The 144,179-nt window shown below is 38.1% G+C and overlaps 5 protein-coding genes, 2 non-coding genes and 1 pseudogene across 7 annotated transcripts; 3 read left to right on the top strand and 5 right to left on the bottom strand.

Moving 5' to 3' along the window:
* Positions 1-6,904: 6,904 nt before the first annotated feature.
* On the bottom strand, positions 6,905-9,532 carry LOC141612946 (uncharacterized). Its single transcript, XM_074431694.1, has 2 exons — positions 8,760-9,532; positions 6,905-8,255 (listed from the first exon to the last, which is right to left on the bottom strand). Exons 1-2 carry the CDS (start codon positions 9,530-9,532, stop codon positions 6,905-6,907), a joined length of 2,124 nt encoding a protein of 707 aa, XP_074287795.1.
* Positions 9,054-9,160, top strand: LOC141615662 (small nucleolar RNA R71). Its single transcript, XR_012530071.1, has one exon. It is a non-coding gene; the product is annotated as a small nucleolar RNA R71 (small nucleolar RNA).
* A 23,495-nt stretch (positions 9,533-33,027) lies between the features above and the next one.
* Positions 33,028-34,260, bottom strand: LOC141612945 (putative F-box/FBD/LRR-repeat protein At5g22670). The gene has a single exon (XM_074431693.1). It carries the CDS (start codon positions 34,258-34,260, stop codon positions 33,028-33,030), a length of 1,233 nt encoding a protein of 410 aa, XP_074287794.1.
* Positions 34,261-35,338: 1,078 nt separating this feature from the next.
* On the bottom strand, positions 35,339-49,026 carry LOC141611104 (uncharacterized; annotated as a pseudogene).
* A 14,436-nt stretch (positions 49,027-63,462) lies between these two features.
* On the bottom strand, positions 63,463-66,021 carry LOC141612944 (uncharacterized). The gene is made up of 3 exons (XM_074431692.1): positions 65,421-66,021; positions 64,798-65,342; positions 63,463-64,659 (listed from the first exon to the last, which is right to left on the bottom strand). The coding sequence occupies exons 1-3, from the start codon at positions 66,019-66,021 to the stop codon at positions 63,463-63,465; spliced, it is 2,343 nt and encodes a 780-aa protein (XP_074287793.1).
* Positions 66,022-100,622: 34,601 nt separating this feature from the next.
* Positions 100,623-101,780, bottom strand: LOC141612943 (putative F-box/FBD/LRR-repeat protein At5g25850). The gene has a single exon (XM_074431691.1). The coding sequence runs from the start codon at positions 101,778-101,780 to the stop codon at positions 100,623-100,625; it is 1,158 nt and encodes a 385-aa protein (XP_074287792.1).
* A 37,062-nt stretch (positions 101,781-138,842) lies between these two features.
* Positions 138,843-143,566, top strand: LOC141612942 (1-aminocyclopropane-1-carboxylate oxidase homolog 1-like). Its single transcript, XM_074431690.1, has 6 exons — positions 138,843-139,062; positions 139,283-139,485; positions 142,290-142,489; positions 142,835-143,156; positions 143,271-143,476; positions 143,521-143,566. Exons 1-6 carry the CDS (start codon positions 138,843-138,845, stop codon positions 143,564-143,566), a joined length of 1,197 nt encoding a protein of 398 aa, XP_074287791.1.
* TRNAV-AAC (transfer RNA valine (anticodon AAC)) lies at positions 142,122-142,195 on the top strand. The gene has a single exon. It is a non-coding gene; the product is annotated as a tRNA-Val (tRNA).
* Positions 143,567-144,179: the final 613 nt, after the last annotated feature.

The following is a 144,179-nucleotide window of genomic DNA, read 5'->3' as shown; positions in this document are numbered from 1 at the left end:
TTGACCATGTTTTTCCTTAAAAACTTATTTACAAACTCAATGCAAAAAGAAAGAAATGCAACAAGTATTTACATGTGAACAAATGCATGCGGAAATTTAAACAAACACGAAATGAAACATGCAACAAATTGGCTAAACCTAGCAGCACATCAACACCAAAATTCCAAACGGTCTCCCAAGGAGACACCCAAAGCAACAAAATTCCCATTCTCCTTCAAAATATCCAAGATACCAAAAAGAAAGAATAGTAAAAGGAGCAAGAGATAGGAGGGATTATACCAAGCGGTCTTCTAGCTCCTTTTTGCCTCAAGTGGTCAATGTGCCATGCCAAAGGTTAGACAAAACATATATATACAATGCAAAAATTTTTGAATTTTTCAGAAATTTTTCAATTTTTAGGCATTTTCTCTAATTTATAAACATTTACAATTATAAACAAATATTCACAAGAGTGGATATTTCCCTCCCCACACTTGAAATGTACATTGTCCTCAATGGACAAAAGCATAGGGAGTGAATAAGAAAAAGGAAGGAACATATTTTTGTATTTTTAATTTTTGAAAAGAAAATAACATGTTTTTGTGATTTTTGTTTTTGAAAATTAAAAAGACATATTTTTGTTGATTTTTGATATAAGAACTCCCTCCCCACACTTATTTATTCACATTACTTCCAAATGGAAATAAATGTGTGGAGGGAATTCAACTTAAAAGCATGTTTTTGTTTTTTTTTAGGCCCTCCCCACACTTATTTATAGACATGGGAGGGCAATTTAGTGAAAGAAAATAACATGTTTTTGGTGATTTTTGGTCATTTTTCAATTTTTAGTTGGTTTTTATTTTGAAAATGCAATGCATGCTCTATTCTATATGCAAAATTTAAATGACAATGCAAGTTATGCTAAGCGAATGCAATTACTACATGTGACAATATATTACAAAATTGAAATTTAATGCAATCCTATATGATGCAACTAAATGAATTATCAACTAAATGCATGCGAAAAATTTAAACATGAATGAGAAATTTGGATAAAAGGGAGAGATCGTACTTGTCATTTTGGATTTTCAAACGGGAGCATAAGCCTTATGATGGTGCAAGGCTAGGAATTCCAAGAGCCACTCTACTCTTCCAACCAACAAGAAATATTACCAATTTTCAAGAAATGGAGAGATGAAATACTAACAAAGGGTCATGGAACGAGATGCGTGGGAAGTCACCATTGCCAAGAGCTCACATTTGAAAGTACCCTCTCCACTTCACCAACTCAATTCTCAAAATCAATATCATCATCCAAATTGAAATCATCATTACCCGCATCACGAATAACATCATCATCGGTACTCAAGTTCCACCCTCCTCCGGACCCCGACGCCCCCGCGTCACCTTGGAATGAAGGAGCCACTCCACTAAACCACGTGCCACTGTCATGATGAACCACGGGAGTAGGAAAGGCCGGGTTACCAAAGTAATCCGACTGCATGTGGAACCCTCCGCGAATAGTCGGCTCGGTGTAACCATGGGTGGGCCATTGGAAGTAATCCGGGTGCGGCCCATCCCTCGTGACAAACCCGCGGCGGGCATAATCATCATAAATAGGGTAATTCCCTACTCCTTGGTTATAGTAGATGTGGTCTAGCCTTCGGTCAACCGCGTCAAACCGAGTATTCATTTCACTTTTCATTTCACCCAGCGCCAAATTCAAGTTGTCAAAGTACCCTACCAAAGTAGGGTCAAGGGGAGGGTATTGATAGTTCGGTTGTTGCGACGAGGAAGGCATAGAGTGAGTGTCAAATTGTTGAGGCAAGGAGGTAAAAGTGGATGGGTGGGATTCCGAGGTCGGGCCATGGCGTTCTCGCCGAGAAAGTGTTTGCCGGGCACCCCCGGTGTGGTCACGCTCACGTATCGTGAGGAGGTAAGTTGATTGGTCTTGCTTGATAGTTGTTTCCTTAGTGTTCGGGAGGACAATTGAATCCTTGTCATCAATTTGCCAATATTCACGATTATCGGCGGGGTCAACTTTGAACCAATCCAAAGAGTGGGTAAGGTAGAATATTGATAAGACATTAGGCTCTTGAACCGGGTTGTACAAAGACTCATCAAACCCACCAATATCCTTGGCCAATTGGGTAATCATCCCACCCACAAAAATTCCCACACTTTGGTCCGGGAAATTAGCCAATTTCCGAAGGTGTAGCACAAAGTGGTGAGCAATGTTAATTTGGAACGGCTTGGGCTTTTGGAAAAGGTAAGACCCAAGGATATTTAGTTCATTGGTCCTTAGACTATGTTTATGGGTAGGTTTAATGAGGTCTAGGTCTTGAATAAGGACAAGAAAAAACAAAAAACAAAAAAGAAAAGTAAATAGAAAATGCAGACCATGGGCTAGAATGCGTTCCACCAGGTCCTCCCAAGACCTCCAAAACCACATTTCAGACCTCCTTTTTTTTGTCCACATGTAACTAATTGATTGGAGGATGATTTTAATTAAAAGAAATCAAAATTATCAAAGTAAACTTTATTTTTTAAAATGTTTTAATTACAGTTTTACAAATAATTAAATTTATGAAGCTATACCAATGCTTTTACAATTTTCTGCTTTACAAATAGAGATCACTTTTGATATATTTTGGATATCATTTAGTTACTCCTTTATTGATACATGAAGGTATGTACAAAAAAAAAATGCTAAAAAATAAATAACTTACATATAAATTTAAATCTGTATAAAAATATTGGGTCTAAACTTAATATTTTTTGATTATTTTTTATTTTCATGAGATTTTATAATAAAATATATGTGATGTTAGGTAGGTTAAGGGAGGGCTTGATAAAATAGCAAAATCAAGAACGAGGTCTTGTAAGTAGGTTAAATAATATATATTAATATTTTAATGTTGGAACTAGGTCTAGGTAGGTCTGCAAGAACAACTGATAAACATGGTCTTACGGACCACGGCTCACTCCTAGCAAAGATGGTCCACCCCATAAATCGATGCCAAACCCTTATAGCCGGAAAATGAATAGAGTTGGCACTCCTTTTTCCTACCGTGGGGTCGGGCTTACCCGAAATAGCCTCCCAAACCCTAGAATGATGAAAGTCGGCGGGTTCCCTATAAGAGTCCATGTAATTCAAACCAAAGGCCTTCCCAAACCTCTTCAAGGTCATAGTGTGGTTTCGGTTCATAAGACGGAACCTAATCTCAACAATTTCCCCGGTGCTTCTCCTTTTGTCAACTTGAAGCGAGCTCAAAAATTCCCAAGTAAGGCAAGGGTAAGTCAATCGCTTAAGGGTGTACAAGAATCCCATCCCCACTCCTCTAAACAATTTCTTAGCATCGGTATCTATCCCTAGGTCCTTCATTGTTTGGCTACAAATGAATTTAGTAGCATGAATTGGACGATTTTTAAATACGAGGAACTTACCTTTTTGAGTACCGGAGGAAAAAACCAGATTAGGAAAATCGGGATCCGGTGAGGTATCCGTCACTTGTGCCACCCCGAATTGAGCCGACTCCTCAATGGCCCTAGCCGTGTCCGCCCTTGTTCTTTTGGAAGCCATCTTCAAGTTAGGTGAAAAGGGAAGTATTTGTGTGGGTTGAATTGGGGAATTAGAGAGGATTTTATGTTGAGGGAATGTAGAGAGAGAGAGTGAATTTTAGAGAGTGGTGGGAAAAAGGGTGGGTGAGTAAATATATAGAAGGCGGAAAAAGGGCTGGGAGCCGGCTGGGTACCGGTCGCCGGTCGACCGGCTCTCGGTCATACAGCATTTTTTCAAAAAATCGATTTTTTTGCGTCAAAATAGACATGTCTCGGCGCCGGTCAGCCGACTGGCCGCCGGTCTGCCGGCCCAGAGTCATCCTCACTTCATTTTCTAATTTTTCGACCTCCAAAATTCAAGATGCCTCGGCGCCGGTCGGCCGACCGGCCGCCGGCCCTCCTTCCCATCGTCAGGCTTCAAAAAGGATCAAGTGACGACCATCTACCAAAATTGCAAGCTATATACAAATTCCATGGGTTGCCTCCCATGTAGCGCCCTTGTTTTACGTCGTAGGCTCGACCAAGTAAACAGGCTAACAATTTTCATGATGAGGAAGGAAAAATCTCAATTCACTAGAAAGGTTTCAAGGGTCTTCATTTCCTTTTGGACGGGATTGCCAACATGATAGTGCTTTAATCTTTGACCGTTTACTTTAAAAGTTCGGTCTCCTTGGCTTATTTCAACCGCCCCATGAGGGAAGGATCGGACAATGGTGAAGGGTCCGGTCCACTTTGACCTCAATTTTCCGGAAAAGAACTTCAAGCGGGTGTCATATAGAAGAACAAATTCCCCCTCCTTGAACTCCCTTCTAATTATGTGCTTGTCATGAAACCTTTTCGTCCTTTCCTTGTACAACTTGGCATTCTCATAGGCTTCTAGCCTAAATTCTTCCAATTCATTCAAGTCAAGAAGTCTCTTCTCACCGGCCATCTTCAAGTCATAGTTGAGATGCTTGATGGCCCAATATGCCTTATGTTCAAGTTCAACCGGCAAATGACAAGCCTTGCCATACACCAATCGGAATGGTGAGGTACCGATAGGTGTTTTGAAGGCCGTACGGTAAGCCCACAAGGCATCATCAATTTTTAAGGACCAATCTTTTCTTGACTTGTTCACGGTTCTTTCAAGTATAGTCTTCAACTCTCGGTTGGAAATCTCGGCTTGCCCATTAGCTTGAGGATGGTAGGCAAGACTCTTCCTTTGTTGCACTCCATACTTTTTCAACAAAGCTTCCAATGCTCTCTCTCCGAAATGAGTACCACGATCGCTAATGAGGACTCTCGGGACCCCAAACCTTGGAAAGATGACCTTTTGAAGTAGCTTGATCACTTCCTTAGCATCACAAGTCTTAGTCGGGATCGCCTCAACCCATTTGCTAACGTAGTCGACCGCCACAAGTATGTACTCATTGCCGAATGAGGATGGGAATGGACCTTGATAATCTATCCCCCACACATCAAAGAGCTCAACCTCAAGCATGAAATTCATGGGCATTTCATGCTTCCTTGTGATGTTCCCGCTCCTTTGGCATTTGTCACATCCTTTAACATAAAAGGCAACGTCACGGAATAGAGAGGGCCAAAAGAAACCACATTGAAGCACTTTAGCGGCCGTCTTCTTGGAGCTTGCATGGCCACCACAAGGCAAGTCATGGCAATGGCTCATAATGGAGGTGGCTTCCTCTCTTGGAACACACCTTCTTATCATCCCATCGGCACAAGACTTGTACAAACATGGGTCATCCCAATAATAGTGCCTCACATCATGAAAGAATTTCTTTTTCTTGTGATAGTCATAGTCGTGTGGTATTATCCCGGAGACCAAATAATTCACTATATCCGCATACCACGGTGCTTCACCCAAACTTAGAGACAACAAGTGATCATCGGGCAAGTGATCATTGATAGGAAGCCCATTGTCAACATTGAGGTTGATTAGCCGGGATAAATGGTCGGCCACCACATTTTCAACTCCTTTCTTATCCCTAATCTCCATGTCAAACTCTTGGAGAAGTAGTATCCATCTAATCAACCGAGGCTTGGACTCTTTCTTGATGAGCAAGTGTCTCAAAGCAACATGATCGGTGAACACAATAACCTTAGCTCCCACCAAGTAGGTCCGGAACTTCTCTATTGCAAAGACCACGGCTAAGAGCTCCTTTTCCGTTGTTGAGTAATTTGTTTGAGCATCATCTAGAGTTTTGCTTGCATAATGAATTGCATGCACCTTTCCATTCTTCCTTTGGCCTAATACCGCGCCCAAGGCATGATCGCTCGCATCACACATCAACTCAAATGGCAAGCTCCAATCCGGAGGTTGTATAATTGGAGCACTTGTCAAAGCTTCTTTCAACCTATTAAAAGCATCAAGACACCGGTTAGAAAACAAGAAAGGGGTATCTTTGGCTAACAACTCGGTCAAGGGTCTCGCGATCTTAGAGAAGTCCTTGATGAAGCGGCGATAAAAGCCCGCATGACCAAGGAAACTTCTCACCCCCTTAACATTGGTGGGAGGTGGGAGACTAGCTATGACCTCTATCTTAGCCTTATCAAATTCAATTCCTCGGTTGGACACTATGTGTCCCAACACAACACCTTCTTGTACCATGAAATGGCACTTCTCCCAATTAAGTACAAGGTTGGACTCTTGACATTTACTCAAAACTTTCTCCAAATTCATCAAACAATTTTCAAAACTTTTCCCAACAACCGAGAAATCATCCATGAAAACTTCCATTTCTTGTTCAATGAAATCGGAGAAAATTGACATCATAGCTCTTTGAAAGGTAGAGGGAGCATTACATAGCCCAAACGGCATCCTCCTATATGCATAGGTGCCGAATGGGCAAGTAAAGGTGGTCTTCTCTTGGTCACTTGGATGGATAGGGATTTGGAAAAATCCCGAATAGCCATCCAAGAAGCAAAAATAGTTGTGTTGAGCTAATCTTTCTAGCATTTGATCCATGAACGGTAAGGGAAAGTGATCCTTCCGGGTGGATTTGTTCAACTTCCTATAGTCCACGCACATTCTCCACCCGGTTACCGTCCTTGTAGGAATCAATTCATTCTTGTCATTTCGCACTACCGTCATGCCTCCTTTTTTAGGAACTACATGAACCGGGCTTACCCACCTACTATCCGAAATAGGATAGATAATGCCCGTGTCAAGTAGCTTAAGGACTTCTTTCCTTACAACCTCTTTCATGATGAGGTTAAGCCTTCTTTGTGGCTCAATTGAGGATGCGTCCTCATTTTCAAGAAGAATTTTATGAGTACACAAAGAGGGACTAATCCCCTTGAGGTCACCAATAGCGTACCCAAGGACACCCTTGAACCTTTTGAGCAAAGAAATGAGTTTTGAAGTTTAGGTGTCATCAAGTGCACTATTGATGATGACGGGAAAAGTGGAATTATCTCCTAGAAATTCATACTTCAAAGAAGAGGGAAGAGGTTTAAGTTCAACCGTAGGAGGAGGCGTGGAACTCTCCTCCTTCTTACCGACTTCCAACATTTCAAATTTGGGAGCTTGTTCATGAATAGGAGCCGAATCCAACATCCATACATATGCAAGAGTCTCAACATCTTTGTCATCGACTTCATACCCACTAACAAGACAAGTCTCCAAAGGATCCATAGATGAAGCTTTCGGGTCATGCTCCTCCATGGGATTCTCAAGAATGTCAACAATGCAACAAGTGTCACCTAGAGAAGGAGCTTCCATGGACTTGTGGAGTTCAAATTCCACTCTTTCTTCACCCACTTGTAAAGACAACTTGCCACTCTTTACATCGATCATAGCTCTACCGGTAGCAAGACAAGGTCGGCCTAAAATAATAGGCACATTATAATCCTCCGGCATATCCATAACAAAGAAATCACATGGTATGACAAGCTTCCCAACTACCAAGGGTACATCTTCAATCACACCAATGGGAAATTTGACCGACCGATCGGCAAGTTGAAGTGAAACTCTAGTAGGTTTCAAGTCTCCCAAATCAAGCCTCTTGAATATAGAAAGTGGCATGAGGCTCACACTAGCCCCCAAATCACACAAAGCTCTTTTAATAGCCACCCCTTGGATAGAACAAGGGATAGAGAAGCTCCCCGGATCTTCTAGCTTGTTAGGAAGCTTGTTGGTGTGAGTGAGTATAGCACTACATTCCTTAGAGAGGTTGATGGTTTGCACCTCTCCATTCTTCTTCTTCAAAGTGACAAGTTCCTTAAGAAATTTGCCATAAGATGGAATTTCGGTAATCATGTCAAGGAAAGGAATCGTGACATTCATTCCCTTCAAGATCTCCACAAACTTCTCATATTTCTTTTCAATTCTAGGCCTTGCAAGCCTTTGTGGAAAGGGTACCGGTGCTACATACTCCCTTGGTGGTGGAGTACATTCTTTGGCCTTAGTTGCAATAGGCTCATCTTGCTTTGGAGGATCAACCATCTCCACCTCCTTAGACTTTTCCACCACAATTTCAACCGGGTGCTCTTTCACAACTTCATTAGTCACCCTCTTCCTCTTCCACTTAGGAGATTTCTCAACCTCCTCCAATTGCTTACCACTCCTCAAAAACACCGCATTCATCTCCCTTGGGTTAACCGTATTACCCGGAAACTTCCCCGGATTTTGAGCCAATTGACTCAATTGTTGAGAAATTTGGGCCACATGAGTTTCCGTAGCCTTTTGTGATGCCCGTATTTCATCATTCACCCGGCTTTGTGAGGCAATGTGGTTATCAAGCTTTGAGTCGGATTTTTGATTTGCAATAACCAATTGTTCAAAAGCTTGTTCCCAAGATGGTTTTTGAGGGGTTTGGAAGTTTTGGTTTTGTGGTTGGAAATTTTGGGTTTGTTGTTGATTGAAATTTTGCCCCTTGAAACCCCCAAATGGTTGTTGGTTTTGGGTTATGAATTGTTTCCCTTGGAAACCGGGTGGAATTTGTCTTTGGAATTGAGAGTTTTGATTGAACCTTTGTTGTTGTTGAGGTTGGGAAGTGGTGGGGTTTTGAATGTTTTGTGAAGCATAAGATAAGAAAGGGTGAGTTCTTTTTCCATTGACAAATTGGTTGTTGTTATTATTGTTGAACCCTTGCCTTGCACTAGTTGACTCCCAAATCCCATTTACTTGCTCATAGCATTCCTCACCTAGGGGTGCAATCAAGGGACACCCAATGGGAGTGTGCCCTTGTTCACCACACAACTCACACGACAAGACTTGCCTCATATCGGAGCCCTTAGGTTTTGAATTTAGCAAAGCAACTTGTTGGGTGAGTTCATCTAGCATACCCTTAACCTCCACATTCAAAACCGAATTAGAATCCTTGCTCTTGCCCTTCCTCATTTGCCTATCACTTCCCCATTCCATAGTTCTTGAGGCCATCTCCTCAATTAGTTCCTTTGCCGCTTTATGCCCCAAAATGTCTAAGGCACCTTTCCCCGATCCCGCATCCAATGAAAGCCTTAGGTCTTGAGTCAACCCTTTGTAGAAATTGTTCACTAGCTCGGCCTCGGAGATGCCATGGTGTGGGCATAACCGTTGGAGCTTCTTGTACCGTTCCCATGCCTCATATAAGGTCTCATCCTCTTCTTGAGTAAAGCTTTGTAATTCACTCTTGACTTTGGCCGTTCTTGAGGGTGGGAAATATTTGTTTAAAAATGCCGAAGCCAACTCATCCCATGTCTTGAAGGAATCCGGGTCACAATTCTTCAACCAATCCTTGGCCGAACCCCTAAGAGAACGGGGGAACAACCTAAGGCGAACCGCGTCATCGGAGACCCCATTTGACTTGTACATATCACAATTTTCAAGGAAATCATTTAAATGATCATTTGGGTTCTCCAAGGGACCTCCTCCAAATTGGTTGTCTTGAACAAGGTTGAGCAAGGCATTTTTAATCTCAAAGTTATTAGCTTGAATTCGTGGCCTTTGGATGCTTGGATTGACTATGTGCTTAGGAGCCATAGTGTCTCTTATCGGAACCGGTTCAACCATGGTGTTAGGCTCTTCTTCTAAAACCCCAAAAGGATTTTCAAACACTTCGGTAGCTTCTTGGTGATTAGCTTCTTCAATTGGTGGTATATCTAGAAAACCCCTTCTTCTTAATGAATTAAGTCTTCTTGCCGTAGCTTCAATTTCAAGATCAATAGGATATGTTGGTTGACCTCTTCTTTGTCGCCTACTCATGCAAAAGACCTAAGCACTTGAAAGAAAGGATTAGTAACAAAGGACTTAGTCTAAACTAGAACAAAAACGATTAATATCAAGCCGTACTCCCGGCAAGAACGGCGCCAAAAACTTGATGGTCTCAAGTTAAACCTCGCAAGTGCACGATTTTATCGTTGTACACTCTAGAGGGTCGATCCACAAGGAGTAGGGGTGATTACTAATTATCTATATTCTTGAGCTTAGCTAAGTCGATAGATAACAAAGGGGGTAGTAACAAACTAACGCTAAACTAACAAATTTAAGGACAAACAACAAGATAAGGTAAAAACAAGCTAAAGAAAGGAGATAGATCGAATAAAGAGAAAGACTAGAACTCGGTCCGACCATGAATATGAGTAATTCCGCATACTAATCGTCTCGGCTAATCAAAAGGGGTAGAAAGGTAAGGGGGAGATGGCTCTAATTCGCCTAGAACCTCCCTTCCGGTCTCGCACTAGGACACTAGCTACTCCGACTAACCCCCCTCCCAGGTTCGAAAGCCGGTCTCCCTAACTCAAAACCCGACAACCCCAAGAACATGCATTTTCCCAAGGAGGTCAAGTAAATGGTCAAGGTCATTAAGCCCTCATCATATTCCGGGTCATCCCACTCCCCCTTCCGGAGGTCGATTTCAAACACTAGCTAAGAGGCACTCTCCCTCGGTTCTCCCTTCCGGTCTCAACCTTAGTTGGTGACAAGGACAAATTTCGGGTGTCCAAATTACAACCTAACCAACTTCCGTCGGTGGACAAGGGTCACAAGTTGACACTACCCAAAACCCAAACCTTAAGCATGCAAATTCCTCTAAACTACCCTCACCAATTTCCCCCACAAATTAGCCTTAATGATAATTTGTTAGTGAAGTTACCCATATCGGGTCAAACCGAGTCCTAGAAGGAGACTACTCACTAATCATGTTTTTAGAGGCAAGGAAAACAACAAAGATAGAGTCTTTAGGCATAAACATGGTGATAAGATGAATTCTACAACCAAACATGCAAGAATCCGACAATAATTATGAGGAAAAGTGATTTTAATCTAATAACAAGGTTTATTAAACTAAAAGACACGATCTTTAACCAAATTCACTCAAAGATTAAGTCTTTGAGGACAACTAGCAAGGAATGAACCAAGGTAAGAGAAACAAAGAAGAGATGAACAATGAAAAGACCAACAATGGTGAGAACAACAACAATTACACAATAAAGATGCTAACTTTATCAATAACAATCAAACAAGCTTAAAGGATAAAAAGAAATGTAAACAAATGAAAATAAGGAGAGAAATAATACCAATTTAAAGCAAGAAAGGAATTAGGATAGAAAATTAAAGAAGGAGGAACCTTCAATTCTTCTTACAACCCAACTCCAATTACTAATTAATTGAAGAACTAGACTAATTAAGGAATGATTAGGGAAAGATTAGTGAAGTAATTAACAAAGTTTGAAACTTGGAAAGGGAAATAATTCAGATCTAGGGTTATGTGTCAAAACACCGAATTTTGGGGGTATTTATAGTGTCCTCCTACTTAAGTTACAAAAAGGGGAAATTTATACAAAACACGTGTAGCAGTGACCGCCAGCCGGTCGACCGGCGGCCGGCTGCCCATCCGGCGCCGAGGAATCTCAAATTTGAAGCTCGAAATTGGCAACATGACAGCCCGCCGGTCGGTGGCGCTCGCTACCGGCTCGGGGTCGCTCTTCGTCTTTTCCTCCTCTTTCTTCCTTGCTATCTTCCTCTTGTGCCTTGTTTCTTCCCAAATTTCCTCTAGCTAGCTCAATTACCTACAATAGAGCACCGGAATTGATAGTAGCGGGAATATGGAGCAAAATGCAAGAAAAAGGCCTAAGATCGTGCCTAAGTAGTCCAAAAGATTAGCAAAAGGAAGGGTAAAAAGGGGCCGAATGTTTATTCATCATGTGGGGATTAGTTATGTGAGAACGTTGCGATTGTTAAGCATTTTGACTGACAAAATCGAGATTAACAAAGTTGATGAATGTCATGTTCAAACTGTTGATAGGGTTTATGTTGGAGGTAGAGAAGGTTGGATGTATTAAGCGTTTTGACAAAATGATTGATTTAGTGTATTTGTGACAGTCAAACATGATAACTTGGATTATTGGAGGAGCAGGGTTAATCTCCTCCCACTTGGTGGATAGGTTGATGTAAAACGAGAAAAATGAGGTAATTATGTTTCCACGGACTTGATTCTATGCTATAAAGTAATGATTTATAAAGGAAACTTGATACCGTCGTTTAGTATCAAAAATAATATTTATAATTCCGAGCTAAACTAACAGAAGCTAGTGGTAGCACGAGTCGAACCACAGGGAGGAAGGGAATTTCAGTTGTCTAAATCTGGTCTAAGGTAACAGTTGTGGGGGTTTAATTGATTTGGTCTAAAGCTAAGAGTAATAAAAGACAATAAAATAAATAACGGATTAAACAGATAAAGAAAGGTACTAGGAGGGTCGGTTCACTATAGTTTCGGCGGCAGCATACTAAACAGGTCTAAATCAAAACACATGAGGCGGGAAACGAAGAGGTCCTCTCGGTCCACTCTTAACAAATAGCATCTCGCTATAAGTCCCTAATATCACTAATACGACTCTCGTCTCGAAAAGTGACTAATCATCTAAACTTTACCTATCTTTCGATCTCGGCATAATTTAGTCATTTTAATTGGTGATCTAACAACTGTCCCTATCTCTCGATCTAATGGGTCAGTCATATCCTAAACATTCAACTGGTCGTGTGCACTCGATTCGTCGAATTAAGAATTAAAACAATTAAAACGAAAGGAAAACCTCACGTGGTCAGTCGATCGACCACGCATAGCAGTCGATCGACTGACATGCGATTCAGTCCGAATTTATTCTATGCCGCCTACACTATAATTCCCCTACATCCTAGCACAAGCAATTTAGCTACTCATACTAAAATTAAAGGCAACACTAAAATCAACGAAATAAACAGAAGAATTCATGCTTAAATTGATAAAACAAAAGGCTAACATAAAACGATGATTATGGTTTCGGGGAACTAATTAACAATTCTATACTATGAGCGATAAAGTAATGAAACTGAAAATAGAGCAAGTGAATACCGAATTTGCAGAAGGATTGTAACGGAATGATTGAAAGCACAACGAAAATCCAATGTGAAAATAGTTTCCCAAACCCTAATTATTTCTAAAGAACTGTATGTAAAACTAGATAAAAACTTCATAAATTTCTGAATGTTCAAGCTGCGTTATATAGGAAAAGTACGCAGCTATTATTCCTAAACCTAATAACTCATGGGCTTCTAAATTCTCGTTCTATTAATTCACGCATCAGCTCGTGGAGTGGTCGATCGACCATGTTGCTCAGTCAATCGACCAACCTATACTGAACAGTAGCTTCTGATCTCGTGCTCTGGTCGATCGACCATAAGCATCAGTCGATCGACCAAGGTTGCTGTACAGTAGTGCATTCTGACGAATTCTGCAGCGCGCACCGATATTAAAATAGCTGCTATTTCTTCGTTCCTTGGTCAAATCAGGCGTTCTACGCGGCGTTGGAAAGCTAAGAGGATAAGCTTTCACCTCCAATTGGATTCACTCGATTATCTGATTTAGAACTCGAGATATAGCCATCTGAAGCAGGCTGCAGTGTGGAGAAGCACTTCTTTGCTTGTTAAACTCGTACGCACCCATGCTTTTGCTATCTTTAGGCCTTGAAACGCGCACCAAGCTCATTCCTCGAGTCAATACTTCATGTCAAATGCAATGTTAATTACTTAGGGACGGATTTGGCTCGATTTCCGCTCAATTCTTTATATTTCTGCAATAATAGACAAAAACACGAAAGTAGAGGAAAATAGGGAAATAATGGTATATATTGCACATTTGAGCTCTGAAATGCGTGTAGAATAAAGTGTGAAACATCATATTTTGGTCACGCATCAAATCTCCCAAAACCAAACCTTGCTTGTCCCCAAGCAAGAACTAGACTCGATCCTAAAACCTAATGGAACGAGTTCAGTCTCAGAGCGAATTGCAATATGTAAAGCCTAAATCAATTTAATGCACAACCAACAATCAATTAGCAATGTGAATCATGCAAACGAATTATGAAGCCGTTAAAAACTGCTGAACCGTCAACCATAGAGACTTAACAAATTGGACTCTCACGGGTCGCTCAAATCACTCAAATAAGAACAAGGTGAATATATAAGAGGATAGAAAGAATTTATTTTGTAAAGACTCTCACCTAACTACGACCTATGAAGACATGCCAGCAATAAAATATGAAAATGATCTCTATGACCGTACATATGCATTCCAACCAACAAATGACCATGACACATGCCGAGGTATATATGGATATGTGAGGTAAAGGGTAAGAAGGGGCTAAAATGAATTTGGATATGAGGAGTAATAAGCCAAGCTAGTACTACAATCCAAACTATAAACGAATCCCAACTTCAAGCTCAATGTAAATGATACAATACGGTGCCAATTCAAGGCACAAAACTCACAATCTCCACAAAATTTGACTCCCCAAAGAATACAAATGATAATATGGGAGTGGAAATCACCAAATCATAACAATTGCAACATGTGATTTTTTCGAACTTTTCTTTTTCTCGGGATGCAGTCGATCGACCAATATGGTCAGTCGATCGACCGGATTCTACAGTACTCGTCTCTTTTTTCTCTTCTCTTTCGAGTCATTTTTCTTCTCTTTTTTTCTTTTCAATTCTATTTTTTTCTCTCTTTTCTTTCCTTCCACCATTTCACCCAACATCTTGAATTGAGCATATAACCAAACCGCAAATAAACACATTCCCAAAACTAATACTACTAGCTTGACAAAGGCAGGCTAAATATAGGATGTAGTTAAGGGACAAAAAGGCTATTTTCTGCTATGAGGGGTTCATGGGTAAAATGAATAAAGGGAAACCTCTACCACATGTGTCAACAAACCACAAACCGAATGCATACAGGTATTAAGCAGATTAAGTTCATATTTATGCAAATTAAGGAAACATGTCTCATAAGGAGTACTACTCACATTCCTAGATAAACTGGTCATGAATGTCACCAGTTATAAGCTCTAAAACTCAGAAATATGATGTAGCTTGCCAATTTTCAAAGTCAAGTCTCAAGTTCAGCAAGAATGTAACGAAAACTCGTAGATATGCATTTACGATTCTACTAATAACATGTAAGTCAAGCAAGGATCAGGCAAAACAGGTGCAAAATGCAATATCATCCTTGAAATACTATCGTTCCGACTCGACCTATATGCTAAAATAAACGTGCATTTTATGGAAATTTTTGAAATTTTTCAATTTTTTTTTTTTGAATTTTGTATATATATATATGAAATGAAATAAACAATGCAAAACAAAAGTAAACGTGAATGCAAGCAAATGAATGAAGTGCGACGCAAAACCCTTCCCCAAACCAAATCGCACAATGTCCCCATTGTGCAAAATCATGTAATGAAAGCAAAGAGAAATGGGAATTTGCGAGAAAAGGGAAATAAAAACACAATGACATAAAGTAAAGACTTGGGAACTCACAAGACTTTAAGCGCAGCAAAAGAAACCTCCCCAAACCAGCGTGAGCTAAGAGGTTTCAGTAGCAAGCAGTGCTACCAATAAAAGTGCCTGAAAGACAGAAAATACCACGTATAAGACCGAGAAAACAATTTGAAGCGTAAAAATTGTGCACAAATGAGACAATAGAAGAAATAGATAATTCGACGGAAAATAAAGTGGAGTAGAAAACTCCCTTAAATCCGCATATCGACCAAACACAGCAGGGGAGAGGTCGTGAATGAATATAGCAGCAGTGGTGGTCGATCGACCACATAACCCAGTCGATCGACCATGCAAAGCGTGAACGAGATCGCCTGGAAAGCTGCAGATCAGTCGATCGACTAATGGTCCCAGTCGATCGACTGAAAACACTGCTGCACCCTCTTATTTCTTCGTATTAGCTCAATAATTTGAGCTAATGAGGTCTAAAAACCTGCAAATGCACAATAATACGCGCCCAAAATTGCGCAAAACCCAAAGTAAAGTCTATAGCGTATAAAATACTAAGCAAGCAAAAATAAAATGCGAAGTCTCGTGCACACAAAATACGGTAAATAGTCTTAAAAGCAATAAAGTAAATGTTTGATAGAGCATGTGATCAACTAATAGTTGATCAAGAACGGCCACGGTATGGCCCACTTCGTCGGCTTCTGGCTACATGAGGTAGCCTCAGCAGTGCTCATCTTCTCAGCTGCACTCTTCTTAACTTCAATATTCGTATGGCTCAACGGATCAATACTCTCATCATCTCCCCAGTCAATGACCTCTTTGGAATCGTCAGAATCCAAATCAGACTTCGTTGCTTTGACCGGCTCGTCATCCACTTCCTCATCAGTCCCATAGCTCAGGCAACCAAGACCACCCCTTGAAATGATTGGCTTCTTTTTGGTGGAGCAACTTGCAGCTCACCCTTCCCCAAACCAGCTCCTGCAATATCAGAAATAGACAGATCTTCCTCCAATTTGCTCCCAATTTGGGGCGGAGGTGTTACAACAGGAGTAGAAATAGAGACAGGTAATTCAGGAAGCACAAAGTACGATTTCTTTTCAGAAACCGTATTGCAAGTGACCGGCCACATGGGGTCTTTCTTCTTAGCAGGCTGAGTAAAAACGATGGACTGTTTCCCTACTTTAAAGGTCAACGTCCCTGAGCCTACATCTATAATCTGCACCAAAAAGTGTGCGAGAAATGGTCTACCCAAAATAATAGGAATATGAGCATCCTCGGGTATATCAAGTACAACGAAGTCAACAGGGAAGAAAAACTTCCCTATTTGGACAGGAATGTCTTCTAGGACTCCTATTACCGGTTTGGCAGAACGATCAACCATCTGTCTTGTCATGCTAGTAATCGCAAACCTAGTCAAATTCAATTTCCTAGTTAGACTCAAAGGCATAACGCTAATGCTGGCTCCTAGGTCACATAATGACTTCTCAATTGAGAAGGTACCAATATTACATGGAACGGAAAAGCTACCTGGGTCGCCTAACTTAGGTGGTGCAAAGTATGGGTCGATAGGAACATGACTCCTCGATTAGTGCGGCGAGAATGTACGATTTCAAGTGACTTCTTTTTGGACAAAAGTTGCTTCATAAATTTCGTGTAAGCAAGCACTTGTTTAACTAATTCAAGAAAAGGAACTTGTACATTTAAGCTACGGATAACATTTTCAAACTTATTAAATGATACATGTTCCTTCGTCGGCACTAGTCTCTCCGGATATGGGGCTGAAAGAAGTAACTTAGCCCTCTCCTCTAAGTCTCTACGCAGGCATCGGTGGATTTAGGTGAAAATCCACTACCTTCTCTTTGTTGCGGCTCGACCCTTCTTCGGACCGTCTCAAATGTGAGCCATTAACCGACATGGTGTCATACCTTGAACCAGGACCGACCCATCAGCACTCGGGTCTTGCCTCAATATTTTCGGAGTTGTCGCACCCGAAACAAATGGTCTCTCAAGTCATTAGGCATTGGGGGACGGAGGTGAGCACCTTCAGACTTCCTCGGTCGATCGATCGGGTTGGTCGATCGATCGATCGAGGTTTTCAATCTGATACCTTTGGAAAGTCGGGGGACCGGTCGATCGACCATGATGGTCGATCGATCGATCGGTCTCTTCTTTTTGAAGTTCTCGCCGTTAATCTTCCGCCTTTGTTCTTTCAAGGCGGTCGATCGACCATGATAGGCGATCGATCGCCTTGCCTATCTTTGCTAGTCGTCTTTATTTTGCCACTTTGTTCATAGATGCCTTTTCTTTCTTCTTTTCGGACCCATCTTTCGCCACGAGTGGACCGGCAATAGTAGACCCGCTCCTCAATGTTATGGCATTCAAAGTCTCTTTTTGCTCGGTCTCATCTTTATCAACAATATCGATAAGAGGGCGAGGTCGATTGACTTTCAAATGCAGCAATTCTACTCCTAACGCTATTTTTCTACTCCGAGAGTTCAGCCTCTTCTCTTCCCAATTCATCTTTATTAATTTAGGGCTTACCCTTTCCATAGCGAGGCTTTTGGGGTCGACCCATTACGGCCGCGCATAGCATGCACGGTCTCCAAGTGTTGAAGAGAGGAAAGGTCGGCCATTCGGGAGTGAGTTGATTTAAACCATGTCATAGATTTTGGCGAAATCTCTTCTATCATAGCTTTGAGATCCGCTATCTCGTTAGAGGGAAGAGGGATTTGCGAAGGTGGTGCAAAAGAATATGAAGGCTCTTGAAAGCCTTGTTGATAGTATGGATGTGGCGGCGTACAATGACCTTGTTTATATTGCCTGTAAGCATAAACTTTGTCCATAGTTGCTCGGCATATAGCAGAATCATGCCCCTCATCACCACATCTCTCACAAAATTCCACCTGCTGCTCCCAAGGACGGAACATGGTGAATCCTCCTGAAGTACTGCTAATAGGACCTGTAGGACCTATCGAAACAACACTAAAGAGGAAGATAAGAACTGCCTCAAGGTACTCACTCTTCCCTTGAGGCTAAAGACAGACCAAAATAAAAACAACTAAAACTAGCGCTACCTCCCCGGCAACGGCGCCAAAATTTGATACCGTCGTTTAGTATCAAAAATAATATTTATAATTCCGAGCTAAACTAACAGAAGCTAGTGGTAGCACGAGTCGAACCACAGGGAGGAAGGGAATTTCAGTTGTCTAAATCTGGTCTAAGGTAACAGTTGTGGGGGTTTAATTGATTTGGTCTAAAGCTAAGAGTAATAAAAGACAATAAAATAAATAACGGATTAAACAGATAAAGAAAGGTACTAGGAGGGTCGGTTCACTATAGTTTCGGCGGCAGCATACTAAACAGGTCTAAATCAAAACACATGAGGCGGGAAACGAAGAGGTCCTCTCGGTCCACTCTTAACAAATAGCATCTTTCGATCTTGCTATAAGTCCCTAATATCACTAATACGACTCTCGTCCTGAAAAGTGACTAATCATCTAAACTTTACCTATCTTTCGATCTCGGCATAATTTAGTCATTTTAATTGGTGATCTAACAACTGTCCCTATCTCTCGATCTAATGGGTCAGTCATATCCTAAACATTCAACTGGTCGTGTGCACTCGATTCGTCGAATTAAGAATTAAAACAATTAAAACGAAAGGAAAACCTCACGTGGTCAGTCGATCGACTGACATGCGATTCAGTCCGAATTTATTCTATGCCGCCTACACTATAATTCCCCTACATCCTAGCACAAGCAATTTAGCTACTCATACTAAAATTAAAGGCAACACTAAAATCAACGAAATAAACAGAAGAATTCATGCTTAAATTGATAAAACAAAAGGCTAACATAAAACGATGATTATGGTTTCGGGGAACTAATTAACAATTCTATACTATGAGCGATAAAGTAATGAAACTGAAAATAGAGCAAGTGAATACCGAATTTGCAGAAGGATTGTAACGGAATGATTGAAAGCACAACGAAAATCCAATGTGAAAATAGTTTCCCAAACCCTAATTATTTCTAAAGAACTGTATGTAAAACTAGATAAAAACTTCATAAATTTCTGAATGTTCAAGCTGCGTTATATAGGAAAAGTACGCAGCTATTATTCCTAAACCTAATAACTCATGGGCTTCTAAATTCTCGTTCTATTAATTCACGCATCAGCTCGTGGAGTGGTCGATCGACCATGTTGCTCAGTCGATCGACCAACCTATACTGAACAGTAGCTTCTGATCTCGTGCTCTGGTCGATCGACCATAAGCATCAGTCGATCGACCAAGGTTTTTGACAAAGAGTGCATTCTGACGAATTCTGCAGCGCGCACCGATATTAAAACAGCTGCCATTTCTTCGTTCCTTGGTCAAATCAGGCGTTCTACACGGCGTTGGAAAGCTAAGAGGATAATCTTTCACCTCCAATTGGATTCACTCGATTATCTGATTTAGAACTCGAGATATAGCCATCTGAAGTAGGCTGCAGTGTGGAGAAGCACTTCTTTGCTTGTTAAACTCGTACGCACCCATGCTTTTGCTATCTTTAGGCCTTGAAACGCGCACCAAGCTCATTCCTCGAGTCAATACTTCATGTCAAATGCAATGTTAATTACTTAGGGACGGATTTGGCTCGATTTCCGCTCAATTCTTCATATTTCTGCAATAATAGACAAAAACACGAAAGTAGAGGAAAATAGGGAAATAATGGCATATATTGCACATTTGAGCTCTGAAATGCGTGTAGAATAAAGTGTGAAACATCATATTTTGGACACGCATCAAAACTTACAAAAAATCACAGCAGAATCAGAATTAGCCGGAAGGTGTTCGGGTGTTAGTCATGTATGTAATATGACAAATCATTTGGCTGGTTGCCTGGCTATAATTATGCATGGTTTAGAAAATCACCATAATTTATATGATAAATACGTAAGAACCTGGGGTGGTCTCACATGTGAGACTATCTCGTCTAAGACCCATTCTTTAATATGAGGATGAAGGTAACCATTGGCTTTTCTGGTCGAAGCGTGCAGTTAGAATTAGCCAATTGCCTGTGGTGAGGCTGCTGCATTAACAAGTCGGGGTGACGGAGGGGTGTTGTCAGATGTATGCTGAGGTCAGTAAAGAAGTGGCTAACCATTGTCTTTGTGATTCATGGTGCATAAGGCATTGGAAAAATAAATTATTATAGTACTAATTAATTGCATTTCTGCTTAAACCGTTGCATTTGTATTTACAATAGTATATTACGTTATTTCATCTTTGCTAATTGTATTTATAGTAGTCGCGTTCCACTAAAAAATGTGCTTAACTATTGCATCTTTGCTAATTGTATTTACAATAGTATATTAGTTATTTCTGCTTAAACTATTACATTTGAACACGTATTTAAACAAGTGTAAACATTAATCATGTAGATCACGAAGTTAGAACGATTAGATTATTATAATAAAAACGCAAATAAAAAATTTCATCAAAAAAACATTCATACCGACCTAAATACATACCCGTGCAATTTCACACGGATTTAAAAATAGTAATAATTAAAGACAACGTGTAGAGTGTTGTTGTGTTAGATTTACGGATACTTTAATTGGTGACTTGTTAAGTGTCATCGCTAATTATGTCAATGCATCTCAGAGTTGAATTCTCATTGATGATGTGTGAGAATAATTAATTATGTGTTGGCGTTACTAATTATGTGTCAGAGTTCTTATAAATCGACTTTTATTGATTCATACATCATACTAACTATATAAAATGTTGATTAATGTGCCTAAATGATTATTTATATCGACATTTATTTGTTGGTGTGTTTACTAACAACATGGTTAATAGAATGTTAAACATTAGATATCTTCGAATGTTGTGTTGTCATTTATGTACAATTCGACAATATGTGGGGGAATTAGATTAATGTTCCATCTATTACATAGATAGACTTTATAAAGTTTGTCCATCCTCGATCATTAAGTTGTGAAAATTGTATCCCTTATGTGATTTACCCGGAAATATATGGAGCGTGTTAAAGGAAAATATTGTATGGTTTTGTGAAATACAAAATTGGATCTAATATAATTTGTTATATATGGGTTGTTATGACATTGAAAAATTTGGGATCTTGGCTTATGATGTTAATAATTTCCTATATGACAATGTTGATCTCTGGCGGTGACATGTTTTAGAAGGGTAATTTTTGTTAGCCGTCTTTTGTCATTTTGAATATTAGTTTTAAGCCATATATATTGTCCATTTTCACTACTTTGAAGTTTTGTTGTTGAGTCGGACATTTTATAAACTTTATGTAATATTACATTGTCAATTCTTATGAGAGTGCTTTTATTGAAATAACAATAAAAAACATATAAAAAAACGAGACAGAGAGAGCATAATAATAAAAAATGGGAAAAAAATAGAAAACAATAATAACAATAATCTTTGCAAAAACACTAACAAATGTAGCAATATTCGTGATAAACCGTGGCAAAAGTTTAGTAAATTGTGGCCATATATGTAACAATAAATACATTTTATATGTAACAATAAATTAATACTATAATTTAAAAATGTAGATTATACTGTTATAGAAGTATTGTATTTGTAATTGTAACTGTCAAGTATATAACTTCCATGTAACATATGGAAAATCAATTACCTCAAATAAGAAACCAAAACAATGTTGTAAATCTAAGATTTACGAAAAATTTTAAATATATAATCTATACACGCCCGTGCTCGCTTAAATATATAATCTAAGAACTTTCATGTAACATATGAGACTTAAATTGCGTGCTCGCTTGGATTTTGGATTGGTTGGTTGAATAAGTGAACCACGATTGTGTTTTCTTTGTCGGTACGATCTCTACCCAAAAGACTATGGATTATTATGTAAGCTTACTATAAATGAGCGATTAGTGTAATGATAATGTGTTGATTGAACTCTAAATTCTTATTACTATATTTGGTGCGCTATGTGTGGGCTTTTTGTTTCCATTCTAAGTACTGTTCATGGTCGAGAGAGACTACTACTGAGATGGGTCAGCGTGCTGAGGATTCTATCTTAGGCAATTTTTTGATAATTTGAGTCTGCCTTAAACTAATATTGCCACCTTAATAGTTGTTTCAATTGTTGATAATTGTGGAAGGATCGTGGAATTTCTTAGGTTAGTGCAGAAAAATGTTGCTTTTCATACGATTTTAGGTTACTAATTGATGTAGTTGTAGCTGTAGTTTGATTTATAATTTTCCGACACCGGGTTATGTTCATTTAACGATTGTTGAATATGGTCGTCAGAGGAAGTCTATTCGCATGCGAATGAGTACTGACCTTTGATTTTAGAAATAGCTCGAACAAACAAGCTCGCAAGGCTGCTTAAGTGAGCTTCACTTTAATTTGACGCCTCTGCTCTTTTGGTGTATAGATAAAGTATTGTATGCTATGCTACTAAGCGTCTAAGCCTCAAGGTTATCTCATTATTTATTTGTAATTGCTATTTTGCTAAAGCTAATTTTTGTTTAGATTGGAGTCCGATACATACTCATCTGTAAAGATTGATCAATCTCTTCTAGGTCGGCATTTTCTACAAATAAAATTATTGAAGGGACAAATTGAAGGGAAATGATGGGGGGGTAAGATTATGCCTCTGAAATGCACTAGGCAAGGGGAAAGCCAACAATAAATTTATAAGATTTATGGAAAGGTCTACTTAATTTATTAGAACTTAGAACTATAGAACCCTCACCAGGCCATCCACCCAAAAAAAAACTGAATCTTGTATTTCCAACTCGACAGATATTTGACATTTTAAAAGATTGATCGTCTGTATGAAGGTTAGGTGAAATTTGATCAAAGAGGGTGTACCAGATACTTATGGCTCAAAACGGAAGCATCAATACAGATGATGTTGAAAATGGTGCTGATTTTTTCATGCAGCAAACATGCTTACTTATCGATAAGTAAGCTATTATCCATATTAGGTGGCCTTTTGTTTTGGCTTTTTAATCAATGTCAAAATGACAATGAGCGAGTTATTGAGTTGTTTTTACACTTCCGGAAATGCAATTATTAATGCATTTCTACGGATTTACTGATCTTTGTTCGTTTTTTGTTCCAGATAATGAGTTATTTGTTGACAACCTGCAACCTGTTTCCACCAGATAAAGAATAATGGAAATAGCCGAAGAACATGAAGAAGAGAAAGAGAAGAGATAATGAGAACGAGAATGCGGATTAGAAAATGAATAACCAGTTAACATATTCATATCATATCTAATGTAACTATGTATTTGCCCTATATTCTAAAATAGATAGGATTCGTTATTTTGAGGATCTACATGTAACTACCTCATATTTATTCCATTCAATGCCTTTTAATTATGTAAAATACAACACAAGAACACAAGTTCCAGGTATGTGAAACACTACAATGTTTTGCTCTAAGTTATCAATAATCAATTCTAGAGAATCGGGGGATCCATTAGAATCCAATCCGTCTTGCTTTAGACCGCCTTATTTCATACCGCAATAAGACCTCTCACAAGTGAGAAGCACATGGGTGGTGGGACACCTCCATGTGCTTTCCCACTCACACCCTAAATGGGTTTTTTGTGAGAGAAAATGGTATCCGTCTGACCATTTCAGACGGATATGGCGGTCTGAAATAAGAATTTGTGCTTGGAATCATCCATGTCAATACTACCACAAAAAACCATGTCCTATTCTTTTGCTACACTTCCGACTTATTTTCACTTAGCATTTTACCAAATTGGGGCACCGCGCCCGATAGAGCGCGGTGCAACAACTAGTTTGAACAAACATATAAAAAAAATTATGTTTAAGGGTAGTAGGTCGTATCCAGTTTAAGGCCAGGACAGACCACCAGACTCTTAGAGTACTTAAAGTGGTGTTTATATATCGCTAAATATATATTTTTAACTCAATGGGAATCAAGTCCCTGACTTTGTAGCTAGGAGATGGACTCTTTATCTTTGAGGCCAACCTTTGTTGCTAAAATCAAAAATATAATAAAGTATAAATCTGTGGGCTAACGCAATTATAACTGTAACACCCCCGCTTTTCGACTACATTAAAGTTCCATTTACATTAAAATTAGCTAAAATACAGGGATATTATAATCAATATACAAAATCTTTTTACAAAATGCTTTTTATACAAAATGATACAAAATAAAATAAAACTTTTACAAAATCTTTTATCAGAAGCTCGCCTTGAGAATCTTTAATTTTGAGCAATAGCAGAAGTCACCTGAAAATAAACTGTTACCATGACAGGTAACCCAAATGAGACAAACACTACCTCATGGCAATTTAAATATTAGAACTAAAGGATAAGAAAATGAGAATTCTTTTGTTTAGTATTTACAACAATAGAAAAAAAAAACAAATGAACTAAATTTGTCTCTACAAAATGAATGGTTAGAAGACAATTCAAGTGCTAGTACATAAGAGCCTTTTTCTTCCTCGAGACTAAGAGGTTAATAAGACTGGCCATAGCTTTAATCTGCATAGCTCTATGTAAGGTCGGCGTCTAACAAGAGTATCTAATGGCTGAGGTAGGATTCACTACCTCATACAACTAGTAAGTTATTTTTGTATGCCCGGCTCGCCACTACGGGTTATGAGCCAAACTATATTCCTCGGCATTTGTATGCCCAGCTCGCCACTGCGGGTTATGAGCCAAACTATAATCCTTGGCATTTTTATATGCTCGGCTCGCAACTGCGGGTTATGAGCCAAACTATATTCCTCTAGTGTTGTGACTTTGAATTTTAGCGGATATGCTAAATAAATTGCAAAATTCCGAAATAAGGCTGAATTGTCATATTGCAAAGAAAATAGTATAATTAATTTTTAAAAAAAATAACAAAGCCCACTTAAAAAAATCACGGCTTGAAACCACTCATATTATCATTCTTAATAGACATAATCTTGTAACTTAAAGGTCAAATAACAATCTTTTGATAACTCATTGTAAAAGCAATGTGCTACTCTCCCTATGATATCATGACCCAACAATAACACTACTAGCAATTTCATAGCTACGTACCAATACAAACTCACGAGTAACTCCAATAGCTTCAACAACTGATCTTATAAATCTGATCAACTTAGATCATCACAATATAACAATAGAACTAAATACTAATACACTAACTCTAAATTTCATAAACATCCTCTCAATTAAGAGAACTTGACAATTAAATACGCTGCTAAAACAACGAATAAGATAACCATTATCAAAGTTACAAAAACCAATTTTTAAATATCCATCCCAATGACCAAATGTCATCGGAGCACTTAACAATTATTAAACTTGGATCACTCTCACATTATTGATAAACTCAAGTTACCTTTGCAAAGATTATATCCATGATGTACAAACTATTCAATGCTCCCAAGTATACGCACGCACCGAACTGTCTCAATATCAAACAACCTCCTCGAACATTGATCAAATCCGATTGATCTTTGTTCACTATGTAACTCTGCATCTTCCCAAATCCCTTTCTAACCACCAGGTTCAATATAAAGGTAGAAAATATGTGGCTATTTTTATAGATAATAATAATTCCTTCGATAAATCAACCCCAATATAAGAATCCAAGACGTCAAACTCTAAATAAGGATATTCTCTTTAATAATGATATTTCTGTGAGTTCTGTTGTATGTTTCCTGCAATTATGGTAAATCTACACCACCAATCTTCATACTACGCCATTACCTTTAACTCTTTGTTAAATTCCATTTCGTGACTAGAAAAGTCACATACAAATTATGTCCTCAAGCTGACAAATCACCTATACCCACTTCGGTTCATAACCATAAAATAATAATCTAACTAATTATTTACACCTCTCTTTTCAAATAGATCAAAGCCCATATTCCTACTCATATTAATCTAAAACTCGGCTCTTCACACTAGCAATATATTCGATGCTCCTGTTATCAAATTATAATTCTCATTGCTCCAAGTCAAATAGTAAAACACTGAACCTCAGTCGCGTTTAAATAAAATAAAAATCGTTACATGTAACTCCTAACATTTCAATTGCATTGCACTTAATGGAGAATAAAGCATGGCCTGCACAAGCTTGCTATAATTTAGATGGCTACATAATAATCATGTCTTATGCTTAAATTTTATAACTATACTGGCCAAACTATCTTTGATGCCAATTATCTCACCTCAAATAATGGATCAATTTCATACGAGCTTAGTAAAAATAACAAAAACTCGAATACAATACGAACTGAAACTTGCTAGAAGAAAATTCCAATACCAATTCTCAAATAGCAATTCTTAATATCATAATCTCACGCTCTGAATTCCAGAACAACACCCACATTCACAATATTCTAATTGTCCTAAATATTGACAATAAATCTTGTTATGATAAGCAAATAACGTCAAATCTCAATGACTAGTCATTCACTCTTAAGCTAATCCTTACATCTTTCTGCCTTTTTCTCTTTATATTACCCAACTTTACTAATTATTCACTTCCAATATGAATCACCACAATTCTCGTCTTCTGGCCATACTATCTTCTAATATTATTGATCTACCTCAAGCTCGTAATCACTTATAACCCATCTCACAAAAGAAAATCGAGTTAACAATGGAGTCTAGTGGTTAAAACTTGGGTGAAATTCCCAGGAGACCCAGGTTCAAGCCTCCCCAAGAGCAAAATCTTGTGGAGCATTCTTGGCCTGAGTCCATGCCTAATAGACTTCGAGCCTGTCACCCTCGGGTGGCTTACCTGCTATACGTGGTTTGCAGGCTATCACGTACACCCGAGGGTTTACCCAGTGCACACCGAAGGTAGCGACTGCGGGTTCCCTCGTCACCAAAAAAAAAAAAAAAACAATATAAAATATCATAAGTACTACTATCATGTGATAACTATAACAAGTCATCGTCGTATATAATTTGAAGCACGTATCACAAATTCGGGAAAAATTAACACATAAATCATACAAACTCGACAATAATAATAATAATAATAATAATAGGATCGGTAGAATCGTGTTACCTCCGCTTGCAAATTATTCAAAAGAATCACTGCGACCCACAACCATAATTTAAAGTAAGAAGAAAAACTTGATGGATGGTAGGGTAGACGGAGTCTCCAAAATCACGGATGATCAATAAGGTGAGGCAATTAATTAATTGTGGTGATTGAAATAGGAGAATAGCTTGAGTTGGGATTTCATAAAAAGAAAACGGTGGCGATAAGAATAAGAAAGAGGCTTGACTGTCTATTGGAATTTCCCAAGTGATAAGCATCGAAGTAGAGCTGATCATGGGCCGGGCCTATGTGGGCTTGGGCCGGGCCGTGATGATAAAAATGGCCCACATGTGCGGGTTGGGCCGGACCGGGCCAAATGAGAGGGCCTATTTAGCGAGCCCAAGCCCAGCCCTTATGGGCTAAATCGGGCTTTTGGGCCTAAATGGGCTTTTCGGGCCCTAAAATTTACGACTTACCGAACGAGATAAGTAGTATAATACCTTCAACTTGTACTTTAAATGTGCACTTAGTATAAAAAATCGTACAAAATATGATGAAATACATATGAATTAATCTCCAAAAATAGAATAAAAGACAATCATCGACACATTATAATGTTTAATCATATCTAGTAGATATGATTTATGTTACGTGAACATCACTTTTAAATCTCAATAAATATATACACGAGTTTATAAGGAATTATATATAAAATTTACGCTACTTAAAGAAATTTTATAAGAAAAATATTCCTTAATTAATAAATATGGGCCGGGCCGGGCCAAAATTTGGGCCAAATGCTTGGCCCAAACCCGGCCCAAAAGTACATAGGGCTTTTTTGGGCCGGCCCATGGGCTTTTTTGGGCCAAAATAAAAGGCCCAAGCCCTTCAAAAAAGCGGGCTGGGCCGGGCCGGGCCAATGGGCTTGGGCCATTTGATCACCTCTACATCGAAGGGTATTTTTTTTTTTTCCAAATAGAAGGAAGTGCCTTAAAACTAATGATAAACGTTTAAGTTCCGAATTCCAATTTTTTTTTTTTTTTTTTTTTTTGTTATCATGATTTTGAAATTAAAGTATTAAAATAATATTTAAAATATTTGGGGTATTACAATCTTCCCCCTTAAAGGAACTTCGTCCCGAATTTTGGATTATAAGAAAACTGAAACCCTTTTTGTAATTTTAGGGTATTACAATAACTGAGACCGACTTATATAAGATTTTCGTTTGTCATTCCTATCGAAGATTATTACCTTTAAACATTCGATGATGGAACAAAACCCTAGCGGCGAACTAAGCGCAGAACGCAAAAGATGGAGCTCCCTTCCGGACGACATAATCTCCAACATTCTCTCTCGCCTCGATTTTCCTCAAAACTCCATTATTACGATTTCCGACACGACTTTCGACATCAATCTATCGAATCTAATAAAGAATATGTCCGAAATAATCCCCATTCTTGATAACCTCTTTACCATATTCACCACACCCTTACTCAAGACCGTCCGTCTACACCTTTACCATATTAACCACACCCTTACTTTATTCCGTGCTATAGACTCATGGGCTGGTCGACTACGTTTCTATAACGTCGAGCACGTCAAGATTACATCGAATGATGGTTTATTTCGCAACCCTGGTCGTCAAGTGCATGCGCCAAACGTTTTCCGAATCCAATCGTTTGTATCACTTGAGTTGGACTTGGGTATTGATGGGTATATTTGGATTTTTCCTGATTCAATTAATCTTCCAAATTTGAAGAAACTTAGTTCGATTTTTGTCGACCCTAAATGTATTGAAAGGTTTATGAGCTCTTGTCCATCACTTGAGGACTTGTCCTTCATACTAAATAATAATTCTGGATCCCCTAAACCTTTCGCAGACGAGTCTCTAACCATCGCTGGTAAGAATTTAACCCGATTATGTATTACATTATGTGAATTCTATTGTTTCAACGACTTTACCCGTCTGAATCTTCACGTCGATGCCCCAAAATTGGATCACTTCAATTTTAATGCTCCTCATTTAATCTTGGAACATGATCAAATAATAAGGCAACTGATGTATTCGGTTTCACATGTCAAGTCGCTTGTACTCGATATCGCTAATTAATAAACACGAGATGGGTCTGGCCTTACCCGCGGTGGAGGAGAGAAGTCTAACTCACAAGCCCAAGAATGCTCTTATCTCCCAAAACCAATTGGCAATGGGAGAAACACCCCTAGACCTTATAAGATAAACAATCTCTCTCTTTTTCACCGATGTGGGACTCACAAGTGGATTTATACTCCAACACTAATCATGTGATGATTCCTTTCAATATCCCTACTCGTTTATTGCTACCTTGTCCCAAATTGGAGGTTCTTGGGTTAAATATTGTGGGTTTTCACAATGTGGAAGTAATTCCGGATGCTAAATTTAAATTATATGAGCATATGAAGCGATTAGAGTTGGATACGGGTATGGTTCGATTAGACGAACATTTATTGAAGCTAGCGAAATATTTCCTAACAAGTGCATTGAGTTTGGAGAAGCTCGTCCTACGTGCTAGCATTCCGTATCTTTATAATAATCGTCAATTAGCAGAAGAAGCAGCTCGATTTCATCAAAATTTATTGGATTGTTGTCCAAGGTGTTCATCATCATTATGTGAAATCGAATTTGTAGGAGCCTATCGATCTCTCATTTATCCGATAAATTTTGACTCGGAGTAGCTTCGTACTCCGCTTTTTTTTTTTTTTTTTATGACGAGGGGGTTGAGTCCCCCCGGGCCCATGCATTCCCGCACCACCACATGGACCATGTAAGTCACCCCATTCGGGGGCTGCAGTGGCCAAGTGATCATCTCCCCAGCTGGTATTCGAACCTGGGACCTCTTAACTCCTGCATTTCTGCAAGCTTCAAGGTTTAACCCAGTTACCACTGGACTAACACCACTTGGTTGTACTCCGCTTATTAATTTAGAATCCGTGTTTTGACTTTTGAGCATGGTTAAGAACTTTGATTTAACGACATGGTACTTTATCATTGGTTTCATACTCGTTTCGTCACAACCACTTGTTTTATTTGTTTGTTTTTTTTTATTCTTTGTGAGGTATTTTTTTTTATCTTGGATAAACAAATGATTGGAACGAAGGGTATTTGTTTGGTTTTCTATATTAAGTTTAATAATTGTCGGGTCATCAATTTAATCGGGTCGGAATCGGGTTCTGGTCACTGATAATCGGATCATGTCATCATCAGGTTGGGTCGGGTCAGTTTAGGGTTGCAATATTCTCGGGTTCTATCGGATCAGATTTGGTTGGGTTCAGGTCGAGTCAGACTTGCCCGCTCTAGTTAGGTACAATTGTACCATATTATATTATATATCCTTAATATTCCTAAAGCAACAAAACTGTAGCCGATTTTTATACAAAAAATCCAGCCTCTCCAAAAAAAAAAAAAAAAACTATGGCACGATGGAGTTCTCTACCTGACGACATCCTCGACAACATTCTCAACCGTCTTGACCTTTCTCCAAACACTTCCATCACTATCTCTCCCACTACTTTCGATGTTAAACTCGAAGATTTTCGTCATGAAAGGGACCTCGTTTGGAACATCCTTGATAACCTCTTCACCATATTCGTCTATTCACCGTTACTCAACACCTTCCGTCTTCAGCTTCCCCATGATTTATATCTGAGTTCTTCTTACTGGCATATGATTGGCTCATGGATTCGTCAATTACGTGAACATAACCTTCAACACTTCAAGGTTACAAGTAAGAATTTAAAGCAATTAACCATATATCTATATGGGTCGTCTATCCTTGAAGTTATAATTGAGACTCCGAAATTGGAGCACTTGTACTTTTATTCTGATTGCTTATCTTATGATGAAATAATGTTGGATTCGATCACCCATGTCAAGTCGCTTGCTCTCCTTCAACTCTCACCGCGGCTCTACAATTATCCTTCCCCTAATAAGATCATCTTCCCGAATATGACTCGTCTTATATTGGCTTTGGGTCCTTTTAGAAGAATAGAAGATTTGAGTTCAATGCTACATTGTCCCAATCTCGAGGAACTCGAGTTGGAAGTCACTGATTTTTTTTGGATGGTTATTACTCGAAAGCCTAAAGTTGCGCCTTTCGAACATGTGAAGCGATTGAAGTTCCAAATGGACGCGATTCGACTTGACCAAGCATTGTTGGATCTAGTAGAATATCTACTCAGAAGTATGCCTGCTTTGGAGAAGCTGATAATGTATGCTAGGTCTTCTAAGAGATATTATTTAACTAAATCTCTCCCGGAAGATGAGTTCTATCGATCTTTAAACGAGTGTCCGAGGAGTTCACCGGTCTGTGAAATCGAATTTTTGGGAGCATATGGGTCTCCCATTTGCTCAAGGGATTGATTATATGTTTGTTTTTCCTCTTCGTCGTTAATTGATATAACAAATTTGAACATTAGAACCTAAAACTGTATGTGGTACTGTGCATCTTTGCTTATGATGATTTTATCGATTGAGAAGTATGTAAGCTTGCAAGAAAACTACAAGTTTCATACCCCGTCCGTCCTGGTTAATTGTTTACCTTTCTATTTTAGCAATGCCTTTGATGGGTAATTTATCTCCACACTAAATTTGATCCATTTGTCATCCAATAATTGGTCCAGTACTCCTCTTTCATGCGTCTTTGTGCGATTGTGCCCAATCCAAAGATAAACAGATAACCGGGATAGAGGGTGTCAATTAATCTCACACAAATCCATTACTCTATATTTGCCAAGACATTTCCTTACGTTTTCTTTATTTAAATATCAACTCTTCAAATTATTCAACAGCAGCTTATGGATTCGGTCATGGATCATCCATTGCTGGCTACAAGATTGTTGTCGTTTTTACAAGTTATACGAATGATCTTAATAGTCATTTATACGTATATTCTTCGATCACTGGTAAATAGCGTAGAATAGCTTGTGTTTTAGATAACAATTATCGCTTGTCAACGATAGGAATCTATAAGGGTGCGTTTATTGATAACACTCTACACTAGCCTATTAGATTTCGCGATCAAAGAAATGACGAAAATCGCTTTGTTGGATTTAGTTTAGATAATGAACAGTTAATAGTTAATAGTAAACCCATGGATGAGCTGGTTGCTTGAAGATAGTGAGGCCAACTTGCCTTTGTTTGAGATAAAAGGTTGTTTGTCATTGTGTCGCTACGTAGATAGTACTTGTTTCGATGTTTGGATGTTGAAAGATCGCAATAATTGGAATTCCATGGAGAAATTGTTCTTGGTTAATGTCGAGTATGTCGGTTACATTCACTTCTCCATGAAAGGAAAGTGTTTGGTAGTTGGTACACCATATGAAGAAGCTCAAGGTGGTTGGTAACATAAGGAATACTAATTTGGGTGGACATTACGACGGTCATCTATGGGATGTGGATTATATTGAGAGTTTTGTCTCGCCTTTTGGAACGAAGATAGTACTTAATGGAGGATGAAGAACTTAAAACCATCTTAAATAAGAATCTGTATTTGGGTAAACAAATGTGATAACAAGACAATAATTATACGAAACCAAAATTGGGAACTTGCTTACATTTTTTCAATAAACAAAAATTGGGAACTTACTGTACTATGCTATCGAATAATTAGGACCACCATGAACAGAACTTGGAGAGCCAATATCCTATTACATGCATCATCGTCGTCACGGATTAGTAACGTTCGTAACAGAATTCGATTTCACAACATGAAGTATCCTCTGCACAGTTAAGTAAATTTTCGTAAAATTGATCTTTATCCAAAAAATCATCGTTAAAAAGAGTACTTGTACTTCCAAATCCATCGATGAAGAGCTTCTCCAAATTCGGGGCACTTGTTAACAACCATGTCAAAAAATTCAACGTTCGTTGGTTGAGTCGAAAGTAATCCATTCGCAACTGTAAGTGCTTCACATATTCAACTAGCACAAATCTACCCTTTATATCCCAATCATTGTTGTATGAGAAACAAAAATATAACACAAGACGCTCTAAATTGGGAAAATAATAGGGCAGCATATGTTGTTCAAATACTTCAGACGAACTCACACTTAATGTAAGTTCCGTCACAAAAGGGAAGATCGTCTTGCTTGGACTACGGTAGATCATCGTCATTGAGACACTACCAGCAAGTCCAATAGACTTGAGGTTGGATATCAAACCGAGCATCCGCATTGATTGAAGGGGAGAATTAACATTAAAGTACAAGTCGTCCAATGTTTGAGCATCGATGATAACCTCGACGTCCCCACTAACCCGCGATATATCTAGAGTTATACTCAATCGCTTCAAAGTCTTACTCGATATTGATACCGAAGAATTTTTACCGGTTGGCTTATCATTAAGAGAAAAGGACAAGTCTTCAAGTGACGGACAACTACTTAATAGCCGTCCCAAAAATCCGTGATTAACCGAAACAAGACGAAGTCTTTTTAGGTTTGGAAGAATAATAGTGGGATGTTGTGAAACAAACTTAGTATATGACAAGTAAAGTGATACCAGTGATTGAATTTGGAAAACGCTAGGCGTAGGCGGGCAAAGTCGGTCTTTAATCGCGTCTTCAATCGCGAAGCGTTGGATGTTACGAGCACGTAGTCGACGAGCCCATGAGTTTAAGATAGGCCTCGCACAAGGTTCGTCATAGAGGGCAGGGTGGAGATAAATATTAAAGGTGTCGATAGAGGGTGTCGTGAATAAGGTGAAGAGGTTATCAAGAATTTTCCAAAATTCAGAAATATTGAACGTAACATCGAGAGGACGACAATGGTCGAAAAAATGGACTATGAAAGTAGTGGCGGAAATCGTAATGGTGTATAAGTATCCAGGTCGATGAACAAGGTCGAGATGGGAAATAATCTTAGCGATAATGTCGTCAGGAAGAGAGCGCCATCTATCTTGTTGTAGCATTATTGTCTTTGGTTTTTTCTTTTTTTTGCCTAAACCTAAAGAAGAGCGGAGGGAGCGCCATGTATCTTGTCGTAGCATTGTCTTTGGTTTAAGGTTTTTTTTTCTTTGTTAGATGTCGGTGCCTAAACCTAGAGAGGAGTGGCGACAGGTAAATAGACTGGAGTAGATCCAAAATTATCTACTCCCTCATATATAGTAAACCTTATAACTGGGACTAGTCTTAGGTGGGATTTACGTAGGATAATAACAAGTTGTGGACTTTTAGTAGTCCAAGTCAATCGAGTCAACTATTAGATCAGGTCTTTTCGGGTTTGATTATTTTCGGCCAACTATTATAAGTTGTGTGTATAAATAACTAGTTTGCTACAATAAACATTCGGGTCAAGTTATATTGTGACGGATTAACCGAACCGAACCGTTTCACAAAAATGTAAGCAAAAAATTAAAATATTATATAAAATATTGTTCTTTTGTTTAATTTTCTTAGTGGTTCCAAATTCAAAATTTGTTAAATTGATTAATATTAAATTTTACCTAACAAACTTTATTATTGAGTATAATATATAATGAAAATTTAATCAAACTACTAGATAAAATTAACGAAAACTGAAAAAAATATGTAGAACGATGATAGGTTAACCGGTAACCGAACCGCAAATAATCGTTTAAAGTTGTTAACCGAACTATTTATAACCGTTAAAAATGGTGCGGTTTAGGTTCGGTGTTTTGCCGAACCAAACGGTGTACGAACGAAATTAAATATAGGCGGTGTACGAACCAGATTAAATATGCGGTTCAGTGCACCTAACCGTGAATGAACAACCCTAACCACAGCGCAGTGGTTTTCAATGATTCCACTATGATTATGAACACAATTTGTGTCAATCTTTGGTTTTATATTTGTTTATTTAAAGATACTCCAAGTACGGAGTAGTTTTTAATGTGGAGTGACTTTATTGGCTGCCTTAAGCAACACTCCGTCGATTTTGACCATCTGGAAAATGGTAATTAAACGGTTCGGTTATTTTGACAACTACACCTCTCAGAAGGGTCGTAATTTGAGTGCAAGACAGGAGCCTTAGCCAAGACCAAGTGTATTCACGGTGCATAAATATATAAATGACAAATTATCAGCAAAACTTCAAAATATGGCGCAGATAGGTAACAGAAATTCCAAAATGTAGTGGGAATGGCCCAAAAGAATTCTAGATATTTTTCGAACAAAAATTTCCGACATTGAAATACTGGCAAGGGCCTGCCTTCCTTGCTTTTATCTGCTCAATCAAATCGAAAGCCTCGGTTCATAGCTTAAGATCAAATTGTTCATCAAGTTCATTCTTAAAATAAAAAGGACAACAATTGCACGAGACACCCAAAAATGGAAAAGGACAATAAATGACCGGGACAGAGTGAGTATATGTTAACGTAATGCTACAATTTACAAGTACTATACGGTGATTGGCGAGATACAATGGTGAAATTGAATATGTCTCGATGTATGTAGTCAATCTAGTCTCCTGAAAACCTTAGCAAGGACTTCTTTCAAATTCTTGCAGCCGACTATCGAATTTTGAGCTAATGGCTCCTAGAGCTTTTTCAGCTGATTCGGGAACAACACACTTCTTATATCCAAATTTCGCTAATGTAATAACTCTCTTCTCTATTCTTGGAACCTGCAATTAAGTTTGATATTTAGAACCAAACACGCCCTCGACAACAAAAATTATGAGATAGGAGGAATTAGCTCCATTGTATACGGAAATGCAAGTGACCTCCCAAATAGTGTGACATTATGCGTAAGTAGCTTTCCTTAATGTATAAAGAATACTCCCTCCTATTCGGTGTTTTCTTCCCCTTTGATGTGGGCACAAGATTTAAGGAAATGATTAAAGAATGAATAAAGGAAGATGGTGGGGTTTGTGGATTGGAGAGAGGAATGAATTATTAGGAATTAAATAAGAAATTGTGAGTTAGATGGGGTTTGTTGATAAGAGAGAGAGATGAATAAAATAAGAGTAAAAGTTGGGTGGGGTTTGGTAATAGGAGAAAGGGATGAATAAAAGTTTCCAAAATAAGAAAGGGGAAGAAAACCTGAATAATCCGTTTAAGGAAATAGGGAAGAAAATAGTGAATAGGAGGGAGTATTAAACTGGAGATGCTTACCATTAGAAGCTCGCCACCAAGGCCAATTTCTCCGATAAATGCCACACGATTAGGAAGAGGGAACTCTAAGAAGCTGGAGATGGAACAGTTTGAGAAAATGTTATTTAACAATCAAATGAAAACAAGATTATAACTAGCATTACAGAAAAACACCATGGTTTATCACAACACCAAAATTACGTAGTAAGAACCAAAGTAATTGGTCGACCGACTACTACTTCAAAAAATAAAAAGCACAAAATTAGTGGGGAGTTTAGTTTTCTTTCACATATTCCTATTTTATATCTTATTGCCACTATTGAAAGAAAAAAAAAAGGTTTTGATTCTAACTAAAGGAATGCGTTGACAAGAAAGAAGTGAGGACATGCCTGCTACAAATTGCCACTGCCACAGCAAGATCTCCAGAAGTCTCCGTCAGAGAAACCCCACTTATTACGTTCAGGAAAATGCTCTGCAAAACACCACCAACAACAACAATATCAGAGCCTTAATCCCAAAATAATTTGGGGTCGGCTGTCATGAATCATCCTTTAGAACCGTCCATGGGTGAATGCACACTTCAAAATGCGAAAATATAAAAAAAGGAAAGGTGAAAAACAAAAGGGGAAAATGCTCTGCAAAACACCAAACCTTGAATATTAGTACAGCTGCAGAGATGACTACAACATCGAGTACCTATTAGTACAGGTGCAGAGATGACTACAACATCGAGTACCTACTACCTATTACAATCAATGTTGTTAGGATCGGGATTCTACTTTAAATCGATGGAGAAGGTAGGATCGAATCGGATCGTAGAATCGTAAGATTCTACAAATTCACTAAATATAGTTTTTTATTTGGTAAAAATATACTCCCTCCCAGTCGTTATAATGTTCCCCTTTGATATGGGCACGATACTTAAGAAAAAGTAATAAAATATTAGTAAAAGAGTTGTATGGGGTTGGTGGTAGGAGAGAGGGATGAATTATTAGTAGTTAAATAAGAATTGTGGGGCCAAAACATAAAGGAAAGTAATAAAATAGGAGTAAAAGAGTTGTGTGGGGTTTGGTGATAGGAGAGAGAAATAAATAAAATAAGAGTAAAAGTTTCTAAAAATAGAAAGAGGAACATTACTTGAATAATCCGTTTTGGGAAAGAGGGAACATTATAGCGACTGGGAGGGAGTATAATTGAAGATCAAAACACTTATTTATACACAAAATACTTATAATTAATGAGTTTAGTATCATTTCATGAACATGTTTCTACAAATTACATGAAATTTGGATTTTACGATATCATTATATAAAAATATATTTTAACATGTTTACTAGGTAATCGGATCGTAAGATCGTACAACCGTGTTATGATCCTACCTCTACAAAATTTCAAATAAACAGGATCGTAAGATTCTACAAACATGATAGAATCGTAGGATCCGGGATTGGTCAAGCATTTTTGGATCGTAAAATCGTAGAATCATAGGATCGAATCGGGATTCTGATTACAATAACTATTAATTGCTAACAAAATAGTAGAGTCTCCGTCCTAAATTTATCGTCCTAATTTATGATGCTAACTTGGACCACTAATTTTTCCAAAATAGATAGAGATACGATGCCAATGCCTCTTTATGAAAGCTCATAACGAGTGTCATCATAACTATTCTAATTCTACAGACAACAACTTGATCTAGAGTACTTTTGAGTTTTTGAATAATTGACAACGGGACTTCTTCCTAAGATCAAAGAAAAAGAGTAATAGTCCAATACATAACTCATTCTCCTCTCTTATAAACATACTATCTTTTCACACTAAACACACTACTTCAGTATTTGCAGCGTGTTGAATTCTCTACTTGAACTTGCGTTTTTAGGGAGCTCACAAATGAACGGGGGGACAAGGTCCCAATGTACATAACCTTACCCTCAAAAATCACTCTAATAATAGATGTGAAGCTGACTTTAGAACCTATCAGAAAGTACAGTACAAAAAATATACTAAACACTATAGAAGAGAACATAAGAACACAAAGCAATAAGCAAAGAATGATTACATGATCGTCAAGCTTTAGTCCCAGTTGATTCTTAAGAACCTGCAAGTAAAAGAACAAAGCATCAGTCAGTTGTCTTTCACTCATGAAGGTTAAAACTAAACAAAAGAATCATAGACAATCAGATATGCCGCACTTAATTAATGTTTGTTCCAAATTACATAATATAGAAACTCTCACTCTCACAAATCCAGTTTTAACCCATTCCCCTAAAAACAGTGTCTAATTTAGCCATGTTACCTAAAAAAAATGCAACACTAAGAATTGAGGAAAGGTTTCTCAATGACCCATAAGGAAAATAACATCAACAATTGAATCCAACAGCTGCAGCTTGACAATATAGGAGGCGTAGAGAGATTTGTGAGCCATTTTGCTTTATTACATTATACTTTAAAGCGAAAGAATAGTGGAAACTTAAGTAAGGGTATTCGTCTTAAACAATAAAAATTAAAACTCAAGGGTCCCTGACAATAATATTAAAGTCCTAGAACTCACAGTTGAGGTCCTTGACTAATAATAAAAGTTTTCTTTTGTTATCTTCAGCTACATGTTACGAACAATTATAAGAGTTTGATTTTCATAATCCATTCGGTGAGACGAATTAAACAAGATCTCACATGCCTATCTTTTATATTATATATTAGAAGTTGTAATGGAGATTCTCCTTACCAATGAATAGTGCCAAAAAAGCAAACGTAAAGAAACAAATGGAATGAAGGAAGTACATTTTAATTAAGCTGTTGATCAAGGACGTACCGAAAGAATTAAACCAGCTCTGCTTAGTTGCACCCCATTAGCAAGCCTAGTAACACCAGGTCTGGAAACACATAAAGCCTACAAGTTAAAGTAAGACCAAACAACTCAGTTATTGGAAATACAAATGACACAAATGGTGTATCCTTCCTGAATAGACAAAAGAAGGCTATGCTCCTACAGATATGAATATAAGATGCAGGCTTATGTTATTGGCGTCGGACTCGTGTATGGGTATTGGACACGGGTAAGTATGAACGTATCCAAGTGATGGACTTGTCATGACACAAGCATTGAGACACGGGGAGGAGACTGTCCCCAAAAATGACGACATAGGGGACATGTCCTCAAATCGTAGATTTAATCAGATATATGAAATAGCAAAGCTATTTAAAGTGAAATTGAATCTGTACGAGACAACAAGTCTTAAAATACAAGACTTCTTTGTGCATCCACTAAGAGAACTTCCGACTATCCACTGAGGATTCTGTAGTCATCCTTGAGTGTTGCGTGACACGATTACAACCATTAAGATGAGGAGTCAGGATGCGGTCAATCAAATATGTTCGATAATTTGATTGGCCCAAGGCTCCACGCCACACTTAGATCCATGGTATTAAATCTTGGTTAGAGACTTGATTTGGATTATGTCATTGAGGCCTAATCTCGGTTGTTCTTCATAAATGTGGTTGATACCGCCTCAAAATGTGGTCATAGTAACCTTCAAAACCTTGATAACTTAATCGCGCTTGGGTGTTGCAGGCAATATTTAGTACCATGACCAAATCTGTAAATTACCTGAACTTTAACAAGAAATGATAGAGACCCATCGATAATTACAGCAACAGCAAGCCCAACTAAGTTCTCTGAATCTGAATGTTCTTCACTTAAAAACATCTCACTAGGATTTGAGACAGCTTCTAGTCCAGATTCTGACATTTCGAAAACTCCCAGCTGCAACCAGGAGTGAATAAACATGTGAATAATCAAGCAGCTCATCTGAGTACCGAGCCAATCAATAACATGAAAGCAAAAAAATAAAGCTGACTTTCACCAAGGAACCTCCAATAAATTTCATAATCACTCAGAATTCTTTGTAAAAATAAAACTTCGTACCATTTATTGCAATGAAGTTATACTCAGGGAAGAGCTCAATCAAGAAAACTAGGAGAAGCATATCAAACACATTGACATTGTTGCGCCTGGAAGGGAAAAAAAGTACTTAAAAACGAGTAGAATAAATTAAGAGAGCCCCGCATGTATCTCAAGTTTAACATATAGACGTTAACAAGCTACCGTTCACGACACGGGATCACACTGCTACTTTTGCCTACAATCTGATTGACATTTTATCGATAAATATTCCAGCATTTACTCATTTAGCCATATGAAAGTATTTGCAATGAATATCCACAAAGTTAAACCGTGTGAACCAATGGAAAATATACAGCAAAAATATTAGATCAATCAACAATGATTTTTACCCTCTCCTCAAAAAAGTGGATGGGGTTAAGGAAGAGATGCAAGGTCATTTAAGCCTTTAAGATAGATCTGAAGGACGGGTCATTACAAAATCCATTTATTTCGGGCAAGCTACTATCAAGTCATTTACGCCTACAGTATAGGCCAATTCGATTTGGGTTGTTTTGGGTCAGATCAGCCGGGTCGAGTTAAGTTTTGTACTCCGTCTATTCCAATTTTGTTGTCCCCTTCTCCCTCTCATTTTTTTCCAAATTAATTGTGCCCTTTCTCTTTTGGGTAAGGAAAAGAGTTGCACAACAATAGTGGAATGAATGGACTAATGTCTAAGTAAAGATTCATGGTTGAGAATGACCATATGACAACAACAATCACTTCAGGGATTCTTCATTCAACAAAAAAACATCACGAGAATGGATTGATTAGTTTTGCAGTTTGTATGACAGTTGCACATGGATAATACCACCACCTAAAGATTCACAAGAATTCATCCCTATTTACTAAAAGAATAGGCATTCTGAAAAAAATTGTCTCCAAAGTGCACCGACATAAATATGGAAATAAATATTTCTTTCATTAAACAAATCCTTTCATTAAAATAATAGTCTTTTTTATCAAACTATAATAGTTTCAATAAACTCTAAATCATACTCCTTTAATTAAACTAACATACTAAAATAGGTATCAAATTATAAACTACAAATGGCTAAATCTTTCATTTGTGCTATCAATAGAGAATGCTTCGACGCATACTTACGTACAAAACTAAACTATAAACGGTTATTACTAATTTCGTGACAAAAAAGGAATTCATTATAGTAATTTGATAAAATCGATAAATTGAAATCATTGACTTTGAAGTATACAAAATATTTTCATTAAAATACATTAAAGGTGAAATATGAAAATTATTGAACTGCCAATTTAAATTTTAGAAGTAACACATTAAAATTTAAAACTTCTATTAGTTCTATATATACCACGCTTTACTGCGCTGGATCTAGACTAGTAAAATTCTGAACAATTAGAAATCAGAAGAATTAGGTGAGGTCCAAAAAATACAAATGACATATTACCTCATCAATGGAGCCAAAACGGTTTTTAACAGAATGAAGCAAGCGATGTGATGGGTGCTTTTCTCCCTGCAGGATCACGCAATAAATGGGTTATATGAAAGAAAGAAAACAGAATAAGAGACCAACCAACATAATTTCTCAGAATAATGAGAAGTTTAGGGAGCAGAAGATCTAATGTCTAGTTGATGCATTTAATATTTTTGTCATCACCAAACATTAAGTGGCGCTGCATGAAATGGTCATGACATTCACATTGTGAACAATAAACAAGTATTTTGACAGCACTTGCAGGAAGAAAAGCCATAAACACTGGATGCACATAATAGAGTGACAGAACTTAACAACTAAACATCCATCCAACCTATCAATAGATCTCATCTAGTTTGCTAATTTTGATTTTTAAATCCAAAAACTCGGAGAATTTTGAATCTGCAAATGAAGAAAAATTTGCAGCTCCTTGTGGTGAGAAGAGTCAAGAATTCCATTTGTCTTGTAAGATCAATCTCCACCACTACCAATCAATGGAAAATCATGGATTCATGGCATTCATAGGTTTCTGAATGCACATGTGTCACTTTGACTCTCCGACACGATATCATGTCTGACGAGTCAGAGTGTTGGACGGCTTTTTTGAGCGAAGTTTTCTATTTTGTGGTTAAAAGTGAAGTGTCGAAGTTTGTGTTGTACCGGACACACGACACGGCAGCTAAATGAAGTGTCGTCGTCGGAGTAACCTAGGCACATTCTACCCACTAGGCCCAAGTAAAGAGCTATTTTAAAGCCTAAAAAATGGCATGATATGAATTAAATATTTGAATCCCCTTGTCTAGTTATACTTTTTTGAGACTACTAAACCATTTGCAGTTCCTATGGCAAGAAAATGACCAAACAAAAGGATTTAAGTCGAATACAAAAGAACAGAAACAGAAGAGGAAGAGAAACATCAAGAATATTTACAAATGAACAAGGCAGAACCAACCTCCATATATAAAACGACATCAACTATGTCCTCCAGAACACGAGGTCCGGCAATTTCTCCATTTTTGTTCACGTGTCCAATCTGTCACAGAGAAGAAAGTTAAACTGAGGACTCGCAATAGGTTTGAGGCCATCTTGACCGAGTATATTACAGCCTTCATACTCAGTCAATCAGTACCGCCTAAAGCGGTGGTATCAGAATAAAATTGTATTCACTAGCTCTTTACACACCAAATGACAACGTTTGTGCCTCATGGATGCCTGGTTAAGCATCTTGTGGTGTTTTAAAGAACTGTTCTTCTACCATTAAGAGAGAACAAAAATGACGTTTCTAACCACTTTATTATTTGATATTAGATCAATTGCGGTCATCACAGCAAATTTAACCTCTCATATGTTTCTCGACAATTTTCATAGTGGTCGTTCCTCATGAGGCTGTCTTGACTCTTGAGCGTATATATTAAAGCCTTCCGATTCAGCCAATCGCTACCACCCGAAGTGATGGTTATAGAGTGAGCTGAGAGTGTCAACACCAACTCTTAAATATCCTACTACTACCTTTGTACCACATGGGTGCCCGGTAAGCAGTCTTGCCGTGTTTCGACAAACCGTTCTTCTACGATGGGAGACACCTAATATGGCATTTATGACATTATTATTTAACATTAGATAATTTGTGATCATCACAACTATTTTGCACTTGGGGTATTTTTCTCGACAGGTAATTTGACACCAACTCCCATGAGGCCATTTTGAATGTGCATTATAGCCTTCAAATTCGCATTCGGCACTGCCCAAAGCATTAACATCAGAACGAGGCAAAAAACCATGTGACACTTTCAAATCCTTTTCTTACCAATAAAACAGGGATATTTGTCTTCTTTGCAAAACGAAGCAATGCTGAAGTACACTCCTTCACCTGCAATAAAATATACGCAACAGGAAATCATCTTTAATTGTTCTAATCAAAATGTTACTATCATGATTTTTTTTTACAAGGTTATTGATAATAATGATACTTAGAGAAAACTTGTACTTTGAGGGAAAGCACAGTAAACATGTAATTTTTATTCATGTGAGCATACTTTTATTTTTTTGATATATTTATGTCCATAAATCCCAGAAGCAAGAACTGAAAAGAGGGATAGTAAGATAGTGTTTGGATAGTGTTCCGATAAATTATACTCCCTCCTATTCACCATTTTCTTCCCTATTTCCTTAAACGGATTATTCAGGTTTTCTTCCCCTTTCCTTTTTTGGAAAACTTTTACTCTTATTTTATTCATTCCTCTCTCCTATCACCAAACCCCACTCAACTCACAATTCCTTATTTAATTCTTATTTATTCATTCATCTCTCCTATCACCAAACCCCACCCAACTCACAATTTCTTATTTAATTCCTATTTATTCATTCATCTCTCCTATCACTAAACCCCACCCAACTCACACAATTCATACTTTATTCTCCTCCTAAAATCTTGTGCCCACAACAAAGGGGAACAAAATGGAGAATAGGAGGGAGTACATTCATACCTGCATCAACCCGCCAGGACTTCCAGCCACCTCATTTAGATACACAGATTGAATGGAATCAACAACGAGAGCACGTGGGGAAAGCAGTTGCACCTTTTCTAAAATATCCTGCATGAAAAGGGCAAACACCTTAGACTTTACAATTGTCGAACAACGGATTTAATATATTATCCCAAAACCAGAGTTTCCAATAATTCGAAACATCAATATAGCCGTCAAATAGAAGAGATGATGAGAAAATAGCAAGGGTAAGATAAAACAAAAGGTGGAGTTTTTGTTTGCTTGTAAGCATACAATGAGTATGGACATGGCTATTTTGGGGGGAAAATCAACTGATAACTCGTAACAAATTGTTGGGAGAACTTAATAAAAAGTTATCAAGAAGAACAGGTTTACACATCAGGAAGAACTTAATAAAAACATATCTTGAATAAAGTGAGTCCCAAGTTAACAATTGAGAAATAAGCAACTAAGTACAGAGACAGTTAGCGCTAACCAACCTCAATAACAGTGCATGAATAAAGGAAAAGGTCCTCTGTATCGATGCTCAGCTGATCTGCTCTATTTCTAATTTGCTTAAGACTCTAGAGAAGAAAATATAATTAGCATCTTGTCACTATTGGGTTCAACCAATCAAAACAGAGAAGGCTTCACAATGTCATTAACAATTCCCAAATAAACAAAATCAAAGTCAGAGATGCCGTCAACGATTGGAATCCATAAAATGAAAGGTAATCTAATAGAACGTATTGTGAAGAAACTGTTCACAACAAACACCAATAAATAAAATTTTAAACTAGTTGGACCAGCAATTAAATTCTCGTTCATATACGCTAAAGAATCTCCTTTCTTTTCAGGATAATTTGAGTCAACTATTTTGCACATTGTAAGGTCGTCGAACGACTTTGCCTAACAATGTGCTCATTCTCAAAACAGAGGTTTTTAAGCTTATACTCCCTCCGTCCCGGTCAATTGTTGTCTTTTCGTTTTGGCACAAAGACCAAGGAAAGAGGAGAAGGCCAATAACTAAATGACAAGTGAAACAAAATGAATGAGAATGATCAAATTACTCATCAAGTTCATTCTTAAAATAGAAAGGACAACAAATGACTCAGACACCCCAAAATGGAAAAGAACAACAAATGATCGGGACAGAGGGAGTATGCAGTTTCTCGTAGCTTCAATAGGTTTAACTAGCTTCTTGGATGCCTGTAGAGAAAAACCATGATATCATCCAGAAAATCACTAAGCTTTCTCTATCTAGTGACAAAGTGTACGGTCCTTGCACCATTGCACAGAGTATATTCTCGCTTGTTACACCTTCCACATATTGGCAACTAATGTTCCCTGGGAGGTAAACCAAATTTCTTACTAAATTTGTATGCGTGGTTTTATTTTCAATATCCAAACCCTTCAGGAGTCATGACTACTGAATAGAATCAAAGATAAAATTTCCATAGTAATTATTCAGAGCTGCAACACCGCATCACGGCCAGTTCTAAAGGTCTTGAAGATTACCGTGACAGCATGACTTCATATTAAGGAAATATATCACCGCATTTTTAAGCGGCGCGATCGAAATGAAGGTGTGGCGTTCGATCCTAAGATCAAGATTGAAACCCAGGTTTAATGCCATGAATATCCCTCACTCATTTTTGCACCAAACATTCACTCTCTTTTTAGTCAAGTTCGTTACCGATATTATGTGAGCTAGAAAGTACTACCCACCTTGTCTTGTACCCTTCACTTGCTTTCAACTTTCAAGTATATCATTTGGCCTTTTTCCCGAGATGGGAGATATTATTGTCCCCCAGCATAATAGGTGTTCTCTGTTCTCTAATATTTAGCAGAGCACTAAACATTAGAATAATCGAAGGGGTGTTGCTTCTAGTGCACTGACCTCTTCACCGGATACGTAGAGCACAGGCACTGCTCCTCCAACGTCACAGCTTTCTGCTATAAGTGCAGCCATCTTCATTTCGAACATAACTCATTAGTGAAACATGCAATATCGCATCACTTGAATGAAATCTCCCGAGATAGACAACTTCAGCAGGTGTATGTGACAAAAATGGATCTTACCTGTAATGCCAATGTACTTTTGCCCACACCAGGATCACCACCAACCAAAATCAATGAGCCTATAAAAACTCGCAAGAAAGTTTGTTACAAGAGTTACATGCTGAGCAAGCTCATCTTGGGAAACAACAATAGTGTAAAACTCGTAAGAAGCTAGAGAATTAGAAGGCAAAGCAATGTACTCCCTCCGTCCCGCTTTTGGCAAAAAGACCGAGGAGGCGAGGAGGGAGTAGGGAACCACTTGTACTTATTGTTATTGGATGCAAATGGACTAAAATGTATGTGGGTAATTACCCAAAAACACGCATTCCTAAAATAGAAAGATAAACAAATTATCAAGACACTCTAAAATGGAAAAAAGTAGGACAAACGACTAGGACGGAGGGAGTAATTGTCAAGAGAGAATCTTGTACAATAAGTCAAGAGTTCTCTCCCAAAGCAATGGGGATGTCACTAACTACGGCTACTACGCTATCCCTTGAAGCCTCACGCTGATACATTAACATGCAAGTAGGATGAACATGCTAAAACAGAACACAATACATGAGAGAGATGAATGGGGGGAAGATAATTTGTAATAACCAATGAGAGAGATGAATTGGGGGAAGAAAATCTGCTAAAACAGAACACAATACATGCACACGTGAGTGAGAAAGACTAAGACTGATGGTACAACTTCATTGACTAAGCCTCAACTATAAGCTTAGGCTTTTGCTTGAGATAATAATTTCCCAATAAAGTATTAACCACACTATCTCAGTCATTTACCAGGTTTCCACATTCAAATTATTGTTAAAGGCGCCAAGGACATGTAAGCCAACGTAAATAAACAAAAAAGACGAGCAAATATTCGTCAAAAATACATAAAAAGCAACATAACATGATTAGACACTCAATCTGTACCTGGCACAACACCGCCACCAAGCACCCTATTAACTTCCAATCCGAACAAGCCAGACCTGAAAACAGCCAAATCAAAACGCAATTTTCAGCATTTTGCAAAATATTCGCTCTTACGAACAACATAACATAATTAAATATAACTGTTAAGTCTAGGCTGCTAGAATTGCACCACTAAATCCGATATAGTTGACTCCCAACCTAGCTACACGTAAAGAAAGCAATCAAATTAAACATAACCTTATCAATGTTTTAACCAAACATACAACTTACAATCGAATACGCCATTCCATATGGTTAATCCCTGGATTCACATCCATCAACCTAACCGGTGCATTATGCCCAACCATTTGCTCAGGCAACGTAGACGACTTCATCATATTCTCAGAAGTCTCGTTTTCCCCACTACTACCTTCCCCACCACTACCTACACCCTTAATTGAATTTGTTGGGTTACTCGTAGGAGAACTGAAGATTGACCAACCCCTAGGGCTCGGTTCAGAAGTTGGTTCTTCAGATGCGCCATTGACGTCGATGAGAGGCGATTCGGGAAATGATTTGGGGGTAATTGGCTGAACCAGTGCATTATGCTCAACCATTTGCTCAGGCAACGAAGAAGACTTCATCCTATTCTCAGAAGTCTCATTTTCCGACACCGACGACAAGTTCACTCGAATCCTCGACCCCTCTTCCCCATTACTATCTACACTCTTAATTGAATCTGTAGGTTTACTCTGCGCATTACTGAAGGTTGACCAACCCACACGTCTAGGCTCAGAAGCTGGTTTTTCGGGTGATGATTCGGGGGTAATTGGATGAACTGGTGCATTATGCCCAACCATTTGCTCAGGCAACCCAGACAACTTCATTAAATTCTCAGAAGTCTCATTTTCCGACACCGAAAACTTATTCAAAGTCTCAAATTTATTACGTGATTCACAGGTTCCCTGCCTTCCTTCTCTTACCCAATTCTTCGACCCCTCTTCCCCATTACTACCTACACAGCTTGCCTTCTTTCTCTTCAACACCCTCAACAGAAAACGACGGGAAAAATTAGGGTTTTGATTCTTCGACCCTTCTTCCCCATTACTACCTACACTATTCCTACTGTTCTCTCTCCTAATCACCCGATTCTTCGACCCGTCCTCCCCATTACGACCTACGCTCTTAATTGAATTTGTAGATTCACCCGATTCTTCGACCCGTTTTTCGGGTGATGATTTGGGGGTAATTGAATTAATTGGGCGGAAATGACGGGAGAAATTAGGGTTTCGATGGTGTTGATTGTGTTGATTCTTCGACCCGTTTTGCCGATTACGACCTACACTCTTAATTGAATCTGTAGGTTTACTCTGAGGATTACTGAAGGTTCGCCAACCCCCAGGGCTAGACTCAGAAGGTGGTTCTTTGGGTGATGATTTGGGGATAATTGAATGAATTGGGTGGAGATGTTGTTGATTGTGGATGATTAGAGAGTTAATTGAAGGGCGAATAAGTTTGAATTTGGAAGAATTAAGAAGGGAAATTTGTGAACGAAGTAGATGAATTGCTGACATTTTTGAAGCTTGAATGTGAGAGAATTAGAAATTAGGGTTTAGGGTTTGGGGACGGGGGGAATCCTTCAGTAATACTCAGAGTAAACGTACAAATTCATATTATCTTCTCACCTGGAAGCAACAACAATGGCGGCCATACTCCTTCGAAACCCCTAATTCCACCTGCGTGCTGCCGCAAGTGCTCCGTATAATTTAGTTTTTTTTTTTTTTTGGTAAAGTCCGTATAATTTAGTTGTGAACTTGTGGGCTTATTTATTTGGATATTAAATCATTGGGAATGAGAATGAGAATGAATAACAACCCACTAAATTGTAGTTAAACGTACATCCCACTATATTATGATAATCTAGGATATTATTATACAATCTCCATAATTACAAATTAAAATTATTATGCAATCATCTCCAATAATTATCATCCTTCATAAGTTAATACGTACATATTTGATCCGATGATATAATTCAAGTAAAATTCATTAATTTATTCAGATTAAAAGTGTCGACTTTCCTATTTTGTTTATTTTAATATTAAAATTTTATCAATATGATCCCCAAGAAAGTGAAATGAGTTGAAATTAATACTCTAAATGCAAACATATCTAGCAATTACATCTAAAAGTTATCGTGCTGTAGCACGGGGTCTATACACATTTTCATTACAATAATAACAATCGTGGTTCTTAATCTTGGGTGATCATTAAGAACCCAAAATAAAAAGTTCTTTTATTATAAGTTAAAAGTTGTTCTTAATTTTAAAAATTGAGTTCCAAAATAAGCACTTGGTTGTTCATACTTGAGAATTTGAGAACCAATAAACATACTTTGAAAAATGTGAAATACCCATTACTTATTTTTTATTTTTTATTTAAGAACTTTATACAAATGTCATTTATTGTGGGTAAAAGTTCTTAAACATTGGAACTAATAAAATATGATACTCCCTCTACTTTTTAATATATGATATTTTGATTTTTCGAGGCGAGCCTTTGACTTTAATATTTACAACAAAATATTTGGTAAAAAATTATAAAAATTATACCATTAGATTACTTATGAAAAAACTCTTTTTTAAATGAGTATACATATCACTATATTTAAGCATATAACTAGTTTTATGACCCGTGAAATTCACGGGATGTTTTGTTTTGAATGTGATGTTTCTAGTGTTTTTAGTAATTGAAATTTTATAAAATATCAAAACATATAGTAAGCTCACCTTATGAATAAGTCATCATTGATTGCGTATTAAAATTACCGGCATTTACATGTTAACATAAATATCAAAGTCGATAAATTAAATAAGCCAAAGTTGGTGAATATTCCTATTTTTTCGAAGGTAAAATGATGAAAAAAAATAAACAAATACCAAAATAAAATATACATTTGAAAAAAAAAGAAAAAAAAACTTCTAGTCATTCACGTTGATGTCGTCAATCTTGTAGTTAGTCTCCAATATATAGTTATTTAAGCAATCCTAGTATTTTACTTTTCTATATAGTCTTCTTTTTCCAACGAATCGACCCTATAATAATAAAAAAAAAAACTCAGTAATTAGTCTGAATTAACCAACAAAATAGTGAAATTTGTTTTACGTAATATTATCGTTATTAACTTAAGTTTCCTCGTAAATAGTGAAAGAAAAAGGGAATGAGAATGAAGTCGTAGAGATGTAAGTATATTAACCTTTGAATAGCTCAACACCACAAATCTTGATAGCCCCTAAATGAGAACAAAACAAACACAAACGATAAAATTGAAAATGTAATGAACATTTCTTAACCCAATGGAACTTACATAAAAAGTAAATAAATTAGTTAATAATTTTAAAACCTTATACACTTAGTTTGATGTTAATAGAATGATAGAAAAGTTTAGTGATATATTTAATTCTACTGATGATAGAGATAAGAAAAATTGTATCTTATAAATTTTAGCTTCCATAAAAAATATATAAAGAATTGAGGATGCGTTTTATGACTTTTGAGCATCCTTTTTTAATTATTATCAAAATTAATATAGGTATAAATATGAATCAAGGTACATGACTTTTGGGCATCATTTTTCATTATTATGAAATTTAATATAAACATTAATAAGGAATAAAGAGAAATGGAATGTATAAGTTTTGCTTGATTATTATTATTATAATTTCTTTTTTTACAAGATCCACTTTAGAGGAGATTGATTTAAGATGTTGTCTTTTTTTTTTCTTTTAAAAAAAATATGACATGTAAATGATGATAGTTAGTTTTGCTTGCCTTTTAATTAGATTTATATATTTTATATTTAGATTATTGAGTTATAGATTTTTCTCATTATTATGAAAATTAATATAGACATAAATATGGAGCAATGGAGAAATGGAATGTAAAAAGTTTGTTTTATTATTATTCTTTTTTTTTTTTAACAAAATCCACTTTGCATGAGAGCGGTTTAGAAATTATCTTATGAAATTTTAAATATGATGTTCAGATAATGGTAAATAGTTTGGCTTACTTTTTAATTATAGATTATAGTTTTATAAATTCAATTATTATTCCATGCATGTCATATTGTCAATATAATTAAATAATCAATAAAAATGAATAAGAATTAACGGGGTGTGAAAATGTCATGTGAAATGAAATTGAATGTTCTAAGCTACCCTTTTAATTAGATAATATAGATTTCATGCAATGTTATTGATAATTGAGTATGTCATCTTTCTGCAATTTCAATACAAACACATAAACAATAACTAAATAATATTCTTACTATTAATAAATTTAAAACATAATAAGGATAAAAAGCGAAAGAATTCATTTAATTATCTATGTATGTATACTTTACCTACCAACTTTTTGAATAAAAATGAAAATTAGGATTGTTATAATAGTTATATAGGAAACTTTTTGTTATTAATTATTGATTAATTTCAACAATTTATTCGAGGGAAGAGGAACGATTTTGTAAATTAAAAGGGAGATAAAAAAAAATATGATAACTACAAATTATAATGATAGTGAGAGAAAACAAAAAAACCATCCTATTAAATAAAAGAAATTAAAGGCTAAATAAATAAGTAGATTAATAACCAAATTTATGAGAGGAAAATAAAGAGTTTGTATTAATTTATTTTTTGTGTTTGTAATTAATATTTTTAAATTTTTTTTGTACTTATAAGTTATAAGCATGTGACAGTTTTAAAGATAACTTTTTAATACATAGTCTAGACTTTTATAATATTGTATAAATAAATAATCAAGTAATCAATATAGATGAATTAATATTTATCAATAAAAAATCGACATGTGGATTAAAATTAAATGTTTTAATTAGTCTTTTAACTATATTGTACAGATACAATTTTTTTTTTCAACTTCATTTATTTTTCTTCGTTCTTAATTTCTTGTGTATTTAGTTTTTTTATTTCGAATACATATAATACCACTCCATATGAAATATTTTGAAATTATTAACTTATAGTTAATGCGTATTTTTTTATTTTAGTTTTTTTTTTGAGTTAATTAAGTTAAAGCTAATGGAATATGGATAGATTTTTAAAAGAAATAAGTGAATTAAATTAATGCAATATAATAATAAATTGATAATCCATATCATATTAGTTTGCCATGTCACATTGTTATTGTGTACGTGGCTTTTTTTTCAACCCATGTGACATTGTCTACGTGACATTTTTAGGCTAGCCTTTTAATAATATCTTATAGATTTGAGAGATATTAAAGAGAGAAGTGTGTGTCTCGAAATAAGAGAAAGTCATATAAAGAAAAATAGAGGGAGTATGGCATAAGAAGAACTTAGGGGGGGTTTGGTTGGGGGGTATGAAATGGAATGAATGGATATCACCGATTCAAGTGTTTGGTTGACCACTTTTGGAATGGATTTAGAAACCAAGGGTTTCTCAATCCACCTCAATCTCTTGGAATCCCATACTCTACTCCTCCCCCAAGTTTCTAAATCCAATCCCCCCTGAATACAAAACCTAAAATTAAGAAAGAAAAAAAAAACAAATTGTTGTTGTTCTACTCTACGTAAGTCTTCATCTTCTACTTTCATAATAATTTTTTTCCTTTTATAAAAAATTTGCTTGTGATTGTTCATAGGTATACATGATTCGATGCAATAATACATGTGTTTATTGCTTTAAACAATATTTACGGGTTGTATGACGACTCGTATGACAATTGCCTTAAAAAATTGTGTTGTTGTATAATTAATATTGAAATATGCACATGATTAAATTATTTTCGCAGGATTGAATAGTAGAGTTTGTCTGATTGTTTACAGCTCTGATAGTTTTAGTCAGTATGTGGAGTTTTAAGTTTTTTTGGGGATTGAAATATTAAATCATAATATCTGATAGATTGTGTCGATTTGTTGGTAGTGCTAGTATTGGATTACTTAGGTAACTAGAGTTGAATGGTAACATTATTCTACTGCGGTTCTTGGCTTCTTTAATCTGTTTAAGCATTTTCATTCAAAAGAAACAAAAACAAAGAAGTTATAAACGTTCTGATTTCATTTGTCAAAAATGTTGCTTTGCACACTGACCCTACCATGGATAAACAAACAAGTATAGATGTACAAGAAGCTCTTTGTATGAACCTTTAATAGTCTTCTGCAATGCTTGCTAAGAAATCCATTCCAAATGTGAACCAAACACCATGAATGACATTTACAATCCATTACAAAATTGAACCAAACAAGTGTTAAAAGGTATGGGGTTCTAACTCCATTTCACCCTGGATTCTCATCCCAATCCATTCCATTCCCACACTTTGAACCAAACAGAATATAAAGTTCTTCTATTGCTATTGCTCTTAGTTTCTCATATTCTTGTGTAAGACGGTTTTACATAAACTACCAATTAAAGAACGCATTATATTATGCACACGAACACGCTTAAAATGGACGAAGGTAGAGGTGTGCGGTGGGGGCGGTGGAGGTGTCTTCGACTATGGCGCATGGGGCAGAGCTGGGTTTGTCAATCACAGAACATCATCACAATTTACATCTCCATCACATGGCTTGTTTTGTGATTAACATTAGTTTCAAATTATAGGGTAATTCGTGATTAGCAACACTAATTCATAAGGCACCCCAAATTTCAGATTTGCCTAATTAATTTGTGATTAGCATTTAATTAATATCATATTTTCAATCCTAATGGTCATCGCTAAGTTTTCTTATTTCAACTTTAATTGCATAATTCTTACACAAATAGTCAAATACATAAATTGGAAACAGAGATAATGAGCAATTATTTTCCTTGATTAAAGATAAAAGTGAAGAAGGTAAAAAGAAGGGTAATTTGGTAATTTAATCGGGTGATATTACTAATTTATGGGCGATAATTTTTTTTTGTTACGATACATCCTTTATTACTAATCAATCCTAAATTCCTAATCATAATCCTAGCACTACTAGTAAATCCCATATTCCCCGCCGACATTCTTTACTAATCCTAGCCCTACTCGTAAATTCCATGTTAAACCTACTATAAATACGGTCTTCTACATGTTTAATTTATTCGTGTTTATTGTTGTTTTAATTTAATTATCATACTAAAAAAGCAAAAAAAAAAAAAAAAAAAACATAGAGGAAGATCGGCTCCGCGTTCTTTCTGAAACAATGATGGTTGAGATCATGGACATTATGAGCTTGAAATTATATAAATGTCTTAAAGAGAATGATAAGGTTGATGGCGAGGTCCTCTTCATATTCAAACTTCGTAACTGTGAGTATGCGGGTCAACCCGGTATGTCAAACCATAAAATCATCAGTCATCGTCCTCAATACACACAAGTATCTTTGGAATCTCAACGGCTTTATAATGTAAATGATGATCAGTTTTTAAGGACCGTTTACGAGGTTATTTCTACGGCGGATTTATTCTTCTATACTAAGACTGATGAACAATTAGCTTGCACTTTAACTCGTTTAATTAGGAGTTGTTATCGATTTAGTCTTGGCATGTTGAGCACTTTGAGTGATTATTCTTTGGTTTTTGTTGTGGAAGTTGGGAGGGCATATGCTACTAAAGGTTATATCGAGGCTATGCAGAGGATATTGTTAGATGACCATTCGACTACGAGACTAGAATCAAGTGCTGATAATGATAAGATAAAGGGTGAACAAGTGATTGTTGATACCTCCTTAGTGAATAATGGAGATGTGTTCGATGACGAGGGTTGTGAAGAACCGAGTATGAGTGATGAGATGGACAAAGAGGAGATGACTAATGTGGATAATGCCAATGTGGCCATTGATGACGCGGATGATTTTGATGAAGATACAGAGGAGTGGGAGGAGGGTAAGACGAGATAGATTGGGAAACTATTCAAAAGGAACAAAAAGAGATGAATGATATAATCAACGAGGTAAGGAGTTGGCAACAATTACCTAATGATTCTGGGTTAATTTTAGAAGAGATTAAGCGCTTCATTACATTTGAAAATTTGATTTGGGATATAATTGGGAATGAATATGTGATAACCAACGAAGAAAAGAAGCGAGGTAAATGTGTTATTTGTCTGTCACCCTATACCGGAAAGGTAAGGAACAAAATCCTATTTTCAGATTTTTCACATGGAATCAAGAGACACATTGTTACACGCTTGTCGTATTGGGTTGCGGACACTCGTTTCATCATCGTTGTATATTCAAGTGGCTTGAAAAAAATCCGACCTGCCCTTTGTGTAAATTGGTCAACTATGTCACTGTTTGATCATAGTGATTGACGTGAAAGAACAAGATGCTTGTAACCCCCCTTATACTAAAATAATTAGAGATTACTAAAAAATTTCCGCCTAAATGATTTATTCTATAATTAGATTTCATAATATTATATCTACAATGGGCCATACTTTCCAACAATAAATATCTCTATTTTATAATATATAATATGTAATATGTAATATATAATATATAATATATTTTTCAATTTGCATAAATATATTAAAAAGATATTCTGATTTTGTCATAAATGAAATTGTACTAATTATACGTATGATGTGATAAAATATTTTATTGTTATTATTTTTAAGACTAAACACGATGGCTACGTACAATTATTTAGCAAACATTTTCATCCCTCTTATACTATAAAAGAATAGGAGATTAATAAAATTTTCCCGCTTAAATGAAGTATTCTATAATTAGATTATATCATATTTACACATGCTATTACAAACAATAGATATTGCAGTTAAAAGGGGTATAATATTTTTTCAATTTGCATAGACATATTAATTAGATATTCTGATTTTGTTACATAAATGAAACTAGTTTTAAAACCGTGCAAAATTGCACGGGTATGTATTTGGGCTAGTATTAATGTTTTTGAATGTATATTTGTTTTTGCATTTCTATTGTACTTATCTAGTTGGTCTAAATCTACGATCTACATAATTTATGTTTAAATTTGTTACAAACACGTGTTCACATACACTGGTTTATAAGAAAATAACGTAATCTACTCTTGTAAATAAAAATTGCATACATAAAAAACTTTACATCCGGATAAAAGAAATATAATCTAATATGTTGAAATATGTCGAGATATCGAGATATCCTAATTTAGGAATATGACATATCATAATATGTCATATAGAATAAATGAGATATTATCGAATATTTAGAATATTCTAGATTATTTTCTAGGCTTGTGTGTTTCGTTATATATATGATCGAGTCATTGTATCGAAGCAACACGAACGATTATCATCAATAATACAACAATTATCTTATACAATTCTCCCTTCTCGATTCCTAACATGGTATCAGAGCCTCACGCTCTTGAGGCCTAAAAACAATCTTCCGCTGCCCTGCCGGAGGGACTAATAAATTATAGTGCTCTCCGGCGAGAATTTACGAAAATATAATAATTTGTGTTGGCGAAAATTTGATATACAAAAAAAAAAAAGCGATTGAATTGTTTTGGCTAAACAATTTGAATTGGCCAATAATGGATTCAATTTGAGCAAATCTATCATTTTGATTCATATACACCGCAATGGTGTTGCTTTCATGGCTTTTTTTAATCATTTGATGAGATGGTATTTCGATGTCTAGACCGCGTTCATCACATGATGATCGGTGATATGAGACGTTATAATTATTGGCGATATACTCGAAACTCGGTCTGGCGAGTCCTATACGCATCGACTGGCGAGTTACGCACCGAAATTTGTCAAGTTCGAAAAATGCGAAGTTCTTGACAACGAAATTTCAACGATTTGGTGGGTTCGAAAAGCGACGACGTTCCCACCCGACGAAACCGATTAAAAAAGAGTGGCGTTCCTTTTGAAGATCGAAATCGAAGAAATCGATTTTTTCATCATATTTATACGAATTCGAAAATATTGATCGTTTTGACGGGTTCGACACGTTCCCGTTCCTATCGAAGTGTTGAAGATCAGAGGTCGAAGAAATATAACTTTTTCTTCTTACTTTTTTTGTTATTTGTGTGCAAACTCATGGAAATTTTTACAAATTGCCATGAGTTTGAGGGGGGATGTTGAAATATGTCGAGATATCGAGATATCCTAATTTAGGAATATGACATATCATAATATGTCATATAGAATAAATGAGATATTATCGAATATTTAGAATATTCTAGATTATTTTCTAGGCTTGTGTGTTTCGTTATATATATGATCGAGTCATTGTATCGAAGCAACACGAACGATTATCATCAATAATACAACAATTACTCTTATACAATTCTCCCTTCTCAATTCCTAACATAATATAATCAACTTTAACATATGTATGTAATTCATTTGCGTTTGATGTTCGATCTCGTATATAAATGTTATTCCTTCTTGAAATTATGTAATTTTGTTTTAAAAATTATGTAATTCAATTTCATTTACTCGCATTTGTAATTCATTCTACGTATATGTTATTAATTTTATTTACACGGAATGTATAAAATTATTTCATAATATTAATTCATAGAATTTTTTCATAATATTACTTCATAGAATTTGTTGTAAAACGGAATTTATCGTATGTTTGAAAAGACGGAAATCTGAAGAAATAAATACATTGCACACTCACGGGTCCCACCATAACATGAATTTCAAAAAAAAAAAAAAAAACTGCATTAATGACGTGGCGCGCCGAGAATTGAGTATTGTCTTTTGTATTAATATAGATAAGATTGTATTGAACTAATTATAGTACTATACGTATGATGTGATAGAAATATTTTACTTTACTGTTATTATTTTTATATGATGGTCACGAGCACTTTTTTAGCAAACACTTTCTAAATAATTCTATTATTCTATCTTTTGATAATAACTTACAATGATGTAATTATTAACTTTTCTAATATAACTATCTAAAAAGCACGCATTCGCGCGAGATCTATACTATAGTTATAGGATTATATTGTATTCCAGTTTTTATTTAATTTCATTCTTTGGTAATAAGTATTTTTTTCAAATTATTCTTTCAAATTATATCATTTTGCGTTGCAATTGGAACTGCTACGGCCTTCACTCCAAAATACTGAATAATAGTCGACTTCCGGAAATGTGAGGGTGCAAAGGGTTAACAGTCTCACTTCTCCAGTACGAATTTTCAGGCTCTATATACGTTCCACTCAGAAAAAAAAAAAAAAAAAATCTTGTCATCATAATTTTCTGGTTAAAGTATACCAAACCTGAAAAACCGATCGAAAATAACTGAATTGACACCTGACCGTACATCCGAAAGGTATAACTGAATTTCACCCCGAAACCTGAATCGACCTAAATTGATTCGAAATCGAACCGAATTTTTAATATCCGAAATAGACCCAAGATCGAATGAACCTGAACTGTTTCAACCTGAATTGTTTTAGTCCGAACCGATATATACCTGGACCGATTTTAACCCGTACATTGACGACTGAAACCCAACATTGAAACCCGAAATGACCCGAATGTACCTAGGCGTCACATTTAAGGTGTCATTTTTTTTACATGAGTGTCACCCATTTGACGTCAACAAATTAATATTATATCGTAGTTGTACAAAAAAACATTATATATTACTTTTTGAAAAAAAATTATTTGTATTATGTCCAATTTTTTGAATAAAGACCTTATCCCTTGACATCCGATCCGATTATGACCTAACTCGAATCTCATTTGCTCCGATATTGATCGACCTGACTCGAACCTTATTTGCTCCGATATTAAACCGACTCGAACCTGAACCGACCTGATATATCTACAACCGATAAAAAGTGAAAACTGAATCCAACCTGAGTTGAACCGAATTGAAATCGAAAAAAAAGATAAATCGAAATAACCCGATCCGAAAGACAATTAATTAAAAACTGAACCACCATGTATTTTTGTTTTTACAAATAACCCCCAAACTTTTACGTATACTCCCCAATTACCACCGTATATTTGTACCGATACTCGTTTTTCATATTTTCCGACTCGTTAATGAAAGATTTACGCAAAATACCCATATTACCCTTACTTACCTACCTCCACTAATAACTTTACCCAAACATAACATACCCCGTATTCAATCACTTTTCCCCAATTTTCCCAAATCAATTTATCTTTTCAAACCCTAAACCCCCCAAATCACTCTATCATTTTCCAACTTCTAGCAAGGAACAACAAGAAATGGTGTTGTGAGTATCATTTCAAAACATCTAAGCTATGGAGTTTCACGAGGAACAACAAAGAAAAGTTCTTAATGAACACCCATAATTATTTGTCAAGCCTAAGGCCATTTTAAACTCCGTAGACTGTTAGTTCTATATAAGCACACTCTATCATCTATATTATGGCTAGTACTCTTGTTGCACCTTCTCTTCCTTTTTCGCCCTCGGAAACAGTAACCAAACGTAACGAACTAATCTGGTACGTCATTTCCCATGATGACACAATATCTGCTCGGGCAATGATATGGTATCATCAGTAACTACAGTTGATGACTTTGCGATTCCGGACTCAGACTTATACACTTAAAATCACATAAGCTTTAGTTGTCAAATAATGTACTTAGAAAGCCAAATGTAAAAAGAAAATGCAATGTAAAAGGCGTAAGGAGGTTAATAGTAATGGTTGTGGTATTTTGCACCATTTACTTTTAATTGGGGTGTATTTTGGGTGGAATTAATTTGGGGATTTTTGAGATTTAGGGTTTGAAAGTATAAATTGAATTGATTTGGGGGAATTGGGGAAAGTGATTGAATATTAGTTATGTTATGTATTTGGGTAAAGTTAGTGAATGTAAATAAGTAGGGGTAATATGGGTACTCCGCGTAAATCCTTCATTAACGAGTCGGAAAATATGAAAAACGAGTATCGGTACAAATATACGGTGGTAATTGGGGAGTATACGTAAAAGTTTAGGGGTTATTTGTAAAAACAGAAATACATGGTGGTTATTTGTAAAAAAACGCAAATACATGGTGGTTATTTGTAATTTTTCCTTTTTTTATTGAGTATATTGATTTTAGTGTGTAGGGTTTAATTTGTTGCAGGATGGATTGAACCAAAATAAACCCAGAAATTATGTCATGATGTCTTAGTTTAGTTTTACACGTTTGATCCGTCTTAAGATTAAGACGAATAATACAGCCTTAAACAAACAAGAATTTGTGCTAAACAATAATGTCATTGTAAATCCCAACCAAATTTCATGAACTAACTCCCTAGTTCCCAATTATTTATTTAACTTTAACTAAAATAATATCCCTTACAAAGAATAAAATAAGGTGAAAAAATAATTGGGACGGAACGAATTTTTATTTATAACAATACGTATATTCTTCGATCTCTATATATTATATATATACTCATATACAAACCCATCTAAGTAAATTACAAACGTTATTTTATAGGGCTTAGTAAAATAGCATTAAAACAATTTCTCGTCTTTTGGCACTAAGTATATACGCCCTCTTATTCAGCCTGATATTCCCCTCTTCAAAAAGGCCAGACGAAATTCTCAGGGTATGTTTGGATTGACTGATTTAGAGGAAAAAGAAAGGGAGGGAGAGTAAGGGATTTAAAATCCTTTATTTGGATAGCAAATGAGGGTGGAGGGAAATGGAGGGGGAAAGATTTGGTGGGATCCAATTTCCCTCCTCCACGGCTAATCAAAATCTCTCCACAATGGGCAAGATTTGGAGGGAAATTGTATCCAAACAACCACACTTCATTCCCCCTCCCCTTCCCTTCTCTCCTTTTCCCTTCCCTCCTTCCCCCTCCTTTCCCTTTCCCTCCATATTTACTATCCAAACACATCCTCAGTATAATCTTCCACATCCCATAAATGACCGTTGTAATGTCCATCCAAATTAGTGTCATCCCCTTGGTGACATTGTGTACCGTCCTGACCTTGATCGATCACCTTGAGCTCCTTTAAATGGTGTACCAAACACTTCCCATTCTTTGAGAAGTGAATGAAATCGACATACCCGACATTAACATAGAACAATTTCTCCCAGGATTTCCAATCATTTCGATCTTTCAACATCCAAACATCGAAACAAGTATTATCTATGTACCGACACAATGACAAGCAACCTAGTATCCCTAACAAAGGTAGGTTAGCTTCGCTCTCTTGAAGCAACCAGCTCATCCATGGGTGTACCTCTAATTTTTCCTCGCGTAAATTAAATCAAACAATGTGATTTTCTTGATTTTCTTGTGTTAAGGAGATATTAGGGGAATGCTTAATCTATTAGGTTAGCCATAATTTGGCTTAAATAGAGTACAAAGGTAACAATATCCACCGTAAATCAAGGCTAGGATAATGCTATTTAGGAAATTACAACCACATAATATTATCTATAATATAATTTCCTAATACCCCCCCTCAAGCTGGAGCATGGAGATCAAGAGTGCCCAGCTTGCGGAGTAGAGCAAGAAACTGTGAACCCCCAAGAGCATTGGTAAGAATATCAGCGAGCTGGTCCTTGGTTGAAACGTGTGAAGTCGTAATCAATACCCTTCGGCTATAGCGTCACGCACGAAATGGCAGTCAATTTCGATATGTTTCGTGCGTTCATGAAATACCGGGTTACTAGCAAGTTGGAGAGCGGACTGACTATCGGAAAAAACATGCATTGGCCGAGACAAAGTGACCCCAAAATCCGAAAGAAGCCCCTTCAACCATTTAAGTTCACAAACAATATTTGCCATAGCCCGGTATTCCGCTTCAGCAGAAGACAAGGATACGGTGTGTTGCCGACGAGTCTTCCACGAAACAGGGGACTCACCAAGAAAGATGTACCAGCCCGTGACTGAGCACCGACTGCAGGAACACGTACCCCAATCTGAGTCGCACCACCCTGAGACGGTTAAAGAACTATCAGCACGCAGGAGGATGCCCTGACCCGGACTACCCTTGAGATAACGGACAACCCGTTGTGCGGCAGCCATATGCTCGGGTCGTGGATTATGCATAAATCAAGATAGAACGTGTACGGCGAGGAGGGTCAGGCGGATAATGAGATAAATAAACCAAACGACCAACTAAACGCCTATAAGGTTCGACATCCTGTAATATATCACCCGTGGCATCTTCCAATTTGTGGTTTTGTTCCATTGGTGTAGCAGCGGGTTTTGACCCAAGCAAACCAGTTTCAGAAATAATGTCAAGGGCGTACTTACGTTGAGAAATATAAATACCTTCAGCACTGCGTGAAACTTCGAGGCCTAGAAAATATTTTAAAGATCCCAAATCCTTCATATTAAAGCAAGTCCCCAAATATTCCTTGAATTGCGCAACAACGGAAGAATCGTTACCAGCAATGACCAAGTCGTCCACATAGATAAGAATAAATAGACGTACCTCGCCTTGCAAGTAAGAAAATAATGAATAATCGGAATATGACTGCTTGAAACCATAGGCCTTAAGAGCAGAAGTAAGTTTAGCGAACCAACACCTAGGAGCCTGTCGGAGACCATATAATGACTTCTTGAGACGACATACTTTTCCCTCCTTTCCACGACTAAATCCAGGAGGAAGCCGCATATAAACTTCTTTATTTAAGTCGCCGTGCAAGAATGCATTATGGACGTCCATTTGATGTAGCTCCCATTTATTAATAGCGGCCACAGCAAGGAAAGCGCGAATAGTACCCATTTTTACTACTGGAGCAAATGTCTCTCCATAATCGATCCCCTCGATCTGATGATTTCCAAATACCACGAGTCGAGCTTTGAGGCGTTCAACAGTACCATCCGATTTAAATTTGATCTTGTACACCCATCGACACCCAAGAGCCTTTTTATCCGTCGGTAAATCACACAATTCCCAAGTATCATTACGCTCAAGAGCATCAATCTCTTGGCGCATTGCATCACACAAGCCGGCCTCCTTTATAGCCTCTTTAAAGGAAGGCGGTTCCATGCCCGCGGTCACGGCTGCAAGAAACTCACGATGTTTGACGGAAAAAGAATTACAATTGACATAATTAGCTAGAGTGTATGGCGTATCTGAGGAGGACGTTGGAGAGCTCGGTGTGCTAAAAGAGGAGGACGGACTAGTAGTGATGTCAAGAACGTAACCAGTAAGACGGGAATTAGGAAACTTCAAGCGGCGACCTTTACTCATTTCCTCATTTGACCCCGAGGAACCCAAACCAGAATTCTCTACAGAACCAGACCCAGTAGGCTAAGCCGAACCAGAGGAAGAATTTGGAGCAGAATCAGAGGCGGAATTCTGGTCTGATGTTGCATTCGGATCAGGCAGAAAATTAGCAGCAGAAACAGAGGTTGAATGCGGGTCTGTTGTTGCATTCGGATCATGTACAGTGGTTTGTGGTGCTTCGAAATTCGGGTCCGAACCATTAAACGGCTCATCAGTGAAGATTGTATCAGGGGCGGAAGTTTCAGTAGGTGTGGTAGCAAAAGGAAACTTGGACTCATGAAAGACAACATCACGGGAGACATAAATGGATTCAGTTTCAAGGTCGTAAAGTTTCCATCCTTTTTTGTTATGTGGATACCCAATAAAAATGCTACGACGACTCTGTTTCTCGAATTTGTCACCATTGGTTTTTTTATTATGAGCATACGCCAAACAACCGAAAACCCGTAAATTATCGTATGAAGGGGCTACACCATAAAGACACTCATATGGAGTTAAATTATTAAGCAAAGGTGATGGTGTCCGATTTATCAAGTAAACAGCCGATAATATACATTCGCCCCAGAAAGTTTTTGGTAAATTGGCTTGAAAACGGAGTGCTCGTGCTACATTCAAAATATGACGGTGTTTACGCTCCACCCGCCCATTTTGTTGGGGCGTACCCACACAAGAAGTCTCAAATTTAATACCGTTTTGAAAGAAATAGCCAGCCACACAATTGAACTCGGTGCCATTATCACTACGGACACATTTTATGGTTTTGGAAAATTGAGTCCTAACCATGTTAATAAAACTCATAAACATTTCGGTTACCTCAGTTTTGTCCATCAATAAATACACCCATGTTGCACGAGAATAATCATCGACAATGGTTAAAAAACATTTCGCACCACAAGACGAAACAGTACGATAAGGGCCCCATAAGTCACAATGGATCAAATCAAATAAATTTAAAGCACGCTTATTGTTCAAAATAAAACTATCACGAGTTTGTTTGGCCAAATGACAAGCATCACAAATGACGTCTTTATTGCAAAATAAACTGCTAAAAGAGGGAATAGTCTTGACCACTTTATCGACGGATGTCAAGACGCTGTGCCAAAGATCCAAACTCCCGTGCCCGGACACCGTATTCACCGTCAATGGCCGCTCCCCCGCTGTAATCCAAAATAGTCCGTCCCGTAGCTCACCGGCTCCAATCGTCTTCCTCGAAGAAAGGTTCTGAATAAGACATGATTTCTTAGTAAATTCAAAAGAATAAGAAGTATCCACTGTAAGTTGGGAAACGGATAGTAAATTTCATGTTAGGGTGGGAACAAATAAAACACAGTGAAGAGTAAGAGACTCGTTGACATAGACCGAACCCATCACAGAAGACACGACCTGCTGGCCATTGGGAAGCCCAACAGATCTGCCCGGAATCTGTTTTTGATTTTCCAAACATGAAAAAGTGCCAGTAACATGATTGGAGGCACCCGTATCAATGATCCAATTAAACATACCATTTAGACGATCCGAGGAGAGCAGGGAATGGGCCGAAGCAGTTGTGACCACTGCATTAGCACGCACTGTCGGGTCTGATTTGGAAGAGCTACTGGATGCGCTCGTACCAGAATTATAAGAGGTATTTGTAGTACCCCCAGAACCACGCGAAGCAGCACGAGCCCTATAAATACGGTACTCTGCTAGGTTACAAGGCCTATCACCCCACCATTCCGGAAAACGCATGGTCTTAAAGAAACAGCGAGCAGCCTCATGACCCCGTGTCTCACAGGCCGAGCAAAACAGAGTGCGTTTTTCAACGCGTTCTTTGTCACGAAGTGTACGCCAATCGACATTAGGAGATGGGGTAGCAAAAATTGCAACATCAGACACATGAGGAATAGTTTCAGCACGCAAACGTTCTTCTTGGAGAACGAGATTTTAGGCATGGGAAAGAGCAGGCAGAGGATCCAATTGAAATTGAGAGGATCGGATATTACCGTAAAGGGTGGGATCAAGTCCCATGAAGAATTGATGTAACCTTTCATTATCCTGGCGTTGAATAGCCTTCTCTCCGATACCGCACTCGCATTTCCCACAGCGACAAGCAAACGGCGGTTCATGCTTAACAATTGAATCCCAAAGAGACTTAAGCTTTCCGAAATAAGTAGTCACGTCCATTCCCTTGGTTTGCTTACAACTGTTTAGCTGGGTTTTGAGTCCGTGAATCATCGTTCCATCAATAACAGCGTATTGTGCTTTGAGTTCCGACCATAAAATGGCAGCGTCATCAGGGTATGATATATTATCAAGCAAACTTGGATCAATCATATTGCGAATCCATTGGACGATGGTGCAGTTTACAACCACCCAATTTTCAAGATCGAACGCGACAGTGGGCTTCTTAATCGTCCCGTCAACGAATCCGAACTTGCGACGAGACTTGAGAGAAAATGTCATAGATTTCTGCCAAGAATCATAGTTGTCGCGGCGAAGAACAATGTTTGATATTTTTGCACCCGGAACATCGTGTGAACCAAGGTAATAAGGGTTAAGAGGATCGATTTTGGGAAAGGCGTCGGAGTCAGCATCTCCGGCCATGGCGTCTGATCGTATGATTTTCGTGATGAGGGAATTAGGTTAGTTTTTTTGAGAGGAGAGGAATCCCTGATACCATGTTAAGGACTAAGGAGATATTAGGGGAATGCTTAATCTATTAGGTTAGCCATAATTTGGCTTAAATAGAGTACAAAGGTAACAATATCCACCGTAAATCAAGGCTAGGATAATGCTATTTAGGAAATTACAACCAGATAATATTATCTATAATATAATTTCCTAATATCTTGATCTCCATGATCGCGAATGTAACACCCCGTAATTTCGGACCGTTAATATATTGCGGAAGTAATTTATTAATCAAGTAAAATTTGATATTAATGTATTTGAAGTAATAATAATTCAAAGAAATATAATTTTATTATATTTTGAAGTAAAGTATTTATTTTGATAGTTTCGAAATGTTTAAAAATAGTTTAAACCGTGTAAAAACTTTTTATTTCGAAAAATGGGCATATCGGGAAAAAAGACAACCCTTTTGAAAATTGGGCAAACGATTATGGAAATGGGTCGTATGAGTATTCAATTTTCTTGTAATCTCGTGTTTAAGAACTTTGGTCTTGTCGGAATTTGCAATTGACAAGCGGTTCTAATTATTATCGAAACGAGCCAAAACCGACTCGTTAAATCCCGACTAAAACCCGCTCCCTTCCTTTCCTCCTTTCCTTTCCCGCGGCACACCCCCTTCCCCTTCCTTTCTTTCTGATTTTTATGTCCAACTACACCTTCCTTAACATTCTTAAACATTCCAAAACAAAACACCATTAAAACTTAAGATTTCAAGCTAGTTTTCGCCATAACTTCCTCATTTCTTGTCGGATTTTCACAAAATTTATATTTCCGGAATCCTCTCTTCGAGATCTACAACCTAGTATGTTTTAATTTCAGTTTTCTTGATGTTGGTTTAAGACGATTTTGGCATAATTTCGGTTTTTATACTTATTATTGTGTTTTTATTGTTTATTTAGGTGAAGATTTGGAAGACGAGTTTGGGGACTCGTATATTGTTGAAGATAGTGGCTAGTTGTGTGTTAGGGTTTGGTATTCAAGGTGCTAATTGCTCATTTTCTAGCTTAAGGTAACATATTTCGAGTTACTCGACGAATAATCGTCACATTCTTTGCTTTTTGTATGTTTTTGTGATTTTTGTTTGAGTAGTAAATTTTCACATGATAAAATGGGTTGCATGCATGTCTAATGCTTGTCTTTTGTTAGTTTAACTTAACATATTAGTATAGGAATGATTAATTGATGTTTCAGACGATGTTAAACTGAACAAAAATGGAGAAATGGAGGAGTGGGGGTGGCGGCGGCCAAGCTCAATGAGCCGTGCGGGCCAGCCACGGGTGGCCGGGTCAGCCCGTTGCTTGTTTCGCGGTTTTTCATGCAATATTGGTCATTTCGGGTTAATTAATGTTATAGTTAGTATAAGTCACATATGAGTACACTTTTGAATTGAATCATATTAGTAGTAAAAATTATGTTAATGGTAAAAATTATGTTTGTATTTGTAGTTGCACATGTTAGTATAGGTTATAAAATGAAATTGTAATGAATAGGCTCAAAATGAATTTTATAGCAATAATTGCAATGTTTTGATGATTGTGCCGAAAACTGAGCCTTAGTCCCTTTGACTGATTCGATGTCAGTCAATTGAGTGATTGGTCAGCCGCAATTTAACCCGTACCTGTCGCAGGACTGGGGTTGCGGGTAAAAATTCGGTTGGATGAAATTTTATATGAATTGGATAATCGGCCTTTTTCTTGTTTTAGGCCATTTATTATATTTTTATTTCACATGTGTAGTTAATTGATTTGAGTAGCTTCTTATATTCAGAGAAACGGCCCTAGATTCCCGAAACCTTTGATATTGTTAATATTGCTAGAAATGGAATTTGTATTGAATACTTCTTGCAGGTTGTTGTGGTTGTCATAGATAGGTCTTTATAGTCTTTGTGAGTATATGTTCACTTTGCTTAATAACCTTTGTGTTCACGACTTGGTGGGATTATATCCAAGTTGGGGCATGACCTCGTTACTTGTTATGATAGTAAGTGGTCAGCTTAAGTACTAGCCAACCCTTTGGTGGACTCCTTAGGGTACTCACTTTGTTTTAGAAAAATTGTGGGTCTTGGGTGCGGTGGTGTGTATCCGCATGTCTAGGTCTGCGCAGATTTTAGGCTAGGGTTGTGTTGTGTCTTGGCCATGTTTTGATAGAACCTCTGAGCCAAGATACCGGTTCGATTACCTTCCCTACCTCGTGGTATAGACTCGATTCTGAGTGACTATTGACCGTACTAAGAACTTATGCCTGTCTTTGATATATTGCCCTTTCTTGTATGGTGATTTTATGAATTGCAATAGGTGAGATGTAAGCCGGTTACAATTGATAAAGTTTGGATTACTATTTGTTAAATGTTTCACATGATAGTTTAATTTGGTCAGTTTAGGGGTCATAGGTTAGAATACTTGATAATTAAATTGTTTATCATATTGTTTACATGTTACACTACATGTTACATTAAATATGACATTTCGTGGCTGGGAGGACTCGAAGTTACTCCCCACTGAATTGTGGCTTTCGTGTTTGTATAAAATGCGATTGACAGGTTGATGATGCTTAGTTGGGGTACACAGACGAGCTAGTGAGCAAAAGAACCTTGGACCTAGTTTGGCTATTTTTGTAGTAAACCTCTTAACTTTTGGTTGTGTATATATTTTGAAGGGACATATGTCTCCCTCTTTTTCTTTGGGTTGTATCACTATAATTCCTTGTCTTTAGCATAGTTATGTAAATTAGTTTATTAGCTTTTGCAGGTTTTGGGCACTCCTAAGTTGGAGATGTTTGTGAATGGTTTAGGAAAGTTTTAAAAATTACAGGTTTTGGTCTAGTTGAACCAATTACAAACATATCTGTCGTTTTTTCGTAGAATTTACGTATTTATTTAGCGCTATATATAAGGGTGTCACAGTTGGTATCAGAGCTTGTTGCTCCCGACGCACGTTTGTGCACCCCACTTAAAATCACTTGACCTTTAAATAATAAACTTGAGAGATGGGTAGGATGGGTAGATTTAGGATTTTATGTGGTAGTCTGTTTGTGATTGCTAATTGTTAGGTACTAATTAATTTTCTCTTTTGAAAGATGGCTCCGCCAAGAAGAATTGATGATGCTCTTTTACTAGTTCTTACTCAAATTCTCCAAAACCAACAAAATCAGCAGAATCAACAAGCTCCTCCTCCCCCGCCTCCTGAGGGTACTCCAGGCACCTATACTTGGGTGGCTAACCAATTAACCCGAATCAACACTCCCACTTATGGTGAAGAGATTGATCCAGTTGCTCTTACAGGGTGATTTCGGGAGTTGGAGAAAAGCTTTACGTTGTATGATGTTAAGAAGGAACATAAGGTGAAGCTGGCATCTCACTTCCTAGTACGAGAAGCAGATCGATGGTGGTCCATGATGGGCTTACCGTTTCATCGAACCGGATTTGACTCGGGAACGTTTCAAGGAACTAGTGGAGGCCCGATTCTATCCGCAAGAACTTAAGCGGCCAGAAGTTGAAAGGATTCATGGAATTAAAGCAAGGAAGCCTTCTTCGAGGCCTTCACCGATAAATTCAACGAGTTGGCTCATTATGCAACTAGATTGGTGAAGGATGACAATGAAAAAGCCTTCTTTTATCTTGAAAAGCTCTCTCCTAAAATCAAAAGTATGGTCCGTCGGGATTCCACCAGCTTTGTTTCAATTTACAATGATGCTTTATGGGCTGAGAATTCCCTGAAAGACATTGAAAATGAAGCTCGTGCAACTAGTTCTAATCTTGGCAAGAGGCCTTTATATCCATCTTCTAGGCCCTATACTCCTTCACCCAGGTTTATCTCTTCTCCCTCTGACCCAAACAAGAGGAGATTTGTTTCTAATGTGCAAGCTAACCGGGGTGGTCAATCTTCAGCTTTTAACGACAATAAAGGTACTAAAGACCGAGTGTGCTATAACTGCAAGAAACCAGCACATCCTGGTAAATGCTTCGTTGATCCTATCATATGCTTTTCATGCAACAAACCGGGCCACAAGGCCAATGTTTGCCCGGAGAAGAAGGTGACGGCTCCTACTACTCCTGCCGCCCCAGTGAGGCCAGTGAGGCCGAAGGGTCGGATTTTTGTCATGAGCCGAGCAGAAGCCGAGGCACACCCTGATATCATTACTGGTACATTTTCTATTTTTGATGTTCCTTGTTTGGTACTATTTGATACGGGTGCCTCTTTATCTTTTATTTCAATAAAACTCTCCGATAAGTTATCACTTGAATCATCACAAGAAGAAAGCACATCTATATCTTTACCCTCTGGGGATGTCTTTTCCTGTTCTAAAATCTATCCAGAAGTCCCTATTTCTATTGCGGGATCTATATTTCCAGCAAATCTTTTCCAATTTCCGCTTGAAGAATTTGATGTCATTTTGGGCATGGATTGGTTACATACTTATCATGCTCGATTTGAATGTCGAGATCAGAAAATAATTCTTACAAGCCCTTCAGGTCACCGTGTGTCTTATCATATGGTTAAAAGACAAACCGGTACTAAATTAATTTCTGCTATGAAGTTTATCAATGCGATGAAAAAGGGTCATCAAGCCTTCTTGTGTATGGTGACTCCTTCTGATTCTTCCTCTCTACCTCCTAAAGAGAACATTCCTGTAGTATGTGAATTTCCCGATGTTTTTCCTGATGAGCTACCGGGAATTCCTCCTGAAAGGGAAGTTGAATTTACTATCGATCTCATTCCTGGTACCGGCCCTATTGCTAAAGCTCCTTATAGGCTGGCACCGTCTGAAATGAAAGAGCTGAAGGCTCAGCTGGATGATTTGATTGCCAAAGGTTTTATCCGACCAAGCTCTTCACCTTGGGGTGCTTCTGTTCTCTTTGTAAGAAAGAAGGATGGATCTATGCGATTATGCATAGATTATCGTGAGCTTAACCGGGTTACTATCAAGAATAAATATCCTCTTCCTAGAATCGATGATCTTTTCGACCAACTCCGTGGTGCTTCTACTTTTTCTAAAATTGATCTTCGTTCGGGCTATCATCAAATTCCAGTCCGAGAAGCTGATATTCCTAAAACCGCCTTCAGTACGAGATATGGTCATTTCGAGTTTACAGTGATGCCATTCGGATTGACCAATGCTCCAGCAGTATTCATGGATCAGATGAACCGTACTTTCAGAGAACACCTTGACAAATGCGTTGTAGTGTTCATTGATGACATCCTGATCTATTCTAAATCTGAAAAAGAACATGTTAAACACCTTCGTGCTATTTTAGAGATTCTGCGCCGTGAAAAATGGTATGCTAAATTCTCTAAATGTGAATTCTGGTTACCTAAAGTGACCTTCCTTGGGCATGTCATTTCAAAAGAGGGCGTTATGGTAGATCCTGCCAAAATTGAAGCCGTTGTTGATTGGAAAAGTCCAACCAATGTTTCTGAAATCCGTAGTTTCCTTGGCTTGGCGGGTTACTATCGGCGGTTTGTAAAGGATTTTTCAAAGATTGCTAGGCCGATGACTCGATTCTTTGAAGAAAGAGTCTAAATTTGTGTGGTCTGAGGAGTGTGAAAATGCCTTCCAGGAATTGAAAAAGAGGTTGACTACCGCTCCGGTGTTGACCTTACCTGAAGAAGGAGTGGACTTTGATGTATACTGTGATGCTTCTAAGCATGGTATAGGTTGTGTCTTGATGCAAAAAGGGAAAGTCATTGCGTATGCCTCTCGACAGCTTAGGGTTCATGAAGTTAATTACCCGACTCATGATCTTGAATTAGCTACGGTGGTGCATGCTTTAAAGATTTGGAGACACTACCTCATTGGAGTCCATTGCAACATCTACACCGACCACAAAAGCCTGAAATATCTCTTTACCCAAAAAGAGTTGAACATGAGACAAAGAAGATGGTTAGAATTGGTGAATGACTATGATGCCGATCTAATTTATCACGAAGGAAAAGCTAATGTGGTGGCTGATGCTCTTAGCAGAAAGTTGTGGACAGCGGGCCGCCCACGGGGGCGCTTGGTGAAGGTCGAAAAAACAAGCGTTTGCATTTTGTATGGAGTCGCCACCAATTTTTATGGGAAATTGGAACCGTTCGAATACCTCGTGTCATGTCAAGACACAAAGTAGTGACATGAACACTAAGCAATCGTTACCCTTAGCATTCTATGTCTAGAATGACTCTCGTGGATGCCAATGAACACGGGTGCTCACGGAGATCTGGAGTAAGGGGTGAGGGTACGTATTAGGAAGCTCTTTTGATCGAACACCTAATCCCGCCCGCCTCGATAGCGGCCTCTACTAATGATTAGGGAAGTTATTCGTACTTGATATATCGTCGGCTATATGCATGCAATGCAACATCCATAGATTAATCCTAGCATGTGAAGATTTAACTAAGTCGGTGAAACAATTAATTAAGCATACAATTGGGTCGAAGTAGGATTTAATGTTCATTTACATGTGAAAACATACAAAGAATAAAAGAAATACAATAATTATGAATTAGAATAATGGAAATTACAATAATTACATTGGAATAGGCGATTTATGTCGAAAATACCTCTAAAACGGATAATTTGAGAAAAATAAATAAAAGAATGAAAGAAAGAATTAAATAAACTAACGAACAGGAATTAGCGTGATATTACGAATAATAGTTAATTAATATGTAAACTAATTAAACTAGGTCAAGGCAGAAACGGAGTTTAGGGACAGAAATCATCTGGAGCAGCAGAGAGCTGCGCCCTCTGAAGAGCGCAAAGCGATTCTTTGCGTCATTCAAGGGTGAGTTCAGGTGAAGGCGAAGCGCAAATCGTTAATGTTAATTGTTAATTTTAAGGATTGATCAGATTGTTTGACTCGGATGGAAGTGATTAATAGGTTAATTACATGTGAATGATGGTCATGAAACAGTAAAACATGAATAAGACGGAATTAAACGGATTAATTACAAGGTTGAATGATTAATTAGTGACATCGGTGAATGAAACAAACTAAACATGATGAATTAATGACAAATTAATGACGAACATGTGAATGAACAGATGAAAATTATATCAAAGACGAATTCCAGAAACTCAATATGAACAAATTGAATCTCTAAAATCCGGGTTTGAATTTAATGACGAAAACCCGCGAATATTGATTATTAGGGATTTAAGTCGGATTTAATGAATTAAACATGTGAATGAATGATTATAATATACATGTGATTATTAAACTATCATGTGAAAGAAGAATTAACAAACAAACGAAACAATCAAAACAAGATTGACGAATTACAGAGGACGAAGGAAGAAGAAAAGAAGCAGGAACTGCGGCAGCCTCACGAAGAGGCGCAGCAGGAACTGCGCTCCTTCGAAGAGGCGCGGCGATTCTTTGCGTCTTTTCTCGACTGTCAGTCTTCTGAAAATCCGTAAAAAAGGGTTTTAAAGCACGGTTTTAGAAATCGATTTTAATCGGTATTTTCGACGTGAATCTTACAATTGATACAATAATTAAAAGTACAATAAATAAATAAGGATTATACACCCTCAGACTTACATGTTGACGAAACGAGACGAACTAAGATATCGACTAGTGATGCTCGACGCGAATGCAAAGAGAGTGCCCTCGTAAGAGGAAAACGATTGATTAATTAAGGTTGATTGAGTGTAGTTGGTCAAATTGGTCGGTCATGCAACGGAGAGGCTGGTACCCGGAAAGATCCGAGCTTACGTGGTCGGAAGTCCAAGCACGTAGGCGCCAAAAAGTAAGAACAAAGTCTAGAATGCAAAGGGAGAAGAGAAGGGCGGACACTCGCGTGAGAAATATGAGGAACGAAAGCTCCTATTTATACTAATCACGCGAAGGAATTAGGGTTTCGGAGACTCTTTGGAAGTGAATCTCGGAAAGATATGAAAAAGATACGTAAATCATGCAAAGAAGGGCCTGGGAAGAGGCGCAGCAGCCACTGCGTCCCTTGGAAGAGCGCGCAAAGACTGCTGCGTCTATTCCGTGGAGGTTTCTCTCTTTGAAGAAAGATTTCGCGTTTGAGTTATGGTAGGACGGAAATAATTCGAATATCCTTAATATCTTATATGAATATTACGGGATATTATTTGCCAAAAGATAGAATTTGTAAAATATGGAATAGAAATATCCGGAACATTCCAGAACATTCCGACTCGGGATTTTAGCGATTATCGAGAAAATGGAGACGGTTTTTGATCCGGACTCGAATGTACTCTAATTCTGCCAAAACGACCGTATCGGGGCGTAGATGACAACTAAGAGGTCGACATTAATATTTGAGCAATCACTTGACGATAATCTTACGACCTGTCACAAATCGTTCCGCGAATCAAACATGCGGCCCAATCATCACCGGGTGGTTTGCGGGAGGTGCGAAATGAGGTGTCTGAGCCCCACTTTGACCGAGGCTTGGACAAGGCGAAAGTCAAAGTATAGCCATCAGGTTAATCGAAGATTACAACCTGACGACTATGGCGACGCGAGGCGGCTCAAGGGGTGCGAGCCAAGGACTGTCGCGGGAACATTTTAGAGTCGTCGACTATCGGGAGGGTCGTTTAAAGTCCATTAGACTACGTAAGGAAGCTCGCCAGCCATAAGAAGAGACCATACCGAGACTTAATCGAACTTCGCGGGGAAACAAGAAATATTGAAAGCAGCAGGACGTCGGTAGAAACTGCTGGGGAATCCGCTTGTGTTAGTCTCAAGCGAACTCTGGCAAAACTTGAGGTCGAATCTGCTTGCGTCGGTCTCAAACAAACTCTTGCTGGGGGAATATTTTGACGACTAGGAACATCTTGATCGTCGTGGAAGAAATCTCGAATGAGCAGTACTGCAAAATACTACTGCGCTGGAGACAGACGACTAGGAACATCTTGATCGTCGTGGGAGAAATCTCGAATGAGCAGTACTGCAAAATACTACTGCGCTGGATATAATGATCTGAGCAATACTGCAAAATACTGCTGCGCTGGATAAAATGTGGACCGGAACGAAAGAAAATCATCGAAACGGACCAAAAGAATATAATAGCGTTGAAGAAGAGGCGCACCAAAGATGGGCCCACGAATAACGAACTCATAACAAATTTTTGAAAATTCGAATGGAGGGAACACAAGGAAGAGGCGCAGCAAGAGCGGCGTCTCTTGGAAGAGGCGCAGCGCCTGCTGCGTCTTTTCCCCAATTTGGCTATTTCCGCGTAAAAACGCGAAATCAGAAGGATTATATTTCATTATTTCGAAACATAATTCTTGCCATTTCTCTCTCAAATCTTCACCATTTCCGTCGAGGTTTGATCCAAAAGCTTGCATTAAACATGAATAATCGAGGTATGTGTTTTAATCTTGCATTAATCTTCTACATTTGTTGAATTTTGAGCCGCGAAAACTAGGGTTTTCGACCCTTTTGATCGAAAATTTGGGGCTTTTCCCCCAAATGGATTTGCTATGCCAAATTGATGTTAGAAATGGATAGTAGGCAATGTTAGGAACATAACCATGTATTTGCTTCGAATTTTCATCGAGTTTGGAGCCCTTGAACGAATTTTGAGACGGTTTTACAGCTGAACCGTAAATTGCTTCGAAAATAGCCTTTGGATTGCCCATTGGCGACGAAATTTGATATTTGGGATCCTTGGATAATGGGTAAACTTTCTACCATCTCGAAATTTTGGTTTGTGACAACTTTTTCAGGACACCTTTCTAGGGCATAATCGCCGTTATAACGAAATGCTGCCGAATTTTCGACTTGAACCTGGAACTAGGCTTTGACTTGGACTTGACTTGACCCAATTTATCACATGAGTGATCGGGTTGGCGGGAATATGGCCAAAGATGGCATGGAAAGGACGGTTTTCAGGGCCCTGAGGGCTCGAAAGCTCCTTAACAAAGGCTTGTCGTCATGTGACGCGGCCTAAATTTACTTTAACGTTGCAGGTGATGAGGCTTCTACTTCTGGGAGGACTCCCATGGAGATAGACGCCAGTACTGTTGAGGAGGCTTTAGAGCAGGCTTTCACCGCTGCGGTGATGGCCATTGGAGACGAGGCTCACGAGGAGGAGGCCGTCGAGGAGGAGGAGGAGGCCCCAAGACGGGCCAACGTCAGGCGAGGAGGTCGTCAGCTGAGGGGAGCTCCTGCGTGGGCTGAGACTTGGGAGAGTAGGCACCTCGTGTGGGCTGCAGAGGGTCACCTGTCCTACAGGACGGTGAAGAGCTTGGTAAATAAGAATTCACTACTCATTACCTATTCTCTTTCATTCTTTTTGTCCAAACTTCTTGCAAATTTCATTTAAAACTAAAGATAGCTTTGTTTCAAATCATAATAGGAGGCCGGGAACATTAGGTCGTTCTCGGGTTACACGACAGCGATGGAGCACTACGAGCTTTGTCGGCGGAGGAGGAGAGGGCCATGATCGAGCGTGGAGCGTTTGGTCCTCTGGTTCAGGTCTGGAGGGATATCGTGAAGAGGAAGTTGCGGGCCAACCTTAGCCTGGTCCGCGCTTTCTTGGATCGATTCTGGGATACGACTTCCACGTTTCACCTGTCTTTCGGTGAGGTGGGAGTCACTCTGGAGGACTACGACATGATTTCTGGTCTGCCGTGCGGGACCGAGGAGATGGTGTGGCCGGAAACTGCCATGAGGGCGGATTCGGCTGAGGCGAGGAGATTGATTGGCTGGAACTTGTCGCCGAAGGCTGTTGCGATCTTGGGTTTGGTACCCAGTACCTACGTCCGAGACTACTTTGCGGGGAAGACCCCGGCGCTGGTGACGATCGATGGGAGGGAGACCGCTCCTCCTCCTTGTACAGCTGAGCAGAGGGCTCGTTTGTGGCTTTGGTGGTTCTTGTCTTCGATTTACCTCGGAGACAAGGGCGAGAGGTTATCGACGAAGCTTCTTCCCTTTCTTTCGACTCCGAGTTCCCTAGGCGGGGCTGGATCGGGTCACTTTGTTGGTTTTGCGGTCCTCATCCGCTTCATGAGGGCCATGGTTCGTCCGGAGTTGATGGAGAAGGGGACTTCTCCTGGCGCTGTCGGACCTGGACTACTGTTGGAGGTATGAACCTTCCTTTAAACCAAAGTAAATTCCTTTCTTTATTGAATCACGAAAGATCGTCATTGATTATTCTGTTTTATAGGCATGGGTGTACTTTTACTTCCCGAGTCTCGCGCCGAAGAGGATGGAGCCGCTGGAGAAGGCCTATCCCGTGGTGAGGGATTGGGTGATGTGCCGGACGAAGAGCAAGCGCTCTTCTCACAATGTCTACCGGCGGGATGTGAACGCCCTTCAGCTGAGCAGCGTGAGTATCCCACTCGTATTTATATTTCTTGTCCTTTGCTTCCGCTTGATCGTAGGAATGATCTTTGCCTTATCTTGTCGCAGTGGGTGCCCAGACCTTGGGCGGAGTACGCTGGAGCGCCTCCTTTTGCCGCTGAGGTCCTTCGACCTAGAAGCTCGAGTCGGCTGCTGTTGTAGACGTCGATGGGTCCTGTGTGGTATCTGGGCGAGCGTTTGGCTCGTCGGTGCTCTCGGGCGCGTTGGCGGTTCCGTCGATCCTCCGAGGACGATGTTTGGAGCCTTCGAGGCCGAGAGGAGGCGGACTTGGCGGTGCCGGTGGCGACGACCTTCTTCTGCCTGGCGAGGACTACTCAGCGTTCCTTTACGGGAGGTTGGCGTACTGGCCAGTAGTGGTGAGTATCCTTTATTTTTCTTGATTTGATTTTGGGAATTACGATGAAAGATCATCGATTAATGAGAGCTATTTGTCTTTGCAGGAGGTCGAGGCGGCGGGCATCGAGCCCCGGTGTACCCCCGAGACTCTTGAGTACACCGACGCGACCGGGAGGACGACGATCTCCGAGTTGCGTGACTTTGACGTAGCGTGACGGATCTTGGCCTAGGACATGGCAAGATCATCGATTCGGAGGGTGAGCCCCCAGCTTATTTACTTTTCGTGTAGGAACACATTTGATTGAACTTGTTCAATTTACTGAGACTTTCTTTTGAAATGCAGGTCGCGCCATCTCGGTTCGTGGCACTATGGAGGGTGGCCAACCGGCTACGAGCTACCGCCATCGAGGCACTCGTCGGTGGTCGAGGTCATCAGGTTGAACCTCATTTGATTCCTTTTGATTTTTGATTTTCAGTTTTGTTTGAGTTGATTGACATGAGCCAATTTCTTGTTTACAGGCTGGTCGTGAGCTGGAGCGAGAGTTGACCCTGATCTCGGGGAGACGACTCGCTTGTCGAGGAGCTCGAGTTCGGGATCTTGAGATTGCTTTGCTCTTACGGCGAGGTTCTTGAGTTGGAGGGTGCCCAGTGAGTAGTTCTGCGTAGTTTTGTAGACTTGTACATTTGGACATCTGATTTTGAACATTTTTGGACTTTGTTTGGGCGCAAGCCCCGCTTGTTATGGACTTTGGACTTGGTTCGGGGCGCAAGCCCCCAGTTTGCTTGTACATTTGTATATATGATGGCCTGAGTGCCTCTGCTGCTGGGTTGTGTTGCTTGTACCTGCAGGTTAGTTCTTGAACAGGTTTGGTAGATAACGGTTTACGCCGTCATGCTGCCGAAATTTACATTGAAATCACACCAAAACATACATTTTATACACATATGGTCTTTGACCAGCGCAAAATGAGACTCGAAAGGACACAAAAATGCAAAAAATTTGCCGGAAATGACCGGACGGTAGGGAGGGTTACCCCCTAAAAAAAGAAAAAAGAGAAATCTGTAAGTGTAGAAGTGAAATGTTGAATGAAAACAAAAGAAAATTATTTCCAAAATGAAATTTACTTCCTAAAAATAAAAAAAATGAAATTTATTTCCTAAGAATAAATAAATGAATTAAAATAATAATAAAAAGAAGAAATAAGTGCGATGAAAATGGCGAAGGTGTCGACGTCGCCTCGAAATGCGTGCCCGCGAATTTAGGAAACTTGAAACATGGTAAACTGCTCGTATTTACCAAAAGAAAATCCCGTAGGAATAGGAAATTATTCGTTATAGAATTAGGAAAGATCCAAACGCGGAAATCGCAGAAAGTGAGCCTGGGGAAGAGGCGCAGCATGAGCTGCGTCCCTTTGAATAGGCGCAGCAGGCGCTGCGCCTGTTTCCAGGCCGGTCTTTTTCTGGCGGATTTTTGGAAACAACAATTAGTATAAATAGAAGTGTCGACGAAGCTTTAAATCATATAATTCTTCCGTCTCTTCTCCGTTAATCCACATAAAAACTCCCAAAATAAATTTTCAAGAGAAAATTGTCATCATGAATACTTTGGAGATCCGCTTGAAGGAATGGACTAATGAATTCTCGAATATTGAGAAGCACGACATGGGTGCTCATAACCTTGGGTCTCTATTGAGTTTAAAACTCATTAAGGTTGTAAAACCGTTCTTGGATGCTTGCCTTGACTATTGGGACCCAAATTATCATGTTTTCGCGTTCCCAGGTGGTGATATTTGTCCTTTTCAGGAAGAAATTGCTGCTATTGGCGGGTGGGACCCCGAGCATTTACCTGCCATTCCTTCCACTTCACAAGGGTATAAGAGCCAATTCAGAGACTTGCTTGGACTGACCCGACTTGAGGTGGATCGCTTAGTTACCCCGAAAGGCGTGAAAATGTTGGATTTTATTGATCGATTCATCAACAGGGCTGACCCCACTGTCTCTTATGTTGCTAGGAGGAGAGCATTTGGCTTTTGTTTGCTGCATGTGTATGTCTTCCACGGACATGTTGATGAAGATTTGCGAGGTGATCCCCGTCTTTTGGGTCTTATCGAGCAAATGGAGTCGCGTGAGAGCCCACTTGTTTATGCTTAGGGGAGATTATCTTGGGTTTGGATAATAGGAAATCCAACCGCGATCTGCCACTTTTGGGGAGTCCCGTCATCCTACAGGTAAAGACACCTTTTTTTTTTTCGTTTTTTTTTTTTTTTTTTTTTTTTTTTTTTTTTTTTCGTTTTTCGGTGTCTAATACTTGCTGTTGGTAGGTTTGGCTTATGGAACGACTCCGACTGCTCGAGCCCCCAGTTCATGCACTTTCCTATCATTCCCGTATGATTGCGATGAGGACGCGGTTGTACATGGTGGACTTCACCCGGGTCTGCGACTATTGGAAGAACAAGCTGAAGAATGATGATGGCCCATTGATTAGGTGGGTTGTACCGTGGTGGCACCTCAAGTCCGTCACTGGAGTGTCTTCTTTGAATCCCACTAGGTCCGTGCGCATTCCGGGACTGGAGTTCATGGTATGCATCTTTCCGGAAAGATTGATGAGGCAAGTTGGGCTGAAGCAGACTATCCCGAGGTTTGATACCATTCCGCAGACTGCTGTAGCGCTTACCACCGAGAGCCGAACAGAGTGGGCCATCAAATGGGCCCAAAGGAACATGTGGTTCTTGAGTTTCTCCGTCAATGCTTTGTGGGTGTCGGATTCCTATCTGAGGTGGAGAAAGGCTGCAACTTCGGAAGAACGCGAAAGACTGAGGAAACGCGAGCCTGTTGACTACAAGGTGCGCGAGGGAGAGAAAGAGAAGGAGAAGCATCTGACAGAAGGAGAAGAAGAAGCTGGATTTCAGGTCATTCATCCTTCGAAGAAATCAAAGACTACTCCTGTTGCGGAAATGGTGGTTGGCAAGAATGGAAGAGTCAGGCCTCGAGAAAGACCGTTGGTGATTAGGTCTGAAGTGGTGCAAGAGCGTCCGGCTCGAGGTCGTGACAAGAAATATGACAAGAATGACAAGGGCAAGGGGAAGATGGAGGAATAGCCCGAGTCCTTATTTATTATTTGATTATTATTATTATTATTGTAATAAAAAGGAGGGATTTTTAGAATCCTAGCCTATTCTATTTTTATTATGTAACGTACTATTATTATTAGAAAGCGAATGGAATAAAAAAAGGTTGAATGGTTATGAAACCGCTGTGATTTTCTTTTATTATTCTTGTCGAATTTCAAATGCAATGCAAATGTCCTTCTATTTACATTTTAGATATAATGGGTTGAATCCCGTGAAGGATTGCCTACGTATTCACTTAAAAAAAGCGAAATCAAACCCTTGCGCGTAGTTCGAGTAAATGTAAGAGAATAATTGTTCGAAGCAAGAGCTTGTAATGAACATAGAAAATAAGCATGAGCTTTTGCTTGTTCTCAAGGTGCGAATTTAGTTTATTTGATGATATGAGGATGACAATCTTGTCAAAATGCAAGAGCATAGTGACACTTAGCTTATTTCAGCTTGGCCAGGGGCCGTTTATTTAGTGCCACAAGAGCGACACATGGGTTTACGCGAGGCGCGTTTTTGTCCTATTCTAGGCATAGTATCGTTTCAGTTGGTCAAGGTTTGTGGGGTTTGAAAACTCATTCCCATCTAGGTCTGTGATTCTAACCGCACCCCCTGGGAGTATGGATTTGACTAGATATGGTCCGGCCCAATTAGGTTTGAATTTTCCCCTTGGGTCGACAGGTAAAAGAGCTCTAACCGATTTGAGTACTAAGTCTCCTTCTTTGATGTTTCTTGGCCCAACTCTTTTGTTGAAAGCTCGTTTGATACGTGCTTGATAGGTTTGGACATTATGTAAGGCGCGTAGCCTACGTTCATCCAAGAGGATGAGTTCTTCGTATCTATCTTTCTTCCAATCGGCTTCAGGGATTTGGCTTCCATGCCGTAGGTCAAATAGAAAGGAGTAGCCCCAGTGGGCGTCCTAACTGATGTACGATATCCCCATAAAGCAAAGGGTATCTTGCTTGGCCAATCTCTGTAGTTGTCAGTCATTTTCTTGAGAATTGTGACAACGTTCTTGTTTTACCGCCCTCTGCGCGCCGTTAGTCCGTGGTCTGTAGGGCGAAGAGTGGTGATGCTTAATCTTATATTTGGCTAGCAATTGCTCGGTTTCGGCTTGGAAGTGTGACCCATTATCGCTGATGATCTCATGTGGGCAACCATATCGACAGATGATGTTGTTTTGTATGAATTTTGCCACATTTTTAGCCGTAAGACCAGTGTAGGAAGCCGCTTCTACCCATTTGGTGAAATAGTCAATTGCTACTAGAATGAAACAGTGACCTCCTGTTCCGGCTGGGGTTATCTTTCCGATTATGTCAATTCCCCATGCGGAAAATGGCCAAGGAGATGTCATCGTGTATAGCAACGAAAGAGGGACATGTTGTACATTCCCGAAGATTTGGCAATTGTGGCAATGTCTCACGTATTTGATGCAATCAGATTCCATTGTGGTCCAATAATATCTCAAGTGTGTGATTTTATTTGCCATCATGGGCCCACTCATGTGAGGACCGCATTCTCCGTCGTGGACTTCTTCCATCACTTTTCGTGCCTGTGAATGATCAAGGCAACGTAGGGCTACACCAAGAGGTGTTCTTTTGTATAATTCTCCTTGCATCAGAATGTATTGGGAAGCTAATAGGCGTATAGCACGTTGTCCCCTCTTGTCCATATCCGGTGGATAGGTACCATTAAGCTTGAAATTCAGGATCGCTTGGAACCAGGGTTCCTGTGCGATTTCTTCTTCATCGGTGATTTGATGGACATAAGCCGGTTCTGATCGTCGTTCGATACACAAAGGCATTTCCACCATGTGATCTGGCATATTTATCAAAGATGCGAGTTTCGCAAGAGCGTCTGCAAATTGATTTTCCTCTCGAGGTAGGTGTAAGTAGGTTACGTGATCAAAGAATTGAGCCACTTGGTCTATCCTAGCCTGATAGGGTGCGAGGCTTTCACTTCGGATTTTCCAGGATCCTGTAACTTGGTTGATGATCAGCGATGAGTCCCCATGTACTCGGAGGTTTTGATGCCTAAGCTACGCGCTTGCAGTCCGATGAGACAGGCTTCATACTCTGCAGCATTGTTTGTCATCTCGAAGTCGAGTTTGACAGCAATTGGTGTATGCTCACCTTCAGGAGAAATGAGCAACACTCCTATTCCGAATCCTCTTAAATTTGATGCTCCATCAAAGTATAGATCCCAAGAGTCTACGTCTGTTTGAAGTATATCCTCGTCGGGAAATGACCAAGTGTCTATGGTTTGTGCGTCGTTGATAGGATTTTCTGCGAAGAATTCGGCGACGGCGCGACCTTTATGACTTTCAGTGGCACATATTTGGTCGAATTGCGAGAGCATCAAAGTCCATCTTGCCAGGCGTCCGTTGAGGACGGGTTTCTCGAAGAGGTATTTGACTGGATCCATTTTGGAATATATTTTGACGGAGTAGCTAAGCATGTAGTGACGCAGCTTCTTCGTTGCCCACACAAGAGCGAGGCATGTCTTTTCGAGTTGCGAGTATTTGCACTCATATTCCAAGAACTTCTTACTTAGATAGTAAATAGCTCTTTCTTCACTTCCTACGAGTTTGAGCGACATAGCACCCATGGCGTTTGATTCTTGTGAGATATAAACCGAGAGGTTGATCTCGTTGTGGCGGCATGAGCACTGGTGGTTTAGCCAATATCTCTTTGATTCGGTCAAACGCCTTTTTGTGAGTCATCATCCCACATGGTGTGGTCTGTTTTCTTGAGTTTCTTGAAGATAGGCTCGCAAATCATGGTAAGTTTCGATATGAATCGACTTATGTATTGTACTTTTCCCGGGAATCCTCGACTTCTTTTTTGTTTGAGGTTGTGGCATTTCGATCGAGCTTTGATTTTTGAGGGATCTATTTCTATACCGCGTTGGCTAACGACATATCCCAGGAGTTTTCCGGATGTTACCCCGAATGTGCATTTCTGAGGATTGAGTCTCATGTTGTACTTTCGTAGCCTTGCGAAGAACTTGCGAAGGTTTGTAATATGTCCCTCTCTTTCCTTGGATTTGACGATCATGTCATCTACATATACCTCAACTTCTTTGTGCATCATGTCATGTAGGAGTGTAGTTGCGGTGCGTTGGTATGTAGCTCCGGCGTTGATCAATCCGAATGGTATTCTTTGTATAGCAATATGTTCCCCATTGGGTGACGAATGCGGTCTTGTGCATATCTTCCATGGCCATCTTGATTTGGTTATAACCCGCATATCCATCCATGAAGGATAGTAATGCGTGGTCTGCAGTATTGTCCACCAATATGTCAATGTGAGGTAGAGAAAAGTCATCTTTTGGACTCGCTTTGTTTAAGTCCCTGAAGTCAACACAAACACGGATTCTCCCATCCTTTTTGGGCACAGGTACTATGTTAGCTACCCAGTCAGAGTACTCGGAAACTTTGATGAACCCGGCTTTGAATTGTTTATCCACTTCTTCCTTAATCTTTAGAGCCCATTCTGTTCTCATTCGTCGAAGCTTCACATTTCACGAGTTTGAAACCCGCTTAATCGGAATCCTATGTTCGGCGATATCCTGTCGATCCTGGCATGTCTTTGTAGGACCAAGCGAAAACGTCTTTGAATTCATTTAGGAGGTCTATGAAATCGGCCCTTTCGGTAGAGCTCAAGGTAGTCCCTATCCTAAGTTCTTTGGGTTCTAATTCGGTTCCTACGTTGATGGGTTCGGTATCTTCTATTACTGGTCCCCCTTCCCCTTCTTGTAATATTTCTTTGGCTACGTAGGGAGGTATTTCGGTCAAGTCTGGGTCTTGGTCATCCTCAGTATCATCGTAAACAGAATTGCACTCGAAAGAACACAGAGAGTAAGCAGAACCTGATTTATTCATATTAAGATTTGAGTAAAGTTGAAACAAAGAAGCCAGGTGATCCATGGTCGGTGGCGGCAAAGGGACGATAGTTGGGACATTTCCGAACTACCGTGACTACTCGAGGCTAAGCTAGGAGAAACGAAGGGAGTGGGGATGACAACAGGAGTAGACTCTCTAATGACTTCTCTAGACTCCGACTCTGACTCCGACTCCGACTCCGACTCGAACTCGTCGTCTTCTGGTTCTCCTTTGAACATCTCTCCTTCTCCAGTGGTGAGCTTGAAGAGTCTTCCTTGGTTGTTGGTCCATTTGATAGATTTTCTCCATCCTTTTGTGCCGCTTTGTGCGATTTTCGTGATCAACGCGGTGGGGTTGAAGCGATCGTCTGAAGTATCATAGTAATGATCTCATCTCTGCGGCCCTAATGAATCGGTCTTCTCCAAACAATAGGCTAACAGCTTGTTCGTCGAAGCAAGGTGCTTGACGGGTTTTGACGGTAGGAACCGTTTCGGGAGGAATGAAGTAGCAATCATGAAAGATCTCGATTCCGGCTAGCTTCCTCTCAAGATGATGCCAAGGTTCGGGAAATCCATAGAAGAGTTCTGAACTTCCTTCTTGAACGAAGTATCCATTTAGAGTGGGGAGATATGGTCTCATTTGGACTCCCACGTGCTTGCGATTTTGGACTTGAGCGAGCATTTCGAGAACTTTTTCTTTTGTGGGTTTGTACCCTAGTCCAAGTGGTATCCTTGTCGAGTTGCCTTCCTTGTATGGCGCGAAGGTGTTTTTCCGAATTGGGTTCAAAGGCATTCCAGGGAAGTATCCCTGAGATTTGAGTATGTGGTTGACCACCAAGTTGGAGTAGGGATTATAGTATAAGGGTGCCAACTCACTTTCTATGACATTCACACTTTGGAAGCCCCCAAGTTCGTATATGGGATCCGCAAGGACTTGATTGTTTGATTGCTTCTCGATTATTGCTTTGGTGGGTGACGAAGTGATCGTCACTACTTTGCCATTTAGTGGGATCTTGATCTTTTGATGAAGGGTGGATGTTACCGCTTTGGAAGCGTGAATCCAAGGCCTTCCCAGAAGTATGTTGAATGAAGCTTCGATGTCCACTATTTGGAAGTTAACCTTCCGTTCGATTGGTCCCGTGGCTATGGTTAGGCTAGCAAGTCCAACCACTTTTCGTCGTGTACCGTCATATGCACGTACACCTTGATTGGTGGGAGTCCAATCCGACTCTTTCATGCCTAGCTTGTATGCCGTTTTGAGGGTATGGCGTTGACGCGAAGCCATCATCTACCAAAGTCATTGGCACATTCTTCTTTAGACAAATGACAGTGATGTATAGAGCAAGGTTGTGACTAGCGCCAAAAGGTGGCAAGTCTTCATCTGAGAAAGTAATAAGATTACTTAGCCTCGGTGATTCTTGGAAGACCAAGTTGACTACATCTTCGGGAGTGGAGTTATGCGCTACATTCAATTTGGCCAAAGCTTGCGGTAAAGCAGCGATGCGGAAATGAGCTTGCCACTAGTTGCGACTGAAAGATCAGCCTTGGTTTTCGTAATTGCTTGAGCAAATGGTCAGTGGGGTCATCTTCGTTGTCATTTGGTGTGATGACGTTGGTTGGACCGTTTTGAGTAGTGCTTTGATATGGGCGACCCGAACGAGTTAGGTGATCCACATCTTGGTCTTCACCATTTTGGACTATTTCCTTGACCAAGGAGTTTTCAATGAGATATTCGTCTTCATCATCATCGGCCCAAACCCCATTGATTGCAGCTAGTTCTTTCATTCTCATGATATCACTTTCTAGTCGTATGATTTGATCGACTAGTTTATCAACCACGGCGACTACTTCTTGCATAGTGGCATTTTGAGAGAAGAACAATGGTATGCGTTCTTTAGGTATTGTATTAGGATTGCGTAAGGTCGTTACCATGTTTTCTAGTTCCCACACTTGTCTATCTACACTCCTTGCCCATGTGATGAAGTCGGAAATGGTAGGGGAGATGGTAGAGTAGAGCCTTTCTTTCTCAATTGCATGGATTTCATTTTCGGTGGGAGAAATGAGGTGTGAGCAATCTAAGGTAGATTCGTCACTTGTAATCACTAGAACTACAAGAGGATTCTGAGTGTTGTTGGGCTTACCTCCTGGTGGAATTGGAAGTCAACCATCTTCAATCATATCTTGAAGCACGTGTTTCAACTTATAGCATTTTTCTGTGTCGTGCCCTTTGCCCCTATGGTATTCACAGTAGGAGTTTTCATCCCAGAATTTGGACTTCTTTTCGGGTTCGGGAGTAGGTCCAATGGGTTGGAGTTTACCTTGCTTCATTAGCCTTTTTAGAGCGTTGGAGTACGTATCCCCAAGGTTTGTGAACTTCCTTGGTGGGCTAGTTTTCTTGGATGGCTCGAGAAGGTTAACTTCGTCGGTCTTGCTAGTAGAGCCGTATGAACGACTTGTGGACCCTTGATATCCTCTACCTACCGTTTTGGACAAGAGTCCTTTACGGATGTCATCTTCAATTCGCGTCCCTAGTACAGTTAAGTCTTTGAAAGTCTTGATGTTTTGATATCTCAAATGGTTGGCATATATGGGCTTGAGATTATCCACAAACTTTTCCACAAGAGTAGCCTCATCCGGGCGTTCAACTAGTTGAGTACTAGTCTTCCTCCACCTACTTAGGAAGTCGGTGAATCCTTCTTTGTCATTTTGGGCAAGAACCTCTAGAGTACGCATGTTGACTTGGATCTCGGCATTATCCGCGTATTGTTTCGAGAACTCGATCGCGGCGTCTTCCCAAGTAGCGACCTTTTTGTGATCTAAAGTGTAGAACCATTGCTTCGGAATGGTGTCAAGAGATGAAGGAAAGATCCTTAAGAACATCTCGGGTTTGATGCCTTTGATAGACATGTAGTCCTTGAAGGCGCGGATGTGGTTCAAAGGGTTCTCATGTCCTTTAAACTTAGGGATATCCGTCATGCTAAAGTTAGTGGGCAATTTGGAATTGACGGCTTCATATTTGCGATTGTTTTCCCTATAAATGTCATCCCCCTTAAGGTACATCAATTGCTCCTCTAGGTATTGGAGTCTCTTCTCGGGCTGCGATTGTTCTAGGACAGGATTCTCATCTTTAGACTCGTCATCGGAGAAACGTAGTATTTCACTTTTAGGGGGAGGCAACTTTCCCTCTACATCAAAGATGCGGCCTTCGATAAGTTCAAGGCGGTCATAGGTTTGTTCTTGAGTGATTTGCATTTGGGTTATCGCGGCTAGGATTCGATCATTACTTTCTTGAATTTGTTGGAGGTTTGTTTCATCACTTGATCGGGCATCTTGGAAAGCTGGATAAGAGATCGCGACGAATCAAAACACGATCGACCATTCTATCACACTTGCTAAAAGAGGAAAAGTTTTGACTCGTGAAGTGGGTGTGTGCCACTTGTGTTGAGTGAGTTTTGAAGAAAGACAAGGTCTTTGAAAATGTGTGTCCTAGTCAACTGTAGTGTAGTTGTAGGAGTGGACTCGAAGTGAGGTTTTGAAATGGGCTTGTGGCCCGAATTTTGACGCGACAAACGGACGGAGTTTTGACCGGATTTTGCGCTAATTAAAGGCCTATTTTTTTCGAAATTCTTGTTTGAAAATAAGGATTTTGATTTTTTGAAAATTCGTCATGGTTTTGTTTAGAAGTGGTGATCACGTAAGGTTTACACATTTATACAAGCATTATAATGGGATGCTGAGTGCATTTAGAAGGGTTTTGGTTTAGAGGGTAGGTTGCCATACCGAACCATCAAACCCGAAGTCTGTGGAGAGGCTCGTGCCAAATAAGAGTAAGGCCGATTCCTAGTCCATTTCCTCAAGTAGTGAAGGCCCTTGATACAAACAAGAGTAAGCATCATGGTATGGATGACGTCAGTCGCTATCCATCCTTAGGCCCAAATAAGAATTAGGACCGTTTAGACGGGACGATTGGTCGAATGGGTTGGGTTGGGTCTAGGAAGGCCGAATTAAACGGTCTAGGAAGACCGAGTTATGAAAACCGACAATTGTCTTGTACAAACTATTCCCTAACCTTGTTCAAGTTTCACCCTAGCTACACGTAAGTGTATATCCCAATGAGTCGCCAAAGCGTGGACAGTGGGCCGCCCACGGGGGCGCTTGGTGAAGGTCGAAAAAACAAGCGTTTGCATTTTGTATGGAGTCGCCACCAATTTTTATGGGAAATTGGAACCGTTCGAATACCTCGTGTCATGTCAAGACACAAAGTAGTGACATGAACACTAAGCAATCGTTACCCTTAGCATTCTATGTCTAGAATGACTCTCGTGGATGCCAATGAACACGGGTGCTCACGGAGATCTGGAGTAAGGGGTGAGGGTACGTATTAGGAAGCTCTTTAATCGAACACCTAATCCCGCCCGCCTCGATAGCGGCCTCTACTAATGATTAGGGAAGTTATTCGTACTTGATATATCGTCGGCTATATGCATGCAATGCAACATCCATAGATTAATCCTAGCATGTGAAGATTTAACTAAGTCGGTGAAACAATTAATTAAGCATACAATTGGGTCGAAGTAGGATTTAATGTTCATTTACATGTGAAAACATACAAAGAATAAAAGAAATACAATAATTATGAATTAGAATAATGGAAATTACAATAATTACATTGGAATAGGCGATTTATGTCGAAAATACCTCTAAAACGGATAATTTGAGAAAAATAAATAAAAGAATGAAAGAAAGAATTAAATAAACTAACGAACAGGAATTAGCGTGATATTACGAATAATAGTTAATTAATATGTAAACTAATTAAACTAGGTCAAAGCGAAACGGAGTTAGGGACAGAAATCATCTGGAACAGCGTGAGCAGTAGCGCCTCTGGAAGAGGCGCAGCGATTCTTGCGTCTGTTCCCAAGGGTGAGTTACGTGTGTTTAAGCGCAAATCGTTAATGTTAATTGTTAATTTTAAGGATTGATCAGATTGTTTAACTCGGATGGAAGTGATTAATAGGTTAATTACATGTGAATGATGGTCATGAAAAAAGTAAAACATGAATAAGACGGAATTAACGGATTAATTACAAGGTTGAATGATTAATTAGTGACATCGGTGAATAAAACAAACTAAACATGATGAATTAATGACAAATTAATGACGAACATGTGAATGAACAGATGAAAATTATATCAAAGACGAATTCCAGAAACTCAATATGAACAAATTGAATCTCTAAAATCCGGGTTTGAATTTAATGACGAAAACCCGCGAATATTGATTATTAGGGATTTAAGTCGGATTTAATGAATTAAACATGTGAATGAATGATTATAATATACATGTGATTATTAAACTATCATGTGAAAGAAGAATTAACAAACAAACGAAACAATCAAAACAAGATTGACGAATTACAGAGGACGAAGGAAGAAGAAAAGAAGCAGGAACTGCGGCAGCCTCACGAAGAGGCGCAGCAGGAACTGCGCTCCTTCGAAGAGGCGCAGCAGTTGCTGCGTCTTTTCTCGACTGTCAGTCTTCTGAAAATCCGTAAAAAAGGGTTTTAAAGCACGGTTTTAGAAATCGGTTTTAATCGGTATTTTCGACGTGAATCTTACAATTGATACAATAATTAAAAGTACAATAAATAAATAAGGATTATACACCCTCAGACTTACATGTTGACGAAACGAGACGAACTAAGATATCGACTAGTGATGCTCGACGCGAATGCAAAGAGAGTGCCCTCGTAAGAGGAAAACGATTGATTAATTAAGGTTGATTGAGTGTAGTTGGTCAAATTGGTCGGTCATGCAACGGAGAGGCTGGTACCCGGAAAGATCCGAGCTTACGTGGTCGGAAGTCCAAGCACGTAGGCGCCAAAAAGTAAGAACAAAGTCTAGAATGCAAAGGGAGAAGAGAAGGGCGGACACTCGCGTGAGAAATATGAGGAACGAAAGCTCCTATTTATACTAATCACGCGAAGGAATTAGGGTTTCGGAGACTCTTTGGAAGTGAATCTCGGAAAGATATGAAAAAGATACGTAAATCATGCAAAGAAGGGCACGGGAAGAGGCGCGAGCCCATGCGTCCCTTGGAAGAGGCGCGGCCTTTTGCGTCTATTCCCGTGAGGTTTCCTCTTTGAAGAAAGATTTCGCGTTTGAGTTATGGTAGGACGGAAATAATTCGAATATCCTTAATATCTTATATGAATATTACGGGATATTATTTGCCAAAAGATAGAATTTGTAAAATATGGAATAGAAATATCCGGAACATTCCAGAACATTCCGACTCGGGATTTTAACAGTTATCAGAAAATGGAGACGGTTTTTGATCCGGACTCCGAATGTACTCTAATTACTGCCAAAACGACCGTATCAGGACGTAGATGACAACTAAGAGGTCGACATTAATATTTGAGCAATCACTTGACGATAATCTTACGAACTGTCACAAATCGTTCCGCGAATCAAACATGCGGCCCAATCATCACCGGGTGGTTTGCGGGAGGTGCAGAAATGAGGTGTCTACAAAAGTCCTGTCATTCTTTGAATTCTTTTCAGGAATTACCTCCTGAACTTGCTTTAGAACTTCAAAAATTAGGAGTAAGCCTTGTAAAAAGGGGCTCTCATCATCTTGATGCCATGTCAGCCGAACCTGACTTCTACCGTGAGATCCGTGCTTGTCTTCCTACTGATCCTACTTTCAAATCCATTCGAGCTAAAATTCAACTTGGGCAAGCTAAGGATTGTGAAATTGATGATAATGGGTATCTTCATTATCATGGTAGAATCTATGTTCCGAGTGCAGCCGATTTGAGAAAAAGAATTCTTGATGAAGCACACCTCTCTCCTTACTCCATTCATCCGGGAGGTACCAAAATGTACAAAGATTTGAGATTGCAATTCTGGTGGCCTAGGATGAAGATTGAAGTTATGGAGTATGTCAGTAAATACCTCACCTGCCAGAAAGTAAAGATAGAGCATCAAAAGCCCGGGGGTTTGGTTCAACCCTTGGATGTTCCTCTTTGGAAATGGGAGTCTATTTCCATGGATTTCGTGATGGCTTTACCCAGGACTTCCACTGGGAAGAATGCTGTTTGGGTGATTGTGGACCGATTGACTAAGTGTGCTCGGTTTATTCCTATCAAAGAGACCTGGAGATTAGAAGTTCTAGCTGGTGCCTATGTGAATGAAGTAGTGCGCTATCATGGGGTTCCTAAAGATATAGTTTCAGATCGAGACCCTCGATTTTGTTCTCGGTTCTGGACTGCATTACAAGAGGCCTTGGGTAGTAAACTATTGATGAGCACTGCTTTTCACGCCGCCACTGATGGTCAAACTGAGAGAACAATTCAAACTTTAGAGGATCTTCTTCGTGCCTGTGCCTTAGATTTCCAAACTTCCTGGGAGAAATGTTTACCTCTGGTTGAATTCTCTTCCAACAACAGTTATCAAGCCTCCATTAAAATGGCACCATATGAAGCTCTGTACGGTAGAAAATGCCGTACTCCAGTCTGTTGGGATCAAACCCAAAATGTTCTAATGTTAGGACCTGATTTGGTGACCGAGTCCATTGAACAAGTTAAGATCATTCGGGAGCGGATGAAGGCCGCTCAGGACCGTCAAAAATCATATGCTGATGTCCGTCGTCGACCACTTTCCTTTGAGGTTAATGATCAAGTATTCCTTAAAGTGTCACCTATAAAAGGGGTGAAACGGTTTGGCGTTAAAGGGAAGCTGAGTCCTAAATATATTGGACCTTTCCTAGTGATTGAAAAGATTGGTCCTGCTGCTTACCGTTTAGAATTGCCCCCAAATCTGAGCAAGGTTCACAATGTTTTCCATGTTTCTCAATTGTGGAAGTACATTAGTGACCCTAGCCATATCATCCAAGAAGAAATTCTTGAATTGGAGCCTAATTTGGTGGTTGAAGAAAGGCCAATTCGGATTCTTGAAAAAGCCAATAAGCAACTTAGGAGCAAAGTTGTACCTCTAGTCCGTGTTCTTTGGCGTTGTGGAAATGTCGAAGAAGAGACTTGGGAGACTGAAGCTTCTATGTTAGCTAAATATCCTGAATTATTCTCGTAAGGTATTCCTTTTCTTACTCTTTTTCCGAGTTACTAAGCCGTATTTAATCATAATTAGTAAAGATATTATTCTTACTATAGAACTTTAAACTAAAATTTTGAAAATGCTTTTATGATTTTTAATGGTTTTATCATTAATGAGTGTTAAATCTCGTTGTTGGTGACGTCCCAATAATGGGTTTTCTCATTTATTGGTGTAGAAATATTTTTATATCTTGATATGAATGTGGATGTTCTTGTCTGATCAACGAGAGTATCACCGTTTCATTGAAAAGATACCTATATTTTCCTTATGATTATATTATTAAGATGTTGTATACTATAATTTCTCCTTCTAAGTTTCGAGGACGAAACTTTTTAAAAGGAGGGGTGATTGTAACACCCGTAATTTGGACCCAGATTAATATATTGCGGAAAAAATTTATTAATCAAGTAAAATTTGATATTAATGTATTTGAAGTAATAATAATTCAAAGAAATATAATTTTATTATATTTTGAAGTAAAGTATTTATTTTGATAGTTTCGAAATGTTTAAAAATAGTTTAAACCGTGTAAAAACTTTTTATTTCGAAAAATGGGCATATCGGGAAAAAAGACAACCCTTTTGAAAATTGGGCAAACGATTATGGAAATGGGTCGTATGAGTATTCAATTTTCTTGTAATCTCGTGTTTAAGAACTTTGGTCTTGTCGGAATTTGCAATTGACAAGCGGTTCTAATTATTATCGAAACGAGCCAAAACCGACTCGTAAAATCCCGACTAAAACCCGCTCCCTTCCTTTCCTCCTTTCCTTTCCCGCGGCACACCCCCTTCCCCTTCCTTTCTTTCTGATTTTTCTGTCCAACTACACCTTCCTTAACATTCTTAAACATTCCAAAACAAAACACCATTAAAACTTAAGATTTCAAGCTAGTTTTCGCCATAACTTCCTCATTTCTTGTCGGATTTTCACAAAATTTATATTTCCGGAATCCTCTCTTCGAGATCTACAACCTAGAATGTTTTAATTTCAGTTTTCTTGATGTTGGTTTAAGACGATTTTGGCATAATTTCGGTTTTTATACTTATTATTGTGTTTTTATTGTTTATTTAGGTGAAGATTTGGAAGACGAGTTTGGGGACTCGTATATTGTTGAAGATAGTGGCTAGTTGTGTGTTAGGGTTTGGTATTCAAGGTGCTAATTGCTCATTTTCTAGCTTAAGGTAACATATTTCGAGTTACTCGACGAATAATCGTCACATTCTTTGCTTTTTGTATGTTTTTGTGATTTTTGTTTGAGTAGTAAATTTCCACATGATAAAATGGGTTGCATGCATGTCTAATGCTTGTCTTTTGTTAGTTTAAGTTAACATATTAGTATAGGAATGATTAATTGATGTTTCAGACGATGTTAAACTGAACAAAAATGGAGAAATGGAGGAGTGGGGGTGGCGGCGGCGAGCCCAAAGCGAGCCGGCGAGGCCGTGCGAGGCCACGGCTGGCCCGGTCAGACCCGTTGCTTGTTTCGCGGTTTTTCATGCAATATTGGTCATTTCGGGTTAATTAATGTTATAGTTAGTATAAGTCACATATGAGTACACTTTTGAATTGAATCATATTAGTAGTAAAAATTATGTTAATGGTAAAAATTATGTTTGTATTTGTAGTTGCACATGTTAGTATAGGTTATAAAATGAAATTGTAATGAATAGGCTCAAAATGAATTTTATAGCAATAATTGCAATGTTTTGATGATTGTGCCGAAAATTGAGCCTTAGTCCCTTTGACCGATTCGATGTCGATCAATTGAGTGATTGCTCGGCCGCAATTTAACCGTACTGTCGCGGGGATCGGAGTTGCGGGTAAAAATTGATTGGATGAAATTTTATATGAATTGGATAATCGGCCTTTTTCTTGTTTTAGGCCATTTATTATATTTTTATTTCACATGTGTAGTTAATTGATTTGAGTAGCTTCTTATATTGTAGAAACGGCCCTAGATTCCCCGAAACCTTTGATATGGTTAATATTGTTAGAATTGGAATTTGTATTGAATACTTCTTGCAGGTTGTTGTGGTTGTCATAGATAGGTCTTTATAGTCTTTGACGAGTATATGTTCACTGCTTAATAGCCTTTGTGTTCCTGACTTGGTGGGATTATATCCAAGTTGGGGCATGACCTCGTTACTTGTTTTGATAGTAAGTGGTCAGCTTAAGTACTAGCCAACCCTTTGGTGGACTCCTTAGGGTACTCACTTTGTTTTAGAAAAATTGTGGGTCTTGGGTGCGGTGGTGTGTATCCGCATGTCTAGGTCTCTTGAGATTTTAGGCTAGGGTTGTGTTGTGTCTTGGCCATGTTTTGATAGAACCTCCGAGCCAAGATACCGGTTCGATTACCTTCCCTACCTCGTGGTATAGACTCGAGATTCTGAGTGACTATTGACCGTACTAAGAACTTATGCCATCTTTGATATATTGCCCTTTCTTGTATGGTGATTTTATGAATTGTAATAGGTGAGATGTAAGCCGGTTACAATTGATAAAGTTTGGATTACTATTTGTTAAATGTTTCACATGATAGTTTAATTTGGTCAGTTTAGGGGTCATAGGTTAGAATACTTGATAATTAAATTGTTTATCATATTGTTTACATGTTACACTACATGTTACATTAAATATGACATTTCGTGGGTGAGGAGGACTCGAAGTTACTCCCCACTTGAATTGTGGCTTTCGTGTTTGTATAAAATGCGATTGTGGGTTGATGATGCTTAGTTGGGGTACACAGACGAGCTAGTGAGCAAAAGAACCTTGGACCTAGTTTGGCTATTTTTGTAGTAAACCTTTTAACTTTTGGTTGTGTATATATTTTGAAGGGACATATGTCTCCCTCTTTTTCTTTGGGTTGTATCACTATAATTCCTTGTCTTTAGCATTAGTTATGTAAATTAGTTTATTAGCTTTTGCAGGTTTTGGGCACTCCTAAGTTGGAGATGTTTGTGAATGGTTTAGGAAAGTTTTAAAAATTACAGGTTTTGGTCTAGTTGAACCAATTACAAACATATCCTGTCAATTTTTCTGTAGAATTTACGTATTTATTTAGCGCTATATATAAGGGTGTCACAGCGAATTCTAAGAGGCCAGTACACAGCGTTATCGATCAAAACACCCTTATGAATTCCTATCGTAGACACACGATTCTTATCTAAAACATAAGTTATTCTTCGCCATTTTCCAGAGAGCGAAGAATATATATATAAATGAGTATTGAAATCATTAGTATAACTCGTAAAAATGGCAACAATCTTGTAGTCATCAATGGATGATCCATGACCGAACCCATAAGCTGCCGTGAACATAAAGGGTTCGATTTCTTAAAGTTCAACAATTTGGTCAATTTCTCGACTTTGTCGAATAGCAGGGTTCCAAAGATAGAAAGTACGATGTTGGTTTAATTCGCGGTACAAGCATACAAGCCCGTCACAAGAATCAACTATATCTACAACCCCACCTACATCATTATCAATAATGTCTAGGGGAAGTATTACGGGTTTTAAATCGTGTTGAATTTCGTCGTAGGATAACAAGTTGAACACATAATTATATCGTTCTGAATCATTTGCAAGTAAAAGAAAGTTATGAGGGCGCCAGGATGAATATCTAAGGTGCGATTTTGCAAAATCATGGCTCGAAATGGCGTATAACCAATCCTTACAAACGGACTTGAAGCGAAATAGAGATCTTACCGGAAGTCTTGGTAATATATTTTCTAGTATCAGGTGATCAGGAAGACGCGTCATTAGAACGGGTTTGGAATGGTTTGATTAATCACCAGTAAACTCGTTTTATAGGAGACTTACTAGTATGATTATAGATGGTCGTTATCATTAAATACATGAACATATAATTGAGCGTGATTAACAGTTAATACGTGACAATATAAATAGTTCATATTTGGAGATTCGAATAATTGATAAATATTAGATATGAATATCAGATAATATACAACCGTAATTTATTAGAATTATCTTAAAGGTACTTGACATGTTAGACTCGTTGAATGTATGTAAATTGCAATATTTTATGTAAATTGTGACATTTTAACTTATCTTTTAAAAGTAATTAAAATAAGAATAGGAGATAGTAATAGGAACTGAGTTGAGGAGAGAAGGTAATTAAATAGAATAAGAAATAAGAATGTAGATAGGGATAGTAATCAACTAAACCCGAATAATAAGAGAAGATACGAAGAATAGAACCGAAAGCATGAAGACACAAGAAGGTGGAGAAATAGTAGAGGCATAGCCTGCACTTTTGTATTTGTTTGATTCTTGCTTTTTCTTGGAGTTCCTCGGTATGGTCGTCGTTTTCATGACACGACGGTATAGACTACCTTGACGGACATTTCCGACGCTTCTTCTAACTGCAACTTCTGGACTATATTTTGGATGTCCTTCAACCACATGAACGAAAAGAATTGTCGCAAACACTAAGACACTTAGTATTATCCTTCCTCTTTTATTTAAAAACGCCATTTTAAATTGATCTAATTTTCTTGTGATTTTCCTTTGATCTATTTTTCGAAATGTTACTTATATAAAGATATTAGATGTTCTATTAACAATAATTATTTATGGGGTTCTTTGCCGGGTCCTATTGTCACAAACTCACAATGATAACATACTCTCACGTTAGTTGCTACTTTTCTCCGGATGGTTTGACTTTTGATAAAACGTGCATGCATGTTGCAATTGAATTGCTCAAATGTACATAGCTTTATTAAGGCGATTAAGTATATATAGAATCAAGATCTTGTGCGAAATATATTACGGTGCGAACCTATGAACTAAAGAAGGACCATTAGATGAAAAAAAAAAATAGACAAAAACAAGTCATGTAAGAAAGAAATTAACTATGCACTTCACCAAAGATAGACGCAAAGAATCGCGTATACTATTATAGGTTTTGCACGCAGATGTAACCTAGTTTAGTTGATAAAGTCATGAGAGTTGGTACTCGATCATGACCTGGTTTCTAACCTCGTCAGCATCAAAATCGTCCAAAACAAAAAACGCACATATAATCAATCCCTTGAACAAATGGGAGACCCATATGCTCCCGAAAGTTGGATTTGGCATTGAGAGGAAATCCTTGGATACTTGTATAAAGATCGATAGAACTCATCTTCCGGGAGGGAGTTATTTGAAAGGATGTATGATGACCTAGCATACAGTGTCAGCTTCTCCAAAACAGGTGCACTTCTTAGTATATATGCTGCTAGCTCCAACAATTCTCGGTCAAGTCTAATCGCCTTTATTTCCAAATCTAATCGCTTCAAATGTTCGAAAGGGTTAATTTTAGGCTTTTGAGGAATATCCATCCCATAAAAACTAGTAACTTCTGTTGGTGATTTAAGAGTAATTACCGGTTTTCATTTTGCGTAATTAAGGTTGGTTCGTTAGTGGGTAATTTCTGAATAATAAATTGCAAGTTCGGGAAAATACGGAGAGTATACTTGTATAATTATTTACGGAATTACGGTTTAGCATTCGGACGAATGACTATGACGGGGGTCTCGCTGCCCGGTCAGCGAGTCTGGGTCCAGGGGCGAAGCGCCCTGGTTTAGGGGTTCGGGGACGCAACGTGGTCCCGATAAGTCGGGGCAACGCCCAAACTTTGGTATTAATTAAATATCGCGGGAAACGGAACTTAATTCCGTGTCTACACTGAATTAATTTCAAGGGAAATTAATTCAACGTATCCCTGGTTGTGAAGAGTTGCAACTCTTCACAATAACTCCCCTCCCTTCCCTGTTTTCTCTCTATATAAACAAAGAGGAAGAGAAGAAGAAAGATATAGAAAATTCTTCTGACATCAACAACGTTTAACAAACTGCACACAATATTTCTATATTACGTCTCTGATCTTTGAGTGCCATAGACAGAGGGGACCGTCTTATCTCAGTAGAAAAATTCGGTACAACCCAGGCACAAGAATAAGGGTCGAATTATTCTATTAGGAAAGCAAGAGTCGATTCGGTCCGTATCTGTTTTGTCAAATTTATTGTTCGTCAAAGTCAATCCCTAACAACTTCCAACACGAGTTCCTCGAGATTGGGACAATGTAGCATTGAACTCAAATCTTCTAATTTTTTAAAATAACCCAAAGCCAATTTAAGACGAGTCATATTAGGGAAGATTGTCGTCTTTGTCGTTGTAGGGTAATTGTGAAGCAAAGGTGACGAGTAAGGGAGAGTAAGCGACTTGACATGGGTGATCGAATCATATATTAATTCATCACAAGATAAGCGATCAGAGGAGAAGTTCAAGTGCTTCAATTTCGGAGCATCAATTATTATAAGTTCAAGGATAGACGACGATCCATATAGACATACATTCAGTCGCTTTAAACGCTTACTCGAGATTTGTATCGAATCCTTGTTAGCCTTTTGACGCTTATGAATGGTGAAGTTCAAATCTCTGAGTGACGGGCAAGAACGTATTAGAATTCCTAAATTTGTATAATCGGCCAAAATTAGACTAAGTTTCTTCAAATTAGGAAGATCAATTGAAATAGGAATGCACCAAAGAAACTCGTACATAGACAAGTTCAAGTCAAGCGATACCAACGAATTAATTCGAAAAGCACTTGGTATGTTCACTCGATAATAACCATCATATGGTACACAACTACGATATGATTTAACCTCGAAGTGTTGAAGGTTATGTTGACGTAGTCGACGAGCCCATGAGGCTATAACATCCCAAGAAGAAGGTTTTATTACATATAAAGAAGTATTGGGAAGTTGAAGACTAAAGGTTTTGAGTAAGGGTAAATTAGCGAATATAGTGAAAAGGTTGTCAAGGATATTCCAAAGGAGGGGCGTATCATACAGATCATATTCCCCGAGTTTAATGTCGAACGTAGTGGCCGAAAAAGTGACGGAAGTGGTTGGACAAAGGCCAAGACGGTTGAATATGTCGGCGAGGATGTCGTTCGGAAGGTAGATCCATCGTGCCACGGCCAGGTTACTAGGGTTTTCTTTCATTTTTTTTCTTTTTTTGGTGAACAAAGGGTTTTTTCCCATTGTTGTGTAGTGCCTAAACCCTAATCGCCTATGCTTGATTGCTTCTTGATTTTTTTTTTTGTAAACCCTCAATATATATTCGTAAAAGCGTGAATGCAAATCACTTATACCGGTCCCGGGCCGGCCCGGGGGTGGTCAACCCGTCAATCGCACAAGGCCCCCGATTTTAAGGGGCCCAATATATACCATCAAATTTACACTGCCTCAATGGTTATCATATGTATCCTTCTATTCCTAACATCTTGTGTTCGACTCCACACAATATCTTTATAATGAATCACCCTCGTTTAATTTCAGATGATGAAAACTTTAATTCTTTGTGGAAAACGACTTGACTACCAGGGGGCTCATTCATGTTTTAAAGTTTATTGTTATCATTTAGACAAAGTCCATGTCTTAATGATATACGTATATGTTTGTGTTCTTGTTTCTGTTTTTCAAGTAGCATTGAGATGATATATGACAAATTATTTGCGAACCTGCTTATAATAATACTTGTGTACACATTTCATTCCACACCGTTATTCCTCTCACTTTTAAACCAAGTTACGAAACTTACACGACTAAAATCAAACAGAAAAACTTCATTCATGCCTAAAAAAAACATAACAAAGAATCAATCTAGCTTATAGTCTCCTAAAAATTCAATTTGACAACGCGATGTGCTCTCTACGCACTCGAATAAAGTTTGGTAAAATTAAGATTTTGCCGACTTATCATAATAAAAGGGGCCATGTGAACTTAAAACAAGCTTCTCCAAAACCTTGGCACTTCTTAGCAACCATGTCACTAGATTCACCGTTTGTTTGCTAAATCGGTAGTCATTCATATACATCTCTAAGCGTTTCACTTGTTCAACTAGCACGAATTTCACATCTTCATTCAAAATCATGTTCGTATGGCCAGAAAGATGTAACTTAAGAACCTTCAAATTGGGACAACAGAGAAATTGTTCGTCAAATATTTTTTGATATACTTCAAAAGGCAAAGATAATGTAAGATGACTCAAATTTGGGAAGACGGTCTTCTTAGGACTATTGTAAAACTTCAGGGGACAATAATCTTCGGTACGGAGTAGTGCAAGCGACTTGACATTCAAAATCGAATCCAACATCTGCATCGATAATATGGAACCAACAACATATCTATAATGCTCTAATATTGGAGCATCGAGAATAACCTTAAAGATAGACGACGACCTATAACGTTGATTAATATATAATCGCTTTAATTTCTTGCTTGTGATTGATATCGAATTTTTCTGAGGATCACGTCTAAGACGAATAAGGGACAAGGTTAAGTCTTCAAGTGACGGACAACGACTTATTAACTCTTCCAGAAGTCCATCATTCGACGAAACTAGAATAAGTTTCTTGAGGTTCGGAAGAAGAATCATGGAAAGTTTATCACTCCAAGAAATCTCTTTGAAATAGAAATATAATTTAAGTGACACCAACGAATGCATTTGAAAAATGCGTGGTGGAAACACCAGATCACATAATCCAAAACCACCGAAATTATTGACCGTGAAGTGTCGGATATTACAGGAACTTAGTCGACGAGCCCATGTATCGATGATAGGGCAACAAAGAGGCTGTTCATAGAAGCTAGCGCGAAGATTAAGATAAAAAGTGTCGATTAGGGGTGTGGTGAATAAGGTGAAGAGGTTATCGAAGACTGTCCAGCAATAAGGCTCATAAACGTTGTATGCAGTTCGGTTACTTGTGTATAGCTCGTTGATGCTGAAAATAGATGTTGAAATGGTTATGACGAAATCTATAGGAAGGTCAAGGTGGGAGATAATTTTGAAGACGATGTCGTCCGGAAGGGAGCTCCATCTATGGTGTTGTTCCATTGTTGTTAATCGGCTAGGGTTTTTCGGCTAGGGTTTTGTTCCATTGTTAATCGGCTATGCTTATATTGGAGATTTAGAAGTAACAGGCAAGGTATGTATTACAGTATTAGGGTTTATGGTCAAACCTAGAAACTTTTGACCATGAATAAGTCAAAGATATAAAATTGGGATATTCTACTATTGCGTCTTCAATTTGATTTTCGGTTTTCTATGTTGTATCCTTATATTTTTATATAATACATTGTACTCTTAAACGTCTTACTTATTTCTCTATCATGAGATTCATGACCTCCTTTAACTCTATTGAAATTCATGTATTAAACGGCCACATTAGTTGTGACTGTTACATTATCTATGTGATAATGGCTGTAATTAAGGATGAAATAATGAGTCATTAAGTCCGTCTTAATGCTCATTATTCCCTTAGTTCTTCATCTTCGTAACTGCTCTATTAGAGCATTATAAATAGTGTGATTCTATGTGAATCACATACAACGAACAACACACAACTCAGAAACGATAAGACTAGAATCAATGCGGTTAAGCTCTCCGTCATATTGGAGCTTTGGGACTTGGGGTGTGAATACATCCGGTGACTCTAGTAGCCACCGCATCGGTTTCGGATTCGTGGGCAGAAAGCGGCACGTCGATCATCGTACCTATTCCGCTATTAAGGTACGCATATTTCTAACAGTGGTATCAGAGCCGACCGTGTTTCGGCTTCTGTCCCGATTTGATTAAAAATGTGTATGATAGTTTTTTTGGTTTCGTATAAAAAAAAATGGACTCGGATACATTTGTTGTATATTGAAAATTGTTAATTGATTCACATATACACCATTACTTACACCCCTTATACGTGTATGCCACAATAAATCTTCACATACCCCTTTCCCGGCGTTCGTCGCCGGAGCGTAATAGCTCTCCCTATTTTTCGGGACATTTTTCCCGATGCGTGTGAGTCACGCGTTAGCTCCGACGTCAGTAGCCAGTCCGAATAAGACGCACATCTGAATTCTCCGTAACCATTCCGCGCGTTCGAGAGCATGGGTTGGATTAATCGAAGTGTCCATCACCGATCTATGTGACGGTGGTGATATTTTGATTGAAGTTGATGTCGGAAATCAGGTTGTATGGGCTTCTTTTCCCATGGATTTTAAACCGTCTTAAACAATGGCTATCTTGTATGACGGCGCGTGTCTGTCACGCGCGGACACCGGCCATGACGCGCTGAGCGCGTAAGTCGCCTCAGATGACTTGTCCGGCGCCGATCTATGTGATGGTGGTTGTCGATCAAGCGTTTGAGATGGCGTCAGGCTCGAGTTAATTATACTGGATATGAACAATCTTTGTGATTATAATTTCAATCGGTCGGACGGCGTTGAGCATGTGAGTCGGATCAATCGTCTTCTCCGGTGCCGATCTATGTGACGGCGTCGATCGTTTTGGCTAGGGTGGTACAAGGTTGATGTGTATATCATTCTGGTGGCAGCGGTTGTTTCGTTATTGCTTCTCTGTGAAGTATTTACATAACGTTGACCTCTGATTAAAAGATGGAGATCAGTTCTCTAATTTCTTTGAAAAACCATGGAAATGAGTTTTGCTTTGTACAGGGAAGAAATGGGAGTTATGTCTTGTGGATTGTGATAATGCTATTCCTGACATGCTTAATAAATAAGTTTAGTGGGTATACTATGTTGTATACAATTTGATTGGACTTCACCTATTATAAGTTTTTTTTTGGCATGTCCTTTAATACGTGGTCTTGTATACTCCGTATTATTTTCAATTTTTTTTTCTTCTTGTTTTTAGGTTGAATGTGTTTCAATTATAAAATGTTGATTAAATGGGGTAAATTTGTTTTACCGTATCATTGTTAATGTCTAAGTGACATTATATAATGCTAATTTGTGTAGTCTAACCTTTTAAGATTGTGTAAATTCGTTTTACATATTATAACTAATATCCTAGGGAGGTTAATGTAATGTTAAATTTGTTTAGCTATATTTACGAGTGTGTGAATATGTTTCATACAGGGTTGAATGTGAGGCATATAAATTTGTTTTATACTACACGTTAGAAAAAACCCTATATAAATATCTTAGTGTTTTTTGTTACACTCGACATTTTATGAATGTGTTTCATATTCCCGGCATATATTTATATTTGGACCATGTAAATTTGTTTTATGTGGGTAATAATAATATCTCTCGTGATGTTAAATATATTTTATGAGTAAGTTTCATAAAGTTTATCTTACGTGTAAATGGTAATTATATCTAAGTGATATTTTACAAGTCACGTAAGTTGTCTTGTATATATAAAATTTTTTGTTTTGAGCATTTGTGGCTAGCAAATTTATGGGTATGAGGAATACTAATGTTTGACTTCATGTCTGATTTAGTATATGCTACTTATTAGGCTAAATCATCAATTACTCCCTTTTATAGTACACTTTTTCAAAATTACTCCCTTTTATAAAAAATTTTAAAAATTACACCCAAAAAATTGCTGAAATTTTTAAATTGCTCCCAAATCCCTATTTTTGTACATTTAGGACGAAAATGCCCTTGATTCGCAGAATTGGGTCATTTTGTTTGCTTCATATCTGGAGTCTTACATAGACAAAAATTACGTTCTTTATACGGATAGAATCTTGAAAAAGTCTACTTTCCAATGGCGTTGGAATCAATAAGTTTTACCGTGTGAATTTTGCCCAACAAGCCTTCAAAGACTGATACGATTTTAAGACAGATTTGCGTCTTTCCACGAGAATTGCGATTCCCGACAAACTACAAATCACCCAGAAGTCTACCGTACCAATTCGGAAACTAGACTCAAAGGGCTACAACCATGTGAAAGGGCGTTTACATTAAATCAAAATAACACCTTGGAAATGGCTCCTCAATATCAGACACGAACGGAAAAACGGGAATTTCGGTCTTAAAATCGTATCGAGTCTTTGAAGGCTTGTTGGGCAAAATTCACACGGTAAAACTTATTGATTCCAACGCCATTGGAAAGTAGACTTTTTCAAGATTCTATCCGTATAAAGAACGTAATTTTTGTCTATGTAAAACTCCAGATATGAAGCAAACAAAATGACCCAATTTTGCGAATCAAGGGCATTTTCGTCCTAAATGTACAAAAATAGGGATTTGGGAGCAATTTAAAAATTTCAGCAATTTTTTGGGTGTAATTTTTAAATTTTTTTATAAAAGGGAGTAATTTTGAAAAAGTGTACTATAAAAGGGAGTAATTGATAATTTAGCCTACTTATTATTATCTCTATATTGTGTTTGCAAGATAATTAAAGTTGAAATTCACGAATCTATTTCGTTTATTTTACCTTGTGAAAACTGTGTAATTTTGTATTACATAGGAAAATAAATATCTTATTGACATTTGTTGTTTGTGAGATTTTATAACTTACATACAAGGCTATATCTTAGTGATATAATAATTATTGTAAATTTGTTTTACAAAAGGACTCATATCTTTGTGATATGACGGTTCTTGTAAATTTATTTTACGAAAAGACTTATATCTTTGTGATATATTAGATTATTAGTTTATGTAAATGTGTCTTACATAAATGATTTATATATTCGTGATATATAATAACGTGTAAATTTAGTTTTACATATGAGATGAGAAAGAATTGAAAACATATTAGTTGTGTATCAATAAGTCATTAAAACTATCATATGTGTTGTGATCAAGTTTTTTTTAACGACACGCAAATTTGTTTTGCATAGTGTTTGTCCAATATCTAAGTGATATTATTATTCGTGCTAATGTGTTTAGCCAATATTATAAGGGTGAATAGCTAATTTTGTTTAGCTGTTTTTTAAGGATTAAGTGATTTAGTTTCATTTAATCTTAAGCTGTTAATTAAATTATTGAAGTTTCTCGTTTATGGCGTTTGTGATGATTATGAGCTTAGCGAAATTTTCGAACGAACAATATAAATGATGGGGTTTTAATAATTTAATTTGGATTTGTGCCTTAATCCGTATACTTGTGTTTGACAACAAGTGTTTTTGATGATTTGTTCACCATAGTGATGCGGTTTGAACTTTGATAAATAGAGTGATAAGATTTTGTATCTTATTAATAATCACGATTTGGAGAAATTGTGATCACTATTATATGATCGAGGGTAAGTATCTTACTAATAAGTATGATTATGAAAATCTGTTTTTTTTTACTAGTATTTGTTCAAATATAGTAAGCTTGACCCATGCAAAATTGTGTATTTTGTATGTAGACCTCTTAAATTAGTTTTGAAATGTGTCTTACAGCTTATGTAGCGTAAGACTAAGTGTAAGTCAATTTCCTTTTGACGTGGGGTACAACAAGACTGTGTGTCTTGACCCAAAAGTGTTTTAAGGATTGTCGTCTTTTTTTTTTCTTACGTGAGATAACGATGAACTTTTTAAACACAGGATGGGCTGACATAAGCTTAGGAGTTATTTTCTCATGGCGATTCGTTTGCCATTTGATTATGGGATAAGGAAAAATGGAAAACTCTTAATAAAGTTTCAAACTTATTAAAATGGGAGGAGAATATGTCTTGGCGTTAATGATTCCCAAAACAATTATTAATGGTCTATGTTTTTCTTACTATTAAGGACAAATATGCGGTATTATTAAATATGTTTGACTTAGTGTCGACAAGAGAATAATGCGGAGATAATATTATTTTGGTTCATGATAGATTCGAGCCAAATGACATCATTTCCATCCATTCGAGTTATTATATGTTTGTTTCTTGCATCTACTGCTAAATCTTGTCCTTTGGGGATTAAGAAACAGAGCGGGAATATTTATAACTCGTTGTTGTTTAATCTATTGTTTGTCGATGGATTATTCAGTTTTAGCTATGCTAGCTAAACTGTGTTTCAAAGAGGCTTTGTGCTACTTTGATATGTTAATTCTCTATGCGCTTAGAGTGCATGATTGTGTTTCAATAATTAGTTTATTGAAAATAACAGATTCTTATTTAACCTCTTGTTAATAGTTCATTATGGCTATGTGTTTGGTCATAATGTATATGTTCACCGCAGTACTTTGTTTATCTATTTGATTACATTTTAATATATGTTCATTGTCTTTAACTTTTATATTTCAATCTATTTTTATTTTATTTGTGGGTAATTGAATGTTGAGCATCATGAGACCGTATATTTTTTCCGTCTTCATTTGAGATGATTCACGCTATATGAGTGTGTATTCATTGTTCTGTCATTTTATAACGTGTTTGATATGTTCAAACATTTTATGATAAAAGTGAAAAACCGACTTTGAACTTAGAGTCAGAACTCTTAGTAAATATGTTGGTTGTGAATAACTCTTTGATATGTTCAAAGTGTAAATGAGGAAAAATATGTGCTTTGATCTTACAATTCCTAATCTCTATGACAAGAGGTTGTTTTAGTTGAGGAATTGTACATCACTTGACATGATTAAGTGAAGTATGACATTGATCAAGTTTTCCTTCTTTTGGTTTATAGGAGGATTCCTTAAATGTGTTTTGAGGAAATTTTATTCGCTCCAAAATAAGTTTTGGATAATATAGAGGTTGGTCATTCATGTCTTAACATTTGTTAAACTTTGTGTTTAAGTGACTCACAATATATATTCACTTGGATGTGTTCCTAAGTGTTCGGTGAAGATTAGTAGACTTTTGTCTTGTATTCGTTACAATGCAAAAACTATCTTTTGGTGAGTGGGAGAATTTGTGATCTAACTGAAACACCAAGGATAGTTTAACTTTTCTTCAGTTTTGGATAGTGGGAGTAGTCCCATGATCCAAGGTAAAGATGAGAGTTTGTCTACTAAAGAGTAAACATTAACTTGTATGTGAAGTTATAAGGATTAACATAAGGCCGATCCTTAAGATGTTTTGCTCATTATGGAGGATACTGGGAGTTGTCCTAACTATTTAGTTGTTTTTACCACTTTTAGTAAGTGGGAGCTATCACTTCTAGTAAGTGGGAGTCTTCACCAAGTAATAAAAATAGATTGTTAATATGAGAGCATATCGACATTGTGACAATGTGTTTATGACAGTAAGGTTTAAGACTATTATGAGATACCTATTATGAGATATGTTCTCAAATGTTCGGATTTGTTCCGCCTTTTCTTCTAAGTTTTGGTCATCTATTTGGTTTTTTGTTTTCAAATAGATGTAAAGACTATTTTCTCGAATCAAGGTTCTCGAGAAACTTATATACATGGATCGATCAATTGAGTTTGTCTCAAATGATTAAGATAATAAATCTTTGTGTCCTTCAAGCTTATTCATGTGTTGAATGATCTTCCATATGTATTTCAAATTCCATAAATCATTTGTGTGATGAATTAATTGGATGGTAGTGGAATTAATATGGTTATGTCAAAATTATAAAGGAGAATAAGTTCTCTTTGTAAATTGGTGACATATTGGTATATATTTAGAAGAAAATAATATTTTGGTTATGTCTAAACCTGCGATCAAGCGCGAGAAATGATTAGAGTATTATTTCTTGTTCTAGTGCACTTGTTATTTTGATGTGTACCTTGTTTAGTACATGGTTGAACGTCAATCTTGTGATTGATAAGTAATTAGACGCAATCGATCCTCTACATGCACAATGATATGTAATCAAGTGTTTTTAACTTTTACCTTTGTGGTAAGAGTAGATTAGTTCTTGTGTGGGACTAAGAGTTGTCAACAGGTCAGTTGAACGAACAAGATAGTTGGCGTTTTTTTTAAGATGTGTTCTTAATTAGTTCATGTGTTGAGCTAATTATGTGAAATAGTCAACTTAAGTTTTAATCTTGTTGAGTTGTGGATGTGTTTGATAATGGACATTTTTTTATTAAGATTTTGCATCTTTTGGAAAATGTTCATATGCATTTGTTGCATGATAAGGCACATAAGATATCACCAAGCTTTTAGATTACCTAGTCACACAGGTAATTGCCTTGACACTTGTGTAGTGGGCAAGATGAGACTGAGTCGCTTAACACTAACTAGTAAGTGTTTAGATTATCGTTGTACATAAGTTGTATGGAAAAGATATTGACTCGTTATATAGTCGCCTTAGTAAGTTTAAGATGAGACTTTTGTAGTCGAAGTATGAGAAGACACCCTATTTTCATACTAAAGTTTTGAACCGAATCACAAGTGTCAGATTGAATATTGAGTATATCAATCTAGTGGCTTGAGTTAGATATTTGTGTAGTATCTAGACTTATGATTCGCACGACATAGAAGCGTGATATGCCCATCGTAGTGGGAGCTATGTTGTGACACATATATCATACTATGTGTGTTTTGTCGACCGTAAGGAGTGACAGATGATTCCCTAATCTGTTGCTGTGTGAACCCTTTTGGACTTGTGTGTCCTATTTTGGTACGAAGCCCTTTGACTTGGAGCTGTGAGATGAAATTGAAATTTGATGTTGCTACTTTAGCGTGATTTCGGAGAATCATAAAGTCGTTGGTTCAACGGATCATGTTAGGAAAGCAGTCAAGTTGAGATGGATATTCATTAGTGTCTAAGGAAAGGTCAATTCAACTACACCATGTTCAGCCCGGCCGGCGGTTATATTGTGTATATAACTACGTGACATGTCATAGCATAAAGGGACAGTGTATGCTGCGGTGTTGTTTGAATGATCTGGGGAATCGTTCTTGTGAAAGTGTTATGTTAGTTTGATGGAGGCTTAATATAACGCTACTTGTTACATATTGGTCGCACGCCCCATTTTCCTGTATGAGACGTGTTTGATAGTTCTTATTGAGTTGTGTTTTTTCATGAGCTTGGTTGTGTGGCCAAGTGGGAGCTTCTGACTCAGATGTGTGGCCGAGTGGGAGTATTGAAATTCATGTATTAAACGGCCACATTAGTTGTGACTGTTACATTATCTATGTGATAATGGCTGTAATTAAGGATGAAATAATGAGTCATTAAGTCCGTCTTAATGCTCATTATTCCCTTAGTTCTTCATCTTCGTAACTGCTCTATTAGAGCATTATAAATAGTGTGATTCTATGTGAATCACATACAACGAACAACACACAACTCAGAAACGATAAGACTAGAATCAATGCGGTTAAGCTCTCCGTCATATTGGAGCTTTGGGACTTGGGGTGTGAATACATCCGGTGACTCTAGTAGCCACCGCATCGGTTTCGGATTCGTGGGCAGAAAGCGGCACGTCGATCATCGTACCTATTCCGCTATTAAGGTACGCATATTTCTAACAAACTCTCCATTAACTTTATTAATATCAAACAACCGTATTTTGATTTTTATTCTGACTCGTTAATATTCTATCACTATCCTATGTGAAAAGTATCACAAATCACTTTTCATAAGCTTAAATTAATATTTAAAACCTTAGTTATGATTCATGAAATGATAACTTCAGATTTGATGAATTTTTAGTTAGATTCATATACTATTTGGTGGGTTAATGGGTAATTTAGCGAATCCCCTATTTACTAAATAAATAGATGATTCTACGTTTTTTCCCACCTAATTATATTATCTTCTATTTGGGCATTTAAATTTCCATTCTATTAAGCACACTATGGGCCAAATCTGCAAGCTCAAAAAATAAAATAAAAAATATAATGTAAACTAGATGAATCATCAACTAGTATCGACCTCGTGCAATATATTCACGGTATTTATAAAGTTTTACTTTTCAGTGTATTATTTATTTATTATCAATAAAATTTAAATTGACAATTCATTTATTTTTCATGTTTCCTCATTGTATTTTGATTAGATAAATAAAAATTAAATCGTAAGAAGTACAGAAATAAGTATTTTTTTTTGAAATTTTTTGTTTTGTTTTTTTTTACCGATAAATTAATGATGTTAATTTACAAATAGTTACTAATAACATATTTTTTAACCGCAACTTTTATCATAAAAAGTAAATGAATTTTTATCATAAAGTTCTTTAAAAAAAGAATTCATTTATCATAAAAATATCGAAGATAAATTTGTGTATAATGCAAAATATTGAATGTTATAACTTATGAATATTTAAATACAAAAGATTGTGTGCATTTATAACCTATCATGTCCATACCTATAGTATATACTAAAAATATCAAACACTATTCTAGGAAACATGTTTTAGGCGAGAAAAATTGGAGTTTCGCCTATTCTTTTAGTAAATGGGGATCATTGTTATAACTAAATTATCTCATCTCCTATATAATAAGAAAATAAAATTCTCTAAGATTTTCCCTCCAAAATCATCAAGTTAAATAAGGAAATGAAAAGACTTATTCATTACAATTATTATCATTTCATCAAAATATAATATTTTAATCAAATAATAATCTTTTTATTAAAATCTTAATTATAATCATTTAATTAAACTAAGAAAAATTTGCTATAATTTGATAAACTATAAATTTCTAAGTTTCTATTGTTTTTATTATTATATATTTGAGAATGACTTAACATGGATATTATTAGTTTTGCCAAAAATAAAGATCATTTAAATAAATTGTAAAAAATTATAAATTGTAATCATTAGTTTTATGGTAAAGAAAAAATAGATTGTTTTTCCAGTAAATATACATTTTATAACTTTAATTTTTTTGATTAGTTCATAGCTCAATTTTTTTTTTCTCATATCGAAAAGTGAGGTTTATGACAAATTAATGAAGAGTCAATTCAAAATATAAATAATAACTAAAAATAAAATCTCTAAATATACCGCACATGTGCGGGATCTCTAGTTAATAAGTAAATGAGTAGGTTATCGAGTAATTAGAACGGTAAATAAACGATCTAATAGATCAATTAAGAAAATAACATATCAAAGACAATAAATAAAGTCATAGTATAGACTAATGTATAGAGTGTATGGGTACACCATAAAATTTCAAAAATATAGGGATACAACATAGAAAACCGAAAAACTCGAGGGTACACCGTAGAATATCCCTATAAATTTTTTATCAAATAAAACGAATATATTTACATTTAGTATCAAAACAATGTTTCATAAAACTCTACAATACAAATGACTCGACCTGTAAATGACCCGAAATCGCACTATACTCGATCTGATCAAACATATTGACCCGATATATCCTGACCCATTGGCCAACAGACCTAGACTCGACAGAATTGTTGTAGTTAATGACCCGGTTATCGAATTTGGTGCACAAGTGGCAAGACAAAATATCGCTAAAAGATTAAAATAAAAAAATTATGAATTAAAAATTTCAATAGTATTGAGCTTGTTGCATAACAATAACAATAATAATAATAATAATAATAATAATAATAATAATAATAATAATAATAATAATAATAATAATAATTGTTCCGGGTGTAATTCCAGAGCAAGTATTGTTACCACCCGTGGCTTGTAGAATGATGTCTTGAGTTGGGTTCCTCGCGTCTCTATCGTTCCTCTCGGCCTCTCCTGCAACAATGAACGAACTGAGGGCTTGGCTTTGTGCCAAGCGTACTCACTCCGACGCTCAAGTTAGTGAACTTAGTGGGATAAGTTGTTATTACTTGGCTAAGGATATATTGTAGAGAGATAAGGAAGATATTACCAGATGAATAGTGATTCTTAGGTTAATTTATGGATCCTTTCCTCAATGAAGGTTGAGGAGTATTTATAGGCTTTCACCTTTTGTCACGTAGTGGCCAAGTGGCTAGCAGGTGGAAAGACCGTTCTACCCTCGGCCGATGGACCTATGGCAGGCCGGCCGAGGGTCTTGGATATGAGTACGCGGATATGTGTCCTGGCCGGGGTTGTCGCCGAGACCCAGTGTGACAAAGCCGATGGGTTGCCTCGGCTAGATCGTTGTCTAAGTCGTTGACTTTCTTTGTGGATATCCTTGACCTTGCTCAATATGTTGACTTGGTGGTGCGAGAATATGCCCCATCAATAATAATAATAATAATAATAATAATAATAATAATAATAATAATAATAATAATAATAATAATAATAATAATAATAATAATAATAATAATAATAATAATAATAATAATAATAATAATAATAATAATAATTGTTAGGGTGTAATTTCGGAGCGGTTATATGTTACCACCGTGCTTGTAGAATGACGTCTTTAGTTGAATCCTCCTTGCGGTCTCTTGAAACGATGAACAAGCGAGGGCTCGGCTTTGGACCGAGCGAACTCACTCCGACGCTCAAGTCGAATTTAGAGAGGTAAGTTGTTGTTACTTGGCAAAGTACGTATTGTAGAGAGATAAGGAAGATATTACCAGATGAATAGTGATTCTTAGGTTAAATTGTGGATCCTTTACTCGATGAGAGTAGAGGAGTATTTATAGACTTTCACCTTTTGTCACGTAGTGGCCAAGTGGCCAAGTGACTAGCAGGTGGAAAGACTGTCTTACCCCTCGGGCGAGGGACCCATGGCAGGCCGGCGGGCCCTGTTGACTCACCGCCGAGGGGTCTTGGATATGAGTTCACGGATGTGTGCCCCGGCTGGCTGGTTGCCCCGGCCGGGACCCATCTGACAGACCGACGTGCGTCGGTTAATTTGTCTAAGCCGTTGACTTCTTTGTGGATATCTTTGACCTTGCTCAATATGTTGACTGGTCAGCGGGTGCAAAATATGCCCCATCAATTTGCCCCCAGCGTAGTCTATGCCGTGATATGGGCTCCGATGTATGCTGAGCGCATATTCTGCGCAAGACAAATTTTCTGCCCCGGCTTCTTCTACCTCGGCGCGGCTCTGCTTCTCGGCGCGGCTCTGCTTTGGCCGTACCATATCCCCCCTCCACATGGTTGTGTAATGGACATCCGATGTGGAAAAGGCAATGACGTTGGCTGAGACCAGGGTGGAGAGTGCCGGTTGTTTCTGATTGCCCCTTGGCCGGTGCTTTCTGGCTTGGTTGATCATGTGGCCGGCGGAGAAACGGATACTTAGGAATTTGTTGAGGAAGATGAACAGGCAGAGAGATATGAAGGGGCGTGTTGAAGACGCTTGGTCACTGTTGCATTGATTGACGTTCAACTGTTGCAACGATTGACATTCCGTGGTTGCATGTCCGACACGTGTCTGTTTGTTGATTGGCTGACGTTTCATGGGCTGAGCCCTGATTGGTCCTTTTTCATGGGCTTTCCCCTATAAATAGGGCAGTTAATCCCTGAAATTGGGCACCAATTTCATTCTTTCTAAAATTCTCTTCTCTCTAGCCCTTCTGACGAAACCTCTCTCTAGCTCTCAGAATCATTACTCCGGCGTGGCATTTTTCTTCAAGGTAAACAAATAAATTTTCTCTTTTTAACTCGTAAGTTTTGTTGTAACATGTTCCCCGTCGCGTCTTGATGAGGAGGAGATACTAAACGCCATCCCGATAAGGTTTGGGGGCCCTAGGTCTCCGTCTCCTGAAGTGGATCCAAAAGCTCCGGAGGGTTGGGAGGATGATGATGTTGATGATGACTGTGAGGAAGGGATTCCTTCTGGTGAAGAGAGGCCGCATATCCTGGATCACGGCGAGGCGTGCATGACTGGTCCTGACCGTGCCTGGACCAATAAATTCGCCAGTTGTTCCGGTGGAACTCTGTTCGAGGGTCATTTCTACTTCGGTGAGGGGTACAAAATTGTTATCCCTGGGGAGGGTCAGGCGGTCTGTTGCCCTCCTCCGGGTCATATCGGCGTATATATCAGGCACATGGAGTATGGGCTCCGGTTTCCTTTGAATAAACACGTCATGTCCATCATCAAAGCTATGAACGTCGCCGTGGCTCAACTGCATCCGTTGGCCGTTATTAGGACGATAGTTGGCTTCGTGTGGCTCTGTCTTTTTAAGGGGGAGGTCCCTACAGTTAACTTATTCCGCCGGCTTCATCATCTTCGGGCGTCGACCCCCGGTAAAGCGGGGTGGTACAGCGTGCAGATGGAGCGGCGTCCTCTCGATTGAGAAGCTTTCCGCAAGGACTGGAAGGGCGTGGGTGTATGTCGAAGTGCGGATGACTATCCGCTGCCCGGTCCTTCCAAAGACCAAGTCAACTTGCGGTGCGAGAGTAAGAGGAGCGTGAAAAATGGGTCTCCCGAGTAAGGTCAAGATGGATGCCGTAGGGTTCCTCTTGGTTCGGATGAGGAGCGGGCGATCTGTTTGTTTGATCTTGAGAAGGGATGGGTGCCCCCGACTCAGATTATTCTTCAGGATGAGCTGCTTTGCCGCGTCGGCCTCATACCGGCCCTCAACCAGGGTGAGTAGGGTCGGTGTGAGGCCCATCTTTGCCTATTACGCTCCTGTTTTTAGAGCTTTGTTTTACTTCTTTATGTAACTCTTGTGTGGTTTCTTGCAGACCGGTTTGGCCAGGATCTGTCTGAGGAGACTTTGAAGAGGTTGGGGCTTGATAAGGACGGGAACGTTGTTGAGCGGCACCCTCGGCCGACGCGCGTGATCGTAGACGGCTCCCAACGAACTTATGGACAAGCGGTGAAGGCACTTTGGATCCGGCGGCTCGTACGGGTTCTCGGGGGCGTCGAAGAGAACATCAAAGGCAAGGTCCAGGTCGGCGACGGCGTCGATCCCAACTCCTTCTTCGACCCCAACGGCCCAGAAGGAACATGTGGAGGTCATCGATGTCTCCGAGGAGATGGTGACCGTTGCGAAGGGCCCTCCTCCTCCGAAGAAGAGAAGAGAGCCACTGCCGGCCTCTACCGTCGCCGGGGAAAAGAAAGATTCACCCGGTTCTCCGTCTAAGAGGGCCCGGACTGGCACGGACCTAACTCGTGGTTCGAGACTTAGCCGGTTCGTTATGCATTCCCGATGACAGACTCTACGATGTGTCAATGAACGTTGACATGGATGCGCTGTGTAAATGTTTTGTAGATCCGCCGTCGGCAGCCGCGTTCTTCCGAGCCGCATTGGAGAAGCACACGAGAAGGCGGGTGATAGGAATGTCACCGTTGACTCCGTGCCATTGAAGGTCCCCCTGCCGAGCTTGTGGCGGAGGGTACAAGAATATCCAAGAGGCTGGCGAAGTGGACTCAACTGGCCGGCTCCTACCTTATGGAGCAAGAACAGGCCATGGCCCAGGTTGGGCCACTGATCCAACGGCTTAAGCTTGACCTCTTCGCTGCAAAGGGAGAAGCCGGGAAGGCTAAGCTTGACCTCCTAGCTGCTCGGAAGTGTGCGGAGGAAGCTGAGAAGCAGCTACTGGCCGAGAGGGCCAAAGTTGAGGCTGTTGATGCCACCTCTGCCCAGTTGCTGGAGGAGCGGGACAGGTATAAGGGTGGCTACGACGCCGTTGTTGCCAAAAGGGAAGAATAGAGGGTGATGTATGAGGCTCAGTCAGAGGCACTCACGGACACTAGGGCTGTTCTTGCCCAAAGGGAGAAAGATATTGAGGTGCTTCAAGATAAGATCCTCCCTGACTTGTGCGCTCAATTCCGGGATCAGGCCGAGGAAGCGACCAGGGAGGCAATCAAGAGGCTCATTCCTGAAGATTCCTTCCCGTGGGAGAAATTTGAACAGCTTCTGGATGAGATGGCCGATGCCGCGGAGAAAGCGGTTGCCGAAAAAGAGGAGGCGGCGAAGGCGGCTCAGATAGCCGAGGCCAAAGCGGCCTATGATGCAAAGGTGAAGGAGGCCGAAGAGGAGGCTGAGAGGCTGAAGGCATGTGGAGATGACAAGCTTTCCTCCTGGTCGCCCAAGAAGTTGTTGGACGCCTGCCGCCGATGGTGGGCAGCATCAAGCGTAGGGAGACGGGCGGTCGTCACCAGACTCACCCGGCGTCTCGGATAGCTTTAGCTGTTCGGGGGCCAACTACTGAGCCTTTCCTCCCTGCCATCTTTTGGCGCTTCAAATATCATGTCTGTAATCTTTTGCTTTTCTTTTCCTTGTTTATGTAAAACTTTGGTAGGTTGCGTTTTGGCTTATCCCTATGGGGACGGCCGTCGTCTGCATTCTTCTCGTCGCCGTGTCTGTTGTCATTAATGAAAGTTTGCTTGTTTTGCTTCTGGCTTGGCCGAGGTCTTTTCTTGTCTTCTTGCGTTATTAATTGAGCGCTTTTTCATTTTTACCTTCGGCTTAGCCGAGGCAGCTAGAATGCGTATCTCAACTGCGTTTAACGTCTTTTCTTTGAACATGTTAGCGTATCGACCGTTGTGTCCCCTGCCAGGCCATCGGCGGACCGAGGCGACTAGGGGTTACGGCGCGACAGCACACGTTAGCGCATCGATCGTTGTGTCCCCTGCCAGGCCTTCGGTTGGCCGAGGCGACTAGGGGTTACGACGCGACAGCGTAAGTTAGCGTATCGATCGTTGTGTCCCCTGCCAGGCCTTCGGTTGGCCGAGGCGACTAGGGGTTACGACGCGATAGCGTAAGTTAGCGTATCGATCGTTGTGTCCCCTGCCAGGCCTTCGGTTGGCCGAGGCGACTAGGGGTTACGACGCGACAGCGTAAGTTGGCGTATCGACCGTTGTGTCCCCCGCCAGGCCTTCGGCGGGCCGAGGCGGCTAGGGGTTACGGCGCGACAGCATTCTTGGGGTGACTGCCCGACTTGGGCCGGGGCGTCTACCTCGATATGACCGTGGAGGGGATAAACACTTTGATGGAAAAATTGGGTGATTCTTCATTAGATGTGAACATGCGTTGGGGTGCCTCGAACGACACGCGGCGATCGGCTCCTCACATCCCTAGTCCGGCTCCTCTCCCCGTGGCGGGAAGGGCTTCTTCTCCGACTCTGGTGAGTCGGACTTCTTTCACTCCTCTGGGGGTGCCTCGTCAGCGCTGCGGTGACGCCGTCCTCTCGCGAGTGCGGGAAGGACTAAGGTCTACCACTAGCGCTCTGGGCTCCCCCGGCGTCTTGACAGGCGCCTTCTTCCGGTGCTCCATTCAAGTCTCTTGGAGTCACATTCTCGTGGGCCCTGGTTTCTGGACGGGTTCCGCCGCTCTTGTCGGTGTGACAAAGTGTGTGCGCAGATCGGGCAATTATGTCCAGGAGTAGCCGACTTTCGCATCAACCACATGTCCCATGATGGTGACCTGGTCGGCGTGGCGCGGCATATCTTGTTCCTTCGGCGTCCCGTTCGTCGTATCAGTGATACGGCCGGTGGGGGACTGCCCGATTTCTGAGTTGTGGAATGTGTCGTCTTGGTAGAATTTGTTTTCCACCAACACCTTCTCTGGTTGTTTCGACATCTTCTTAGCTTTTTGGGTGGGTTTTTGTTTTGGTTTTTTTTTTGTTTGGGAATGAATGTGACTAGCTTCTAGTATCTTCCCCACAGACGGCGCCAATTGTTCCGGGTGTAATTCCAGAGTAGTTATATGTTACCACCCGTGCTTGTAGAATGACGTCTTTAGTTGAATCCTCCTTGCGGTCTCCTGAAACGATGAACAAACTGAGGGCTCGGCTTTGGACCGAGCGAACTCACTCCGACGCTCAAGTCGAATTTAGAGAGGTAAGTTGTTGTTACTTGGCAAAGTACGTATTGTAGAGAGATAAGGAAGATATTACCAGATGAATAGTGATTCTTAGGTTAAATTGTGGATCCTTTACTCGATGAGAGTAGAGGAGTATTTATAGACTTTCACCTTTTGTCACGTAGTGGCCAAGTGGCCAAGTGGCTAGCAGGTGGAAAGACTGTCTTACCCCTCGGCCGAGGGACCCATGGCAGGCCGGCGGGCCCTGTTGACTCACCGCCGAGGGGTCTTGGATATGAGTTCACGAATGTGTGCCCGGCTGGTGGTTGCCCGGCCGGGACCCATCTGACAGCACCGACAGTCGCGTCGGTTAAGGGTCGTCTAAGCCGTTGACTTCTTTGTGGATATCTTTGACCTTGCTCAATATGTTGTTCGGTCGGGTGCGAGAATATGCCCCATCAATAATAATAATAATAATAATAATAATAATAATAATAATAATAATAATAATAATAATAATAATAATAATAATAACAATAATAATAATAATAATAATAATAATAATAATAATAATAATAATAATAATAATAATAATAATAATAATATTAATAATAATAATAATAAGAGAAAATTGTTGATTACAGCCTTTTATAAACCTCATTTTGAAAATTACAGCTTTATATAATTTTTTTTGAAAATTACATCCAAAATATTACTTTTCTTCTAAAATTGCACCAACTTGAGGTTTTTGGTGATTTTTGATGATGTTTTTTATGATGTACCCTTTATTATTTGAAAGCCTACTTACCCAAATTTCTTACCTCTCCTTAACACAAACCAATTAATCACCCCAAACATCATAAAAACATCATAAAAATTCACCGGAAACTCAAGTTGGTGCAATTTTAGAAGAAAAGTAATATTTTGGATGTAATTTTCAAAAAAAATTATATAAGGCTGTAATTTTCAAAATGAGGTTTATAAAAGGCTGTAATCAACAATTTTCTCTAATAATAATAATAATAATAATAATAATAATAATAAGGGTTTTTCTAACCTATGCCCACTAGGCATAGGATAAGAAACCCAAAATAGAAAGTAATAAATGTATTTTCTTGTAAATCAAAGTAAAAGTAGTTGATATTACAATTTCCCATACAAATATCATTTATTTATTTCCTTTTTGGTTTTCTTATCCTATGCCTAGTGGGCATAGGTTAGAAAAACCGTAATAATAATAATAATAATAATAATAATAATAATAATAATAATAATAATAATAATAATATTAAATTGGAGGTGGGGAAGGTGTTGGACTTGATTAGGTTGGATGGCCCTCGTTTTGGTTTACACCTAAATGTCTCCAAGACGGAGGTCTTTTGGCCTGCCGAGGACCCACGGAGCCGGCTTCCGGGGGTTTTCCCCACTTCTATTTCCCGGCCATTGTGCGGTGTTACAGTATTGGGAGGACCTGTCAGTACTTGTCCTGGGTTTAGCAGTGAGATTGTGGCGACGAGAGTAACTAAGACCATTGATCGAGCTGATGGACTTGGTTGCGAGGATTGAGGACCCGCAGTGTGAGTTGCTTCTTCTTCAAGCTTGTACTGGTATATCTAAGCTCTACTTCTCCCTTCGTACTTGCTCCCCTAGTGTTTTTGGGTCTGTCCATCTTCCTTTTGATGTCGCGCTGCGTTCGGCTTGAACGTATTGTCACCGCGTCGGGCGGGTTTTGGGGATTGGCGGTGGCGCCTTGCTACATTCCCTTTTCATCTTGGTGGCCTTGGTGTTTATGCGGCCGGAGATGTTTTGTTCTATGCTTTTATTGCGTCCCGCTTGCGATCTCTGGTTTGCGAGGCTAAGCTCCTCACCCTTCCGGTGTTGTAGCCGATGGCCCCGCTTTTGATGATGCCGCACGGTGTTTCTGCGACTACGGGTTCGATATATTAGGTCACCCTAGTGAAATTGCCGCCCCAAACTTATGAAGAAATTGGCGATATTTATTTCACGACGGTTCTTTCACGCCTCGTAGTCTGTTTTTCTTTGACACCACGCCAAATCGCTTTATGGCGGTCTCGGCAGGTTCTCACTCCTCCGATTGGTTACGTGCGGTTCCTATCTCGGGGTTGGGTCAGACTATGAACGGGAGGACTTATCGTAGTGTCTTTGGGGTATCCGGGTGTCCGTTATTCGCGGTATCTAGGCCTGTCCGCTTGCTCTCGGGTTTTTGCCGAGGATGTTTTTGGGGACCACGCTGTTTCTTGTCTTGCATCGTGGGCGTTAAACATCGGCATAACCTTGTCGGGACACTCTTTTCGACATATGCTATAGATCCGGGTATTATGGGAAGGAGGTTGATATCGGTTTGGTTGATGGGCATGGTGGCTCTCTTCGTCTTGCGGATTTATTGCTTTATTCTTGGGACAGGGGGCGTGATGTGTGCGTCGACTGTGGGTTCTTCACCTTTGACTCGGACCGGGTTGGCGATTTTGTGTCGGGCGGGTTGTCGCCGATCTCGCTCAATGAAACGGTGCTAAGTATGGGGATTTGTGCGCGGTAGCGGGTTATGGTTTCCTACCTTTCTCTTTCTCTTCACTTGGGAGCCGGGTTCGGATCTTTGTTGCCTTGCTCAAGCGGATCCATAAATTCTCGGTATCTCAGGATGCGGGGGCTCGGGTGGCCGCTTACATTTTACTAGACTTAGCTTTGCTATTGCTAAGGGTGTGGGAGCCCAGATTGTCTCTCGGCTCCCCACCAATTTCATGTAAACTTTTATTTCTATTTTAATGAAAGCTGCGCGCATCCCTTATAATAATAATAATAATAATAATAATAATAATAATAATAATAATAATAATAATAATAATAATAATAATAATAATAATAATAATAATAATAATAGTAATAATAGTAATAATAATAATAATAATAATAATAATAATAATAATAATAATAATAATAATAATAATTAAACGAAAATAGCGAAACAAAAATTGAGTAAATAAAAATTGCTATGAGTTCAGCGTAAAAACTTAGATAACAAGATCTTTATAATTAATCAGTTAAGAGAATAAGAGTTAGCTCAAGTGGTAATAGTTCTCTTACCCCAGTTATGAAGTTGAGGGTTCGATTCTCACCCGCAATCATCCGCATAATGAACATTAGGAATCGCGTTCAATAACTATGTCATCAGGAAGGGAGCTCTCCATCAATGGCGTTTATTGAACGCAAGACGGTAAAATTCTGCCATGTTAATTATGTGTGGGAGACTACTTGACTCATTCATGTTTTAAAGTTTATTGTTATCAGTTAGATAAAGTTCATGTCTTAATGATATATGTTTGTGTTCTTGTTTATGTTTTTCCTTCGTATCAGATCTCTTATAATGTAGCATTGAGAATGATATACTCACTAATTATTTTTATGAATTTGAGTGGAGCATATTTATTTCTAAACTTAATGAACTAAGAAAGAAAGAAGTCGAGTTGTTGAGGGGAATGGGGCAAAACTGCAAAGGCCTATTGATTGAGGAATTTGTGATGGATACTGGAACTTACTTATGCAAAGAGGGTCTAACGTAGCCATAGATAAACTCATACTTGTGTACACATTCCATTCCAAACCATTTCCTCTCACTTTTAAACTGAGTTAAGAAACTTACAAGACTAAAAGCAATCAGAAAACTTATTTCATACCAAAAAATAACATAACAAAGAATCAGTCTAGCTTATAGTCTCCTAAAAATTCGATTTGACAACGCGATGTACTCTCTACACACTCGAATAAAGTTTCATAAACTTGGGATTTTGCCAAGTTCTTAAACTGTTTATAATCCGAACGAAGGTGATGTGAACTAAGAAGAAGCTTCTCCAAAACCTTGGCACTTTTTATCAACCATGTTAATAGATTCAACAGTTGTTTGCTAAATCGGTAGTCGTTCATATACACCTCTAAGCGCTTCACTTGTTCAACTAGCTCAAATTTCACATCGTCATTCAAAATCATGTTCGTAGGGCCAGAAAGATGTAACTTAAGAACCTTCAAATTGGGACAACAAAGCAATTGTTCGTCAAATATTTTTTGATATACTCCGAAAGGCAAAGATAATGTAAGATGACTCAAATTAGGGAAGACGGTCTTCTTAGGACTATTGTAACGCTGATAATCTTCAGCACGGAGTGCAAGCGACTTGACATTCAAAATCGAATCCAACATCTGCATTGATAATACGGAACCAACAACATATCTAAAATGCTCTAATATAGGAGCATCAAGAAGGATAAACGACGACACACGTTGTAAATTAATATATAATCGCTTTAATTTCTTGCTTGTGATTGATATTAAAATATTCTGAGGATCATGACTAAGGGTCAAGAATAAGTCTTCAAGTGACGGGCAACGACTTATTAACTCTTCCAGAAGTTCATAATTCGACGAAACTAGATGAAGTTTCTTGAGGTTCGGAAGAAGAACCATGGAAAGTTGATCAGTCCAAGCAATCTCTTTAAAATGGAAATACAATGTAAGTGATAACAACGAATGCATTTGAAAAATACTTGGTAGCCACACCACACAGGTTTCAAAAATCGATAACCACCGAACTTTTTGATCGCGAAGTGTCGAATGTTACGAGCACGCAGTGTTTTAGCCCATGTATCGATGATAGGCCAGCAAAGAGGCTGTTTATAGAAGCTAGCGTGAAGACTAAGATAGAAAGTGTCGATTACGGGTGAGGTGAATAAATTGAAGAGGTTATCGAAGATGGTCCAGCAACAAGGCTCATAAACATTGTATGCATTTCTGTCACTTCCTTATAGCTGTTTGATGCTGAAAATAGTTGTTGAAATTGTTATGACGAACTGATCTTTAGGAAAATTAAGGTGGGAGATAATTTTGAAGACGATATCGTCCGGAAGGGAGCTCCATCTATGGTCTTGTTCCATTGTTAATCGGCTAGGGTTTTGTTCCACTGTTAATCGGCTATGCTTATATTTGGAGAGTTAGAAGTAACAGGCAAGATGTGTTAGGGTTTATGGTCAAAGCTAGAAAATTTTGACCATGAATAAGTCAAAGATATACTTTATGATTTCAATAATGAAATCAGTCCCAAGATACAATATAGATTTGAATTAATTCAAACCTAATACAATCAATAGACTAAATAAAGGACTAACCTTGTCCATGTCTTACAGACGCACTCAATACAATAAGAAATATGAAATATGAGATGATTGATTCTCCTCCTTAACCCTTTCCTTACTGTTTCTTAATGATGAAGAAAGAAACTGTTTCACCCTTTCACTTTCTTAATCGTACTTGTTTTGTGTTTTGTCAGGATGATTATAATTGTTATTGTTTTCTTACTGTATCCCATCATATATATATGATGGGTTACGTACCTTTTCGCAAAACAAAACCGTTCGTACCTTTTCGTGAAAGACGACTTATTAGGGTAAGGTAAGAGGGAATAATAATTCTCGTACTTTAATTACATTTAATCGAGACCGATCCATCACGGTATCATCTTTTATATTAAATTCTCGTAATATTTAATATGAACTTAACTTATATTTAAACCCGAAACACTTAGGCCACTCGAATATAATTATATATTCCAACATTCTCCCACTTGGCCTTTGTGTTGTCTTAATGGTTCAATAATACTATAATGTGCATTTTAATGTTAAGCTCTTTAACCTGTGTATCTTTAATGAACTAGAGCTAATTGGATCATGGCGGTCACACGTCATTTATTAATCGACATGATTCCTTCCATGTATCACAAATCAATTCCAAATCTAAGTCACCTTTAATTTGAGAAGAACATTAATTCTCACAATTAGTCACATGTAATCTAATAACTGTAATGTATACATATACTATAATGATTAACATGTCTATTATAACAGAAACAATACTATAAGTGAATTCTAGATGTCATATTTATTACAAGCGTATTGACTTTATAATAACAAGGCCTTTGATACAACACCCATGCGTTCTACATGGCCAATGAACGCCTTGGGTGGTAATCCCTTAGTTAATAGATCTGCCACCATTTTATCCGTTCTTATATGCTCAAACGACACTCTTTGCTTCTGTACCTCCTCTTTGACCGATAAGAACTTTAATTCCATGTGTTTAGCACCCTTGGAGTATTCATCGTTCTTAGAGAAGAAGACGGCTGCAGAATTATCACAATAAACTCTCAGCGGCTTGGCAATATTATCGACAATCCTAAGTCCCGAGATAAAGTTTCGCAACCACAATGCATGAATAGTGGCCTCAAAGCATGCCACAAATTCGGCTTCCATAGTAGAAGTAGCAATGACAGACTGCTTCCCACTTTTCCATGATACTGCCCCTTCAGCTAAAAGGAACAAGTAGCCAAATGTTGATTTTCTACTATCAACACATCCGCATAATCAATCAATAACCAATCACTTCAAGATGATCGGATCTCCTATAAGTAAGCATGAGCTCCTTAGTGCCTTGCAAGTACCTAAGGACCGTCTTCGCAGCTTTCCAGTGGTCCATCCCGGGATTACTTTGGTACCGACCCAACATTCCAACAGCAAAGCTAATATCTGGTCGAGTACATGTCTGAACATAGTTCAAACTCCCAACCACAGATGCATAGGGAATTTTCTCCATTTCTTTTCGTTCCAATTCATTACGGGGACATTGCATTTTACTAAATTTGTCCCCTTTCTGTATAGGAACTATCCCTGCGGAGCATTCATTCATTCTATATCTCTCTAAAACTTTGTCAATGTAAGCTTTCTGAGACAATCCTAACAATCCTTGTGATCTATCACGAAAAATTTCAATTCTGATCACATAGGATGCCTCACCCATATCTTTCATTTCAAAGTTCTTAGATAGATATTTCTTTACGTCATGCAACATGCCTAGATCATTCGTAGCTAGCAAAATATCGTCAACATATAAGACTAAAATAACAAATCTACTCCCACTGATCTTAATGTAGATACACCGATCGACGGTAATCTCTACAAACCCATATGACGTGATGGTATCATTAAACTTTAAATACCATTGTCTGGAAGCTTGTTTTAGCCCATATATCGACTTTTTTAGCCTACACACCTTATCTTCATTACCTGGGGACGCAAATCCCTCAGGTTGGTCCATATATACTTCTTCCTCAAGCTCATCGTTTAGAAAAGCGGTCTTTACATCCATTTGGTGAAGCTCTAGATCATAATGAGCTACCAAAGCCAAGCCAATTCTTAAAGAATCTTTCTTTGACATCGGAGAGAAAGTTTCTTTATAGTCAATACCGTCTTTATGAGTAAAACCTTTGGCAACAAGTCCAGCCTTATACCTTTCAATGTTACCTTTAGAGTCCCTTTTGGTCTTATAGACCCATTTCGACCCAACGGCCTTAGAACCCTCAGGTAACACTACTAAGTCCCATACTTTGTTGTCATCCATAGATTTCATCTCCTCTTTCATGGCAATTAACCACTTTTCAGAATTATCACTTTCCATAGCCTTACGGAATGAGACGAGGTCCTCACTAATGCTCAAGTCACATTCAACGTTATATGTCTCGTAGTCATCTGGGATGGCTGATCTTCTTTCTCTTATAGATCGCCTTAATTGTTCCTCTGGAACATTGACTACCGTTCTTCGCCTTACAGGTTGCCTTGACTGATCGCCTTAATTGTACCTCTGGAACATTGACTACCCTTCTTCGTCTTACAGGTTGCCTTGACTGTTCACGTGACATATTATTCTCCCCTTGAATTGTGACTTGATCGTCATTGTTATTGTCATTTTGTGGGTCTTGCACTTCATTTCGTTGTTGTCTCATTATGTCATTTGACTGTGACGACACGATTGGTACAACAATTTCACGTGCAACTTCAGGAGAAGAAGCTTCAACCTGAATTTCTTTAATGTCCACTTTTCGTGGTTCAATGCTCCCACTAGTTTGACCGTTCTCAATAAATCTAGCATTTCCAGTCTCTACTATTCTCGTACTGTGATTAGGACAGTAAAATCTATACCCCTTTGAATTTTCAGGATAGCCAATGAAATAACCACTAACTGTCCTAGGATCTATCTTCTTTTCATTTGGGTTATACAACCTTACTTCAGCTGGGCAACCCCAAACTCGAAGATGTCTTAAACTCGGTTTCCTTCACGTCCACAGTTCATAAGGAGTCTTAGGAACTGCTTTACTAGGAACCCGATTTAAAACATTGGCTGTTGTCTTTAGTGCATAAATCCATAGTGAAAGAGGTAAAGAACAATTACTTAACATGCTCATAACCATTTCCATTAAAGTACGATTCCGCCTTTCAGCAACACCGTTTTGCTGAGGTGTACCGGGCATTGTGTATTGTGTACAAATACCCCTACTTTCAAGTAACTTTGCAAATGGACCAGGACATTGTCCATTTTCAGTAAACCTTCCATAAAACTCACCACCCCTATCCGATCTCACAATTTTCACTTTCTTTTCCAGCTGCGTTTACACCTCATTTATGAATATCTCAAGGACATCCACAGAATGAGCCTTTTCATGCAACAAATAAGTGAAACCATACCGCGAGAAATCATCTATAAAAGTGATAAAGTACTTTTCACCACTCCAAGATGGAGTGTCAAAAGGTCCACAAATATCGGTGTGTATAATTTCTAAAAGTTGAGAGCTCCTTGTAGCTGATTTCTTTACTGTATGTTTAATCTGCTTACCTTTAATGTAGTCTACACACACATCTAAGTCACTAAAATCCAATTGAGGTAGAATTTCATCTTTTACCAACCTCGTTAACATTTCTTTGTATATGTGACCTAGCCTTTGATGCCACAAGTAAGCTGATTTTTCATTTGATGCACTACGTTTAATACCTTGACTCTCAACATAAAATAGGGAATCAGAAAATTTAACATCAAGATTGAACCTATAAAGTGAATCAATCAAAGTACCACTACCATAAAAGTATTCATTACGGTACATAGAAAATACACCATGTCCAAACTTGAAATTAAAACCTAAATTATCCAATTTACTTAATGATACAAGATTTCTAGCACAATCGGGTACATAGAGACAATCTGTAAGATCTATATGACAACCAGTGTCTAAGATTAATCTGTAAGTCCCAATGCCCTCAATGCGTGCTTTCATCCTGTTTCTCATGGATACAAACTGTTCAGCTCCTCTTATAGGCTGGATCATACGATATCCATGTTTAATGTGAGAAATATGAGTAGTTGCACCAGAATCTAACCACCAAGTATTACTAGGTACTTCTATAAGATTTGATTCAAAGCAAACAAAACTATAATGTTTACCTTTCTTTTCGAACCATGCCTTACTTTTAGGACAATCCTTCTTGAAGTGTCGCGTTTTCTTGCAAAAGTGACACTTCTTCTCTTCTCGGATCGCACTTTTGGTCCCTTAAAGAAAGACTTTCCTTCTTACCATTCTTACCCTTCTTACTCGGTTTAGCTTTAGCTTTGCTGGCACCATCATGACTCAGAAATGAACAAATTTTGATCTTTCATCTTCTTTAATCTCCCCTCCTCCTGTATAAGCATGGCTTTTAACTCTTGATAGTTCCATTTATCTTTAATGGTGTTATAGTTCACCTGAAACTGGCCAAACTCATAAGGTAGAGAGTTAATGATGAATTGGACCAAGAAAGTATCACTTACATCCATCCCTAAAGTCTTCAACTTTGCTGCCAGGTTAGACATGTGTGTCACATGTAGGGATGGCAGTGGGTCGGGGACCCGACCCAGACCCTAAGGGTCGGACCCTAATGGGTCGGGTATGGGTCTCATTTTTTCAGACTCAATGGGTATGGGTCGGGTATGGGTCTTAAGAAAATATTTCGGATCCGGGTCCGGGTCTAAGTTATGAGACCCATACCCGAACCTTAGACCCTTTATTAAAAAAAATCAAAATCACAACTTTTCTGAATTCATACTGGCAGACCGTAGAAACCCAACTAAAATCTCTTTCTCTTCCCTCATCCCATAAAGTAATAAAACCCAACCAAACTCTTCTGACAATACCACCACTCCACCACTGACACAAGAAAACCACCACCATAGCACTGATACGCGACTGACAACCACCTCTCTAATAGGCGGCGACCGACAACCACCATTAACGGCAGCCAGCGACGGTCAGATGGAGACGGCTATCAAGTATGGTATTGATTTTTGGGTTCCGAGTTTGATTCTTTCACATGTATTTGGATGTAAAATTAATTTAGGTCTTCTTTATCTTTCTTAATCTCTTTGGTATGTATATTGGATTTGATAGTGTACAATAGAGATTAATAAACTCATAATGTTAAAGTAGAATGAATTTTTTTTAATATTATAGACCCCATAGCTGTTAATCCTGTTACTAAAGTGACTGAAACTCGGACCCGCGGGTAGACCCAGACCCTACCCTTACCCATAGGGTCCGGGTATGGGTCCTCAAATTGTAGACCCTTGCGGGTCTGGGTCGGGTACGGGTCCAAAGGAAAAATCTCGGGTCCGGGTCTAGGTGAACCCTATCCAGACCCTACCCATTGCCATCCCTAGTCACATGATCATGAATCGGTTGAGACCAGTCAAACCTTTTAGTAGTCAGCTCACTCATTAAACTACCAACAATTGACTTATCAGCTAAATCCGACTGTAAACACTCATTTACTTTAAGCATGAATTCCCTTACTTTCTCTGTTTTAGGCATGAAGGGCTTAATGTTATCAGCCATTGTCATCCTCATGAGGTGTAAACCCAACCTGTTGGATTTCTCCCAAGCCTGATAATGACACTTTTCGGCTTCGGAGCTCTGAGGTGTAATTTCTGTTGGCACCTCCTCTGTCAGGATGAGAATGTCTAAAGCCATTATACCCAGTATATACTGGATCTTTAAGGCCCACTCATCATAATTAAGCCCATTGAACTTTATAAAAGAGTCAGCAGATGCAAACATATTTAATTTGGAGATGCTGCGAACATTTATACATGTTACCAATTAGTGCTTTGAAAAACATACAGATTCAAATAATATTATATAAACTTTTATACATGTATTTAAATGACCTTTGGGCAACACTTAAAGACAAGCAACCATCATTGATGTTAATATATATACTTTAACAATTAATTATAACACACATGAATCAAATAAGAATGCTATCTTTGGATATACATACTATTAGACCCACTTTATGAATAATTAATCCTTTCATATTATCAACTATATTTAATGACCCACCTTTGGGTGATCTCCCAAAATATAGATGACAAAAATAATTGATCAATCAAACTATAATGTCATTTTAGTTTTAACCATCTCTTTTAATCATGATCAATTAAAAACTTTAATTTCAAATGTCTAAATGTAATATAACAAGGCCACTTTGGTGACTGACATGTCATATGCAAAATAAACATTGAACTATATAAGTAAATTTATCCTTACATGTATTAATATTTCATAATAGAAATTCTGCACTAAAAAAATTTCAAGTCATGAAAATATATATACGAACATGTCTGATCTCAACATTTTATGATAATGAATCCCATTATCTCTAGTGGGATTTCAGAATGCAAATTTTAATGTCTTGACATGAAGCTAGACCACCACATTATCAATATACTCAGTGGAAGCAAATTTATTGGTCAACTATATATATAGGCAATCATCACATGGTACATTCACAGACATTTTATAAGATAGTCCCAGAAATCGATAAAGTAATGTGATTTGAACGAAAACCCGTCTTAAAACATTGACATAAAAACGGTTTATCAAATACACAAATTATGTAATTGTGATTTATCAAAGACTACTTGTTATTCTTATCCATGAACAAACAAACGACAGACCATAATACAAAGACAATAAGACAAGATCTGCCCTAATAATCACTTCATGCCAAAAACCGAAAGCATGATCTTTAATGCCTAAATAAAAGGATTTGCAGAGTTGCGGCGGAATAAGCGAATGAATTGACCTTGGTATATAATATAATTCAATGAGATTATATGATACGTATACCCAAAGACTTTAAGAAACGTAGAGCAATGTTCCATTTATGAAACCACTCAATCAAAAAAAATACCATTTACTTTAACTGATATGATTTTGCAATTGGTCTCCCTTGTGACGGGTTACCATTTGTGACGGATATTTTGTGAGATAAAATGGTAACAAAATGGGTTAGTGGAGAAAGGTGACCACATGAATAGTGTTGCAGAGAGAGAAAAAGTGGGTACATTGTGAGGTAAAATGGTATCCGTCTTCAGCTTGTGACGGATATGTCATGTCTTCAATGAGAATTGTTGATGATTTTGTCCGTTATGATCCAACATGTATAAATTAATATGCATACATTCTTAAACAACAAAAAAATTTCAATTCATTTATACCGACATTATTTCTCAATATACAGTGATGAAAAATAATGGCAGTAAAACACATTCATGGTAAATTAATCAAGTCTATACCGCTCTGATACCAAATGTAAGATATACTTTATGATTTCAATAATGAAATCAGTCCCAAGATACAATATAGATTTGAATTAATTCAACCCTAATACAATCAATAGACTAAATAAAGGACTAACCTTGGTCCATGTCTTACAGACGCACTCAATACAATAAGAAATATGAAATATGAGATGCTCCTTAACCCTTTCCTTACTGTTTCTTAATGATGAAGAAAGAAACTGTTTCACCCTTTCACTTTCTTAATCGTACTTGTTTTGTGTTTTGTCAGGATGATTATAATTGTTATTGTTTTCTTACTGTATCCCATCATATATATATATGATGGGTTACGTACCTTTTCGCAAAACAAAACCGTTCGTACCTTTTCGTGAAAGACGACTTATTAGGGTAAGGTAAGAGGGAATAATAATTCCCGTACTTTAATTATATTTAATCGAGACCGATCCATCACGGTATCGTCTTTTATATTAAAGTCTCGTAATATTTAATATGAACTTAACTTATATTTAAACCCGAAACACTTAGGCCACTCGAATATAATTATATATTCCAACATGTTTGGCTTGATTTTAATTGTAATTTGTTGTTTTGTGTTGATTTCGTGTTAATTAGTTTGTATGTTCTTGATTTGATTGTTGTATTTTGTTGTTTTCGTGTTAATTACTCCCTCTATTCGTGTTTTCATATTGTTTTCGTGATGTTGTTTGTCGTGGCTGTGTCGTGGTGGCCGTGGGAGGACAAACAATGAAGTTCATCATCCATACATGGATGAAACGTTGAACATCATCGTTTCTCCATGCAAAAATGATGGATTTCATCGTTTCTCCATGGATAATTAAATAATGAATTTCATTATCCGACCATGGAACGGACAGTGAATTTTGTTGTTCCTCTATGGTTTGTACGAACTTTTTTTTTTAACGAGGGAATCCGCAGCCGCTACATACCTTAGGTACACCCTGGGTAAACCGTGCTTATTGCGTTTATTTGGTCTTTTTTAATCGATAATGGGTATTTTGTAACATTTTTTTGTTTAATACAGATGGGAGATTGAGCAGATCGAGGAAAGAACATTATGGTACCCCTGACTGTACCGTTGGCCGTTTATTCACGGCTTCTAAACGCCGTTTGCCAAAGAAAAACAAAAACTACTCCGTGGCCTTCGAACCAATTCTAATTTGTGTACTATATTTTATTCTAGAGTAAATAAGATTTTACTCCCTAATGAAATCAAAAATTTTAAAATTATTCCCTTTTGATTTTTTTTTTTTTTTTTTTGCTAAAATTACTCCCTTAAGTTGCATTTTTTTGCTAAAATTGCTTCCAAACTCCACTTTAAGTGACTTATTTTGTCTGTTTTTGAACTTATTCCGTTTGTGACTTAGTCAATCTATACTTTAAAAGGTATAACTATGTAGACAAATGTAGGGGGAGTTCAAAAATAGAGGAAATAAGTCAACTTAAATTGGAGTTTTGAAGCAATTTTTGGAAAAAAAAATGCAATTTAAGGGATTAATTTTAGCAAAAAATGCAACTTAAGAGAGTAATTTTAAAAAAGTTTGTTTCAAAAAGGAGTAAAATCTGATTTACTCTTTATTCTATGTATAAAGTAATTGAAATAAAAAAGGTAAACAAACTATTTAGAGGAGGGGGTAATTATAGGGGTGATCATGGGTCGGGCCGGGTTTGAGCCGGGCCCAAGCATTAAAATAAGCCCAAGATTGTGGGTCAGGCCGGGCTACAAGCGCGGGCCTATTTTATCGGCCCAAACCCGGCTCTTGCGAGCTTAAAAGCGAGTTTTGGGGCCAAATCAGGCTAAATATTTTTCCTCTTGAAATAAATTTAGAATCCCCATTATGAAGTTAGATACTTTGTGTATTTGTTATCAAATTTTTCGTATCGAATTATGATTCGTTCGAGTATTGTCAATTAAGAAGTAGTAACGTAATGTAGCTTTTATGAACCTACTGCTTGAGGTGACTCATACAAACTAAATGCACAATTTTTAATAGTGTAATAATATATTTTAGTGCGGTACTCACTGTATGTTGTTGTAATGTTGTAATTGATTTGATATTTGTTGTTCTTTAGGCTCAAAAACATTGACTTAGCACGCCGATAATGGTAAACAATTTATCGGCATTAGCGTGATAAATAATCATTAGCTCATTTTTTATCATATAAAAACTGGTAAAGGAAATACTAAGCCTTATCAAACTAATATATGTAAACAAGTGACTACGGCTTATTTGCAATACAACAATTAATTGGTTAATTATTTTATTAAATGCTTATTAACTATTCTTAAATTGTACATATTCGTAAATTTTGCATTTTCGGGCCGGGGCGGGCCAAAATTCGGGCCGTAAAGGCGGCCTAAACCTAGTCCTATTGTGTTGAATCGGGCCTAAAATCGAGGCCCAAGCTCGGGGAAAATTCGGGCTAACGGGCCTGGGTAATTCGATTGGACAAAAAAAAAGAGGAGGGGGTAATTCATTTGAACAAATGATATATAAAAAATTTCACGTGGTACCCCTGAAGTATGTCATTTTGTATGTGGTATTCAACTTTTTAAGTTGTGCACATGATAACCATGAAGTTTTATTTTTAAGTACAACATGTTCTTTCTATCGTTCATAAAATCTTTAATTGAGCATAAATCATAAACCAGAATTCGAAATTGGCAAAAAAAAAAAAATTGAAATTGATTACCTCTTCGAGATCTATAATTTGATAAAACAAAAAAATTGTCATTCGGAAATTTAAGATCAAAGTTATGGTCGATTTTAGGTTTTCGAGAGAAAAAACCCGAGAAATGTACGTCGACAATTTTTTCCCCCTATAATCGTAGATTATGATAAGAAAATGTGTGTAGAACAAAAAAATGGTCTATTCCAAATTGCGGTGGATGGGTTATGCAGAATTGAAGTTTGTTAGAGCGACAAAAATGATGAGTTGTGCATAAAAATCAAACGTGAAGGGCAACATATATACAAATTTAAAATACTGGGTACTATGTGCAAAATGACAAAGTTTAGGGATACCACTTGAATTTTCCGATGATATATACTACTCCGTCAAAATGTAGTGGACAAATGAGAGATTGTTATGCCCGTAGTTATTCGGATTTCACAGAACGATGAACGTTTTGGACATTCCGATATATATTGATGGAATCGAGCTGATTCTGTTAAGTGATCGATCATTATCATCGTCAGGATACGAAACGCTAGCACGTAGGATGAGCTTCTTCAAATTCAATGCACTCGTTAGGAAATCTATATATATATATATATATATATATAAAAGAGAGTTTTTTCGAGCGATCTGAGAGCGTCCACATCATCAAAAATCAATTTAGGAAAGTATAATTTTTGATGTAAAAAATAAAGTGGAAAATCTTTTAATTATTATAATATGTATATTTCCTAAATTATATTCAAGTGATATTTCCAATTTTTATATCAAACTTTTACATTTCATTTGGCAAAAAAATATCGTTAAAAAAATTATGCAAATAATATAATTAGCTTTGTGGTAAAAAATGCTATCATTAGAGTATAGATTTCATATTATTTGCACATATTAAAGATGGTGTACTTCTTAATATGTAAAATTGTGTACTTTTTAGTATGTTTTGTCCCACATTGAAAAATAAGTAGGTGTGGTGAATATACTACATATAAATAGTAGAATTGTCCCACATCGAAAGATTAGTATAAGGTGATGTGATCCTATGATTATAAATAGGAGGCATATTTGGAACTTATGTATCCACCCATAATTTTTTGAGTCTCATAAATATTGTTTTAAAGAGCTCTTAAGATTTTCTATCATTATCTACGATATGATATAAAAAATAAAGTGGAAATCGTTGGGAACTACCCGGGAAAGAGTTAATAACATGAACAAGAAAATCAAAAAATACAAAACTAAAGGTTTTACTAATGGTAGTCTCCTGACACATACACAGTACAAAACTAAAGATTTTACTAATGGTTGTCTTCTGAATGCAGTTATAGAGCGTTAATGAGTCGTTATATGTACGATGTAGAGATCCATATCTAATGATCGAGACTAGGTGGTTTTACCTTCAAAGAAAAATAATATGTATACAATAGTGGTTTTTTAAAGAAGAGACATGTATTTTTTTGTATGTTATATCTTTCACATTGAAAAATAATGTAGGCATGATGAACATACTACGTCTAAATAATTAAATTATGTATCTCACATTGGAATAATAGTACTATACGATACGGTGATTCTATAAATATAAATAGGAGGCATCCTTGAAACTTACGTGTGGTGAATATATTATGTATAAATAATAGAACTGTCCGATATATATACATTTTTTATATATTATATTAAAGTGATGTTTATAATTTTGATATAAAAACTTTATATTTCATTTGACAAAAAATGTATCGTATGAAAATTATATAATTAGATTGTGACAAAAAAAATGCTATCATTAGAGTGTAGATTATATTGTATTGTATTTTCTCATTAATAAATCTGGTTGATGTCAAAGTAGGTGCAAAAAAAAATGGTGTACTTAGTATGTTATTTGTCCTACATTGAAAAGTAATGTAAGTGTGGTGAATATACAATGTATAAATATTAGAATTGTCCCACATCAGAAGATTACCATAAGGCAGAGTAATCTTAAGATTATAAATAGAAGTCATAACCCAAAATCTTTTGATTCTCTTAAGTATTGTCAGAGAGAGCTATCTTAAAAGAGAGTTTTTATTATTGTCTCTACAATAATGATTTCTAACCTAAGTTAATCTTTGGAAAATCTTTTAGTTATTGTAATATATACTCTGTCTTTCTTATTTATATTCAAGTGATGTTTCTAATTTTTATATAAAAACTTTTACAATTCATTTGGCAAAATAATGTCCGTAAAAAAATTATGAAAATAATATTATTAGATTCATGGTAAGAAATGCTATCATTAGAATATATATAGATTTCATATAATTTGCACATATTAAAGATGGTGTATTTCATAGTATGTTATATGTCCCACATTGAAAAATAATATAGGTGTGATAAATATACTACATATAAAAAATAGAATTTTCCCACATCGAAATATAGCATAAGGTGGGTGATTCTATGATTATAAATATGAGGGATCCTTGGAACTTAGACATCAACACAAAATCTTTTGAGTCTCTTAAGTATTGTCTTGGAGAGCTCTTAAAAGATTATATCATTATATTTTCTCCCTATAGATTTTTTATTTCTCATATTGAAAAATAATGTAGGTGTGGTAAATATACTACGTTTAAATAATATAATTAGAATTGTGTTCAAAAATATTCTATAATTAGAGTATAGGTTCCTATCATTTGCACATATTTTAATTATGATAAAAAAAAAATAGAAAACAAACGTCCATGGTAGAGAAATTTCCAATATTATAATGATATAGTTAATTAAATTTTCATTTAAAAGAGAAAGATATCCGTACCAATAAAATAATTAAGGGGGTATTATTTTTTAATTGTTATTTTATTGTCACGCCATCAAACTTAGCGTCCATTTAACAGCCTTTACATTAGGGGGTACCATAGACAGATTCTTAAAAGTAGGGGTAACTTGAAAAATCTGACAAAATTAAGGGGTACCACGGAAAATTTCCGTATCTCAATTATGTTAAATTTTTTTTTGTAGAAAAACAACGTACAAATATTAATGAAGAGTACTTGATCATATTATTAAATTTAAATATAACTATTAGATATAATGAGTCACAATTGTCTGTATTCAGTATTCGAGATCTGGTTGGATATCGAACTAAGTGCAAAAAAGATGGTGTAATTCTGAGTATGTTATTAACTCACGTATATATATTAATCTTTTTTTTTTTTGAAAGAGATATTTTAATAATATGTAAACAAATCATAAGACATAGAATGTAAACATTAAACCCTTATAACCTTTTTTTTTTTGCATTATAAATAAGTTAATTATCCCGTTGCAACGCACGGGCATTCAAACTAGTATTTCATTAGCTTTAACAATTGTTCCTTTTTTTCTTGTTACAAATGAGGGGATTAACCCCAGAAATTAATTGCTTGCTATTACACGGGTAATAGCCACCCCAAATATGTCCTCCCGAAGGATGGAACGTAGCTCATTCAAAGGTGCATCTAAATAAATAGGAACATTACTAGCATTTACTCCTTTATTAGCAAAGAAGCCCGCATCTATGTTTCCCTCTCGATATGTGTGCTCCACTCTGACCGTCCATGAAGTATCTCGGATTAATTCTTGGTAATTTTTGACGACGAATTTCAGGTTGTTACTTAGCAGCTGATTGTCCTTAATAATATCGACACAAGGGGAGTTGTCCATATGTATAAGAAGTCTTCGTATTCCCATCAATTTGGCCCGTTTCAACCCGATTTGAAGAGCTAACAGCTCGACCTTCATAGACGAGCATGAACCACATGAAAAATAAAACACACTTATAAAGTTACCCATTTCATCTCTAAATCGGGGCTTAGCCCCTCTTGAGCACCGAAAAAAAATCTCTAAATACACCACCTCCTCGGGCTGGACCCGGATTGTCTTTAGAAGCTCCATCGGTATTTAGAAGAACCCAATTGTGAGGCGGGGGTAACCATCGAACAAAAATTTCCATGTTTGCAGGCCGTGGTTTCGGTATGAAGATGTCATATTTTGTTCGTTGTAGAATTGTACTTCATGCATCTATTCAGATGATGTAAAAAATAAAATTTATTAAATTGGTGCATATAAGGGTCGAACCCTTGACCTTTGGAATAGAAGGCAAATTTGCCAACCACCAAGACACAACACTCAAGACGACATCTCATGAAACTATTATGTGTAATTATTTGTAACAATGGGGGATGTAGACGCACCCACTGCATCCCCATAGATACGCCATTGTTTGAGTCTTTGAGACAATGTAGCAAATAAACATAATGTTTTGAATGCAAACGATTCGACTAAAAGCAAATACAAAAAATTAACTTCATGACAAAAAAAAAAAAAAATTGTTCGTCGAAATGAAACGTGGTTCTATTCATCTCTAGCCCGCTTCATATGCTTATATAACTTAAATTTAGCATCCGGAATTAAATCCACATTGTGCAATAAACATAAATGTTTTGAATACAAACGAACTCGACTAAAAGCAAATACAGAAAATTAATTTCATGGCAAAAAAAAAAGATAACAAAGAATCAGTCTAGCTTACAACCTCCTAGAAGTTCGATTTGACAACGCGATGTACTCTCAGCACACTCGAATAAAGTTTCGAGAAATTGAGATTTTGCCAACTTATTATAATCCCAAAGGTTAACTGAACTAAGAACAAGCTTCTCCAAAACCTTGGCACTTCTTAGCAACCATGTCAATAGATTCAATCTTTGTTTGCTAAATTTGCCGTCAATCATATACACCTCTAAGCGCTTCACTTGTTCAACTAGCGCGAATTTGGCATCTACATTCAAAATCATCGCCTTGTACTCATCATAATAATTACTAAAATGCTAAAATGTAGCTTAAGAACCTTCAAATTCGGACAACAAAGCAATTGTTCGTCAAACATTTTTTGATATAATTTCCAAGGCAAAGATAACGTAAGATGTCTCAAATTAGGGAAGACGGTCTTCTTAGGACTAGTGTAAAACTTCCGGTCCCAATAATCTTCAACACGGAGTGCAAGCGACTTGACATTCAAAATCGAATCCAACATCTGCATTGATAATATGTCCCTAGTAAAATATCTAAAATGCTCTAATATTGGAGCATCAATAATAATAATAACCTTACAATAATAATTGGAAACCTTATATAGATTTATATATAATCGCTTTAATTTCTCGCTTGTAATTGATATCGAGCTTTTCCTTTTCTGATCAATATCAAGGATCAAGGACAAGTCTTCAAGAGACGGGCAACCACTTATTAATTCTTCCAAAAGTTCATAATTCGACGAAACTAGATGAAGTTTCTTGAGGTTCGGAGGAAGAATCATTGAAAGTCGATCATCACTACGATCACTCTCTTTAAAAGAGATATACAATGTAAGTGATAACAAAGAATGCATTCGGAAAATGCTCGGTGGCCACACTCGTATGCTAAAATCAAAACTATCGAACGTATTAATCGTGAAATGTCGGATGTTACTAGAACGAAGTCGATGAGCCCACGTATCGATGATAGGCCAGCAAAGCGGGTCTTTATAGAAGCTAACGTGAAGATTAAGATAGAAAGTGTCGATTATGGGTGTGGTGAAATAATCGAAGAGGTTATCGAAAATGGTCCAGTAACGAGGCTCATAAACATTGTATGCAATTCTGCTACTTGTGTAAATCTGTTTGATGCTGAAAATAGTTGATGAAATGGTTATGATGAAATCAGGAAGGTTAAGGTGGGAGATAATTTTCGAGACGATGTCGTCCGGAAGGGAGCTCCATCTATGGTGTTCTTCCATTGTTAATCGGCTAGGGTTTTGTTCCATTGTTAATCGGCAGCTATGCTTATATTTGGAGATTTAGAAGTAACGAGCAAAGTATGGTTCTAGTTTTTAGCCTAAACTTTTGGTATGATTAGTTAGGCCCATTCTAAACTACTCCCTTCTAGATTATGGGAAGTGGGCCGGGTTGGGTGGGCTGGGTTATGGAAGAAAGCCCGAGCCCACATTGCGGGTTGATGGTGGGCGCATGTGCGGGCTTAGGCGGCCGGGCTGGGATGCGGTTGCCCTAGAACGGTCTAGTTGTGCTATTCAGCTATGCGGGCCTGGTGGGCTGTTCACTGTGAGCTGGGAATGAGTGAGCTCGAGCCCAGCCCGAGTAGATGGTACGGGCCTAGGATGGGTCGATGGGCTAGTAGATGAGTGATCCCGTTACCGGGCTCGACTATTGTGGGCTGAGCCAGCCGACACCGATATCCAACTCTATTATGTTCTACTTTTTTTTTATGTGAACAATTGATAGGACGGAGAAATATTTTATTTTGACCTTTTGTTAACGATAGAAGCAAATTTATAATGGTGGATAACATTACTAGAATATGGTTATCAGACTTTGGTAGTAGGGTTGACTATCAAATTAAATTAACATAAATAATACGGAGTACAAAACTAGTATATATAGATCATGCACATTGAATGCGCGGTATTTATATAGTTTTTTTTGTATTACTTATTCATGTTGAATTAACAATTCAATAATTTTTTATATTTCACGTCATTATATTTTGTTATGAGATAAAAATTAAACTGTAAAATTAATCAAGAAAATTGAGTAATATCGTGAAATTTATATATTAATTATTTTCTCAGTCACAAAACTAATAATTTAATTTTATAAACTTCTCAACTTGTTTTAATGATTTTTTCTTTCCATAAATCTAATAATCTCAGTTTATATTTTTGTTTTATAGATAGCAAGTAATATGCGTCAAATTATTGTCTAACAAAGTTTAGCAATTTATATTTAGAATTGTATTTCATTTTGATTAAAAATTGTTCTAATTTGATGAGAAGTTATTTTTTAATGAAAAAATAGTTTTTTAATGTTTATTTGTTTTCTTGTTTAAGTAAATAAAGCTTGGAGTGAAAAAGTTTCCTTATTTTGAGGAAGTATCAACCACATTTATAGAGAACAACCGAGATTAGGCCTCAATGACATAATCCAAATCAAGTCTCTAACCAAGATTTAATACCATGGATCTAAGTGTGGCATGGAGCCTTTGACCGATCAAATTATCGAACATATTTGATTGACCGCTGATAATGGGTAGAGGTCGTCGTACTCAATTAAACAAATTCTCAACTAGTAAGGGTAGTCGATGTCGAACCACAAAGAGATCAAAGATTGAATACTAGTTTTGTCTTAAATTAAAGTTAGCTACGTAATCTCTCTCTAGTTTTCTCTCCCCCTTCTCTTTAAAAAACAAAACCATAAATCCTCCTCCTTTGCTGCCGCCGTTCTCCTCCTTCCTCCCACCGCCACCCATCAACCCCCTACCATATGTCGCCGGGGATGGGGTCTATCAAGACCTTTCTCCGGCGACCCGTCTCCTCTCTTCCGATTAACCCTCCTCCTCTTTCTTACCCACACAAGGTTCTGGATCGTATGGGTCTGCCCGTTCCTCTCGGTCTGCGTGGTGTATGTGGGCTGTTCGGGTCTTATCGGACGAGTTTGTTGAGGTGGTGTGGTAGGGTGGTGCTTGGATCTGGCGGTGTTGTGGGTTGGTAGGGAGGCGGTGGCTTCCGTTTTTTTCTCCTGTGTTCCGCTTTGTTTCCTTTATGTTTTTGTTTAATTTCCGCTTTCGTTTTTGTTTCGTCTCTCTTTTTGAGGGCTCTGTCCCCGTCTATCGGTGGTGTCCTTCTTTCAGTTTGAGAACTTTCGTTTTCTGGTTCGTTTGCAGTTTTCTAATAAGTCAGCAGAAGATCAGCGTTGTTATAGATCGTTATATGGTTTTACATATTTTGCCCGATTCATGGCTACAATCAATCACGACAGAAGAAATGGATACTCGTCAAGGAAGATTCGGAGACCCTCCTATGGATGAAAGCCTTTTGCGGCGAATCGATGATAGAGACTCTGTTGCAGTGTTTCATTCTTTGAACAAGAATTTATTTCCTATGGTTGTTATCATCGATTTGTATCCGATTGAGCTTGGCATATGTTTTAGATGTCGTATGACTTTTTATTAATGATAATGATCTTTTCTCAAAAAAAAAAAAAAAAAAAAAAGTTAGCTACGTGAATCAAGAAATATTAAGCTAAACCACTAAACTAAATTAACTAAGACTACTAAACTAAGTAATAAGTAATCGAATAATGGCTTAAACAATTAAGGAAAGCCTAGGGCACGATTAAACTACCAACATTCATAATCACTTTAATTCCGTCAATTAGTCATCAAGAGGTAATTTAGTTAGGGGAAACGCCACTAATTCGCCTATAAATGTGCGATATAACGGTATTTATATAGTGTACAATTGTGCATGAACACTGAAGCAATTATGGAAAATATACAAGCAGACTCCTTGATGGTAAGAGTAGAATAGGCTAGTGGAGCAACTCGAACCAAATTGGCAATACTCGAACAAATGGAATTAAATTTGACCTTCTTTAAATTCGAAGTAGACCGACCAAAGCAAAATAAAATGTGACGAATATATGACATGTCGTGGTTAGAATTTCAAAGTTTTTAGTTAAGATATTTTAACTTTTTTAAAGTTTCTTTTACATCGTTACCCGTTTTTCCGTTAGGATCAATTCCTGGCTATGATTTAGGCCATGCTTAAACTGAATCGAAAAGATGGAAGACATGAGGAACCTAAGAATCGAAAAGCCCAAGAAAAATGCTTAAACTGAAGCAGGAACTACAGCTACCTAGATGAGATAATATACTCTAAGACGCCATTAACTAACAACAAGGTTTCGTGGTGTAGTTGGTTATCACGTCAGTCTAACACACTGAAGGTCCCCGGTTCGAGCCCGGGCGAAGCCATTTTTTCCAATTTTGCTTTTTTAATTTTTTTTCCAATTTTGCTTTTTTAATTTTTCAAGTTGTTGGTCATGGAGTTTCCTGTGATGTTATGAAGAAAATGCTTAAGAGTGTGTCGGAGTTTCACGAGCAGCCGACAGAATTGAAGCAAGAGTTTTATTCTCATGATTCTAAGAGGAAGGTGTGGTATTATATGACTGTACAATCTGTGTATAAAACTGCATTTTGGAAGGATACTATTGCTTGGCAGTTTGACGATTTTGAAACCGAGTTTCAAGCCTTGCCTCTCATCTGCAGGTATATTTCAGGCTGTAAATCATAGCATTACGTATTTTGCGTCCTGATCTCGGTCGCTGTATCTTAAGTTTCTTTGACTTTGCATATCAGTATGAGACTCGGTGTGTTTCAAGTTCTTTGACACAGGGACCTTGTCGTAAATTTAAAAGTCGAGAAGACCTAGATTGTGGGCTTGTGGCTGATTCTGCCTCAAAATACTTGTTCGATAACCTTCAAGACCTTTACAACGCTGTCACGACATCCTGTATAAATGAGTCGATTTCAGTCCTGTATTCCAAGTGTGTTTGTACTGTTTTCTTATTACTCCGTATTAATTTTCCTCATATTCTGTCAGAACTTCTGCAGAAAACCTATGTCGGATTATGTATCAGACATTATTACGCTGAAGACGGAATTAGTCGAACTGTTATCTGAGGCACTAGGGCTTGACAGTGATCACCTAGACAAAATGGAATGCATGGAAGCTCGGAAACTAGTAGGTCATTACTATCCAAGTTTCCCAGAGCCAGAATTAACCTTGGGAACAGCTAACCATTCAGATCCTTATTTCTTTACCATTTTACTGCAAGACGATGTTGGCGGTCTTCAAGTTTCGCATCAAAATCAATGGATAAATGTTCAGCCTATTGACGGAGCACTTATTGCGATAATTGGTGATATGTTTCAGGTAAATGATAATGTTTTTGATTCAGTAACAGTCGGTCAATGCAATTCTCGACTGTTTCTCATTTTTGTATATTTTCAACCGGCAATGCTGAATAACCGGTTTTGTTTCTTGTAGCTGATAAGCAATGACAAGTTTAGAAGTGCTGAACACAGAGTGGTGGCCACGAAACGAGGACCTCGATTCTCTGCAGCATGCTTCTTTTATCCAACCGTGATGAATCAAGAGCTAACTTTTCGGCCTCTAAATGGCGTACTCTCTGATGACAGTCCTGCATTATACAAAGAGAGCACACATTCTGAATACCTCAAGCATCACAGTTTATATGGAATATTAGAGAATATATTATATATTAGGAAAGATATTAATATGGAAGTTGTGCTTCCAAAGCTCTTCGTGGTTTACGATTATAGTTCAGATCAATTCATTATGAATACGCCTCACCCATTACGCGATACACTCTTAAAACTTAAAAGAGTATGTTACATAGATTTAAGTAAGCAAAAGAACAGTTTACAGTTGTAAGTTACAGCCGAAATTGAGTGAGAGCTTTGGAGGCAGCATTTCCTTTGGGAATAAAGCATTGAACATAATCAGCTTGACTAGTCGCCTTGTCTAGAGTAGCTTGATCACTCCCAAAAATTATTAGAATTCCTAAATTTGTATAATCGGCCAAAATTAGACTAAGTTTCTTTAAATTAGGAAGATCAATTGAATTAGGAATGCACCAAAGAAACTCGTACATAGACAAGTTCAAGTCAAGCGATACCAACGAATTAATTCGGAAAGCACTTGGTATGTTCACTCGATAATAAGCACCATAAGGTACACAACTACGATATGATTTAACCTCGAAGTGTTGAAGGTTATGTTGACGTAGTCGACGAGCCCATGAGGCTATAACATGCCAAGAAGAAGGTTTTATTACATATAAAGAAGCATTGGGAAGTTGAAGACTAAAGGTTTTGAGTAAGGGTAAATTAGCGAATATAGTGAAAAGGTTGTCAAGGATATTCCAAAGGAGGG

Source organism: Silene latifolia, chromosome 11, assembly GCF_048544455.1.
Source record: "Silene latifolia isolate original U9 population chromosome 11, ASM4854445v1, whole genome shotgun sequence".
NCBI lineage: Eukaryota > Viridiplantae > Streptophyta > Magnoliopsida > Caryophyllales > Caryophyllaceae > Silene > Silene latifolia.
The sequence above is the reverse complement of the archived record's forward strand: the minus strand, read 5'-3'. Positions and strand labels throughout refer to the sequence as shown.

Bases quoted from the DNA above. Each gene is read 5' to 3' on its own strand.
- LOC141612942 (XM_074431690.1), top strand. From the start codon at position 138,843: ATGTCGGATGTTACTAGAACGAAGTCGATGAGCCCACGTATCGATGAT. The intron at 139,063-139,282 runs GTTGATGAAATG...TGGTATGATTAG, and splicing joins TCTGTTTGATGCTGAAAATA to TTAGGCCCATTCTAAACTAC. The intron at 139,486-142,289 runs GTGAGCTGGGAA...GATGTTATGAAG, and splicing joins GGCCTGGTGGGCTGTTCACT to AAAATGCTTAAGAGTGTGTC.
- LOC141612944 (XM_074431692.1), bottom strand. From the start codon at position 66,021: ATGGCCGGAGATGCTGACTCCGACGCCTTTCCCAAAATCGATCCTCTT. The intron at 65,343-65,420 runs GTAATATCCGAT...TTCTCCAAGAAG, and splicing joins ACTTGATCCCACCCTTTACG to AACGTTTGCGTGCTGAAACT. The intron at 64,660-64,797 runs GTCTATGTCAAC...TGTCTTATTCAG, and splicing joins TGTCTTCTGTGATGGGTTCG to AACCTTTCTTCGAGGAAGAC.
- LOC141612943 (XM_074431691.1), bottom strand. From the start codon at position 101,780: ATGGAACAACACCATAGATGGAGCTCCCTTCCGGACGACATCGTCTTC.
- LOC141612945 (XM_074431693.1), bottom strand. From the start codon at position 34,260: ATGCTACAACAAGATAGATGGCGCTCTCTTCCTGACGACATTATCGCT.
- LOC141612946 (XM_074431694.1), bottom strand. From the start codon at position 9,532: ATGGTTGAACCGGTTCCGATAAGAGACACTATGGCTCCTAAGCACATA. The intron at 8,256-8,759 runs GCAAGTCTTGTC...TGCCTCACAAAG, and splicing joins CCTAAGGGCTCCGATATGAG to CCGGGTGAATGATGAAATAC.